This window comes from Orcinus orca, chromosome 11 (assembly GCF_937001465.1).
Source record: "Orcinus orca chromosome 11, mOrcOrc1.1, whole genome shotgun sequence".
NCBI classification, from domain to species: domain Eukaryota; kingdom Metazoa; phylum Chordata; class Mammalia; order Artiodactyla; family Delphinidae; genus Orcinus; species Orcinus orca.
In genome coordinates, this window is record NC_064569.1 from 90,744,281 (window position 1) to 90,883,350 (window position 139,070).

General features: G+C 53.9%; 3 protein-coding genes, 1 long non-coding RNA gene and 1 pseudogene across 6 annotated transcripts; all 5 read left to right on the top strand.

Moving 5' to 3' along the window:
• The first annotated feature begins 701 nt into the window (after positions 1–701).
• Positions 702–47,005, top strand: TOM1 (target of myb1 membrane trafficking protein). Of its 2 annotated transcripts, XM_033417322.2 has the most exons (16): positions 702–1,059; positions 23,885–23,969; positions 27,047–27,125; positions 28,095–28,244; positions 28,535–28,669; positions 28,775–28,924; positions 31,229–31,345; positions 34,098–34,231; positions 35,872–35,905; positions 36,315–36,408; positions 37,147–37,267; positions 41,121–41,196; positions 43,587–43,625; positions 45,005–45,064; positions 45,976–46,015; positions 46,095–46,386. In XM_033417322.2, exons 1-16 carry the CDS (start codon positions 1,008–1,010, stop codon positions 46,247–46,249), a joined length of 1,521 nt encoding a protein of 506 aa, XP_033273213.1. In that variant the 5' UTR covers positions 702–1,007; the 3' UTR covers positions 46,250–46,386. The 2 variants fall into 2 exon arrangements, with proteins under 2 accessions (XP_033273213.1, XP_004286248.1); XM_004286200.2 differs by lacking the exon at positions 43,587–43,625 and having other exon boundaries at positions 706–1,059; positions 46,095–47,005.
• A 3,296-nt stretch (positions 47,006–50,301) lies between these two features.
• On the top strand, positions 50,302–58,630 carry LOC101281885 (heterogeneous nuclear ribonucleoprotein A1-like; annotated as a pseudogene).
• A 22,328-nt stretch (positions 58,631–80,958) lies between these two features.
• On the top strand, positions 80,959–88,246 carry HMOX1 (heme oxygenase 1). 2 transcript variants are annotated; one of them, XM_004286202.4, is made up of 5 exons: positions 80,959–81,114; positions 82,294–82,414; positions 84,618–85,109; positions 86,452–86,551; positions 87,606–88,246. In XM_004286202.4, exons 1-5 carry the CDS (start codon positions 81,092–81,094, stop codon positions 87,734–87,736), a joined length of 867 nt encoding a protein of 288 aa, XP_004286250.2. In that variant the 5' UTR covers positions 80,959–81,091; the 3' UTR covers positions 87,737–88,246. The 2 variants fall into 2 exon arrangements, with proteins under 2 accessions (XP_004286250.2, XP_012394707.2); XM_012539253.3 differs by lacking the exon at positions 80,959–81,114 and adding an exon at positions 81,355–81,451.
• A 2,558-nt stretch (positions 88,247–90,804) lies between these two features.
• On the top strand, positions 90,805–109,640 carry MCM5 (minichromosome maintenance complex component 5). Its single transcript, XM_004286203.4, has 17 exons — positions 90,805–91,157; positions 91,413–91,587; positions 92,981–93,107; positions 93,194–93,322; positions 95,994–96,166; positions 96,883–97,038; positions 99,114–99,280; positions 99,719–99,890; positions 100,892–101,003; positions 101,634–101,777; positions 102,126–102,191; positions 102,430–102,606; positions 103,262–103,374; positions 104,879–105,007; positions 106,028–106,170; positions 108,315–108,442; positions 109,354–109,640. Exons 2-17 carry the CDS (start codon positions 91,421–91,423, stop codon positions 109,453–109,455), a joined length of 2,205 nt encoding a protein of 734 aa, XP_004286251.3. The 5' UTR covers positions 90,805–91,157; positions 91,413–91,420; the 3' UTR covers positions 109,456–109,640.
• An 8,329-nt stretch (positions 109,641–117,969) lies between these two features.
• On the top strand, positions 117,970–123,185 carry LOC117199004 (uncharacterized). Its single transcript, XR_007470110.1, has 2 exons — positions 117,970–121,437; positions 121,468–123,185. It is a non-coding gene; the product is annotated as an uncharacterized LOC117199004 (long non-coding RNA).
• Positions 123,186–139,070: the final 15,885 nt, after the last annotated feature.

Consider the following 139,070-nt stretch of genomic DNA (forward strand, 5'->3'; position numbering starts at 1 on the left):
CTGAAACACAGCACACGAGAAGGTTGAAGATATTAGAATTACAAAGCTGCGAAGAGCCTTTGAGATTCTTAATTCTTAGCTTGGGGTCCACTGCTGCACCTGAGGGACCCCAGAAACTCCCTGAGGTCAAATTGTATCTCTGCCTTTTTTCTTCAGAAAGGCTCCGCTGCTTTCTACACTTTCTCAAAGGAGCCAGTGACCTAAGAAAAGAAAGGTCCTTGACCTAATTCCAGAATCCAGAGAAAATGGAAGCCCACTGTTTGAATCACACAGTAAATGAATGGCTAAGATGGGTCCCAGGACCCACTCGTGACATCTGTGTGCTTTCTGCCACCCTGGGCTCTAGCCCGTCCCTAGCTGCAATTCACTGAGTTGGCTCTCAGTGTCAAGGTGTCGCAAAACCCTTGGCCCTTCCCTCCTATTTTGAGGTAACGGAATCTGGGCTGCAAAGAGGATACATTTTGCAGCCGGGAGACCTCGATCTCAAATAGGAAGAGTCTTCTCTGGGCAGGGAGACAACAGGCCAGAGAGGCTGTCAAACCCAGCAGTGGGTGTGTAGTCATAGTGAGGTCCTAGAGGCTAAAACTAAGAGCGAGAGCTGGAGTCTCAGCTTGCTGGGTAACCTTACCCAAGTCATTTCCCTGGTCTGAGACTGGGTTTTCTGGGTGTGTAGAGATCAAAGACAACGCCCCTAATCCTTAAAAAGACGTGAAGGATGTGGCTTAGACCCAAGCGCCCCAGGCCCGCAGCCGCCCGACGTCGTGCGTGACGTCCACCGACGCCGAGTAAACCGCAGTGAGGTCATCGTCCTCCGCCTCGAGGCGCCGACCCTCCATGTCAGGGGCGGGGCCTGCGGCCGGCTCCAGACTCCCTCTGCCCCGCCCCAGCCGCGCCTCCTCGAGGACCGTCCGGCGCGTCACGTGACGGGTCCGGCGCTCGCGGTTGCTGTCAGCTGATTCCCCGGCTTGGTGGCAGTGGCAGTGGCAGCGGCAGCGGCAGCCGTGGCGATGGACTTCCTCCTGGGGAACCCGTTCAGCTCTCCGGTGGGACAGCGCATCGGTAAGTCCCCGGGGCCCGGCCCAGCCCCAGCGCAGGGTTCCGCGCCCGGCACCGGCCCCCCGGCGCGCCTCCAGGTCCCCAGTTACACACCTGAGGGAGGCAGGGAGAGGAACGAGGCTGGAGTGTCTCTGCCTGACCTGGCCCCGCCCAGCCGCCCGCCTGCTTTGATTGACAAAAGCCGAGGTCCACTAAGAAGCCTCGGCTTGTGATGGATACCGACAGCAACCAATAGATAAAGAGAGAAGGCGGGTCCTGGCGGCCGCGACTCAGCCAATGTGCGGCTGCTAGGGTCGCTAATCAAGGGAGAAAGTTTGGGGGGTTAAAGGGACTGCGTGGTTTTGCAGTCCATGGGCCCCTCGAATGTTTCTCTCGTCGCCTCCCCGGCGCAGGTCGCGCCGCCTGGGCCCTTGCCGTCTCATTCCTGGCTCACTCGGCGCTGCGGACACGGATACCTGAGAAGGGCTGGAAGTCCATTCTCCAGGACCAGGAGACAAGGGCTTGGCGGCTGGGTTGGCGTCTTGCTGGGAGGGGGACAGGGAGCCCTGCCTCCCCCGGGCCGGGGCTAGACGCTGAGGAACCCGTTCCATGAGGAAGCCAGGCCAAAGCTTCAGGACGTGCCGGCCTTGGCCGCCCTCACCAACCGGCATCAGATGGACCGCATGGAGTCGCAGACTCTGAGCTGGGAGTGATCTTAGAAACCACCTGATTCGGTCTCCCTCATTTCTCAGTAGAGGGGATGGCCAAGCCCTGTGGCAGAGACACAGGCTCACTCAGAGCCCAGATCTCCTGCATCTCTCGCCCCCTATTGACGGGAGACTTATTAGTTCTGTGACGTTGCCTCTGTAGGGAGGATTCCTCACCTGTGATTAGGGGATAATAATGATCCCGACCTCCGTGAGGTTGTTGTGTAGGTTAAACTCGTTAATAAATGTAAAGGACTTAGCGCCTGGCACGTGGCCGATGCTATATAAAAGAAAGTGGTAATATTTATTATTGTTACTGAGACACTGCCAAGTGAGGGTCTCGAATTCCTGAAAATGGCTGGACAGTTGGTCTCATAGGCACTCATTTCTGCCCACCAACGCAGAGAGGACCCACAGGCCGTGGCCCAAACCGCTAACACTTCCCCAGGGCAGTCTGGGTGTGCCTCCTTGCATGAAGAAGCCCAGGGCAGTACTGTGAAACTCTCTCCAACTTTTTGACGGTTTTTAGCCTTAAGTTCAAACTGGGAAAATTGGATCTTTTAGACAAGATATTCTTTCCATTCTTACTATCTTGGAAGCCAAACCTCGCTTAAGTCTGTTGACCCAGCTCTGTTGAAATCGCCCTCGTGGCCATTTGCGGCTCTTCTGAGGTTTTGTAATGAAATGTCTTCAAGAGGAGGCTGTCAGTAGAGAATTTACACACCAGGAAGCTCCTGGATGAGAGAAGGGAAGCTGTACCTCTCAGGGCCACCTCCCTGCCCCACCTACTACACACACACACACACACACACACACACACACACACACACACACACACACACACACACACACACACACACACACACACACACACGTGAGTCATTGTTTTGGAGCTGAAAAGAGAAGGCAGCTTGTCTCTCATCTTTATTTCTCTAGCTGCAGATACCACTGCTTTCATCCCATGCCAAGTTTGAGACTTCCTACCCCTCCCCGCCCAAAAAAATTCTGGCTTTCACAGTCAGCCACATGTGCCTGAGCCTCTCTAGAAAAACTCGTCTGGACTCTGGGCTTTAGATGGTCAAAGAAAAGAGTTTCTTTTCTTACTCTGAAAGGTTGCCTGTCTTGGGCAAGAGATAACTCAGTCCAAAGAGTTACTAACCCTTAATACCTTAGAGCACAGAGCAAGTATTACTGCAGGAACAGTCTTTACCCTGGGGCTCTTGTGACCCAGGGCTCTCATCAGAATCCCCTGGAAGACTTGTTAAAGCATCGAAGGCTGGACCCCATCCCCAGAGTTCGTGACCCTGTAGATCTGAGATGGCCACTGGATTGGAAACCACACATTAAAACCCTCTGTTCTAGCCCATCCCCTTCATTGTATACAGGAGACTGAGGCCCAGAGAGGGGAGGTGGAGACTAGGACTCACCCAAGGACCCCAGTGAAGTGACAGGAAAGCTGAGATGAACTGCCCTGAGCCCCTGATATCTGAACCGAAGCTGAAGAAGCTCTAAAAGTAGGATTAAATGCAGAATGTCTGCCATTTGAGTTAATGCCCTCAGTATTCCTTTTTTCTTTTCTTTTCTTTTTTCTTTTCTTTTTTTGATAAAGAGATGGCAACAGCCCTGATTGGCTGTGATTACTATTACTAATGACCTAGTATTAGCTGCTTGCATTTCTGTAAACTGCAGGGGTGAAATAATCTCTTCTCAAGCCTGCCAACTCCATCTCTCTGTTGAGAGTAGAGTCCTGTCCAGTTGGCAGCCCTGAGCACAGTGGGTCCTGACGGTGTTAATCAGGGGTGAGTGTCTCTCAACTCACAAAGTCCCCAGCCACCCACCTACACCCCTTTGTGCTTGCTGCTCCCTCTGCCTGCTCCCGGTGCATCCTTCAAAGCCCCGGGCATCGTCACCTCCTCCCTGAGGCTTTCTCTGACCCCTTCAGATCCAGCCATTGCTTTTGTGCCCTCCCATCACCCTAGCTCTGCAGGCTCCCTCACTGTCTGCCTTTGGGCTCTGAGCCTCTGCTCCTTCCTGGGTGGAATGGGGGTTATACCAGCATCCACCTCTCAGGATGGTTGTGAGAGTGAAGTGAGCTGCTCCGTGGAGAGGGCCTGGCACATTGTCAGTGCTGGGGAAACACCATTGTCATTTTTATTATTTTCACCGTCATCACACTAATAAAGCACTGTCCCATTCTGATAGTAGTTGTGCATGTGTCTCCCCGGCTAGCCTGGGCTTCCTGAGGGCAGGTGCTGTACCTTACTGATCCAGACCCTTGGCTCCTAGCATGGTGCCTGGCGCATAGTAGGAGGAAAGAAAGGAGAAAAGGAAAGTAACAGTTTGTGAGCAAATGCCAGGTGCCACGCTGGTATCACGACCCTGTTGTCGAACCCAAGTTCGTGTGCCCAATGCACAGTGAGGCTAAACAAACCAAACAGTTTGGAGCAGTGAAAGGTTTATTGCAAGGGCTAAGCAAGGAGAATGGGCTGCTTGTGCTCAAAAGACCCAAACTCCCTGATGGTTTTCAGGGAGGAGTTTTTAAAGGCAAAATTGGTTGCGGGGTTGGGGGGAGTGCAGGGTCCGTAACTTTCCTCTGATTGGTTGGTGGGGAGGTGACACGGTGGTGCTCCAGGAATCTCAGGCATCAACCTTCTGGTTCCCTCCACTCTGGGGTCTGCTTGGGCAGACCTGAAGTCACCATCCTCCCCCTGGGTGGGACCCCTAGGTCCAGCAGAAGAACTCAGAGATTTGTATCAGATTGTTAAGTAAATCCCTCGAGGAGGAGCTGGGACTCTGCTTTATCGCTGCACCAGTGTTTCTTGACTGCCTTTCCTTTGTTTCTGCCTTCCCTCCCTTCCCTAATTAGTAACTGTTTGAATCTGCACTTTGGCACTCGGGGAGATTTAGGAGGCTGAAGCCTTTTTCCCACAAACAAGAAATAAGGAAGGGAGGGAAGGGGGACACGGAAAAGCTTTTGTGCCCGGAAGGACCCCACAGGGTCCCGCTCAGTTTCAAAGCCCCCTTTTCTTTGATATTCGTCAGGACGAGAAAGGGAATAGTTTTGGATGGAGAGCTTAATCAGGAATTCGGCAGAGGACGTCGGTTTTAGGGAGACTCAGTTTCAACCCTGCAGGGTTTTGCTATTTTTTCCCATGTCACTAAAGGTAAGTCTGAAGGCAGGTGTCACTTCCCAAGGTCTCACAGCTCAATAGAGTCTCTGGCTGCAAAGCTGAGGTCCTCTCTCGTCCCCTCACCACACTGCCTCTGGCTGATCAACACCTGTTTGGAATATGTGGCATCCCAGCCCTCCAACATACAGTTATCGTTTGACCCACAGACTAGCTTTTCTGATTGCAATGCACCCCTGGACCTGTGCACATTTCCACGTCACTCACCTGTCCACTAAAGAAAAATATGCACAACCTAAAAGTTGAGAATTATGTTTCATCTGGAGACCTTACTGAGGATTACAGCCTGCGAGGCAGCCTCTCAGCTAGCTCTGAGGGACTGCTCCAAAGAGGTGAGGGAGGAGCCAGGACATACAGGAGTTTTTGCTGGGGGGAAAAGAAAGTAGTCAAACATAAAAAGATTACTGCTAATCACAAAAAACAGACATCTCAAGTTAATGATTTTAGTGCTTTCCTCTGTGTGGGAAGATGCAAGAGGCTGGGCTTATTGAAATCAGTCCTTTGACATGCATCTTCAGTATCTAGTGCCAATATCCTGTTTTTCTCCATCCTGAATTCCACTCAGGTGCACCTTTGGTGAGGGGAGGGTGCTGCAGTGGCCAGAGGCTTGATGGCCACAGCTGCCTTTGTTTACAGAAATGGCGGGTGACGTTTTTTGTCCGCACACCCTTATCTATCAGGAGAGCTTCCCATTTCCCGTGGGCAGCAGCCTGGGGCTGAAAGGATCCCAGATAGCTGAGTACTAGCTGGTGTTGACACAGCCCTCTTCTTCCAAGGATTTAAAAACCCTTCCCAGGTATTCTCTGAGGACAGCCCTTACTGGCTGTGTCTTATAGAGAGACGTCAGAAGGCAACCCAAGAACCCCATATTCCACTTCAGACTGTCGGCTCACCCCTGGCCCTTTGAACTAGAGATGCAGGTGACTCAGGAGAGCAAGCCGCAAGCAGCAGAGACTATAAACATGCGCAGTGCCTGGGGACCAGCCCCAGGCAGCGGGTGCGGGAGAACAAGATGGACCAGGCGGAGAGCCCAGAGCCTAAGACTGAGTCCTGGGCTGGACGGGAGAGGTGAAAGGTCGGGGAGAGCCACGCTTAGTTCCACAAAGGCCAAGCCAGGGCGGCCACCGGAAGGCATCATAGGTAAGAGACCATAGGCACTAGCAGGAAGAGAACACCTTGGGCCCTCGGGGCTGCCGTTTTGGGAGTGACGAGTGGAAACCAAACTGGACACTCGAGCAAGGTTGTCAAGGGGACACCAGGCGGGGCGGCGGAGGCCTGGGCCCAGCTGCAGTTCCACTGCTGACTATGTCACACTCCTTCTCCCCTGCCCCCCTTACGGGTCACACAGAGGTGCCACCGTCCTCCCTCTGTTTCCCAGAGAATTGAACAACTGAGGGGACGATGAGGACAGGAAGGATTGATGCTGGAGGAAAGAAGCACACGGCTGGGCATTGCAGAGGGGCGATAGAACCAACTGCACAGGCTTAGAGGGCAGAGTGGCCGGTTGCCAGAGGAGCTCAGTGCCAGCGCCTTTCACAGTGGGCCTGGCTGCCTTGTTTGGTGGTGAGCTCCCTAACCCTGGAGGTATGAAGGCAGAGGTTGGAGGGGAGGGAGGCTGTAAGGAGGATGCTGCATGGCTGGCAGGGTAGACTAGACCAGGATTTGCAGACTTTAAAGGGCCAGATAGTAAATATTTTGGATTTTATGGTCCATATGGCCTCTGCCGCAAATGGCTCAACTCTGCCCTCAGAGCACGACGGCAGACAGACAATAAGTCAATGAAAGGGCGTGACTGGTTTCCAATCAAACTTTATTTATGGACGCTGAAATGTGAGTTTCATATAATTTTCACGGGTCATGAAATTTGTTCTTCTTTGGATTTTTTTCAACCATTTAAAAATGTAAAGACCATCCTTAGCTTGTGGGCCATGCAAAAGCAGACTGCATTTGGCACGTGGGTTTATAGTTTGCTGACCTCTTAGCCAGAGGCAGAATGGTTAAGTTCTTTGTTCTTCAAACTGGGGTCCCAGAGCACCCCTGTCAGAGATGTTTGAGGATGCTCCAGCCCTGGACCCCCTGAGTCAGAATCTCTACCGCTTCCCACTCTGTGCCGTGGGGAGCGCTTGCATCTTGAAGCTCCAACTCCTTGATCCATAAGTGCTGGCACCAGGTTAGAACCCAGAATTTCTGTCTTAAGGATAACAGGGACTAATGTCTAGAAAGGGCTTTGTGTCAGCTAGCCGCATGGTACACAGTAAGGCATCCAGGATGTGCTCCTGAGTCAGGCCAGGTGGTCTGAGTCCTGGTTTATCCTTCCCCTGCTTTGTTACCTGGAGCAAGTTACTTAACCTCTCTGTTCTCCAATTCCCTGTCTAAAAAATAAGGCTAATAATAGCACGTATCAGTTGGGATTGCTGCATTGCTGTGTTGGGAAATTGTAGTATTGTCACGTTGTGAAGCATTTGGCCCGGTGCCCGCCAGACTGTAATTGTCCATAATTGTTAGCTGTTGTGATTTTTTACCCGGTATTATCATCATTGCTGGGATGTAGTCTAAGTTCGAGGCAGAGCCCAGGTGCCCACCCAGGGCCCTGGCTCCAGCACAGCCTCTGTCTGGTCTTGGTGTCACTGGGAATGAGCAGTCGCAGGCTGGGTGGCAGCCACAGCCACAGGCAGGTCAGGTTTCAGGCTGCGGGGTGGAGCCAGTTCTCACTTGGGAATTAAAGCCTTTGCCTGACCCTACAGATGGAACTGGTGAATAGGTTTTGTTCCCTCCCTGAGCTCAAAGAAATAAGAGTAAAGTCCTGGAGTTCCGTCCTTCTGGTTTCAGAAAAAAACAAAAACCCTCAGTGTCTTCTAATTAGCTTGGGACCATCACCCCGTGAGAAGCAGGAGGATTCAGGACAAGTTAACTCTTTACCTTCTTACCAAGGAGGCCTCGGTCTAGGCTAGCACTCTCCAGACTTCTGCCCTTCGTGTACCACCTTTATGATATGTGTCTGCCCTTCATGTACCACCTTTAGTTTTATTTTCAGAGTGTTTTCCTTTTGTTCACTCACTTTTTAAATTTGACCTTATCCTGTGTAATTATATCCTGAAATCATGACTTTGATAAGCTAGTTTGTGTTTTTTCCCTTCTACTCGACATTCAAGTAAATAGGTAACTCTAAAAATGTCTTTACGTTTGCCCATGAGCGCACCTAGCATGTTCCCAGGTGGCACGTTTTGACCACGGGGACGTAAGCAGTCTGAATAGGGTCAGAGCTTAGACCCTGCATCAGAAGATGTGGGTTCAAGTGCCAGCTCCTCCCCTTCCCAGCCGCATCCCGCAGGCAAGTGACAGAACCTCCACCCCCACGGAGGTGGGAAGCTTGACAACTGAGAAAGCACCAAAAAGTGCCACAGAGAGCCAAGCAGCTGTGCAAGACCCATGGGGAGCACCTGGGCTTTGCTCCTGCAGGGGAGGTAGAGAAAGGAAGGAGGGAGCGGGGGGGGGGGGGGGGGGGGAGGAGCCAGCGAGGCCACACAGGCTGAGACCAGGAGAACTGAAGGACGGACAGAGGTGTCCCCTGTTCCAGTGGAACTTGTTTGTATTGATGCAGGATAAACCCTTGGGGTGGTTAACTTCATGTATCAACTTGGCCAGGCCATGGTACCCAGATATTTAGCCAAACGTTAATCTAGATGTTTATATGAAGGTATTTTTTAGATGAAATGAACATTTAAGTCAGACTTTGAGAAAAGCAGATGACTGTCCGTAGTGTGTGTGTGTCTCATCCAATCTGTTGAATAGAAGAAAGACTGGCCTCCCAACAAGAGGGAATTCTGCCAGCAGACGACCTTTGGACTTAAGCTGCATCTGTCCTCTGGGTCTTCAGCCTGCTGGTCTACCCGGCAGATTTTGAACTTCCCAAGCCTCCATAATAGCACGAGCAATTCCTTAAATCTCTCGATAGGTACGTACATACCTACATACATACATTTGTCAGTAACATCTTTTACATTCGTGAGTTGGGGGAACAAAAAAAGAATGTCATATACACCTTGGCCAGCCCCTTCACGCCTCTCTACTTTCATGGCCTTGCTCCTTCTTACCTAGATAGTTTTTTAAAAGCCATCCTTCATCTAACTGAAATTTTCTTCAGTTAGGTACTATAGTTAGTTATATCAACTTTAAAATTGTGGGTTGCCAAAGTTATGCCTCTGTAAAGTATTTTAGAGTTCCTCCTGTGGCCTGTGGTTACAAAATGGCAGGGGAGAGGCAGCCAGGGCTTTGAGGAAGGATGGCTCAGCAGCTTAGGAGACTGATGGAACTTTCCATGCTAGGTCTGGAAAGAGCTATTCGTTTGGAAAATAGGCTTCAGGACAGTGCTGGCTGGGGAAAAATGAATGGCTCCTGCATGTATGTGATTTAAAAATCTATTTTATGGGAATGCTTGAAATTTTCACACAGTGATTTTTAGGTTGATATTTTTGTAGTTGGTAACGTTTGTTTTGGTGTTAGCTGTTGTGCTAGGTGGGATGCAAAGCACATGAAGTGCATTCTCTCATTTCCTCCTCACATAACGCCAGAAGGTGAGTGCTTTAGTTATCCCTATTTTGCAGGGGAGGAATGAGGGTACAGAGAGGTTAAGGAATTCACGCAGGGACACACAGCTAGTGAGTGCTCCAGTCAGGACTTGCACTGGGATTTGTCTGTGTCCAGATCCCACTCTCCTAACTTTCCCGCCTCATTGCTTCCCCTTAGAATTGAAAGGGACCTGGCGGGTTTCCTTTAGAGTGAAAATGTCTGGGTTCAGGGTCCATCTAGGATGAGTTTGTTCCTAATGGTTCTTTCTGTATTTCTCCACCCACCACCCCAACCTTCAGCATATTGGTTTCCTCCTCTTGCTAGCCCCCACGTAACAGAGAGCACAGGTGAAGGCACCCTCTGGTGCTGCCTCTGTTATCAGGAGAGGAAAAACTTCCCCAGGAGCCACTGGGAAGAAAATTCCACCCACACCTCAGTGGCCAGAACACAGGGCCTCTTCTGGCTGCAAGGGAGGCTAGAAAAGCTAAACAGTGTGGGCCAGTGGAGAGTGTCTCTCACAGCAACAAGCTCTGCAGGAGTCAGTTCCATGCAGTAGAGTCGATAAACATCCAATGTAGTCACAGGGTGAATTAACACAAATACCATATCCCACGTGGGCAGGTGAGTGGGTTCCCACACTGTTTCCAGGAGGACAGCACAGCTGGGCGGTGTCCCAGGGGGATCAGTGGGAACGGTGAAGGCTCTAGCAGTCACTTCCAGAATGGAGTGGTCACAGGAACTGAGGATGGTAACGTGGAGGTCAGATGAAGGAGGCACACGGTGCTTTTTTAAAAACATTCGCAGGACTGCTGAGCTGAAGAAAGATTAGGATTTCTGCACAACCGCTACTAAGGGATCAATGAGGCCAAAGGGTGGGAGTACTTCATTTAAATTAAAGTGCTCTAAGGGCTTATGGTCGTGGTGAATACGGCCTCATCCTTCATTCAGTCATTCATCAAACACATCCTGCACGTTTTTCACAGGCCCGGTCATCCTGTGTGGTGTAGAGAATTCAAGGACTCACAAGCTGTAACCTCCACCCTTGAGCTCACAGCCTAATGAGAGAGACGTAGAAACAAAGAAGTAAACGCTATAGGGTTATTGTAACACTAAGCAGAGCTTGTGGTTGTGGTGTGCGCAGAGTGCCGTTGGCCCAGCATGGAGGGGAAGGCCCTCTGGGGGTCAGGGCAGGCCCCGCAGGGACCAGCGGGCAGAAGGCCCAGGCGATGGGAGGAGGAAGCGGGGAGAAGGCCGGTCTGCACGCCGCAGGCGCCACCAGGCTTCGGGGTACCTCGGCTGCAAGTGACCGAGAGACAGGCGAGCTGGCCCCACGCGCTGGGCTTACTTGGCAAGAAGTCGGAAGGTCGGCAGTTCCAGGATTGGTCTCACAGATCCACGATGTATTGCAACGCCCAGGCTTTTTCTTTCTCTGTCCTGAATATGTTGGCTTTGTGTCCTGAGCGTGTCACCTCGGCCCGAGCTCCAGGCGCCGTTCTCCCATGCTGGCTCCCAGAAGAGAGGAGACCGGGGGATGGGGGGGTGGACAAGGCTCTCCCTTCCCTGACAAGGCCCCGCCGACACCCTGTACTCCCCAGGGATCCGGACTGGGTAGCTCACCCACTCCTGGACCGGGCTCTGGCAAAGGGGAGAGGGGTTGCTGCTTTGGGTGGGGAAGAGGAAGGAGTGGCTGGGGGGCAGGCTAGGGGGTGTCTGTGCCTGATTCCCTCTGTCTGGCTTTGAAGACTGGTCTGCCAAGCCATTGGCATCATTGCCTTTCTCCTCCGGCTGCCTTGCTCCCTCCTGACCCTCAGCCTGCCTTGGGCTCCTGGATCTTTCCCCGTCTCAGCACGGCCTTTTCTCCCTCCCTCAGGTCCTTCAGACTGACCCTCAGGCCCCTCGTCTCTGCTCTTCTTCCCGTCATCCCTGAGGTTTCATCACGGATTCATTCATTCAGCACGTGCTCTTCCTCTACCAGGAATGTCCCTCCTCACCTTCCCCAGCCTGGCAGCTTGTGCTCTGTGCTCAGTTCAGTCGGCACCTCCTCACCGCAGCCTTCCCGGTTCCCCTGAGGTGCTGACCCCCTGCTCCCGGCTCCCACAGCGCCCCAGACTGACCTCAGTCACATCACCTGTCATTTTGCACTGAACACGCCTGTCCAGCTGTTCTCACTGACCGCTGTAGGGCCTCCCTAAGGGCAGGGGTTCTCTTCTCCCTCTTTGCCTCTCTAGCACCTGGCACAGGGCACAGGCCTCTCTAGCACCTGGCACAGTAGCTGCTCCGAGCGTGTCGTAGGACGGAGAATAGACGGGCGGGAAGAGGGCATCTAGGAGGCAGCTGGGGGGCAGATGGGATAAAGGGGCACTGGGCAAGGGATGGAGGCAGCTGGTGGGTGGGGGGAGTGGAGTCGAGCAAAAGGGTGGGTACTACTTACAGCAGATTCCAAACAGCATATCATTTCGTTCATAAATATTTCAGCGTGTCTCTTAAGGGCATGGAATAGGATTCCCATGTAGGAACCAACAAACAAGCCATAATCACAATACCATTACACACTTTAAAAACAAATTATGCAGATGTGTTTTTTAAAGCCTGAGAACAGTAAAGACTAGAAGGAAATCTCCTCAGAGGTTCACCATGGTTCCTTTGAGTGACGTTAATAGGTGGCCGTTACACTGGAAAGATGACATTCCATGAATGTGGACTAAAAACAAAACGGCTGTGGGCACCTTTGCAGGGGTGCCAGTCATGGGAGAAGGATCTCGAAAGAGGGCCCCCATGGGAGCTCTGGGTAGAGCTGACGCACCGTGTCACTGCTTTCTTGATCACAGTCAGCTAATTCCCATTCTATCCCTATCCCCCGGGTGGGTGAGCCCTGCCCTAGACCCGGTCATAGTTAAGGTGGGACTAGGGCTGCTATCGGCCTTGACCTTTAAGACAGTTCCTTACTATTTACAAACCATATTTCATTGAATCTAGAAAGAAAAATCTACCAACTGAGCTCTGACGGGTCATCGTTTGTAAGAAACATCCCAATATCAGAGGGGCTCAAGAGTGGACAAGGGGGGAATTCCCTGGCGGTCCAGTGGTTAGGACTCCGCACTTTCACTGCCGGGGCCCAGGTTCGATCCCTGGTCAGGCAACTAAGATCACGCAAGCCATGTGGCGTGGCCAAAAAAAAAGAAGAGTGGACAAGGGACCTTAGGGTCAGTGAAACATGAGGAATGTTCCCCGGGATGGGGTGGGGACGGGTGCTCAGCACTGAACTGGGGCGGCAAGGGGGCCTGGAGGCTTGGCCGCTCCTTCCACAGACGTTGGCCGAACCTCTACCCTCCTTCCCACCAGAGGGTAGGCCCCGGTGAGACAGAGATGTCCCCGGAGCTCAGGGTCCAGCCGAGGCAGGCGGGGGCAGAGCAGAGGGAGAGCACACGGGTCCAGAGGCCCCCGGGCCCGTCTCTGCATCCCTGTACTCCACTGCCAGGTGTGGGCATCAGCTGTGCCCACACGTGGTGGCGGCTGTAGGGCAGTAACAAGAGGTCCACGCCGCGTCCTGCGCAGGCTGACATGCAGCGAAGGCCGGTCATTTGGTCGCTGTTGTCCACAGTGTTACTGCCGCAGTGAGGGATGAGGCCTGGCACGGTTTGCCCAGTTGGAGGTGACACTGCGGGGCTGACACTGGGGTAGGGCCTTAAAAGCCGTCCCCATCGGCTCGTCTGAATCTCAGCCCCTCTACTGTCTCAGTGCCTGCTCTTTTCCGTCGGGGCATTTTTGCCGTCTGTAATGTCACTTGTGGTCGCCCACCAGACTGTAGACTTCCCAAGGGCAGGACCTGGTTGGTTTTGCTCTCTGACGTCTCCCAGGGCCTACGTGACACATGCTGAGTATGTTCGAGAGGCACATAATCTAGTGGTTAAGGGTACGGATTTGGGAACCAGACCTCTTTGGGTTCAAACCTCTGCTCTGCAACGTACAAGCTGTGTGACCATGGGCAAGCCACTGGCCTCTCTGTGCCCCTCAGCGTACCCATCCTCTGCCTTAGGGGCTGTGGTGAGGGCCGGCGGAGCTGCTGTGAAGTGCAGAGCCCCGTGTTTGGTGTGTGGTGACAGCCCAGCGAGTCAGTGTGGTGGGCCGGTGGGGGGTGGTCTCGTCATCACCTGTGAACCAGTGCCGGCCTGAAGGGGAGCCGGGCATCCCAGGCAGAAGCCCCAACGCCTGAAAGAACAAGGTCCGCAAAGGGAGGGAGAACAACACAGTGGGTCGGGGCTGAGCTCAGCCCCAGCTGTCCCTCTCAGCCCCTGAAAAGGTCCGGTTTTTGACCCTCAGGCAGTGGGGGGTCATGGATGACATTTAGACAGAGAAAAGCACTGGTTGGATTTATGTTGGAAGAGGAGAGTGTGGAGGTGACGGTCCAGGTCTGGGTGGGAGACAGTGCCTGAGCCAGGGCCGTGGCCGTGATGATGGGGGCGTTGAGCAACTGGAACCCTCAGCTGGAACCCCGGTGAGTGAACATGCAGGGTGGTGGGGAGAAGGCTCTAGGCTGTTGCCCTCGGGCTGACCTGGCAGGAGGTGGTCAGTGTGACTCACATCCACAGTGCTGACCACGGGTCCCCTGATTGCCGCAGAAATGGCTTCCTGCAAAGCAGGGCTTCCCCAGTGGCCGAGAGGGCAGGCTCGCCAGATACCCAGGGTGCCCCCGAGGATGCGCAGGCTGACACCAGGGCCCCGGGGCTGGAGAGTGTCTGGTGGCCACTCTTTGCTGCTCTCGGTCCAAGTCACAGTCATGGGACTTAGCAGTGACCCGTCGCTGCCCTTTAGCCGACACCATACGTACATTGTCTGGCTGAAGAGTCCCAACACCTGTGAGGGAGGCAGTCAGTCTTCTCCTGGTTTCACAGATGAGGAAACCGAGACTCCGAGGCTCGGATCCTTGCGCGTGGCGTCCGAGTTCAGAGGTGGGGCCAGGCTCATCCCACTCCAAAGCTGTGCCACCGCCCAGCCCAGCTGTGCGGGCACCAGCCCCACGTGGAGAGGACAGAGCAGACAGAAGGATGCCCGGGGACCCCATCCACCGCCTCCCAGCCCCCGACAGCAGCAGGTGGTTTGCAGGGCCCAGCTTCCTCAGGAGCTGGGGACAAGGGCAGGGCCTCCGAAGGTTACTGCCAACAGCCCAGAGCTGGACAAGTCAGCGGGCTGTCTTTTAGAACTGGTAACCATTGTCAGTGTTTTTATCCCCCCTTCTTAAAATAGCCAGCTGAGTTACTTTTGTGGTTAAAACCAAAAATAGAACACATATCCCCAGATTCCTGTGGGTTTAAATTTCTGCCCTTAACGGAGCATGCCTGCCCCTTGGACATGTTTATTAAGGAAGTCTTAGACTTCTCCCAGATCTGAGGGGAGGGGTCTGGGTACACCTCTCTTCTGGAATTGATCAGATGGCTCTTGTCTCTCTTCTGCCCTTCCTCCTCTTCCTCTCCACCCCCCCACACCTATTTAGACTGACTGAAGCTCCCCCCTTTCCCCCGACTGCCTCCAAAAAACTCCATCCTCTTAATGGCTCTGCCCACGACTGGCACTCAGGACTAAAGAACTCGGCACCTGTACTCAGGTTAGCATCAGACTCGCGCTCCAGGGGTCCTGATGCATCCACCTTGGTTCCTTGGGATGGCTTGCCTCTTACTCATAAATGTCCCAGCTGCCCCCTTAGCTGCCCGCTTGCCGTTCCAAAATGATCATAATCCCTTCTGAAACCCCGCCCTTCTCTCCCACAGGAGAAGGGAGGCGCCCATCGTTTTCAGCGGTCACTGGGAGAGGTCATAGGGGATCAATGGTGGGACCACTGAGAGGGCTGCTAGTGGAGGAGGGGGCAGATGGCCTGAGGGGTCCAGGCGGATCCTTCTGGAAAAGCAGAGCTCCCTGACTCCTGATGGGAGGCGGGGGCAGTGGCATCCACAGCCATCCTCCCTTTCCACCATGTGTGACCTCTCCAGGCCTCAGGTTCCTCATTAGACAAGGGCAATAGTGTAGCCTTATAGGTGTGAGGGTTGAATCACCTTTACATAAACAGCTAACAGCTAACAAATGCTTGGTGTTACCTAGCATCTAACTTGGGAAGTTAAAATATTCCCGTTGTGGAAGGGCCCAGCTGGGGGCAAGGGAGCCTTTGAAGGGGCATGGGAGGGACACAGTCACTTTCAAGCTCCGGAAGGTTCACTCTGGGTCAGCATGGAGGACGCATGGGGGCAGGGAGGCAGGAGGAGCCGAGGCGTGGCTGACGAGGGCGGGGCGGTGGCCCAGCTGGGGCAGTGGCCCAGGGCAAGGCGGGAAGGGAAGGCCAGGCCGGGATGGAGAGAGCCTCAGGGGCTGGAACTGGCAGGACTCAGGGGCCCCTTAGAGGCGGTCGGGAGTCAGGTTGGCGAATCCCCCAGGCCAGGAAGTCACTGAGACGTGGCTTCCGAAGGAGGAGCAGTTCTGCGTGGTTGACCAGCCATCGTCCCCCAGACCCTCCAAAGCAGGGCCCAGCCCCCCGCTCAGGAGGCACTTGTCCAGCTCTCTTTGGTTCTTCTTATGTGGTTCAGTATGTGTGTGACTCCCGGGGTGGGAGTGTGGCCCAAAGAAGCCACGTCCAGGACATAGTTGTGGGATGAGCGAGTCCATCTTTCACCCATTTAAAGGGCAACCTTTCTCATCCCCTCTCTCAGCCCTAACCCAGGAGCAAAGCAACCCACCCAGCTGCTGGGTCCATACCTGGATGCCTCAGCTGCCTGGCATGTGTCCTGGGCCACCCTGGCATCCATCCAGCCCGCAGGACCCAAGGGGGACCCAGGGTGGAACTGAAGTCAGGCCAGTTTCAAAACCAGGATCATGGAAGCCACCGTTGTAGGGAGCTGACTGTGCCAGCCCAGCCCAGGCTCTGCCCACAGGATGGGGCTGCCTGCCCAGCTGGAAGAGGGCCCTGCCCAGTCACACGGAGTCTGCCCCGTCTATCCTGACGGGCCTGGCTCGGAGTGCGGCTTCTCTGGGCACCGCAGGGCAGGGACCGTGTCCATCTGTCCACACTGCATCCCCAGTGCCTAGAGCAGGCCTGCCACGTCAGTAGGTGTGCGACGGACGCGTGAGGGGTCTCACCCGAGAGCAGGGTGGTGAGAGAGCCTCCCTTGCACCATCGCGTGGAATAAGAGCTCCGTGTGCCCGGTCCATTGGGGCTCCTGGGAGATGCCCACAGAGCTATGCCCGCGGGTGCACTCAGGCCGCAGGTGTGAGGGCTCTGAGCCTGGAGCCAGGTTCTGAAACTGAAGACACAGCCATGATGGGGGAACTTGGCTACTGCCCTAAACGCTGATCCAACCGATGGTTAAAAACTCGTGTGTGGTCCTGACAGACCCGCAGGAGTAACGTGCGGGGCGGAATCTTGCCTGAGACAAGCAGAGTATGGAATTGTCTCTGCACACTCTGCTGGAACTTGGTCTTTTTCTTTTTTTTTTTTAACATCTTTATTGGAGTATACTTGCTTTACAGTGTTGTGTTAGTTTCTGCTGTATAACAAAGTGAATCAGCTATACGCATACGTATATCCCCATATCCCCTCCCTCTTGCGTCTCCCTCCCGCCCTCCCTATCCTACCCTTCTAGGTGGTCACAAAGCACCGAGCTGATCTCGCTGTGTTATGCGGCTGCTTCCCACTAGCCATTTATTTTACATTTGGTAGTGTATATGTGTCCATGCCACTCTCTCACTTCATCCCAGCTTACCCTTTCCCCCTCTCCGTGTCCTCAAGTCCATTCTCTACGTCTGTGTCTTTATTCCTGTCCTGCCCCTAGGTTCATCAGAACCAATTTTTTTTTTTTTAGATTCCATATATATGTGTTAGCATACGGTATTTGTTTTTCTCTTTCTGACTTACTTCACTCTGTATGGCAGACTCTAGGTCCATCCACCTCACTACAAGTAATTCAATTACCTTTCTTTATATGGCTGAGTAATATTCCATTGTATGTATGTGCCACATCTTCTTTATCCATTCATCTGTCGATGGACACTTAGGTTGCTTCCATGTCCTGGCTATTGTAAACAGTGCTGCAGTGAACACTGTGGTACGTGACTGTTTTTGAATTATGATTTTCTCAGGGTATATGCCCAGTAGTGGGATTGCTGGTTCATATGGTAGTTCTATTTTTAGTTTTTTAAGGAACCTCCATACTGTTCTCCATAGTGGCTCTATCAATTTACATTCCCACCAACAGTGCAAAAGTGTTCCCTTTTCTCCACACCCTCTCCAGCATTTATTGTTGGTAGATTTTGATGATGGCTATTCTCACTGGTGTGAGGTGATACCTCATTGTAGTTTTTATTTGCATTTCTCTAATGATTAGTGATGTTGAGCATCTCTTCATGTGTTTGTTGGCAATCTGTATATCTTCTTTGGAGAAATGTCTATTTAGGTCTTCTGCCCATTTTGGGGTTGGGTTGTTTGTTTTTTTGATATTGAGCTGCATGAGCTGCTTGTATATTTTGGAGATTAATCCTTTGTCAGTTGCTTCCTTTGCAAATATTTTCTCCCATTCTGAGGGTTGTCTTTTCGTGTTTTTTATGGTTTCCTTTGCTGTGCAAAAGCTTTTAAGTTTCATTACGTCCCATTTGTTTATTTTTGTTTTTATTTCCATTCCTCTAGGAGGTGGGTCTAAAAGGACCTTGCTGTGATTTATGTCATAGAGTGTTCTGCCTATGTTTTCCTTTTTATAGTGTCTGGCCTTCCATTTAGGTCTTTAATCCATTTTGAGTTCATTTTTGTGTATGGTGTTAGGAAGTGTTCTAATTTCATTCTTTTACTTGTAGCTGTCCAGTTTTCCCAGCACCACTTATTGAAGAGGCTGTCTCTTCTCCATTGTATACTCTTGCCGCCTTTATCAAAGATAAGGTGACCATATGTGCGTGGGTCTATCTCTGGGCTTTCTATCCTGTTCCATTGATCTATATTTCTGTTGTTGTGCCAGTACCATACTGTCTTGATTACTGATTACTGCTTTGTAGTATAGTCTGAAGTCCGGGAGCCTGATTTCTCCAGCTCCATTTTTCTTTCTCAAGATTGTTTTGGCTATTCGGGGTCTTTTGTGTTTCCATACAAATTGTGCAATTTTTTGTTCTAGTTCTGTGAAAAATGCTATTGGTAGTTTGATAGGGATTGCATTGAATCTGTAGATTGCTTTGGGTAGTAGAGTCATTTTCACAATGTTGATTCTTCCATAGTATATCTCTCCATCTGTTTGTATCATCTTTAGTTTGTTTCATCAGTGTCTGATAGTTTTCTGCATACAGGTCCTTTGTCTCCTTAGGTAGGTTTATTCCTAGGTAGTTTATTCTTTTTGTTGCAATGGTAAATGGGAGTGTTTCCTTAATTTCTCTTTCAGATTTTTCATCATTAGTATGTATAGGAATGCAAGAGATTTCTGTGCATTAATTTTGTATCCTGCTAGTCTACCAAATTCATTGATTAGCTCTAGTAGCTTTCTGGTAGCGTCTTTAGGATTCTCTGTGTTTAGTATCATGTCATCTGCAAACAGTGACAGTTTTATTTCTTCTTTTCCAATTTGGATACCTTTTATTTCTTTTTCTTCTGACTGCTGTGGCTAAAACTTCCAAAACTATGTTGAATAATAGTGGTGAGAGTGGGCAACTTTGTCTTGTTCCTGATCTTAGAGGAAATAGTTTCAGTTTTTCACCATTGAGAACAATGTTGGCTATGGGTTTGTCATATATAGCCTTTATTATGTTGAGATAGGTTCCCTCTATGCCTACTTTCTGGAGAGTTTTTATCATAAATGGGTGTTGACTTTTGTCAAAAGCTTTTTCTGCATCTATTGAGATTATCGTATGGTTTTTCTCCTTCAATTTGTTAATGCGGTGTATCACATTGATTGATTTGCGTATATTGAAGAATCCTTGCATTCCTGGAATAAACCCCACTTGATCATGGTGTATGATCCGTTTAATGTGCTGTTGGATTCTGTTTGCTAGTATTTTGTTGAGGATTTTTGCACCTATGTTCATCAGTGATATTGGCCTGCAGTTTTCTTTCTTTGTAGCATCTTTGTCTGGTTTTGGTATCATGGTGATGGTGGCCTCGGAGAATGAGTTTGGGAGTGTTCCTTCTCTGCTATATTTTGGAAGAGTTTGAGAAGGAAGCTCTTCTCAAATGTTAGCTCTTTAATAAATGTTTGATAGAATTCCCCTGCGAAGCCATCTGGTCCTGGGCTTTTGTTTGTTGGAAGATTTTTAATCACAGTTTCAATTTCAGTGCTTGTGCTTGGTCTGTTTATATTTTCTATTTCTTCCTGGTTCAGTCTCGGAAGGTTGTGCTTTTCTAAGAATTTGTTCATTTCTTCCAGGTTGTCCATTTTATTGGCATATGGTTGCTTGTAGTAATCTCTCGTGATCCTTTGTATTTCTTCAGTGTCAGTTGTTACTTCTCCTTTTTCATTTCTAATTGTATTGATTTGAGTCTTCCTTTTTTTTCTTGATGAGTCTGGCCAATGGTTTATCAATTTTGTTTATTTTCTCAAAGAACCAGCTTTTAGTTTTATTGATCTTTGCTATTGTTTCCTTCATTTCTTTTTCATTTATTTCTGCTCTGATCTTTATGATTTCTTTCCTTCTGCTAACTTTGGGGTTTTTTTGTTCTTCTTTCTCTAATTGCTCTAGGTGTGAGGTGAGGTTGTTTATTTGAGTTGTTTCTTGTTTCTTGAGGTAGAATTGTAGTGCTATAAATGTCCCTCTTAGAACTGATTTTGCTGCATCCCATAGGTTTTAGGTCGTCATGTTTTCATTGCCATTTGTTTCTAAGTATTTTTTGATTTCCTCTTTGATTTCTTCAGCGATCTATGGATTATTTAGTAGCATATTATTTAGCCTCCAAGTGTTTGTATTTTTTACAGTTTTTTTCCTGTAATTGATATCTAGTCTCATAGCATTGTGGTCAGAAAAGGTACTTGATACGATTTCAATTTTTAAATTTACCAAGGCTTGATTTGTGACCCAAGATATGATCTATCCTGGAGAATGTTCCATGAGCACATGAGAAGAAAGTGTATTCTGTTGTTTTGCATGGAAAGTCCTATAAATATCAGTTAAGTCCGTCTTGTTTAATGTATCATTTAAAGCTTGTGTTTCCTTATTTATCTTCATTTTGGATGATCTGTCCATTGGTGAAAGTGGGGTGTTAAAGTCCCCTACTATTATTGTGTTCCTGTTGATTTCCCCTTTAATGGCTGTTAGCATTTGCCTTATATATTGAGGTGCTCCTATGTTGGGTGCATAAATATTTACAATTGTTATATCTTCTTCTTCGATTGATCCCTTGATCATTATGCAGTGTCCTTCTTTGTCTCTTGTGATAGTCTTTATTTTAAAGTCTATTTTGTCTGATATGAGAATTGCTGCTCCAGCTTTCTTTTGATTTCCATTTGCATGGAATATCTTTTTCCATCCCCTCACTTTCAGTCTGTATGTGTCCCTAGGTCTGAAGTGGGTCTCTTGTAGACAGCATATATATGGGTCTTGTTTTGTATCCATTCAGCCAGTCTGTGTGTTTTGGTTGGAGCATTTAATCCATTTACGTTTGAGGTAATTATCGATATGTATGTTCCTATTACCATTTTCTTAATTGTTTTGGGTTTGTCTTTATAGGTCTTTTCCTTCTCTGTGTTTCCTGCCTAGAGAAGTTCCTTTAGCATTTGTTGTAGAGCTGGTTTGGTGGTGCTGAATTCTCTTAGCTTTCACTTGTCTGTAAAGGTTTTAATTTCTCCGTTGAATCTGAATGAGATCCTTGCTGGGTAGAGTAATCTTGGTTGTAGGTTTTCCCTTTCATCACTTTAAGTATGTCCTGCCACTCCCTTCTGGCTTGCAGAGTTTCTGCTGAAAGATCAGCTGTTAACCTTATGGGGATTCCCTTGTATGTTATTTGTTGTTTTTCCCTTGATGCTTTTAATATTTTTTTCTTTGTATTTAATTTTTGATAGTTTGATTAATATGTGTCTTGGCGTGTTTCTCCTTGGATTTATCCTGTATGGGACTCTCGGCGCTTCCTGGACTTGATTGACAATTTCCTTTCCCATATTAGGGAAGTTTTCCACTATAATCTCTTCAAATACTTTCTCAGGCCCTTTCTTTTTCTCTTCTTCTTCTGGAACCCCTATAATTCGAATGCTGGTGCGTTTAGTTTTGCCCCCGAGGCCTCTGAGACTGTCCTCAGTTCTTTTCATTCTTTTTTCTTTATTCTGCTCTGCAGTAGTTATTTCCACCATTTTACCTTCCAGCTCACTTATCCGTTCTTCTGCGTCAGTTATCCTGTCATTGATTCCTTCTAGAGTATTTTTAATTTCAGTAATTGTGGTGTTCATCACTGTTTGTTTGCTCTTTAGTTCTCCTTGATCCTTGTTAAACGTTCCTTGTATTTTCTCCCTTCTGTTTCCGAGATTTTGGATCATCTTATTACTGTCATTATTGTGAATTCTTTTTCAGGTAGGTTGCATATTTCATCTTCATTTATTTGGTCTTGTAGGTTTTTACCTTGCTCCTTCCTCTGTAAAAATTTTTTTGTCATTTCTTTTTTTTGTTTTTGATGGGTGGTGCTGTATTCCTGTCTTACTGGTTGTTTGGCCTGAGACGTCCAGCACTGGAGTTTGCAGGCAGTTAGATAGAGCCGGGTCTTGGTGCTGAGATGAGGACCTCTGGGAGGCCTCACTCCGATTGATATTCCCTGGGGTCTGAGGTTCTCTGTTAGTCCAGTGGTTTGGACTCGGAGCTCCCACCACAGGAGCTCAGGCCCAACCTCCGGCCTGGGAACCAAGATCCCGCAAGCCGGTCACTGGGGGTTCCTCCCGTCCCCTTAAGTGTCTGTGGTCCCTCACCAGTGCCTGGTAAGTGCCCTGGTTGGAAGGAGACACGGATTCTGCATCCTCCTAGTACGCCATCTTGTGTCCAGTTGGAACTTGTTTTAAAGTCAGGTCTGCATGAGGATGGAATCTAGAAGATGGAGAGGGCAGGGAAAGTGCGTGATGTGAACACAAGGACAGCACTTCGGGGTTTTTTTTTTGATTTTTTTTTTTGGCTGCGTTGGGTCCTTGTTGCTGTGCGCGGGCTTTTTCTAGTTGCGGTGAGCGGGGGCTACTCTTCGTTGCAGTGCACGGGCTTCTCATTGCAGTGGCTTCTCTTGTTGCAGAGCAACAAGGCGCCTGGGTTTCAGGAGTTGTGGCTTGCGGGCTGTGGAGCACAGGCTCAATAGTTGTGGCACACAGGCTTAGTTGCTCCACGGCATGTGGGATCTTCCCGGACCAGGGCTCAAACCCGTGTCCCCTGCATTGGCAGACGGATTCTTAACCACTGCACCACCAGGGAAGCCCCAGCACTTCGATTTTAAAGAACGTTTTTGAACGTCCTATAGTATGTTCTGTTCCTGTGTTCACTGTTCACCCACCTCCTCTCACACTAGAGCACACGAAAGGCAGCCGGGTCCCAACACTGAGCAGATCTTACAGCAAAGGGCCACCAACTGTGACCTCGACAGGCCTGGAGAATCTCGTAGTGGCTCCTGGCCTGGAGACCTGACCCCAAGAACCAGATAGAGTTGCACAGCATTGTGAATGTAGTAAATGCCACTGAACTGTTCACTTTAAAATGGTTAATTTTATGTTTTGTGACTTTCACCTCAATTGAAAAAAAATAAAAAAGACCCACCACCCACTGAGTACCTGTTTTGCACCAAGTACCATGCATGTGCCTGGTTTGCATCATCAGACACCCCGGGGCGCTTCTACCCACCTACAGACAAGCTAGCTTGTAGAGGAAGACCACGGCCAGGCCTCCTGTTGGTAACAGAGTCGGGATTTAAAACCCTGTGTCCTTGGCTTTGGAGGTAAAGAATATCTCTGGGAGATTTGAGAGGAAACTGGGGGCCTCCAGGAAGAGGGAGCTGGGGGCAGGGGAGGCCGGTAGATTTACTCTCCATTCGATGCCTCTTTGGAGCTTTTGAACCATGTGAATGGTTTCCAAGTCAAAAGATAATAAAAGGGTCAAGAGGGAACATTTCTTTACAAAAATCTAAAACAAAACCCTGTCTCTATATTGTCGTGTCAAAAACAAGCACTCTGAGGCCAGGCCCCCTGAACCCCCGTCCCGCTCACCCATCTGGTAGACTCAGCCGTGGCTCCCTCCCCGGCCTCGCACGGCTACTCTAACAATTAAGTGACGAAATGGGGCAATGAAGGTGACACCATTTATATGGTGCCTGGCCCATCTCGGGTGCCCGGAAAGCACCCATTGTCCTCCCCACTCCCGCTGAGTTTGTCCGTCTGGGAACCCCACACGCTGGTGTGACCTGTGGTTTCTTGTCCTCAGAGAAAGCTACAGATGGCTCCCTGCAGAGCGAGAACTGGGCACTCAACATGGAGATCTGCGACATCATCAATGAGACCGAGGAAGGGTGAGGACCCCAGGGGAGAGGCGGGACGCCGGTGGGGCGGCCACAACAGCGCGCCTTAAACGTTTCGGAACCACGATCTAGTCTGACTGTCTCATCAAATGGATGAGAAGCCCAGAGATATGGGGTGTGCGGCCCACCCAGCAGCAGCAGTGCAGTCGACTGGCCCTTCCTAGGACGTCACCTGGAAGGCATCTTCCTAGGACAAGGCCAGCTGGCAGCTCTTAGAATTAGGAGGAAGCCCCAAGCCCCATCTGCATGCCGCAGGCTAGACTGTGCAGCAGGGACCCCTAGCTTCCCCAGTGAGCAAGAACGGACTTTCGTTTCCTTAAGCTCTGAGGCCAGCAGGGAGGGTTGCTGCCACAGGGAGGGGAGTAAACGTGCAGTGGAACCGAGAGGCTGGTCAAGGTTAGCCTTGGCCGAGCATTTCTGGTGCTCGGGTCCCGGCATCCTGCTTGGGGTCAGGCAGCCCCGCCAGAGATGTGGTGTGGGGCAAGCACCGTGGTCCTGGCTCCTGGGCTCTGACCGGCATCACTGACCAGCGGTGTGACCTTGGGCAAATCACTTTACCTCTCTGGGTCTTTGTCTCAGAAAAGAGCTCTTCCACCCTTCCAGCAATCTGCCCAAGGCCCTGAGGGGAGCAGCGAGGGGATGGATGCAGGGTCACTGTCCTTCTCAGGAGAAACCAGGGAAGGGTTGGGAGGGGTGTGATGACCACAGCCAGCAAGAAGCGCCAGATGAGGCCTCTGTTCCAGAAAAACAGGCTCCGCAGTTGGAGCAGGCCTCAGTTCTCTCCCCGTCTTTCACTGGGATGGTCCATTTGCCCTGCGAGGGTTCCTCTCACCACGTGGTGCTTTGTGTGTGGAGGGAGCAGACGGGGAGCACCCAGCTCAGAGCCTGAGGAGGCTGTGGGAGTCTGCAGCACACGGTCAAGGCCAATTAGGACTGCACGGGGGCTGCCAGAACCTTCCAGCTCCCCAGCCGTGTGCCATGGGCTTGCCGAGGCGCTGGGAGGGGACACGCCCCCCTGCATCTGGACTCATAAGTGTCGGGGGTGAGAGTGGTGGGCGGGCGGCAGGGCCACCAAGAGAGGAGACTGAGGCAGAAAACCTCACTGAGCCTCTTCTTGAATGTTGGGGCTGAAAGTCACTGCTGTGTCCTTGGAGAAGCAAGTCCCCATCTCCCTTGTAAACGTCGGCAGAACTGGGGTCAGACTTGTTCAGGTGCTATTGATTTGAGCACCTCCTGGGTTCCAGGCTCTGCACGAGGCCCAGGGGACCCAGCAGTGAGCCAGGCAGATGTGACCCTTGACCTCACAGAGCTTGTCATCTAAGCTTTAGTCTCTCGTCCACTCCCGCCTTGGGTTGTGTGTGGCCTCCGTGCCACCCACTTTGTGCTGTGCTCCTGGCAGAGTACTAGACACACGGTAGGCCCACAGTAGTGGCACACAGGCCAGAACTTCTGGGTCACTCTGTAAGGAGTGGAAACAAGTCCCTTTAGAGAGCTGACGTGGCCCCAGGGGAGTGGCCAAGCCAGGAACAGAAGCCACCTTCCCCTGAGATGGAGCCCGGAGGGCGAGGGGCTGCCCCAGGGCATTGGGTTGAAAAGCGCCCTCACACTTCAGGGGCAGGGTCCCACCCCGTTAGGGGCCGTGGCCCTTCACCCCTCGTGTCATCTCCGTCACAGCCACCCCCACGCAAGTCTCTTCCAGAAAGCCTTGCCTGCCGCCTTCACTCCTGTCGGGGGGCCCATGTCATGTCAGGGTTCCCGACTCTGTCGACTCGCCCGTGATGGCTTTGGCACTGACAGTCTGACAGATGCCCAGCAGACAGCAGGACAGGCCCTCCCCGGCCTAAGAAGTGTTGCTTGAGCTCCTGTAGCGTGCTGGGCTCTGGGGAGGCAAAGTGTCAGAGGAGGACGCCACCCCTGGCCTCTAGGGAGCATCCTCTCTAGCCGGGCAGTCCCAGGGTCAGTGCACCCAGGAGATGGAGGACTGGGGAAGCGCCACGGGCGAAGCGGATTTTAGCTGGGCTTCTACCCGGTAGATGTGGAAGTTGGGGGGGCCACGAAGACTCCTAGGCCAGGACAGTCCGGGCAACGTGGCTTTCCCCTGTACAGGGCTGAGCGGCAAGGGTGCAGGCGGCAGGCCTGGGGGCGTCAGTGGAGTTACCGATGGGGTGGGGAGAACAGGCTGCCGCCGGCTTCCCTGCCATGACCACGCAGCCTCCCCAGCCCTTCCCTCCACCTTCCTCCAACGCTCAGCGGCCTCCTTTCATCTCCTCCCCGCCCGCCTGCCTGGGCCCTGGTCCAGGCTCCTGCCTCCACGAACCGACGAACCGCGTGCCCTGCTCCCCGCAGCTGGCTGCATCCCATCCTTCACGCTCAGCTGTGGCGCCACCTCCTGGGAGAAGACTTCCCTGACCTCCGGCACCCACCCGCCCGCCCACACTCACACACTCACACTCGCTCTTACCTCGGGACCTGCTTGCTTCCCTCCCTTGGGTGGGTCTCCCTGGAACATGTGATCCTTGAAGCAGGGCCGAGGGTCTTATTCACCAGTGCGTCCCAGCACCCAGCCTGGTGTGGGCACATCTGGTGCCTGATAAGGCCTGGGTGGAAACAGGGGTGAGCAGAGGAGCTGGCCAGGATGGGGCACAAGAACTCTGTGCCTGCAGCTTATTGGTGCTTAACCTTCACTACTGCATATAAAGCCCCAGGGGCACGGTGGGCATGCAGATCCCCTGAGAGCTTGCTTCAGGGGGTCTAGGGTTGGGTCTGGGGTTCCGCATGTTTAACAAGCACTCACACCTCCCCACTAAGGGATTCTAGTGCAGGGTGTCCAGAGACTGCTCACTGAGAATCCCTGCCAGGCAGTCGTTATCTACTGAGGATTCTGGTGGGACAGGAAGATTCTGATGTGATTAGAACCTGGGCACACAAAACAGGGCGGGACCAAGGGAGACGGGTAAATAAGAGCCGTTCCGTCTCCCAGTGCCTCCTGACCTTAGGCGTGCAGCCTCCTCTGTGGGGTAAGGAGGTTCCATTCCTCAGCCCGTCCTTCCCCTTGTCCTTCTTCCCAGCCCCAAAGATGCCTTCCGAGCGGTGAAGAAGAGAATCGTGGGGAATAAGAACTTCCACGAGGTGATGTTGGCTCTCACGGTGAGTGCCCCGTCCCTCCATCCACAGCGGGACCACAGTCCCCTGGGGGCCCAGCAGGACTCCCAGCCCCCCTGGGGCTACCCTTTCAAGGGCTGTGGTCAGCCTTCAAGGCACTGTCCTGTCTACACGGCTGGCCAACGAGGAGTGGCAAGAGAGGCTATTTGGAAAAGTTCCCTCTAACCTACTGGTGCAGGGAGCAGACACACTGAGGCCCACACCCCTCAAGGGCCCGTCATGGGACGCGTGGGCAGAGGACCTGCCGGTGACACAGAAGCTCAGTGCACCCAGGCCTCTGGGGGGCAGTACCCAAGTTGGGTTCCTGTTGGTACTTGGCCTAATTGGCCCTGAAAAACGAACATAAAGCAAAGGCCAGAGGCTGAGGACAGTCCTTGCTCACAGCAGGGCGGGACAGGCAGGAGTTGGCAGCCTGGCAGTCAGGGTGGGCTTGGCTGGGGAGTGGGGGCGCGAGCTCTCTGTCTCCGCCTCCCCCGTGGCAGCACTTACATCTGGATCTGTCTGCTCAGCTGAAGATCAGAGGCAGCTCCTGCCCGGGAATAGAGAGACAGGAGCAGGGACAGGAGCGGGGAGGGAAGGTGGGCGCCTTTGTCGCAGGCCGCGAAGTCGCCATTTGATTGAAAGTTCTCTGGTTTACACCTGGAGAGCCACCTCCCCTCTAGACTGTGTTCAGCTCAGAGACGGCCTCGGGACAGGGTTCTGTGGGCACCAGAGCCACTCAGCCAGGGGCTCCAGCCAGCGCGCGGCCCTCTGCCCGCCTGAGTCCCCTCCCCACCCCAGCCAGCCAGCTGCCGAATCTGGTGTGATCCCGTCTCCTCCATGTCCTGGGTCTCACTTCAGGGAGCTGCATCCTCTGCTGGGCCTCCCCACTGGGACATGGGTGGGGTGTGAGGGTGGGGACCCGGGCGCTCCCGCTCCTCTGCTGGGTGCTCACGGGCACCGCACGGCCTCCAGGTCCTGGAAACCTGCGTCAAGAACTGCGGGCACCGCTTCCACGTGCTGGTGGCCAGCCAGGACTTCGTGGAGGGCGTGCTGGTGAAGACCATCCTGCCCAAGAACAACCCGCCCACCATCGTGCACGACAAGGTGCTCACCCTCATCCAGGTGAGCGCGGGCGGCCGCGGGCGGGACGGGAGGAAGGTGCCCCCACCACTGCTACTCTCTCGTCTGTTCTCTTGGGTCCGTCTTGCTCCTCTGCCGACGGGACCTCTAAGGGGGGGTCGGGGGGAGCCTTGCTGGCTGAGGGCCTTGCTGTGGAGCGGGCTGTCCAGGTGATGCCACCAAAGGACCAGCGAGTCCAGGAGGGAATTTCTGCTCCCTGGGGGCTGGCAAGCAGGCTCGCAGGGGAGCCGGTGAGCAGTGGTTACCGGCTGTGTCCCCTTGTCCCCTCTCAGTCCTGGGCTGACGCGTTCCGCAGCTCGCCCGACTTGACAGGTGTGGTCGCTGTCTACGAGGACCTGCGGAGGAAGGGCCTGGAGTTCCCCATGACCGACCTGGACATGCTGTCCCCCATCCACACGCCCCAGAGGGTGAGGAGCGGCGGGCAGGGGCAGCGGGAGTCACCCCCAGAGCAGGTGCTGCTTCCTGGTGGCCCCGACCTGCCAGCCTCACGGATTCAGCTTGTTGCCTTCTAGACCGTGTTCAACTCAGAGACACCGTCAGGACAGAATTCTTCTGTGGGCACTGATGCCAGTCATCAAGGGGACTCCGGCCAGCACACCACCCCGCTGCCCACCTTGGCCCTACTCCCCAGCGACACACCCATAACGCCAACCGCTGAGCAGGTAAACAAGCCTGGGCCGTAGCCACACAGGTCAGGACGTGGGCCTCCCCCTCCCCACAAGTCAGGGCAGGCCCCTGTCGTGTGGAAATTACTCTGCCCAGTCCTCAGGGCAGCCCCACAGGGCATGTGTCATCCTTCCTGTTGGGAGATGAGGCTCAGAGAGATCAGTTCACTTGCCCAGAGCCACACAGTTCAGCAGAGACAGAGCTGGGATTCAAGCGCAAATCTGACTCCAGGCAGGCTCTGTCCTGCACCTGGGCCCTTCTCCAAACTGTGCCTTCCGTGGAGCCCTGCGGGCAGCTCCAGGGAGAGGAAGCACCCAGCAAGCAGCCCTTCGGCCACAGCGGCTCCACTTCCTTGCTGGGGTTTGCTCAGGGTCTCACGTAAGATTTCATTTGGACGGAGGTTCTTGCTAAAAATGTTTCTAAAACATCTGTATAGAAAAAAATTTAAACCCTTGCCTTGCACCATGATGCTTCCCACCAAGCCCCAAGAAGAAGGTTTGAGGCATAGTGTAAGATGCTGGAGGCCGGGCCTGGGCCTCGTTTTCTGGGGCCCCGTGAGTAGCTTTGCAAGACTGCCTTCCTCAGACCAGGCCGCCTGTCCCTCAGCCCCTCCCCCCTGCCTGTGAGGCCAGCGCCCTGCACATTGGCCCCGAGCAGTTTGTGGCGGCCTTAGCTGCCGCCCTACGAGGGACATCCACAGCCATGACCGGCATTCCTGGGTGCGCGGTCATTTTAGTCGCGGATGGCGGGGTTGCTCGAGGCCTGCACACTGGGGGTGCCCACTTTTGAGGTGCTTTACAAACTTCTGCGGTATCGTTTGGTCTTAACAAACAAGTAAACTTACCAACAGCCTTTCATACCCAAACCTATTTAAAGAGAAACCTCTGTACTTATAGCAAGTTAAGAAATCAACCCCCAGAGTTACAAATAACATTACTAGAAACGTTTTCCTAACAGGCCCAATAATTAAAAGTGCATAAAAGTAGTAAAATCACCCTGGGATCCAAAACTGATCTAACCTGGTTATAATTTGAACCAATTTGCCTGGAGTCTGGCACCTGTGTGGATTAAGACTGATTATGTCCAGTGGAAGAAGGTTCTTGCTAAACAAGACCGAGTAGTCTGTTTAATTTCAGAGTCCCCTTCCATCTCCTGGGACACGTTAAGGCTTTCAGGCAGCACTGATGTAACTCCCAGACTCCTTGTAATTAGGTCCCATCTGACCTGGACACGCTGGGTTTGGGATCAGTTGTTTTTCCCTTGCTTCTGCCAGGAGCGTTTGTTAAACAGGCCAAATGCACCAAACGTTTTACGGGTCTGGAAGCTGCTGGCAAACCGTAGTGGGCCTGTGTCTGCACTCCCACTTCTTCATCTGTAAGGGTTGGGCAGTGATACCTTCCTCATGAGACTATGGTCAAGGTTAAGTGGCAACATACATTAAGTGCTTGGGCCTTAGAGGTGATCAGAATGGTGGCTGCCCTCACAGGCAGGCGCCGTGAATTTATATGGTGACACTGATTCTGAAATCAGCTGGTTCAGCCAACTGAGGATGCACCAGCGTTCCCCAAAACGTAGGCTGCTCAATCCTAGACCCGTGAGGTAGCCCATGATCAAAGGGTTCATCAACCAGATCAGGTTTGGGAACGTCCACACTGGTCCCTTCCTGGACATTCACAGTGTCCACGTTGTCCATGAGGACAGGAAACGCCGCAGCAGGGGCCTTTCCCCACCTCGCCTGAGTGCAGAGACTGTGCGACTCGATTTACAACTATTCCCCAAGCCAAGACTGGGACCCTCTGATCGTTGAAAACCTGCTCACATCCCTTTAACGAGTGCTCAGTCTCAGCTTCATACTCAGGGTGGGGGGCGGCACTGGGTCTCATCCTTGGAAGAGTCTGGGGCACCAAAGCGGACCAGGAGCAAGACAGAACCGGGTCCTCCTAGGAGGGAGGCCTCCCTCCTCTCCCCTCAGGGGAACCCCCCCCCCCAGGGCCTTGTTAGGCGCCAAGCACCCAGGAGATGCCAGAGCCCTCCAGCCACACTCAGGGCCGCCTCTGCCCTCAGCTTCTTTCCTCCTGGCCTCTCCCTGCACTGGGCGCCTTGTAACAGTTGCTAACATCTCTGTAAGGGGGTCAGCGGGGGTGAGGGCAAGCCTACCATGGGCCTCTTGGCGCAGGGCTGTGGCCCGGGAACCTAGAGAGGGTGCCGGCAGGTCGGGCTGGTAGTGTCAGGCTGTGTCCCAGGAGTGGCAGAGGCCCCAGACCCCGGCCTCTCTCAGCGGGGCCAACCGTGTGTTCCAGATCGGGAAGCTGCGCAGTGAGCTGGAGATGGTGAGTGGGAACGTGAGGGTGATGTCGGAGATGCTGACGGAGCTTGTGCCCACCCAGGCGGAGCCGGCAGACCTGGAGCTGCTACAGGTGAGCAGCGGTCGCCCGGTTCGGCCTCCCGGCCCCGCCACCGCCACGGTGCTTTCCAGGCGGACTCTGAGCCCCTGGGTCACAATGGGAGATGATAAAGCCAGGGACTTTGGACTCCATCAGATTGGAGCTCGGGGCTCTACCACTTGGTGGTTTGAACAGAATAGCCCCTCTTGTCTCAGTTTCCTCATCGGTAAGTTTGCTTTTGTGGTACAAGTTTGACCTGAGTATTAAATAAGGCTTTGCACGTAAAACACCCTCGCTGTGCCTGGTTGCAAATAGCTCCCCATCAGTGGTCTTGAGGAAAAGCTGGAAGGTGAGGTGTCCACCTTTCAGAATATGAAACTTAGCAGGCAGGCCTGAGCCGGGATCTGCAGGCTGGGGCTCCCGTATGTCATGTGATATCCCCTGGGTGCCACCCCCAGCTGGGGCCCCACTTGAGTGAGGGGGTTGTGTGTGGGGAAAGGCACCCTCCCCACAGAGGTCAGTCCTAGACACGCCAAGAAAGCTAGGGACCCCCGAGGCCCAGGAGTCAACCTGAACCTGTGAGGGGACAGAGGGCTTGGCATGATCACCTCATTTTGTGTCATTCCTGCTGGGCTTCACATTCCTGGAGGGCGAGGCTGGGTTGTGCTCATCTCTCTGTTCCTGGGCCCGACCAAGCTGACACAGTGTTCTTGCTCCAGGGTCCTTACCTTATGGTGGGAGCAGGGGGCAAGGTTGAGGGGAGTGAAGTCAGAGTCTCACAGTTGAGTGAACACACGAATATGAAAAATAAATGACAGGGCTTCCCTGGTGGCGCAGCGGATAGGAGTCTGCCTGCACGGGTTCAATCCCTGGTCCAGGAAGATCCCACATGCCGCGGAGCGGCTAGGCCTGTGCGCCACAACTACTGAGCCTGTGCTCTAGAGCCCAAGTGCCACAACTACTGAAGCCCGTGTGCTTAGAGCCCATGCTCTGCAACAAGAGAAGGCCCCGCTTGCCACAACTAGAGAAAGCCCTCGTGCAGCAATGAAGACCCAACACAGCCAAAAATAAAAATTTTTTTTTTTTTTTAAAAAAAGCATAAATGACAGAAGCTTGAGTGAGTTGGGAAGCGGCAGGATTGCTGTAGCGCAGTTAATTTTGGGTGTCCCAAGCCAAGGCCTTGCGGGTGTGCGCGATTTTGGGGACTCAGAAGGCTGGCTGGCAGGCAGGGGTGACACAGGGACCGCTGATGCACACTGAGCACGTCCTGTGTGCCAGGCTCTGATGTGGACACGTGATATACATTCACTCACTTAATCCTCCCCCTCCCCCCCGTGAGGTAGGTACTCTTGTTATCCTCACATCCCAGGTCAGCAAACTGAGGCAAAGAGAGGTCATGGGATGCCCCCAGGGTCACAGGGCTGGTCAGCAGCAGAGCTGGGGTATGAACCCAGGACCCTGGCTCCACCAGCTGCTCTTCTGCTCTTGAGAGGGGCAGGAAAGGAAGTAGGGACAAAGCTGCAGTGTGCTTGGTCATGGGGGGAGGAGAGGGGAGGCCCGCAGGATGTTGGAAGTCCCCTGGGCCTGCCCTGCCCCAGCTCAGGCAAGAGAGGAAATGCCGGGAGAGGGTCTGGCCTGGGGGGAGGCGCGGGCAGCAGGGTCTGAAAAGAACCAAAATCAGTGGTCTTCATGATGCCAGGAGAAAAGTGCTGGCGCGTGGCCACAGTCAGCAGTGCCCGACCATCTGTTGGGACCTCAGGACCGTGACCCGGGCCCCTGTCCACCTGATGGCAGGCACCTGAGGACGGAAACACTCAGTCCTACAAATAAAAAGCCTGTAAATGCTTCGGCTTCTATTTTTTTTTCTTTTTCCCAAACAAGTTTAAATACATAACACTAACTGATTAAGAGTCACTTGGCGACGTGGTGACTAAATGCAATGTGGGAACAGAGAAAAAAAGGACATTAGTGGAAAAACTGGTAAAACCTGAATAAAGTCTGTAGTTAGTTAACAGCACTGTACCCACATCAATGTCATAGTTTTGACAAATGCCAAACGAAGGGGAGGCTGGGTGAAGAACCCCTGTGCTGTCTTATCTTGGCAACTTCTCTGTAAATTTAAAATTATTCCAAAATAAAAAGCATTAAAAGAGAAATTAGAGGGCTTCCCTGGTGGCGCAGTGGTTGAGAGTCCGCCTGCCAATGCAGGGGACACGGGTTCGTGCCCCGGTCCGGGAAGATCCCACATGCCGCGGAGCGGCTGGGCCCGTGAGCCATGGCCGCTGAGCCTGTGCCTCCGGAGCCTGTGCTCCGCAACCGGAGAGGCCACAGCAGTGAGAGGCCCGCGTACCGCAAAAAAAAAAAAAAAAAGAGCAATGAGGCAGACATTCAGAGTTGGGGTAGTAGTTGGATCATCCAGTTTATCTTTTATGCTTTGGTCACAAAAACCTCAGCGCACCCAGAGAAGTGGCAGGCGCTCCACCAGCCGCCTCGCAGTCTTGATTCTTCCGTGATGCCGAGGCGAGGGCAGGAGCTCCACCCTGAGGGCCGCACGGCCAGGTTAAACCCACAGCACGTCCCCCAGGTTGGTCGTCTCCTGTGTGCTAGACACTTAGAAATGAGATGCCAGTGGTCGTCCGTAGAACCCCAAAAGCTGTTCTGTGCAACCTGAAGTCCAGTCTGGAAACCTCTCCGCCTCCAAGGTGCGCCCAGGGCCAGGTGTCCAGTAGAGATGGCCTCGCTCCGGGTCCAGCAGCCGTGGTTGTCTCACTTCCTCCCCTGGCAGGAGCTCAACCGGACATGCCGAGCCATGCAGCGGCGGGTCCTGGAGCTCATCCCCCGCGTCGCCAATGAGCAGCTGACGGAGGAGCTACTCATCGTCAACGACAACCTCAACAACGTCTTCCTGCGCCACGAACGGTAGCCCCGCTGTCTGCCCCTCCTCGGGCCAGCCGCCCCACCTTCTTCCTTCCCTTCTCCCCTGTTCACACCCTCTGACTTCTCATGTCCCTCTCAAACACCAGGTCAGCTGCCCAGCACACATGCCCTCAGCTGTCTTCGTCCAGCGTAGGCAGGAGCCCTCGCCCTTCACCCCACACGTCCTTTCCTGCCGCCTGCGTCCCTGCATCCAGGATCACAGCTTAAAGCTTTCTAACTTAAGCAGAAAAAGAAGTCATTAGGAGAACAGCCTTTATTGAATGGATAGCTTTCAGAATCCAAAGAAGAATAAAAGTCAGGCCTCCCAGTGGGGCAGGAAGGACAGATGCCAGGGCAGTTCAGGGGCCTCCGGGGCAGAGACTCCTGGACCATGACCCCAGGGTGTCATCATGAATACATGGGCTCCAAACGCTTGCCCACCTTGTACCATTCTGTCCAAGAGTCAGCTCCCCACGAGAAACTCTGATTGACTCAGCGTCCTTGTGGGATGCAGGTGTGGGAGGGGACAGGCCCCCTTGACCACAGTCCCCCCGGGATCACAGGAAAGGGGGGGAGCAGCTCCCCAGAGGAGCACTTAGGTGCTGTTAGGCAGGGAGAGGTACTGGGCCTGCAGAAATGATGTCCCCCACGCTTCCTCTGAACCTGTAAAACGGAGCTCATGATTCCTTGTAGATAACTGAGGGCCCGTGCGGTTATGCCTATAAAGCACTCGGTGGTCAGGCTGTCTGGCACAGGGTACCAGTTATGCCAGCCGCCTCCAGCCACTGGTTCATTTCGTGTTTTTATCCATCAGCAAACACTTGCTGAGTGATTCTGAATCAGGTGAGGGGGCGGGGCCGTGGCAGGCCACGGCTGCCTGGCCTCTCCTGCTCGCTGACCTGGTGGGACTAAGAGCCCCTGCCATTTGCCGTGCGGGCCGTGAGGTGGCCCAAGGGCCCGATCTAGGGGTGACTGGGACCCCTCTGACGCCTATTCATCAGACCTTACGTTTGTTGGGTGGTTCGCTTGATCCTCACACCTGGGAGGCAGGTTCCACTGTCACCTGCTTATTAATAGACAGGAGACTGAAGTTCAGAAGTGAGGTGATTTACCCAAGGTCACACAGTGAGGGACAGGGCCAGGCAGGAACAGATCTCAGACCGAAGTCCTCAGTCTGCCCACCAGCCCCTTGACCTGTCTAGGGCGGTTTTAAATGGCTCCATAAAGCAGTGTGTCTTCCTTACACCGCTTTAGAGACACACACACACACACGCACACACGCAAATGTATGTTACCGAACAAGTTCCAAAAACCAGTACTTGCCTTTGCTGTGTGCACGCACCCCCGTATCCTTTTCTGCGTTAGTCTATTCCTGTTGTTTATTTAATGCTAATGGTGACTAAGGTGACCAGATAATTGATAATCTAATTGGGACACTTGCAAGTGAAAAACAGGCCCTGCTAATACTTCCCTGGGGCAGCAGGCATAAACTGGATCTGTCCAGGGTAAACCAGGCCGTGTCATCACCCTGTTTGTGACCCACTCTGTTGGTTTTGAGACCTGCAGTGGGAAAAGCTCTGGCCTGGCTGTGCTAAGGGGCCACCCAGTCCTTCTCTTTGACTCAGGTCTTTTCTGTCTCGTAGGTTTGAACGCTTCCGAACAGGCCAGACCGCCAAGGTAAGAGGCTGCTTCTCCGTGATAATGGGAAGAAGGAGGGCTGGGCCCACTTCCCTCCCCAGGTATCCTGGTTGGGATGTGCCTTCTTAGCCAGAATCTCCAGCGGGGCCCCTGCTCAGTTTTTATGTCCTTGTGCCATTAGGGTAGATAAGGTTCTGCCGCCAGCTGATGCCCCAGGGTCTTCTGAGCCTCCCAGGCCTCCAGCTGAGCTAGATAGGCCAAGGGGAGGGAGCAAGACTCCCTGACTCCCAATCACTGCTGCAGGGACGGGGGGGTGTGTGTGGCGGGGCGGGTATTACTGGTGACAGATCCTCAGGCAAAGAATGAAGGCGCCAGTGCTTCAGGACAGAAGGGAATGAGGCTGCAGGTCAGGTTGAGAGGATGACGGTGGCCTCTCCCCTGCCCCCAGGCCCCAAGCGAGGCCGAGGTGGCCGCTGACCTGATCGACATGGGCCCTGACCCTGCAGCCACCAGCAGCCTCTCGTCCCAGCTGGCGGGAATGAGTAAGTGCAGCGTGCGGGTTTCTGGGCTAAGGGTACCTTACATACTGCGGACACCCCTGCAGCTCTGGGGGTGCCGTCCCATTACACAGTTGCAGCTGGAGTGCCAACAGCGGAATCTTGGCCCAGACCCCTCCTCGCCAGGGTCCAGTGCTGAATCTTTCTGCAAGGCTGAGCGGCCAGAACAAAACACAGGGGACCCTCCCTTGCAGTCTCACAACTCCTGAGCCCCCTCAGATCTCAGAAATCCCACTGTTGTGTGATTTCCCATCAACACCGTGAATTTCCCCCGGCCTGAATCATCTGGTGAACCTGGGCACGTCACTTGGACATCCTGGGCCCTTTTCCTCCTCTGTAACAGGGGCAGGAATGGGCCCTGCTCACAGGTCATCGTGAGGCCTGGATAAGCTTCTGCACAGAGTGGGCTTAGACCAGGGCCAGGCCCAGAGTGCACTCCTGGTAAGCGTTAGCCATCGCCACCGTCGTCACCATGATGAGCGTTATTGGCTGCCTGCTTGACGCCAAGCCCTTGGAAGTAATTGAGAGAGAGGAAGTGACTTGCCCCTGGTCCCTCAGCCAGCAGGTGGCCTGCTCCGTCCATACGCACCCCGACCCCACCACCACTCCAGGCCACGCTGCTTCTCCAGAACCGACCTGGGCCTGGCAGGGAGCAGCTCAGCCACGGCTCAGTGTCCAAGGACAGCCAGGCAGACCCTTCACGTGGCCTCTTTGTCCCCACAGACCTGGGCTCCAGCAGCGTGAGGGCTGGCCTGCAGTCTCTGGAGACCTCTGGCCGCCTGGAAGATGAGTTTGACATGTTTGCGCTGACACGGGGCAGCTCACTGGCTGACCAACGCAAAGAGTGAGTGGCTGGGCCCCTGCAGTTTGGTTCGCCCCCCTATCGGGGGGGGCCTCTCTCCAGGTCCCTGAGCCCAGTTTGTTGGTGGGCACACCAGCCCCTGCCTGCACCCCCTCAGGATAGCAGAGTTCTTTCCCCCGAGCCAATCCTGGGAGGCCCGGGGAACCCTGTGCCCTACAGGCAGCGATGGATGGGGGGAGGGATGCCGGTAGGTTGATGACTAGCTAGGTGCCAGGATCCTACATGATCCGCTCAGATGAGGAAACCGAGACACTGAGGGGCTGGGTCATTTGCCCCAGTCAGGCAGCTAACGTTTGGAGGCGCTAGGTTGGGAACCCAGGGCCATCTGGTTCCAAAACACAGTGCCTCCAGCCCAGCCCAGCTCTCCACTGCACTGTAGGCTGTGTACCAAGCCCTCGGGGGCTGGTCCAGTCATTTCTGCTGTTCCGTAACCGGCCAGAGAAGTCCTGCTACCCCACCCAAGTCTGCCTGCTCTGCACTGGAGCTGGGCCTCTGTCCTTCTCTGGGACTGTCCATCTCCATCAGGGAGAGGCTTTCAGCAGCTGAGGCACGCGGCCGAGTGCCCACCGGGGCCAGCTTCCCGGGACCGGCTCCGCACAGGCTGGAAGTAGTCTGCTTGAGGCTGTTGTCAGCCCTTTGCTTGTAAGCCCAGGGCAACCAGGATGTACAGCCAAGGAAAGCTCTGGAGTAAGGGACCTTCCCAGCAGACTCCCCAGCTCCCTAGTGGTCATTCTGGTGTCTTGGGGGACTGTTGATGGGCCTCCAGAGGGCCCAGGGATCCCCTCTCCACCCTGGCCAATCCAGGTGGAACCTGACAGGCTGCCCACTAGCCTAACCAGCCCTGCGCTGTGAGCCGCACCTCTAGGCTGGGGCAGAGCCTGTACTCCCAAGCCCAGGTGCTCCGGGACCAGTGGCTCACGGTCACCTTGGAATTAGGGGCACACTGAGGCTGCTGTGTTGCTGCAGGCTAGAGTCTGGTGGGACTTGCAGCCTGGAGGGCAGCCTACCCGAGAGCCCCACCCCGGCTGAGGTTTGCTGCTGCACCTCACTCCTCTGGGGAGCGGGGTCCTGAAGAACAGAGAAAAGCGCACCCGAGCTTGCCCCCTGGGGCCCGCAGTCTCACGGGGGGAGTGACCGCTGCTGTGCAGGGCCGGGTGCCGTCCTGGAGGGGCGGACCCAGCACTGTGGACTCGGAGGAGGTGCGTGCAGCTCTGCAGAGGGCACTCAGGACTGGACCACGCAGTGGGGAGGTCAAGGTGACCACTTCAGGCCATGGAACAGTACGTGCAAAGGGTCAGAGACAGGGGAGAATGTGAGACGCCGGGGCCAGGGAAGACGTACTGAGAGGGCAGCAAGTACCGTCTCAGGTCGTGGGTCCTCCTGCAGGCCCTCCCTGGGGAGGGGTTTCCACCCCAGCAGAAAGCGCCCTGCGGGATGGGAGTGTGCCCGAGCCTCCTCTTTGCTTTGCCAGCCTCCCTGGCCGTCCCTCTCTGATGCATCAGCTGGGTCTTCTAGCCCTGGTCACCTGGCTGGCCTTTGGACTCCCCACCTTGCCCTGTACCCTGGGGCTCTTGAACCCTCCAAGACCTCTTCTGCCCACCAAGTGTCTGCCCCATGCCTCCCTCTGGCCTATGCCGACCACAGCTGGCACAGTCACGGCCTCACCAGCTGACCAGGCTCTTCCACTCAGGATGCCAAGTAGAGCCATGGGGACATCTGGGTGAGCAGAGTTAGAGTCGCCTTAGCCAGGTTTGGCCAGAAGCAAGGGTGCTCTCTTTTTTTTTTTAATAAATTTATTTATTTTTATTTTTGGCTGCGTTGGGTCTTTGTTGCTGCATGCAGGCTAGGTGGCGAGCGGGGGCTACTCTTTGTTGCGGTGCCCAGGCTTCTCGTTGCGGTGGTTTCTCTTGTTGCGGAGCACGGGCTCTAGGCGCGTGGCCTTCAGTAGTTGTGGCACTCAGGCTCAGTAGTTGTGGCTCGTGGGCTTAGTCGCTCTGTGGCATGTGGGATCTTCCCGGACCAGGGCTCGAACCTGTGTCCCCTGATTGGCAGGCGGATTCTTAACTGCTGCACCACCAGGGGAGCCCAACGGTGCTCTCTTTCTCAACGTCTTCCACGCTCACTTGCTCCCCAGTGCCGCTGTGTCTTCTTCAGGCACTGACAAGTGTCACCCCAAGTGGCCCCGGGTCCAGCCCCTGCCCCTCAGCCTCACCGAGACCACCTGCCGGGTGGCCCTCCTCCCTCCTGCGCCGGGCACAGGGCTGGCAGTCCCGTGTGCGTCGTGTGGGTCCCACCACTGCAGGCACGGCCCCCAGGGATGACCAGGCTTTGGCCTTGGGGGCTGTATGAGAGAAGGAGAGAGATGGAAAAGCCGAGATGGTGGGGAGTAATTAGGAAGGAACACCTGGTTCTTTTGAATGAAGGGCATCGTCGTTTTCTGTCCATTCCTGGGGCTGGACATGCCTCATCCCTGCCTTTCCCCACAGCGCACCCACTGTATCCTAGGTGCACGGCCACTTCCACCCCAGAGTCAGCGGGCCTCCCCGGGTCAAGATGCGCTGCTCAGGCTTCGGCATCTCCTCCTCCTCGCCAGCTCCTGTTGCCCCAATTAGCCAGGGGTGCTAAGCTGCCCTCCAGAAGGGCTTGGCCGCAGCCCACGTGCATGGGCACCAGTCGTTGGGGGGTGGGGGGCGGTGAGCTCGCTGATGAGCGCGCTCTCCCGGCTGCCTCCAGGTCCTGTGGGAGTAGCGGGAGGCTGCTCTTCAGAGAGGCCGCCTGAGAATTTGGGGCTTTTCCTCAAGAGGCCTGTTTAAGTGCCAGTCTACCCAGTCCCCAGGAGGGCAGGTTGGCGTTACGAGAGTCACACGTGCTATGGTCTCGGCTCCTGAAGCCTCGAGCTGGACCAGCCCTGGCTCCAGCAGAGGGTGAGATGCTCCCCAGCCCGCCCCACCTGGAAGAAGAGCCCTCATCTCTATCCGTACCGGCTTTCCCGTTGAGGCTAGAATTCCGTGCCCTCGTCTGTGCCTCAGTGACTGACGCGGTCTCACCTCCTCTCCGCCAGCAGCTCAGGGCGAGGATACCTGCTCTTTCCCAGTGCCGGAGCTGAGTCCCCAAAGCCTCCCCTGGACGTCCCCTTTGTAGCAGTCAGAGAGACACCCAGCCCCCTCGTTAGCACCCAGTCCCACTCCTGGTTTATTCTCTCGCTCGCCTGGAACCTCACCTCAGACACCACAGGCATCTCCTTCCCCGTCCTCCTCTGCCCGGAAGCTGTGGTATCAGCTCCAATTTCCTCCCAGTACCCGTCGGCCGGCCTCCCCCAGAGGACATTCCGAATCCTCACCCGTAGTCTGCACGTTTGTTTTCAGCTGCAGAACGGGATTCCCCCATTCAAATGCAGCCTTGCACAGAACCACGATTTCTGAAATTATGGAATGGGAGCAGCTCGGAAAAGGGTCTAGATGCAAATTCTCTATGGCTGTGGGGTCAGTGACGCTATTTCTCATCCAGATCTGGTCACAGGAGGTTGGTGGTCTTGGTCTTTGGCCCCCAACACCTTCCCTCCCCTCTCCAGCCTTGCTCTGCCTGTCATGCGGGTCACACGTCTGATCCCGGTTCCCCAAGGCAGGAAATGAGACCCTTCCTACCCTCCTCAGGCAGGCCTGCAGAGTTGGCACACTTCCTGAGGTCTGAGCCGCCCCTGCCCAGGCACGTCCCAAGTCCACACGGGTTGTGAGTCCAGCTCATCCCCACTCAGCCGCCTCTGTCCTCACGTCAGCCGGCATGCCTGGTAAGGCAAGGGCGGCACGTAATGGCCACGGTGGCCTCTGTGTTTCAGGGTAAAATACGAAGCCCCTCAAGCAACAGATGGCCTGGCTGGAGCCCTGGATGCCCGGCAGCAGAGCACCGGAGCGGTAAGCAGAGGGGCCCTGCCGCCACCCTGGGGCCTGTCCAGAAGGAGGGCCGGGGGATGCTTGCCCAGCGATGCCCACGGTGGTTTATAATAGGCAGCCTGAGAGGGCAGATGGGAGCTGAGTCAGTATTCGGCCTCACTGCCCCTCCAGAGACCTGTTATCTGCAGGAGTGTGGACAGAGGTGGACGGGAGAACAGACCCTAAGACCACAGGGCGGCATCCAAGGGCGCCATTTTTGTTGCATTTAACTCCTGGACTGTGTGGCGTGACAGCCACGTGCCCACACCGAGCAGGCGCTGTGGGTGACCCCTCCCCCTCGCAAGGGCCCCAAGTACAGTTCTCGCACCTTTGAATTTGTTTCTGGGTGCCTGTAGGGAAGAGAGAATCTCTGTCCCAGTAGGTGGGCTGAGTAGCTCCTTGGGAGGTGGTTAGAAAGTGCAGGACCTGGGAGGTGGAGACGCAGGGGCAGTGAACAGCGTGGCAGAGGAGAGGGTTGGTGACAGCGTAGGGCTTCAGAGGCTGAGGTGGGACTGGGTGCTCGGAGCCCGACTGGGAGGACTGGGTTTATGCCATGTGAGGTGGGAGCCCTGAGCAGTCTTGAGCAGAGGGGAACGTTCATCTGGCTTCCATTTTAGAAGGACCCAGCCTGGAAGCTGGGAGAGCGGTCAGGAGGCCGTGGAAGCTGCCCAGTCTTCTGGAGTGGGGCGCGGGGCAGGGGGTGCAGGAGGGATCCCCAGCGACTCCCCAGAGGCATCCCCAGCATCCTGGGAGTCATTCCCAAGTCAGACAGGGCAAGACCTGGAACACTGTGGAGGTGGGACCAGCAAGGACTCAGATGCCTCCTGTGCGTTGTGGACCTGCTGCCACACAGAGCGCGTTCCCGCCCCGGTCTAAGAGCCTCCCACCATTTTTCTTTGTAAGCAGTCATTCGTTGAGCCTGTGCCCTGTGCTAAGCACCCTGCGACCCCAGCTTACTGAGTGAGTCATCACACAAACCCTTAAGGTATCCCCTTTTACAGATGAGGGGTTAATTACAGAGGGGGGTTAAGTGAGACCACAGATGTCACATCCTTAGCACAGTGCCCAGCACGCAGTGAAGCTTTCAACCTTTACATCACTGCAGTGTGGTTTTTCCCAGTCACAGAGGAGAACACCACGGCTTAGAATTGAGGTCATTTGCCCATGATCTCACAGCTGTTGGTCTGTCCAGCTTGGAAGCCAGTGCTGGTAACAAGAACCCCAGACGGCCTGTGGAGCTCTAAAGCGCAGAGGTGCTGCCCTGCTGCTCAGCCTTCCTTTCCCAGGGGCTCCTTTCCCAGGGGCTTTCCCATTCTGTCTCCAGGACCCCATATGAATCAGGACACTCGGGAAGCCCTTCCCTCCCACGCCACCTGACCTCCCATGGGCGGAGGCTGACCGAATAGCCTGGCTGTGCTGACCGCTGCAGCCCAGGACGGGTGTCACTTGCCCAGGGGCACACAGCAACGGCAACGCAAGGGCATGAGGAGCAGTAGGTCTCCTGACTGCTGCCCCACCTGGCAGGCGGCCATGGGGCAGAAACACGCACACACCACAGCCTGCAGAAAAGCAGGCGCTGGCTAAGTTCTGCTCGTTCATCTCTGAAGACTTGGGAGGTTTAAGTGACTTCCACCAAATCAGAGTGTGACTTCCTTAAAACCAGGTCATAAACATCTGCTCCGAGGTGCTTACGTCTGGCTGGGGGGTAAGGCTTTCTCCCTCTCGGTTGTCAGAACATGATCCCGGGCAGCAATGTACAGAATGGAATCAAGTGCTGACTCTGTGGGCAGCCAGTGGCTGCCCCCCGGGGTTAGTGAGTCCTGGGAGGTGGGGATGCTGGATGGCATGTGACAGGCCCCAGGCTGGGTCTGTCCAGGCGGGGAAGGCAGTCACAGGGTGATGGGCTGGGAGCCAGGACCCGAGGCTTCCTCCACTGTCGGTCTGCTCTGGGGCCCTAGGGATCTCCTCTTTGCCCATCAGTAAACATGAGGGGACTGGGTAGAGCAATGCTCCTAACCCTGGGTGCCCATCAGAATCCCCTGAGAACCAATGAGGGGCTAATCGCTGCCTACTCCACCATCCCAGGATTGCTCAGCTCCCCACCCCCAGGGACCCTTGGGGTGAAGAGTAGGAGAGAAGCTTTGCCCTGCCCGTCCAGGACTCCGGAGTCCCCACAGGGAGACGCCCTCTGCTGCTTGCTGTCCCCTTTTACCGCCCACCAGCCCAGCACAAGCATGGGTGCGTGCGCACGCACATGCGCGCACAGAGGCTCCTGAGGCGGTAGCAGGCCCCTGCTGGAGGAGGCCTCCAGCGCACCGGTGGCCCTGGCCCTGGCCTTCCCGCCACCCTCAGCGTGACCCTCTCTCACCCAGATGGGAGGCGGCAGTGAGAAGAGCCTCAGTGACTGGATGGTGAGACCAGGCACGGAGAGGAGGGGCCGGGCACACTCGCAGGGGGCCCCCCCAGGCGGTACTGTCCATCAGAACCAGAGGAGAGCAGGGTGGGCAGCCAAGGGCCTGCCGGTGCCCACCCAGCATGGTCCGGCTCCCTCTGCTCTCGCTTCCACGGCCCCTCGGTGCTGCCTTGGAAGCAAGGCCCGGGCAGCCCCTGTGGCAGCCGGGAGGCGACCGGGGCTCTCCTGGGCTTGGGCCGAGTGCCTGCAGAGGGGGCTGAGGCGGGCAGCCCAGAGAAGTCACTGCTGCCGCTGCTGGGAAGTCAGCTCCTGCCTCTTCTCTGGGTGCTCCTGCTGCCCCCTGGGGCCCTCGGTGCTGAGGACGGGGCTTGGGGACTGACCTGGCTTTGGTTGGAGAAAGACTCGCTCTCCCTCTGTTTCCCAAAGTAGCTGAGTGGTAAGCGCGTTTCCCCGAGCACCTGCGCTGTGCCGGGCGCTGTGCTGAGCTCTTTAGCTCCCTCGTCTCGTTTAATCCTCACAGCGATCTGGACCTGGACGGTAGGTACTGTCATCCTCTCTAACGATGAGCGAAGTGAGGGTCGGAGAAGCTGAGTCACCTGCGCCGAGTCGCAGGGGTCCGGCCAGCGTCTGGTCTCTCTGATCCCAGAGTCTGTGCCCCTGACCTCCAGCTGGATTCTCCCGCTGTAGACGCATTTCGCATGGGAAGCCCCCAGGCCCCAGCCCTGCCCCAGTCCAGCCCTCAGCCCCCCGCCTCTGTGCAGGAGCCTGTGTGGTGGAGCCACAGTGCCATGTCCCTGTGCATAGCCGCAGCCCCTTGGGGTGCACCAGCCTGGCCTCGTCTGGTGGTCTCGGCCCCTCCCTCTGTCCCGGCCCACCTTTGCCCCCTTCCACCACGAACGCTGAGTCTGCGGAGGTGTAGGGGGACAGCCTGCAGTCGTGCCCCCTGCCTCAGCCTTGCTGGCTGGCCGCTCCCTGGGCTGTGAATATTCTTGTGTCAGATGGCCCTGAGCACCTGTGCTTGGTCCCGGCCCTGGGCTTGCGCACCAAGCCCGCACCCTTGGCCTGTAGGAGCCGGGGGTCCGTTCTCTCCTCGTGGCCCTGCTCCAGCTGTCAGGAGCCCTTCCCCATCCCCTGCTCAGCCTGCTGGCCCCGCCTCCCCCTTGCCCACAGCCTGGCACAGCAGGCAGAACTTGGGGTCCCAGGCAGCTGGGCAGGAGCCATCCTGGAGGGACTGCCGGGGACGGGAGTGCAGGGCAGGTCCGACTGGCCCCATTGCATGAGGGAGGAGTCCCAGGGGTGGGCAACTGCCCCAGGCCGCGGCCGGTGGGCCCCAGACCGGCTAGGCGCACTGCCCTCACCCGCTGCCCTTCCCTCCAGATCCCCGTCACCCAGGCCTGCCTCATGGAAGACATCGAGCAGTGGCTGTCCACGGACGTGGTAAGTCCGGCCCCCTCCTCGCCCACCTGACCCGGGGCTCCTGTTGTCTCATGAGGAGGTGACGGGGGGCGGGGTCAGGATGAGCGACCCGGTGAGGAGAGGGCGTTAGCGGGGCTGGTGTCCCCTCCCCTGCCGCTCCCCTGGCTCTTCCCTTTAGAGGAGGGCCCGGCCCCGCACCCCTCGCAGCCTCTGGGGCCTTCCCTCCCCTGAGCCTACTGCCGATCGAGGTCCCACTGTGAGCAGGACAGGTGGGCCGAGGGCAGCCGGGACCATGGGAGCACTGAGCTCGGCAGCCCCCTCGTGCAGGTCGGGAAGCTGATAGACAGCTGCGAGGGGTGCCACGCCCGCGGTGGGGGGCGGCAGTCTCCAGAGCCCCACTGCCCCCTGTGAGTGGCAGTCTCCAGAGTCGCCCCCCCAATTCTTGGCACCAAGGATCAAGGGCCTGGGCACTTCCAGGCCCAGAGGCCGCCTTCTGCAAGTGGCCAAGACCATGTTTCTGCCCGAGATCAGGAGAAGGTCCATCCGTTTCATCTGGTGGGTGAAGGCTTATCCGCTCCCCAGCCCCCAGCGTGAGCATGTGTGGCCTCAGGCTTGGGTGTCAGCCTTTCCACCATGGGACGAGTCTGCCCACCCCTCTAGACACTGGAAGGAAGGGACTAGCGATTGTCAGGGGCCCACTGGGCACCCTACCCTGCGCCTGGCCCTCTGCAAGTACTCCTCTGTTATAGCTTCCCGACAACCCTGTGAGTGCCGCCAAGCAGAAAAGCGAGGCTCAGAGAAGTCCAGGGGCTCGGGCCAAGGCCTGGGGCTCAGGAAGGGGTGGGGCCGAGGTCTGGACCCCTCGGGGTCAGCAGCCTGCGCCCCAGCCCGCTCCGCAGTGCTGCAGCTAACCTCACCTTCTGCTTTCTCAGGGGAACCATGCGGAGGAGCCCAAGGGCGTCACCAGTGAAGGTAGTAGACCTTGGCCCTGCCCATCCCTGCCCCACTCCAGCCTCCGAGCCCACCCGCAGCCTCCCTCTCGTTCCTCCAGAATTTGACAAGTTCCTGGAAGAACGAGCCAAAGTGGCCGACCGTTTGCCCAACATCTCCAGCCCCTCCGCCGAGGGGCCCCCGGGTCCCCCGCCTGGCAGTGCCCCTCGAAAGAAGACCCAGGAGAAGGATGACGACGTGCTGTTTGCCTTATGAGTGTGGGGTCTGGCACCCTGCAGCCCGAGCCCCCGCTGCTCCCACACCCCGCGCGGGGACCTGTCTCTCCTTCAGCGTCACGGCTGCTCTGGGGGGGCTTGTTACATATGCCCTTCTCTCCCCCTTGAGGTTGGGGCCGCGCTGCCTGGGGGTGTGGGGGGCAGCCGGATGAATTGGGGGAACAGGTCAGTTGCACTTCGGAACCCTGGACACCCCTGCCTCCCCTCCCACCCCAGCTGACCACTGCAACTTGGCTGAGAACCCGGAGGCCCCGGGACAGACAAGGCCAGCTGCTTGGTTGCCCCAGCGTGAGTCCCCCTTGCCCCTCCCTGGACCCATGCCCAGAGGAGCCCTCTTCCAAGCCCACACTGACAGTCGAGGCCTGGCCGTGGGCTGGAGACAGCAGAAGTTTCTGTCGCAGCCTCAGGTCCGTTCCGCAGGCCCTGCCTTGGAGCCCGAAGGCTTTGGCCAGCTGTCGAGGGCAGGGCGTGTGGCCCTCTGCTGAGCGCACGCTGTCCAGATATGAAGCTGCACGTGGTGGGGGGAGACCTCGCCAGGCCCAGGCCGCCAGGGGAGGCTTCCAGGGATGCCTGGGGCACCTGTGGCCCCCACGACCTCCACTTCCTCGCCCTCCGGCCTTCCTCTGTTCCTCCCATGCAGGGCTCCACCAGGCACTGGGCCTCCGCACCTGTTGGTTGATCCTCTTGTCCTGGGAGAGGTGCCTTTTGTATCCCCAATTAAAGGTAGAAAAGCATCCTGCTAGCAGTGTTCAGTCTCCAGGAGGAGGTGACTTCTTGGCCTCGCCAGAGGCAGGGACTCCTTTGGGCTGGGCTGGGCTGGGGGCCACCCGTGAGATGGGCATCTGCAGGCGAGGCAGGTGCAGCAGCAGGCCTGGGCACCCAGCCGCAGCTCACACCAGCACAGGCTCCAGCCACGCGTTGCCTGCCAAGTGGCCCCATTGCTCTCCACGAGTGACGCCTCTGCGTCCTCAGCGCCTCACACTGCCGTCCGCACTCAGGCCGGCTCCTGCCCAGCAGCTGTAGCACTGTGATCACAGAGACGGAGCAGGTGTGGGGATGGTGGGGCAGGGAGCCTGCAGGGAGGATACGGCCATCCCGTCTGAGGCCTAGGTGCCAGGCGCTGTACCAGGCTCTACGTGGGCTCGTGGAATCGTCTCGACAGCCCGGGGCGGAGCCGAGTTGCATCTTGTTTTACAGAGACTGAGTCTGTGACTCAGTGGGTCATGTGAGCCACCCCAGGTGCAGCTGTTTATCAGGTGCTGGGCACTTCCTCACGCATCAGTGCGTCATCCCCATTTTTCAGATGACAGCACTGAGGCTCAGCGTGGCTGCCTGGGCACGCAGGTCAGGCGCGGGTGTCGGTTCTTATCTCCATGGCAGTTCAGCCACCCCAGGTCTCGGGGTACCACCTTTTCTGGTCTGGGATCTTCACACCAGGCTCCCCAGGAGTCACTGCTTGAGGCACATTGGTACCCCCTGGCCCAGCACTCGGTGGTGGGAGGGAAGGGGGCTGCAACAGTTGATGTGCCTGAAAGGTCAGCCCATGAAGGACAGCAGAAGTCTGAATGCCTGGGTCCAGGGGACCTGGGCAGCTGGAGTGGGGCTCACCTGGGTCTCTGAGCAGCCCCCAGCTCCCATCAGCAGCGGGTGGGCTGTACATGCGTTCTGAGGCGTGGCCTAGAGCCGTGCACACAGGAGACCAGGCTTAGCCAGCCCTCCAGGTGGAGCTGGGGCAAGGGAAGCAGCTGGGAGGCGGGTACAACGGGACGGGTCGGGACGGGAGGCTTGTCCATCCCCTAAGCAGGGAGGAGGGGCCTTATCGTCTAGGCCGAGATTCAGAGCTTTGCAGAGGAGCCAGCCTGGAGGAAAGGCGGCTGAACGTGACATCTGACCCATTTCCCCAACCTAAACCACCTTTTTTTCCTCTCCCCGCCACCCCTGCCCAAGGGGAGCAGCCATATCACTGTCCCCTGGGTAGCCAGCCATCGGCCTGGTCGGACAGCTTTTCAGGAGACGGAGGCGCCCTGGGCCCTCACCCGTCAGTCCTAACAAGCTCAGCTGGTCCAAACTCAAGGTTACCGCCTACGTCCTGCGTAAGTTAGCTGTGTCCGCCCAGGTAAGGGGAAGGCAGTGGTTTTAACGAGGTATTAAGCATCTCCTGGACATGGTCCAGCTTTGCCTAGTTACTCAGCAGTGACGCCTGTGCTGAGGTGGTGGAGCGTCGCCAGCCCTGCCGAGGCTGCTGGGACTCAAAATTGGGAAGAAGCCCAACTTGGTGTACCGTGCTGTCACACGGCCACCAGCACCCCCGCCGTCTTCTGCTTTAGGTCACGCAGAGGCGGCTGGGTGCTGGGGACGGCGGCCCGACTCCCCAGTCTGCTTTATCTTGCTGGCCCGGCCGCCTCCTCCCGTCAGCACTCATGACAGCAGGTCGCTTCCAGAGGCCCCTTCCCCGGCCGCTTCTGGCCGCTTCTGGCCGACGGCCAGCCACCACACACCAGACCACCAGCGTCTGGAGCCGGAGCCGAAGTCTGTGCTTGACTCATAGCCTGTGAAGGTCCCTAAAGCACCTGGCTTTGGTGACCATCTTTTTCACAATGTGCACCTGTATCATGAGGCTGGCAGCACCTGGCGGTCAGACGAGAGGACTGTGGGGATACTCGGTGGGTTGCCCACCCCCACCGCCGGCTAGGCTGGACGGCCGCCACTCGTGCTCACACATGCGCAGTGGGGCGCGCTGCGCCGCTGAGCTCAGACAGGTGTGCCACCTGCTCGCACGGCCATTCCAGCCATCTGTCCTGGGACCTGACCTGAGCCCCTGGGAGACTGGGGGCCTCTCCCCTTTCCCTGCAGCTCCCCAGCTCTCCCAGGTCCTCCCCTCCATCCCCACCACATGCCTGCTGTGGGCCCTACCTGGCCTGGGCCTTTCCATGCCTCACAACAGTCCTGCGGGGTTGATGGTTTTGACCACTGCTTACAAGTGGGAAACTGAGGCCGGGGCACGCCAGGACCAGTCACACCCTAAGTAAGGGAAGAGCGGGACCTGTTCCTCTTGGCACCGTTGCCTCTCCCCTCTGCTTGCCCCTCCTCCAGGTGAGCGACAGCGAGCCAGGGAACCCTCAGTCGGTGGCTGCAGGGGCTCGTGGCCTGTGAATGGCTAAAGTTGCCCAGTGACCTGTTCTTTGCTGCGTGTGGGTAGGAGCGCCGGCTGCGCACCAGGCATGGTTCTAGGTGCTGAGAATACAGAGGTGAACGGGCCTGGTGAATGGGTCACGTGGAGGGAAGGGGGCAACATAGACAGGTGTAAGTTGCAAACGTGCCACCTTCTCTGAAATGAAGGAAAGGGAGACTAATGCCAAGTGACAGGGGCTAGGAGGCCGGGGAGGGCCTCTGACCAGGACCCAAGGCTAGTGAGGTGAGGCCTGCCCAAAGAGCCCTGCCGTGAAGGTGTCCAGGCTTCCCCGGAGGGCGCAGCTCTGGACGGCCCCACCTTGAGGACCCCTCCAGAGAGAAGGCATCTGGGGCTGGGCTGGGCTGGGCTGGGCTGGGCTGGGCTGGGCGAGGGAGCCCCGGCAGGAGCCACCGGTGCTGGCCAGGCTGGGTTTCCTGGCACCAGGCAGTGTCTGAGGCCACAGGTCCTGGGCCAATCACAGCAGCGGGAAGTCATGCGGCCCCACGTAAAAGAGGACCAGCTGCAGGCGGGAGCCTTGGGCTGCGGCCCCCGCGTCAGGATTAACCAGGCACCAGTGGTTCCTGCAGGGCCCTCTGCCTCGGAAGTGGCATCTGGCCAGGGGTGTAGGGAGGTTGAGTGGAGGCAGGCAGGTGGGTAGGGAGGGGCCACCTGGGAGGCAGTCCCTGGAGCCTGGAGGAAGCTCTGATCAGAGCTACCTAGAAGCCCCTTAGCAGGGCCCCCACCCTCTTTGCACCCTCCCGGCTTCCCTGACCACCCCCACCCCCACCCCCCCACCCCGCCCAGACCCAACCCTGAGCCTGGACGCTGACCCCAGCCCCCAATCCCAGTGTCAACATCCAACCTCTCCAGTTGTCATACAACAGCAAATCATGATGCTGCCCTTCTGAGCTGTGTGAACTTAGGCAAATTACTTAACCTCTCTGTGCCTCAACTTTCTCACTTGTAAATAGGCTAATAGCAGTTGCTGCTTCATAGGGTTGTCATGAGGGTTAACTGAGAAGACCAGTACCACAACATCTGTCAAGGAAATGTTCCAAACATGTTGTCATGGATGGTACCCCCTCCATCCAGAACGGCCTCTGCATCTGACACCCAGCCAGGGGCACTGCCCCGCCAACTCCTGGGTAATTTCAGAGACCCCAGCTCAGCCTCTGGAATTGCTCTCCCAGCTCTCAAGGGTGCTCGCTGCCTCCCAGACAGCAGTTCCAACAGCAGGGCCCCTGTGCCCCTCTCTTGGGTCTGAGCTGCTGCCCCTGAGTGGGGCCGGAGTGTCTTGATCCCGGCAATGAGAGAGAGGCAGGATCTGCCCGCTGGTCCTGGATCGGGCTCTGCTGACGCACAGTGGGGAGCTTGGGGAAGCGCCCCCAACCCCTTCTCCAGGGGTGACCCTGGCTCAGGACAGTGTCCCACAGCGACCACGAGATGGCAGCAGCGCTGCATGTAGCAGGGCCAGTGGGGCCAGCACCACCGAGTTGACAAGCCGGGAGGGCCGGCAAAAGGGAGCCCTGAGTGCCTCCTGCGAAGCCCGGGGGGCACTCGTTCCTGTGGGCCTGCTCAGCGGACGCCGAGTTCAGACCCCTGTGTATGTCTAGTTCTACCTGTATAGGCAGAAAAGCACAAGTTTACACCAACAACTGCAATCACAACCCAATATCAGAGATTCCTTCTAGTTTTCCCCGTTCCCTATGACCCCCTTCGAAAACAGTGAGAAGCCTGGTTCCTGCTGCCCTTTGTGTACAGACTTACTTGCTCAGTCCCATCAGTAGCCAGTCTCCCACTGACCCCGCTGCCCCGGCCCTGTAGGTGTCCTCACCTTGTTTGGGTCCCGACATCCCTGGATGGACCACCAGAGCCCCTGCTCAGACTTTTCCTCACCCAGTGCAGGCTCCAACACCCCACTAGGGGCCACTGCAGCCCAGCCCCGCCTCAAGGCAGCTGCCTGCCTTGCCTGGTCCCATCTGATGGCTTTAAACCAATTATTCAGGACAGGAGTGGAAGAGGAAGAGGAGATTTCACATTAAGAAGAATGATCAGACTCCAAAGTGATGTCTGAGTCCCGCTGTGTCCTCAAACCATCCAAATGTTTGTGCAAACCTAGTATTGACACCTCCAAACTACCCCTGCCTACCTCTTGCATCAGAAAACACCACAAAAGTCCTTGGCCAGTGTATTAGTGTGCTAGGGCTGCCATAGCAGAGTTCCACAGACTGAGGGCTTAAACAACAGAAGTATATTATCTCGTAATTCTGGGGCATGGAGGTTAAGGTGCTAGCAGGCTGTTTGCCCTGAGCCCTCTCTCCTTGGTTTGCAGATGGCCGTTTTCTCCCTGTGTCTTCACATGGTCTTCCCTCTGTGTGTATCTGTGTCGTCATCTCCTCTTCTTACACAGTCATACTGGATTAGGGCCCATCCTAGTGACCTCACGTTACCTTAATTACCTCTTTAAAGACCCTATCTCCAAATACAGTCACATGCTGAGGTCTTAGGGGTTAGGACTTCAACAGCTGAAGTTGAGGGAGACACAGTTCAGTCCACAGTTGGTCAGATATACAAAGTCCTGGCCCCTCTGGCCATCCTCCCAGGGTGTGACCACTCTGCTCTGGACCCCATCCTAGAACAGCATCACCTCTGCCCTACACTGGCTCTGCAGAGGAGTGACCACATGTAACACCCACCTCCACACCCCTGTTAGGGATTTGAGGGTGGTTTGATCCATCCTTGGGCCAACCTGGCCTTGGGAGCCCAGGAAGGGCCAGCCACTGGGGCCAGGAGCAGAGCAGAACAGGGAGGAGGTGGAGGTGAGGAGGCCACAGGCACCCAGAGCCTGGGCTAGGGGCTGTCCTGGTCCCCACTGCCACCTACTATGTTTTAGAGCAGATCCAAAGCAGCGAGCTGGCAGGGCTCTCTTCTGCCCGCCCTGGGCAGCAGGACCAAGCTAGGAAAGCAGCCTCACATGGCCCCATCTTCTCCCTTTGCCTCTAGCTCAGGAATCTTGTGGCCTCTCCCTGCCCCTGCCCTAGGGCAGCCTGCACCCCTCTTCCCCCCACAGTCCAGGCTGGGCCACTGTGGTACCACAGACAGGGAAACAGTGGCCCAGGGAGGGGAGGGGCCTCCCTGCCCCGGAAGAGGCAGCCCTCAGCCCAGCCTGAGAGCTCAGCGAGGCCAGGGTGGAGGCCTTATTTGTCGGGCAGAAGCTGTGTGGCCCCAAGCCCTGGCGGGGGATCAGCGGACACAGCTTCTGGCCCACACCACCACTGATTTACAGTTTGACTTGAGACAAGCCCTTTCCTGCCTGGGCCTCAGTTTCCCCAACTATGAACCAAGGACATTGATTAAATGACCCTGAGGCTTCCTCCCACTCTGCTCTTCTGCTCCCTCAACCCCCAAATTCCACAATCCTCCCTCTGGGGAAAAAATGGGAGGCTACAAATCCTCGTAACAGAAGTGGCAACATGGGGTCCCAGGGTTCTTCTCCCGCTGCAAGAGCCACAGGAGTGGGAAAATGCCTGCTGGCCAGCTCAGCAGACATGGAAGGCCCTGGGCCACCTCCTTGCTAGCACACCGGTTGCGCCCTGGGGAGCTTGGGCGGGACGTGCCCTTTAGTCTGCAGGAGCTTCCGGCCACCTGCAGGAAGGGGGCTGCCAGGGTGAAGCAAGGCAGGGTCTCTTCTCAGGCCTAGAGTGATGCAGAGACTTGCTCAAAGCCACACAGCAAATCTGTGGCAGAATCAGGACTAGAATCCAGGTCCCCCATGGGACCTGCCCAGCAGGGAGCAGGGAAAGGACGGTAGCTGGGAGTCCCTCTGTGGAAACACCTCCTGGCCCCTTGTACGCACCCCTGGCTCCCCCAGAATGTTAATGCTCCCCAACTGGTCTGCAGGTTATAAACCTTCTCCCACCAAGGACCTCCTTTATCACGGTTTCCCCAGGACCTGAATTTGCACGTTTTTTGTTGGCCTTGGTTTTTTGCCTACAGAACACTTTGCAATGCAATGAAGAGTTAGTATACTTTACCTTTTGTGCATCATAATCGGACTGCATCGCCTACCGAGGCAGTTTCTCATTCCAGCCAGACGTGCCCCAGCAGCTCGTTCTTGGGAACTAACTGTACAGCCTGTTTGTCCAGCCCCACTGGGCCTGCCCACTGTTTGAGGCAGTCCCACCACCTAAAGGGGCAGGGGATGAGGACAGCTGAGCTCACCATCGGCCAGGGCACCCGCCAAGCTCCCAGAGGCCTCGGCCTTCACCTTCACCATACGTGGCCATTCTTTTTTTTTTTTAATTAATTTATTTATTTTTGCCTGTGTTGGGCCTTTGTTGCTGTGTGTGGGCTTTCTCTAGTTGTGACGAGCGGGGGCTACTCTTTGTTGCAGTGCGCGGGCTTCTCCTCGCGATGACTTCTCTTGCTGCGGAGCATGGGCTCTAGGCGAGCGGGCTTCAGCAGTTGTGGCACGTGGGCTCAGTAGTTGTGACTCACGGGCTCTAGAGCGCAGGCTCAGTAGTTGTGGCCCACGGGCTTAGTTGCTCCGTGGCATGTGGGATCTTCCCAGACCAGGACTCGAACCCGTGTCCCCTGCATTGGCAGGCGGATTCTCAACCACTGCGCACGTGGCCATTCTTGACCCCTGGCTTCTGCACTGGTCTCTCCCTTGTGGACACAGTCTGCTCCCACTTCCCACCTCAACTCTGTGTTACTGAGTCCAAGCTCATACTGCTCACCACACAACAGGCAAGTAACTCGAGAGATGAGTTGTTGGGGCAAAGAATAGTGACTTTATTCTGAAAGCCAGCAGAACAAGAAGATGCTGACTAGTGTCCCAAAGAACCATCTTACCGGGGTTTGAATTCAGGCTTCTTTTATACTAAAAGGGGAGGGGGCGTGGCTGGTTGTTGTAAACTTCTTGGTGCCGGAAACCTTTATTCTTGCAGCTTATAGATCTGGTCGATGTTCCTATAAACCTCCAACAAGACAAATGTTATTCTCCGTTCTGCAACTTTTTAGCTCTATATGAATGGAAAAGTGTTATACCTGTAAAGGTCAGAGCCTTGAGAATAGGTTATCCCGTATATTTCAGGTTATAGACAACATTCTTTTAGTGATTAACTTGTAGCAAAAGCAATAGAATACACAGGTTAAAGGAAACAGATCCAATATGGAGTCAGATTTGTTCTTCCCTCTGACACCTGCAAACTCAGACTCTCAAATTGTTTGAGTCCCATTGGCCCCACCCTCCCTGGCACTTGGAATCTTAGCTTTTAGACCCCAAGTTGCGGTGAGAAGACCCATCCCCTCTCTCCCTCACCCCTCCCCGGTTACTCTCCCACCGCGTTCTCTACCCATTGCCCACCCACTGAGGATCAAGAATGGGTACTGCTGAGCCTTCTCAGATGTTGCCATGGAGCTTGAGGGCCAGACAGGGGCAGAGACCTCCAGGTGCGAACGCCCAATGCCTTCCATTCCCTCCTCCATCTCTCGGTGTCCCTTTCCCCCCATGTGTGCACCACCGATCCATCCACCATCCCGCCACTCATTCATCCAACACAAATGCCAGTACAGCCTCCTTCCTTCCATCGCCCGTCTATCCAGACTGCATAGACACCTGCCACACAGGGGACATCAAGAGCCACCAATGAGGGCCACAGAAGCAGGGACATCACACAGAAAGGACCACGGCAGCACCACCTGATGAGAGATGAGGCCATTTCTGTGTTTCTTGTCCCCACCATAGCCCACCAGAGAAGAAAGGGACCCAAAGGACAGGGGGAAGGAGGGTAAAGGAGCAGGCCACCCCACCCCCTCCAAGTCTCTCCAGTAAGGCCCTGGGAACTGAGGAGGTGGGTGTTCAATCAGATGTGAGATTTAACTTTGGACTTTTTCATGCTTGAAAGTAACAAGAAAGTTAACAAAACCGCCAGAGGTGTCAAAAAGGCTGCAAAAAGGCTGCAAATGGGAGGCTGGGCTCCATCAAAGGCAGGCGTAGGAGAAAATGAACAGAAGTCATGGTCAGGTTTGTGAACTGTGACTTGGGATCTGCAAGCTTGGAGAGGGAGCTGGGGAGAGCGGAATTGCTCTGTGTGTCAGTGGGAGATGAATCCTACAGTTCCAATGCCCCCTGGTAGAGGGGAGGGGAGCCCAGAGACAAGCGAAGGGGAGGAGGAGAGAGGAGCCGAGGTGACCAGGCAAAGGGTTGGGGGAAGATCTGGAGAAGAACTACTGGACTGGGGGAGGGGAGGGAACAGAGTATCCCCAAAAGGTCTGGAAGAATAGACTTATCTAAGATGCCCTGTGACGTGTCCCCTGTGTGGGACCTGATATCACCCCTCTCTATGACCCCAAGATCTATGTTCCACTCACCAGTATTTGTCAAGAGGAGGGTTTTATGGAAATGGAGAAGGGGTGAAGTGTCATGTCTGAGTCAGCACAGTACTGAGCAGAAATCGCTCAGGAAGAAGCAAGAATGGCAGGGGAAGTGGTGAAAACATAAGTGTCCAGGGATCTCTGAAACTGTGGAGGCTTTTGGACTTTTACTGGACATAAAGTTAGAAGATTAAAGCATCAACTCTGCCTTCCCCCCAGTGATTTCCTCACACACAATCAGAATCAATCTCAAAAGGCGAATCTGACCATGTTTTATAACACCTGCACCCCCAAGCCCCAACACACACACCTAAAACCCTTCACTTGTTCTTGAGTTAAAGGCCCACTTCCTGGCCCGTCCCGCAAGGCCTCTGGGGTCTGGGCCCTGCCACCCTCTCCAGATTCTCTGCACTCTAGACATACAGGCTGGCTTTCTCACCTCAGAAGTTTCATGCCCTACTGACCACAGGGCCTTTGTACATGCTGTTCTCTCTAGCACTGCCCCACCCCAACCCCAACCCCCAGTTAACTCACTCACCCTTCAGGGCTCAGCTCAGACAAGCCACTCCTGAGCTCCTGACCAAGTCATCCATCCATCTTGGAATTTACCACCATGATTACAGAGGCAAAGAGGAATGGAACAACCACAACATGGCTCAGAGTCCACACCTTAGCACAATCATGATTCATGCCCTGGCACTGGGCACACGTTCCCTGAGTACATCTGAATCCCCAACAAAGTGAAGGTCTGTCATCGAGGGGGCAGGGGGATGGCTGTTAAGTAGACAACCAACAGTGTCTGCACCCTCTTGCAGGGGTGGAGGGGGGCTATCATGTATTCTGGAAAGTGATGGAATGGGCAGAAGCACGAATGAACTCACCATGTCTCAGGTCTGGACTCACACTGGCCTGATGAGGTTGTGGACTGTGTGAGGTATGATGGAGCCTCATTACTGGACAGCTTTTTTTTAATCCAGGTAAACTGCAGGTCAAATCATGTCCCCTGGGACACACAAAAAACCCACACAGCAAAACCTCCCACCTCAGCAACAAGTGAGGCTTTTTGTCTCATCCTCCGACAGAATCCTGGTAAAGACCAGTACAGAGTCATAGACTAGTGCCATTCAGCTAATCCCTGTATCTGACACCAGTCTGCTTGCTCACCTCCAGCGATGGGATACCCACCAACTCCCATAGAAGCCCATTCCACCTGACCAGACCCCCACCACCGACCCATCATTAAGCCATAAAATCTAATTGGCATATTGTTTAATGGGAACAGAGTTTCAGTTGGGGATGATGAAAAAGTTCTGGAGGTGGATGGTGGTGACAGTTGCCCAAGAATGTGAATGTACTTAGTGCCACTGAAAGGTACACTTAAAAATGGTTAAAATGGCCTTTCTGCCCGTGGACGCCGCTGAGTAAGCATCGTTGACGTCTCCCCCTCGCCTCCACTACCATCATGTCTAAGTCAGAGTCACCCAAAGAGCCCAAACAGCTGAGGAATCTCTTCATCGGAGGTCTGAGCTTTGAAACAACCGATGACAGTCTGAGGAGCCATTGTGAGCAGTGAGGAACGCTCACAGACTGTGTGGTGATGAGGGATCCAGACACCAGGCGCTCCAGAGCCTTCGGGGTTGCCACATATGCCACTGTGGAGGAGGTGGATGCGGCCATGAATGCAAGGCCACACAAGGTGGATGGACGAGTTGTGGAACCAGAGAGGGCCGTCTCAAGAGAAGATTCTCAAAGACCTGGTGCCCACTCAACTGTGAAAAAGATTTTTGTTGGTGGCATTAAAGAAGACACTGAAGAACATCACCTAAGAGATTATTTTGAACAGTGTGGGAAAATTGAACGGACTGAAATCATGACTGATCGAGGCAGTGGCAAAAAGAGAGGCTTTGCCTTCGTAACCTTTGATGACCATGACTCTGTAGACAAGATTGTCATTCAGAAATACCACACTGTGTATGGCCACAACTGTGAAGTAAGGAAAGCCCTATCTAAGCAAGAGATGGTTAGTGCCTCATCCAGCCAAAGAGGTCGAAGTGGTTCTGGAAACTTTGGTGGTGGTCGTGGAGGTAGTTTTGGTGGGAATGACAACTTTGGTCGTGGAGGAAACTTCAGTGGTCGAGGTGGCTTTGGTGGCAGCCGTGGTGGCGGGGGATGTGGTGGCAGTGGAAATGGCTATAATGGATTTGGTAACGATGGAAGCCATTTGGGAGGTAGTGGAAGCTACAATGATTTTGGCAGTTACAACAATCAATCTTCAAATTTTGGACCCATGAAAGGAGGAGACTTAGGAGGCAGAAGTTCTGGCCCCTATGGTGGTGGAGGCCAATACTTTGCCAAACCCCAAAACCAAGGTGGCTATGGTGGTTCCAGCAGCAGCAGCAGCTACGGCAGCAGCAGGAGGTTTTGATGACTGCCAGGAAACAAAGCTTAGCAGGAGAGGGGAGCCAGAGGAGTGACAGGGAAGCTACAGGTTACAGCAGATCTGGGAACTCAGCCAAGCACAGCGCTGGCAGGGCCTCGCTGCTACAAAGAAGACACGTTTTAGACAATACTCGTGTGTGTGGGCAAAAAAACTCGAGGACTGTATTTGTGACTAATTGTATAACAGGTTATTTTAGTTTCTCTTCTCTGGAAAGTGTAAAGCATTCCAACAAAGGGTTTTAATGTAGAATTTTTATTTTTTTGCACCCATGCTGTTGATTGCTAAATGTAATAGTCTGATCGTGACGTTGAATAAATGTGTCTTTTTTTAAAATGTGCTGTGTAAAGTTAGTCTACTCTGAAGCCATTTTGGTAAACTACCCCAACAGTGTGAAGTTAGTATTCCTTCAGAGTGATGCCAGGTTCCATTCAAAATGTATTTACAACCTGCTCTGGTGGAGAAGCTATTGTCTTCCGAAACCTTGGTGTAGTTGAACTGACAGTTACTGCGTTGTGACCTGGAGTTCACCGTGAAGAGGGTCACCCAAGCCAAGTCATGGAGTTTTTTGATTATTAATATGATTGTTGGCACACCCTATGCAATATATCTAAATTGGATTATGGTACCAGATATAGATGGGAATGAAGCTTGTGTATCATCCATTATCTTGTGTAATAGATAAACAATTGAATACCCTCTTGAAAAAAAAAGGTTAAAATGGTAAATTTTATGTTATGTAGTTTTACCATAATTTAAAAAAAAAGTGCTCTGGGCTTCAAAACTTACAAGCTTGTGTGGCTTTAAGTGCTTCACAGTGTTGTGTTAGTTTCTACTGTACAGCAAGGTGAATCAGCTATACGTATACATATATCCCCTCTTTTTTGGATTTCCTTCCCATTTAGGTCACCACAGAGCACTGAGTGAAGTTCCCTGTGCTAAACAGTAGGTTCTCATTAGTTATCTGTTTTATACTCAGTATCAATAGTGTATAGATGTCAATCCCAATCTCCCAATTCGTCCCACCCACCCACCCCTTCCCCCTTGGTATCCATACGTTTGTTCTCTACATCTGTGTCTCTATTTCTGCTTTGCAAATAAGATCATCTATACCATTTTTTGAGTACTTTAAAAGTAACCATTTAAAGGTTACTCTAAAAACATATATAATTAAGAGTTAAGGGACTTCCCTGGTGGTCCAGTGGTTAAGAATCCACCTTCCAGCGCAGAGGACTCAGGTTCGATCCCTGGTCAGGGAACTAAGATCCCACATGCCGCGGGGCAACTAAGCCCACGTGCCACAACGAGAGGGAAGCCCGTGCGCCGAGACGAAGATCCCACGTGCTGTGACTAAGACCCAATGCAGCCAAATAAATATTTTTTTTAAAAAACAAACAAAAAAATAGTTAAGGCAAACTCTTAGTGCGCCCCATGCTGTTTGATCCTGATTTGCTTTCATTCAGGCCTTGGAAATCTGGGCTCAGTATTTCCACCTTCAAGTCCTGCCTCTGCCCCCCGCAGGGATTACAGTCACTGTGACCCTCCCCTGCTATGAGCCTACTATGTACTAGGCTCTGAGGCTCTGAGGATGCGTCCAGGAATAAGTCAGAGCCCTCGTCCTCCCTGACACACAGGGAACAATCAGAATTTTTCTTTACTTTTTGTTAGTAAAAACCTACAGGGCTCCAGTCTCCGTGAAACCTGCAGGGCTGGCCTGCAATGATTCATCCTTGAAGACCTCACCTGGGTAGAATGATGACAGTGGCACAGGATGACACCGGTCCCTGAGCACTCAGCACACGGAATGTTTGTTTGGTGCAATGTGTGGCCTCCTGGGAATGTCGGGTGACACATGACAGCGTGGGGATGTGTGGAAGGACAGGAGTCAGGAATTGCCATCTCTGAAATCTCATCCCAGATCAACCCCACCTGACCCGCCCAGGAATCACAGACCCACCAAACCATCAGAGAATCGGATGGAGAACAGGAGGGAGTGGAAGACCCAGGTAACCCACAGGGCTCACACTGGCAGCTCGCGGGCCATGTCAAGTCTTGTAAGGGGATTTTTTTTTTCGATTGAGTTTATTGTCAATGTCCCCAAAAAAAAAAAAAATAACCTGTGAAATTTCTCATCTCTTTTTAAAATAAATAAATAAAAGAGGGTGTCTTTCATGGCAAGAGCTGGCTGGAGCTGAGTTCCAAGTGCTCCCTTTGGACGGGACCCATGGGCCCCTACCCCTTAACTTCCCTTACTCACATTGCCTGCCGGGCCCCCTGGAGGCCTCTGAGGTCAGGATTTCTGATCTAATCCAACATCTCTATCTCACAGAGGAGTCTGATGAAGCCCAGAGGGAGAGTGACTTTCCCAGTAAGTAACTCATCTGGGACGAGAGAGATCTAGAATCTCAGGGGGCCCACCCGGCGTCCACCGCAATCCTGCAAAGAGCCTCCGGAGTGGCTCTGCTGATGGGCAGCAAAGTGGACTTGCCTGTGTGGTGAGGCGAGCAGGTGGCTCATTGGGAAACCTGAGGAGACGGCCAGGCAGGCACCCCGTCCAGCTGCAGACGTGCCCCACTCCAAGGGGACACAGACGAACGAGGCGCGGTCCTCACCCCTCGCCACAATGCCTGTGTCCCCTGGTCTAACCTTGACTCTCTGTTGCCTCACCAGCTCTGGGAGCCCTGGTTCTTCATCTGTAAAGTGGGGGTCCTCATCGCGGCAGGCAGAATTGAGGTCCCCTCCCCCGCGTGTGTAGGAAACAGCAGGTGTGCAAGTTGAAAGGCACTTGGGGAGGAACGTGGGAAGGAAGTGGGCTGATGAGGACAGAGAGGAAGGAGAGATGAGGCGGCCGCCACAAGAAGAGGGACCTGGGAAAGAGCAGCGATGGTTACGGGGGCGCCAGTCAGGATGCGCCGGGTGATGCTGAGGTGAGAAACAATCCCTCCTCTCAGCCACTCCACTCTTTTACTCATTTTTTCCCCAGTTTTATTGACATATAATTGACATAGAAGTTTGTATTAGTTTCAGGTGTACAATGAATGCCCACCCTCCCAGGGGCTCTGGGGGAAGATCATGGCTCCAGGCTTAGAGCAGCAACCTCCTCAGATGTCTTTCACATGGTCCACAGCGTGGACTGCGCCCCAGTGTCCCCAAGCCCTGAGTCCTGTGCCTTGCAGAGAATCCTGTGACATTCCAGATTCAGGCCATGCCTTTCCTCCTGTGCGGGGCTCGCTCAAGTTCCAGCTCTTCCCCACCTCTACCTCCCTCCTGCTCACTCACTTCAGGGAGAGGAGAAGGCGGCAGGGGGCAGGACCAGGGCACTCATTTCTCAATCATCATAATTATAAAAACATATCCACATGCAACTAGAGAGTGTCATACTAAGCGAAGTAAGTCAGAAAGTGAAAGACAAATACCATACGATACCACTTATATGTGGAATCTAAAATATGACACAAATGAACCTATCTATGAAACAGAAACAGAATCACCAACATAGAGAACAGACTGGTGGTTGCCAAGGGGGAGGGGGTTGGGGGAGGGCTGGAGTGGAAGGCTGGGGTTAGCAGATGTAAGCTTTTATATATAGGATGGATACACAGCAAGGTCCTACTGTATAGCACAGGGAACTATATTCAATATCCTATGATAGGGACTTCCCTGGTGGTCCAGTGGTTAAGAATCCGCCTTCCAATGTGGGGGACCCGGGTTCAATCTCTCATCGGGGACCTAAGATCCCACATGCCACAGGGCAAATGAGCTTGCATGCTGCACCTACGGAGCCTGCACACCACAACTACAGAGCCCACGCGCTCTGGAGCCCATGAGCCACAACTAGAGAGAAACCCGCACAATGCGACAAAGAGCCCGCATGCCACAACTAAGACCCGACACAGCCAAAAATAAATAAATATGTTTTTTAAATCATATGATAAACCATAATGGAAAAGAATATTTTTAAAAAGGATGTATATATGTATGTATAACTGAATCACTTTGCTGTACAGCAGAAATTAACACATCGTAAATCAACTGTACTTCAATTTTTAAAATATTAAAACAGAAAAAAAAAGAAGAGCTTAGAGGAAAGAAGTGATTGAGAAAAAAATAGCTGACAAATCACATGGAAAAGCTTCTTTTAAAAACTCTGTTTTTTATATGTCACTTTTTATTAAAAAGAAGATATCAGTTACAAATTTTAAAAAATCCTATCCACGGAAATAATTACTTTTTATCGCACAATTATAACAAGCCAGGCACAATGCTAAATATTTGACATGGATAATTTGATTTCACACAAGCTAGGAGGTAGATACTATAATTATCCCCATTTTACAGATAAGAAAACCCAGGCACAGAGACAGTAATAGACTTGGCCAGGTCACACGGCTTATTACTAATGGGATCCAAAGCCAGGTCTAGATGTGTTTAACCACCAGGCTTTATAAAGAAGGAATAGCATCGTTTATAAGTCTGTTTCCCTTTGTTTAGTGAGCATCTCCCACTTGACACAAAGGCACTTTTCCTAAAAGCCCTACATAATCAGTCATAGGCCTAATAAAGGCAAATTAAAAATCTGGTAATAAAAAGCATCTAAACTCTGCCGCCAGCTAACTGGATCTCAGTTTCCTTATTTACCTTATGCGGAGGTTTAACATAACCACATAGTATTCTTGCCAAAAATGTTTCACCAGAATCTAATCAGGAGAAAAAAGACAAATCTAGAACATGGGTCATTTTCTTTTTTTCCTTTTTTTCTTTTCTTTTTTTTTGATCTTTATTGGAGTATAATCCCTTTACAATACCATGTTAGTTTCTGTTGCATAACAAAGGGAATCAGCCATATGCACACACATGTCCCCGCATCCCCTCCCTGTTGAGCCTCCCTCCCAACCTCCCTATCCCACCCCTCTAGGTCATCACAAAGCACCGAGCCATCTCCCTGTGCTGTGCTGCTTCTTCCCACCAGCCAACTACCTTACATTCAGTAGTGTATATATGTCGATGCTACTCTCACTTTGCCCCAGCTTCAACCTCCCACCTCCTGTCTTCAAGTCCATTCTCTATGTCTACCTCTTTATTCCTGCCCTGCAACTAGGTTCATCAGTACCATTTTTTTTGTTTGTTTAGATTCCATATATATGCGTTAGCATACGGTATTTGTTTTTCTCTTTCTGACTTACTTCACTAAATATGACAGACTCTAGGTCCATCCACCTCACTACAAATAACTCAATTTCGTTTCTTTTTATGGCTGAGTAATATTCCATTGTATATATGTGCCACATCTTCTTTATCCATTCATCTGTCGATGGACACTTAGATTGCTTCCATGTCCTATCTATTGTAAATAGAGCTGCAATGAACATTGTGGTACATGACTCTTTTTGAATTATGGTTTTCTCAGGGTATATGCCCAGTAGTGGGATTGCTGGGTCATATGGTAGTTCTATTTTTAGTTTTCTAAGGAACCTTCATACTGTTTTCCATAGTGGCTGTATCAATTTACATTCCCACCAACAGTGCAAGAGGGTTCCCTTTTCACCACACACTTTCCAGCATTTATTGTTTCTAGCTTTTTTGATAATGGCCATTCTGACCAGCATGAGGTGTTACCTCATTGTAGTTTTGATTTGCATTTCTCTAATAATTAGTGATTTTGAGCATCTTTGCATGTGCTTCTTGGCCATCTGTGTGTCTTCCTTGGTGAAATGTCTATTTAGGTCTTCCACCCATTTTTTAACTGGATTGTTTGTTTTTTGGACATTGAACTCCATGAGCTGTTTGTATGTTTTGGAGATTAATCCTTTGTCTGTTGTTTCACTCACATATATTTTTTCCCATTCTGAGGGTTGTCTTTTTGTCCTGTTTATGGTTTCCTTCCCTGTGCAAAAGCTTTTAAGTTTAGTTAAGTCCCATTTGTTTATTTTTATTTTTATTTCTGTTACTCTAGGAGGTGGGTCAAAAAAGATCTTCCTGTGGTTTATGTCAAAGAGTGTTTTTCCTATGTTTTCCTCTAAAAGTTTTATAGTGTCTGGTCTTACATTTAAGTCTTTAATCCATTTGGAGTTTATTTTTGTGTATGGTGTTAGGGAGTGCTCTAATTTCATTCTTTTACATGTTGCCAGTTTTCCCGGCACCACTTAGTGAAGAGGCTGTCTTTTCTCCATTGTATGTTCTTACCTCCTTTGTTGTAAATTAGGTACCCATATGTGCATGGGTTTATCTCTGGGCATTCTATCCTGTACCATTGATCTATATTTCTGTTTTTGTGCCAGTACCATACTGTCTTGATTACTGTAGCTTTGTGATATAGTTTGAAGTCAGGGAGCCTGATTCCTCCAACTCCGTTTTTCTTTCTCAAGATGCTTTGGCTATTCGGGGTCTTTTGTGTTTCCATACAAATTGTAAGACTTTTTGTTCTAATTCTGTGAAGAATGCCATGCGTAATTTGATAGGGATTGCATTGAATCTGTAGCTTGCTTTTGGTAGTATAGTCATTTTCACAATATTGATTCTTCCAATCCAAGAACATGGTATATTTCTCCATCTGTTTATGTCATCTTTGATTTCTTTCATCAGTGTTCTATAGTTTTCTGAATACAATTTCACCTCCTTAGGCAGGTTTATTCCTAGGTATTTTATTCTTTTTGTTGCAATGGTAAATGGGAGTATTGTTTTCCTTTTTTAATATTTATTTATTTATTTGGCTATACCAGGTCTTAGTTGTGGCTCACGGGATCTTCATTGCAGCATGTGGGATCTAGTTCCCTGACCAGGGTTCAAACCTGGGCCCCCTGCAATGGGAGCATGGAGTCAGCCACTGGACCATCAGGAAAGTCCTGAACATGGGACATTTTCAAGGCAACTGACATAAATTTTCAAAACAATTCTTCACAAGTTAATGTCAAAAGATACTGTTAAGGGCTTCCCCGGTGGTGCAGTGGTTGAGAGTCTGCCTGCCGATGCAGGGGACGTGGGTTCATACCCTGGTCCGGGAAGATCCGACATGCCGCAGAGCGGCTGGGCCCATGAGCCATGGCCGCTGAACCTGCGCGTCCGGAGCCTGTGCTCTGCAATGGGAGAGGCCACAACAGTGAGAGGCCCGCGTACCACAAAAAAAAAAAAAAAAAAAAAAAAGATACTGTTAAAAGATACTAAAAAGACATGACAAGCAAAAGGAAGGTGTGAAACTTGACTGGGCTATGGGGGAGGAAGGTGTCTTTTAAAGAGCTGTTTTGGGGATCCCTGGGGAAATGGAATGTGGACAGATGGTGAAGGATATCATGGAGTCAGCGGTCACCTTCTTTAGTGTGATGATGATAGCATGAGCCCTTTCTCTCACAGGTGAAGGGTTATGATGTCTGCAATTTACTTCTAAACAGTGCTGAAAAAAAGAATGCAGGCATACCTCTTTTTACTGTGATTGCAGATACTGCATTTTTTTTTTTTTACAAATTGAAGGTTTGTGACAACCCTGTGTTGTCAGATGATAGCATTTTGTAGCAGAAAATATTTTTATTTTTTAACTTTTTAAGTTGAAGTATAGTTGATTTACAATGTTGCGTTAATTTCTGCTTACAGCAAAGGGATTCAGATATATATAGATATATATTCTTTTTTAAAATACTCTTTTCCATTATGGTTTGTCATAGGACATTGAATACAGTAGGACTTTTTTGTTTATCCATCCTATATATAAAAGCTTACATCTGCTAACCCCAACTTCCCACTCCATTCCTCCTCCAACCCCCTCCCCCTTGGCAACCACCTGTCTGTTCTCTATATCTGTGAGTCTGTTTTCTGTTTCATAGATAAGTTCATTTGTGTCATATTTTAGATTCCACATATAAGTGATATCATATGGTATTTGTCTTTCTCTATCTGACTTACTTCACTTAGTATGATAAGGAAAGTATTTCTAAATTAAGGTATATACATTGTTTTTTTAGATATAATGCTATTGCGCACTTAGATTACAGTATAGTACGACTTTGATATGCACCGGGAAAATCAAAAAATTTGTGCGACTCTCTTTATTGCAATCTTGGCTTTATGGCGGTGATCTGGATCCGAACCTGCAAATATCTCCAAGGTCTGCCTATAAAAAAGAAAAGGAGGGAGAGAAACAAAAGCAGCAAAGTGTCATCAGTGTGTGACCTCAGGGACGGGTGTGCTGGTGCTCACCATGCTGTCCCATTCAGCTTTTTGGAAGGTCTGAGATGCTTTCACAATAAAAAGGGAGAACGGGAGAAGAGGAGAGGAAGGCAGAGTTGGTAAGTCTGGCCTCTCAGGGTCCCTCCAGGTTTTGGAGTCGGGGACCCCATGTTAGTTTGCTAGGGATACCAGGACCAAGTGCCACAGACCGGGTGGCAACACACATTCATTCTCCCAGTTCCGAAGGCTGGAGGTGCAACAGTCAGCAGGGCTGGTTTCTTCTGAGGCCTCTCTCCATGGCTCGCAGATGACCCTTCCTCTGGGCATGCGCCCCGGGGCTCTGTGTATCTCTCCTCCTAGAAGGACACCAGTCACATTGGATTAGGGCCACCCTAAGGGCCTCCTATTAACTTCATCTCCAAACACAGTCACATTCATATGTTGAAGTTAGGGCTTCAACGTATGAATTCTGGGGAGACACAATTCTGCCTAGAACATTCCCTAAGTGCTACTGAGTCCAAGCTCGTACCGCTCACTGCACGACAGGCCAATAAATCAAGAGGCATGGGCTTCCCTGGTGGCGCAGTGGTTGGGAGTCCGCCTGCCGATGCAGGGGACACGGGTTCGTGCCCCGGTCCGGGAAGATCCCACATGCCGCGGAGCGGCTGGGCCCGTGAGCCATGGCCGCTGAGCCTGCGCGTCCAGAGCCTGTGCTCCGCAACGGGAGAGGCCACAACAGTGAGAGGCCCGCGTACCGAAAAAAAAAAAAAAGGCAAGTTGTTGGGGCAAGAAATAGTGACTTTATTCAGAAAGCCAGCTGACCGAGAAGATGGTGGACTAGTGTCCCAAAGAACGATCTTACCCAACATAGAATTCAGGCTTCTTTTGTTCTAAAGCAGTGGGGGCGGGTGTTTGGTTGTTGTAGACTTCGTGTTGTCAGAATCCTTTGTTCTTGCAGCTGTCCAGGTAGGTCAGGTCATGATGTTCCTGGAACCCTCCAACAAGACAAATGTTATTCTCTGTTCTGCAACTTTTTTTTTTTTTTTTTTTTTTTTTGTGGTACGCGGGCCTCTCACTGTTGTGGCCTCTCCCGTTGCGGAGCACAGGGTCCAGACGCACAGGCTCAGCGGCTATGGCTCACGGGCCCAGCCACTCCGCGGCATGTGGGATCTTCCCGGATCGGGGCATGAACCCGTTACCCCTGCATCGGCAGGCGGACTCTCAACCACTGCGCCACCAGGGAAGCCCTGTTCTACAAATTTTATCTCTATATGCATGGAAAAGTGTTAGCCCTTTAAAGGTCAGAGCCCTCAGAATGGGCTATCCTGTGTATTTCAGGCTACAGGCAACATTCTTAACTTGCAGCAAAAGCAATAGAATACAAAGGTTCAAGTAAAAGAAACAGAACCAATGTGGAGTTAGGTTCCTTCTTTCCTATTGCATAAGGCTACCTTGAACTTCACCCCATACTCCACAGGGGCACATATCAGCCTTATCAGCCAGTTCTGCTTCCCCTTCTCGCAGAGGCCAAGGCTGAGCTCTGGGTGGGAGGAGGGAGGGAGGAGAGTTCTTCCCCACCCTTGAACACACCACCAAGCTTCTCCTCCATTCCTTATTGCCTCCTCCACCACCCCACTGCATCCCTGCACAACACATGCACACACAGCACATGCACACACAGCACAGGCACACACAGCACATGCACACACAGCACAGGCACACACAACACAGGCACACACAGCACATGCACACACAGCACATGCACACACAACACAGGCACACACAGCACATGCACACACAACACAGGCACACACAGCACAGGCACACACAGCACAGGCACACACAACACAGGCACACACACAGCACATGCACACACAGCACATGCACACACAACACAGGCACACACAGCACATGCACACACAGCACATGCACACACAACACAGGCACACACTTACACATACCTACAGCCAGCTGCCCAGCCAACTGCTCAGGGCAAAGTCACATACTGAGGTACTGGGGGTGAGGGCTGCCAAGTGACCTGTGAGAAGGCTCCTCCCTACCCTGGGTGCAGCATCACAGGCCTCTTCCTGGAGCCCCAGAACCCTTTCTCCTTTCCTGAGGGGGTGGGCCCCGGGCCCCTCGCTGCCTTCGCTCACAGGACCCCGAGGTGGTCCTTCCCCCAGGCTGTCACTCAAACAAATGAGAACAACCCCCCCTCCCTCTGCTTCAATAATAAAAGTCATGTTTACTATAGAAAATGTGGGAAATAGTCAAAGTTTTAAAAAGCAATAACTTACTTTTACCTATAACTAGGCAAAAGACTCTAGAGGCCTTAAAAATATGTATATGCTTTGACCCAGTAATTCTGCTCTCAGGTTTCTATGGAAACCCATAGTCAAAAAAGCAGGAAACACTTTTTCAAAAAACTTTCTTTTACTGAAGTACAGTTGATGTACAATGTTGTGTTAGTTTCAGGTATACAGCAAAGTGATTCAGTTATACATATATACATATATATTCTTTCTCAGGTTCTTTTCCATTATAGGTTATTGCAAGATGTTGAATATAGTTCCCTGTGCTAGACAGTAGGTCCTTGTTGTTTATCTACTTTATATAAGGAAACACTTTTTGCCTGAAGATGTTCCTTTTGTTGTTATTCACAATGATGTGTAACCCAGTGTGTGCCTCCGTGGTGCCCCAACTTCTTGAATTATGTAGAAACACCGTTTTTTAATTTTCAAATACAAAGTCCCCAGCCCCTCCCACAAGGCACCTCTTGTTGGGGGAGCTCACAGTCCCCAAGGCCACCCCCCTTTGCCCGCATTTCTTGCTTCTGAAGCCTCCATCTCTTCTCAGGGAACCCATTTTTTCATTCCTGCCAAGATCGCTGCCTGAGACTTTTGTGAACTGCAGATTTTGACTGAGGGTCTGGGGTGGTAGAGGAGAATTACAGGGCACGCAGCAAAGGCAGCACCTTAAAGTTGAATATTTGCTACCTCTGTCCACAAGCCCAGTGGCCATTCACCACTTTCTCACCCTAAGCCTCAGTGTAGCAGCTGGGCTGTATTCTGACGTCCGTGGGCTGACTTTCCAGCTTCAGCTGAAGGACCCTGTCTCAGAAGCCCCTCCCCCTTCACCCTTTCTCCACCCTTTCTCCTTCTGTTTCACCTTCTCCTTTCAGACCTTGTGGGGTGGGTGTGAGGCAGCAAAGTGTGTTCCAAAATCAAAAAGGCAAATCTCTGATGTGAATTATGCCCCTCCCCTGCTATATGAAATCCACTGAGGTTATTTTTGTTTGTTTGTTTTAAATACTCATCTTCCCCTTTTGATAGAAAAAAAGGAAAAGAAAAGAAAAAGCAACCCAAAGGTTAAACATAGGGGCTGGCCACTTAGGTATATTATATGTTGAATGAATATATATGTCCACTTAGTGGATTTTTGTGCAGCCTTTGAAATGATGCTTACAAGGGGCTTGTGATATTTGAGGAAAATGGTTAAGTAAAAGGGGAAAAAAAGGCACAAAATAGACATGATCACAACATATAGAATTTGCAAAGAAAAAGGCTGTAAAGAAAGACACCTATTTCTTAAGCTGTGCTCACTGTTTCTTACATATCATATTGTATACGTACTCCTTTGTGAGTATGACACACTTTTTCATTTTTTCAATTAAAAAATGCTAGCATATTAACACTGATTGTCTGCAAGTGTGAGATTACAGATTTCACTGTTGCAAACAGCCATGCAGTACTTTCATAACTGGTGGGTAAATCAGATTATTTTAAAAATTTATCTAAGCTTCAAGGATGATAATAGACCATGGACTGTCATTAAGTGAAGGGAGCTTGGACTGTCATTAAGTGAAGGGAGCTTATCTTGTCCCTCAGGTATTTTTGTTGTTGTTAATTTCTTTTACTTTAATTAATTAATTAATTTTTGGCTGCATTGGGTCTTCGTTGCTGCACGCGGGCTTTCTCTGGTTGCGGTGAGCGGGGGCTACTCTTCGTTGAGGTGCACATGCTTCTCATTGCTGTGGCTTCTCTTGTTGCAGAGCGTGGGCTCTAGGCACGTGGGCTTCAGTAGTTGTGGCTCGCGGGTTCTAGAGCGCAGGCTCAGTAGTTGTGGTGCACGGGCTTAGTTGCTCCGCGGCATGTGGGATCTTCCCCGACCAGGAATCAAACCCGTGTCCCCTGCATTGGCAGGTGAATTCTTAACCACTGGCCACCAGGTAAGTCCCTGTCCCTCAGTTTTTAGATGGGGAAACTGAAGTCTCAGAGAGACAACCAAGTATTTATTGAATCAGGCAGAAGGAAATCGCTGATCACTCGGCTGGGCCAACCACCTTCGAGGCGCTGCAGCAGTTCCCACACTGCTGAGGCAGTGAGTGGCTGTGTCACTCGCTCCAGGTCATTTGTTAAGGTACCCTGTGAACGTCTGCCATTCCAGAGCTCATGTAAGCCTCCCAACAGCCCTGCACGGTTGGCCCTGGTGTTAAACGGCTGTTGGCTCTCAGAAAAGTGAGGAGTTGGGGAGGACTCGGCGGTCAAGGCCGGCACGCTGTCCCCTTCCTGAGGACTGCTTGGGCGCCAGCGCACGTGGCCGGGCTCCGCCTGCCCTGCTGAGTAATCATTTCCCAGCACGTACAGCTGAGTCACGGTCCCCTGCGGCTTTTCGCTGAGTCACGGTCCCGAGGTCTGTTTTCGCTGAGTCACGGTTCCAGCTGCTCCCGGTTTAATTTCTCTGGGCAAAATCCCCGCTGCCGGGCGGGGGGAGGCGGTGACTCGCTGGATCCCGCACGTCCCCTCGGACAGCGGAGTCCAGCAAGGCGAGCCCTCCTCTCCTCCTCCCTTCCCCTCCTCCCCAGCCTGCTGTCCTCGCCTCATCCCTGTTTTAGGGAACGAACATTTCTTGGCGGCCAGGCGCAGTGCTGGAGGCTTCACACTGCAGATTGCAGAGCCCAGTGGGGTGGGCGTGATGATCCTCTTCAGGAGATGGGGATCTAGTCAAAGGCAGGGTCGTCTGGGAAACAGCCAGTCCGGAGCATCCCCAAACGACACAGTCATGAAACAGAGGCTGCAGAGGGCAAAGAAGCAGGACGACTAAATGCAATGCAGCATCTGGGTTAGAACCTGGACTGAGGGAAAGGGCTATAAAGGACCTTTGAGGGCAATTGGTGAGATTTGCATATAGGCTTTATATAATGATTTGTATAAAAGTCAAATTTCCTGATGTTTATACTTGTACTGCAGGTTACGAGAGACAGTCTTCCAGATATAATACATACTAAATGAGCCAGGAAAATTTATTTAAAATAAATATGTATTATATGGGGACTTCCCTGGCAGTCCAATGGTTAAGACTCTGCAGTCCCAACACAGGGGACATGGGTTCCATCCCTGGTCAAGGAACTAAGATGCTGCACACCGTGTAGCGTGGCCAAATAAAATTAAAAAAAAATTTAATTAAAAAATAACGAATAAATATATATTATATGAAAAAGAGTATGTATATATATAAAAAATCAAGAGAGAGACAGGATGAATGATAAAACAAATGTGACCAAATGCTAACCCAACAACTGGCGAATCTAGGTGAAAACACAGGAATTCTCTGTATTATTCCTGCAACTTCTGCATATTTGGAATTATTTCAAAGATTACTTTTTGAGAAAAAAATAAAGATGAGGAATCTGATATTCAAAACTCCCAACTGAGAGCAAGGTTTGTCAGATGTTAGTGACCCCACCCTACTCAGAACCATCCAGAGACTTCTAGATAGGAAGAAGGCTCTGGGGGATCCTGAAAGGGGAACTGGATGCCCCTTTCTGACCAAACAACACCTAACACTCATTACAGGCTTCCTGTGCCAGGCCCGGCTCTGAGCTTCCCACAGATATTAAACTGATTTAATCCTCACCACATCCCCTTGAGCTGATGCAATTATGTCTCACTCGTTTTGTCAGACAACGAAATAAAAGCTTAGTGGGGTTGAAGTATACACATGAGGTAAGTCATGAATCCCAGATTTGACGGCAGTCCTTTTGCTTAGGGTTCATTGTTTTGACCAGTCTACACTACCTACAAGTGCTGTGATCAGATTGAACCAGGTCCAACCAGGTCTTGGAGCCATAGTCAGCCTCCATGTTGGCCCAGCTCTCCAGCCGTCTAAGCTCCCAAACACTGGACTGCTGCCTGGTCTCGCCAGAGGTCTTCAGCCCCTGGACCTGTGCTAATGGAGGCTAGGCAGTGTTCGAGAAAGGTACTGGTCCTTCTCCATCCCTCACTGCCTTAGGCCCAGCTCAGTGTTGTAGAACTTCAGCATGCTTTAGAGCCAGACACACCTGGCCTCAAGTCCTAGGTGAGCTGTGTGACCATCGGCAGGAGATGTAACCCTGCTAAGCTTCATTCATTTAATACATACCGATTTCTTGCCTTGTGCCAGGCTCTGGGCATAGAAGTGACACGGTCCTCACTGTCTTCAAGGAGCTCACGGTCAGGATGGGGGCAACTGGGACACAGGGACCTCCTGGGGGGACCCCATAAGGCGAAGGGGAGAACATCAGCAAAGTCTGGGCTGAGTTACAGGTTTATTGAGATGTAACTGACATACAAGAAACTCTACGTATTTAAAGTATGCAAACTGATGAATTTTGACATATGTATACCACGAAACCATCTCCACAATCAAGATAATGAGCTTGTTCATCATTCCCAAAAGTTTCCTCATGGTCCTTTGTAATCCCCGCCTCCAATGAGATAAGCACTGATCTGATTATATGTTTGCATTTCCTGAAACTTTATATAGTTCTATATACATTTCCTATATAATTTATATGAATGGAATCATACAGTGAGTACTCTTGCGGGGGGCCTAGGCTTCTTTCACTCAGCATAATCATTTTGACACTCATTCACGTTGTGTGGGTCAATGGTTCATTCCATTTCATTGCTGAGTAACCAGAGTACGTTCATAGCACAATTCGTTTATCCATTCACCTGTTGATGGGTTGTTTCCAGTTTGAGACTTTTGCAAATAAAGCCACTGTGATCATTCATGTACAAGTGTGAACATACGCTTTCATTTCTTGTAGGCAAATAGGTACCTAGGAGTGGAATCACTGGGGTGTACGGTAGGTGTATGTTTAGCCTCTTAAGAAATTGCCAGACCGTTTTCCAAAGTGGCTGTACTGTAGGGGAGGAAAAAACCTTTTTCCTCTACCCTCCTAGGTTCCCAGCTGGGGGCCCTGGAAATTAAGCCGATGAAAGATAAATTAGGGACTTCCCTGGTGGCGCAGTGGTTAAGACTCCGAGCTCCTAATGCAGGGGGCCCGGGTTCGATCGTTGGTCAGGGAACTAGATCCCACATGCATGCCACAGCTAAGAGTTCGCATGCTACAACTAAGGAGTCACGTGCTGCAACTAAGGAGCTGACGGGCCGCGACTAAGACCCAGTGCAACCAAATTAATTAATTAATTTTTAAAAAGATAAATTAATAAGAGAGAAGCAGAGTGTATTAACACACACAGCGTACATCCACATGGGAGGAACACAGTGCTGAGTAACTCAAAAGAGTGGTCAGAACTGGGGCTTATGTAGCATCTTAGAATAAATGTGTAGACAGGTGACAAGAAAAAGGAAAAAGAGTTTAGGCTTTGGGGGGCAGCAAGCTGGGGGAGGGTAAATATACGGGGGAAACTAATGGAAGATAAGGGTTAATTTGGCAAGGTGTGTTATGCCGATTCCTCTGAGTGCCATCCCTGGGCTAAGAGCCTGGAGTTGTCTAAGCCTGCTTTGAAGCAAGTAAGGGGGAAAGCAGAGAATGGTTTGCTAACATTTGCTCTTAGTTGTCTTCAGCTCAAAATAACCCTCATACCAAAGTGGTAGTTTGCGGGGTGTCACACTTGGCCTCCTGCGTGTACCATTTTATGTTCCCACCAGCAGTAAATGAGTGTCCTCGTTGCTCTGCATTCTCGGCAGCAGGAAGAACCAGCTTTTAATGTTAGCCATTAGGATAGGTGTGTAGTGATGTCTCATACCAGTTTTAATTTGCATTTCCCTAATGACCTATGAACTTGAATATCTTTTCATGTGTTTAGTTAGCATTCACATATCTTCTCTGGTAAATTGTTCAGACTTTTTACCTGTTTTTAAAAATTCACTTATTTGCCTTCTTATTATTGAATCATATCAGTTCTTTACATATTCTACAGACAAGTCCTTTGTTGGATATATTTTTGCAAATATTTTCTTCTAGTCTCTGACGCCTCTTTTCTTGGTCACAGTGTCTTTGAAGGGGCAAAAGTCTTAACTTTTAATGAAGTCCCATTGGTTGTTTTTTTTCTTTAATATTTTGTGCTTTTTTTGGGTTGTATTTGAGAAATCTTTGCCAAATCTAAGGTCAGTAAGATTTTCCTTTATGATTTATTCTATATGTTTTATAGGTTTAGCTATTTCATGGAGGCCTATAATGTTTCTGGGCTGAGTCTTGAAAGGTGACCAGCCCAGCAAAGGGACAGGAGAGAGCATTCTAGGCAAGAGGGACCAGAGGCGTGTGAGCCTCGGTAGTTCAGGGGGAGGTAGGTATTCCTGAGACTGGCACACAGGGTGTGACGGAGCAAGAAGGGTGAGATCCCTCCCACTGGAGACGTGGCCGAGGGCTCGGAGTGCCAGGCTAAAGAGTTTGCACTTTATCTCAGGGGCCATGTGGAGCTAGCGATGCGTATTGACCAGAGGAATGCTGCCAACACTTCAGTTGCCTTATCAGCAAAATCAGGGGTAGGAGAAGGAGTACAGGAGATAAGGAATGAAAAGGTGTTCCGTCAGGGCCAGGGCCCCCCCCCCCCTTCTCCTGCATTTTTGTGGATGAGGGCATCCAGCCCTCCCAGGAAGGTCATGATAAGCAACCCCTATCAAATGCTAACATTGGGGCTTCCCTGGTGGCGCAGAGGTTGAGAGTCCGCCTGCCGATGCAGGGGATGCGTGTTCGTGCTCCGGTCCGGGAAGATCCCACATTCCGCGGAGCGGCTGGACCCGTGAGCCATGGCCGCTGAGCCTGCGCGTCCGGAGCCTGTGCTCCGCAACGGGAGAGGCCACAACAGGGAGAGGCCCACTTACCGCAAAAAAAAAAAAAAAAAAAAAAAAGCGCTAACATTTCCTGGTGACCGTCTTACTGCTTTGGGGAGCTCTTTTTTTTTTTCCTCTCTCTTTTTTACTTTATTTTTATTTGTGTTAAGGTACAGTTAATTTACAACGTTGTGTTAGTTTCAAGTGGACAAAGTGATTCAGTTATACACATATAACATGGGGAGCTTTTATTAGGAACGTTCATCTTTTGTCTGTTACACGTGGAGCAAACGTTTTTCTCCCATTCTCCTGGTGGGGTTTCAACCTTCTTTATGAGGTCTCTCACAACCCTGAAAGATTCAGCGTTTTACAGTCCAGACTGAGAATGGTTTTCACGACTTGGGCTCGTCTGCCTTGCGGAGAGGAAGGCTGTGGTCCATTTAGGCTGCACATCACTACTGCGCTCCCCATGCCACCCCCCGCCCCACACCCGCTGGGTCAAGGTCTGTGTGGGGCATGGGTGCGGTCAGGACACCCTGAGTGACCCTGTTTACCCAGGCGGGGGTCCACCGATTCCCCTGGAATACCGGTCCAGCTGAAGCTAGAGGCCACCCACCCCCCAACCCCGTGTTCCCCCAGCCTCAGCGGGGGCCTTGCCTCTGTTTTTCACTTTGGAGCCTCGGGAGCTGCAGCCCTGGCCCCTCCCTGCGGTCCAAACCACTTCTGTTTTCCAGGCAGGCGGGCGGGGCGGCGCCTTCGGAATGCTGAGTCTCCGTTTCCACGTTGCCCTCGCACCAGCTGCGTTTCTGCTGTGTCATGGTTGGGAGGGGGGACTGGCGGAGACAGGAAAGGCAGATTTTGCTGAGTCACCAGCTGCTTCCTCAGCCTCCAACGGGGTGCTTGGTGAAAGGGCAGCTTTCACAGCTGGCAGGAGGAAGTGAAACTTCTAGAAAAGGGTAGAAGCTTCCCACTCAAGTGTTTGCACAGCGTTGGCAAAGCCCTGTCCCATACATCTCAAAATGGATTTGTCCAGGACTGAGCTGCTGAGGTTCCCCCACTGCGGTGAACTGACCATTCCATCCTCCCACTTGGCTGAACCAAAATCTTTGGCGTTATCCTTGACTTCTCCCCTTTCTCACATCCCATTTCCTGTTCCTCGGACATTCTTGGTAGTGCTGCCTTTAAAATATGAATGTCCTAGGCCACTTCCCTCCCCGCCCTTTCCAAGCCACCATCATCTCTCCCTGGATTTGTGCAGTAGGTAGCCTTCTGCCCATGTCCTGTGTCACCCATAGCAACCAGTGATTGATCCCAGGAAACCCCAAGTGAGACCCCAGCACTCCTCCCCTCCAAGCCCTGCAGTCTCCCCTACTCGCAGAAGGTCCTTGCAACGGCCTGCAGGCCCTACAGGCTCTGTTCGCATCTCTTCTGCTCCCATCTTCTGCCCTGTCCCCTCCCACTCTCTGCTGCAGCCACACTGGCCTCCATGCTGCTGCCTGTCCCTGCCGGGTCTGTGCCACCAGGGGCCTCGGCTGTGCCTTTTCCCTGCGGCCCCAAAACAACGTCCCACCCCCGACATCTCCCAGCCTGTATGGCCCGCCCTGACCTGACTCTGATTTAGCATCAGGATCGCTGAGTCCTCACACTTCACGTCTCTCTGACTTCTCCTGCCAGGTCTCTTCCGCCTCCAGCCTGGTAAAGTTCTCTACTGTGACTAGACTGGGCCCACCCAGAGACTCGAGGGTGATCTCCCTGCTTTGAGGTCTGTAACCTTAATTACATCTGCAAAGTACGCCCCTATTCGATGGTAATAGAACATATTCACAGGTTGCAGGGATTAGGCAAGGACATCTTCGTGGGACCATGATTCTGCCCACCACAGATAAACACCCACCTCCTGGGTTTGGGGAGGATGAAACGTGACCATGCCTGGGAGAATGCTTGGCTCAGAGCAGACCCCAGTGTTTCTTTCCGATTTCCACTCACATTTGTCTCTGGTGCCCCCTGCCCCCTTTCTGGATCATTTCCCCAGGCCCAGACTTCATTAGGACCCTGAGCACCCACATTCTGTCACGGTGGGCTTCTAGCCTCTTCAGCTTCGTACCTCCAGCACACATACAAAACTGGCCCGTTTCAGCTGCTCAAGCATTTGACTCTGAAAGGAAATCCCAGAGAGAGGGTGGTGGGTTCTCTGATGCAATAAAGCTGTAACGCTGGGAAATGGCAGGAAGGGTCTCTCTATCCATCCCTGTCCTGCTTCCCGAAGCTGTCGTGGCAGATACCACAAACACAGTGGTTTGAAACAACACAGATTGATTCTCTGGAGTTCCGGAGGTCAGAAGTCCTGAAATGGGTGGGCAGAGCTGCATTCCTTCTGGAGTTCTAGGGGAGAATCTACTTCCTTGCCTTTTCTAGCTTTTGGAGGGTGCCTGCTTTCCTTGGCTCGTGGCCCCTAACTCCATCTTCAAAGTTAGCAGCACAGCATCTTCCAAGCTCTCTGTGTCCTGCTTCCCTTATCACATCACCTTCTGTACCTGTAACCCTCCAGCCTCCCTCTTATAAGGACTTTTCTGATCACATTAGGCCCATGAGGATAATATAGGATAGTCTCTCCATTTTAAGATCCTTAATTTAATCCCATCTGCAAAAACCGTTTTGCCATGTAAGGTAACATATGCGGGGGTTCTGGGATTAGGATGTGAACCTCAGCCTACCACAGGAGGAGAAAGAATACCATTCACATCGTTCCAGTTGCTTGAGGACAGGGAAGGGGGTAAGTCAGGAAGCTGAATCAGCACGGAGAAGGGCCACAAGCTCAACACTGGGACAGAAGAGACACTAGATCAACTCTTACCCGGCCTCCTTTGCCCTGGGGTCGTCTGGGACAGAGGGGTGGTCTCTTCTTACCAAGTCAGGGGCTCCCAGGGAAGAAGCTGGAATGAGTAGCAAACCCGGACTGGGAGCCAGGAACTCTGGGTCACTGAAGGCTCTGTGTCCTACGGGGCACAGCCTGGGGAAGTCACTCCCCTCTTGGGCCCTCTGCTTCCCCACGTTAAGTACGAAGATGTCAGATCACACGAGCTTTACCTTCTGGGGTTTCTGAACGGACAGGCTGATGGGAAGCATTCAGACCTTCACACGCTTATCCTCTAAACTCCTGGAGGACAGACTAGCCCCCCTGTAAGAAGGCATGTGGTGTGGGGGTCAGGAGTATGGGCTGTGGCTTCAAAGTGCCATGGTTTGAATCCTGGCTCTGTTATCACTAGCTGTGTGACTTGGGAGAACTACTTAACCTCTCTGTGCCTTAATATTTACATGGACAAAATGCAAATAATGACAGAGCTGTTGCCGGCATTAAATGCAATCTTGCACGTAAAGGTTCTACACATAGTTAAGTGTTCAATAAAGTTTGGCTCAGATCGCAATTCGTAATTGTAGCCTGATTCCAGCCCTTTCTGGCAGCCTAGCAATATTATCATGTTTACCAGAAAGAGATCTTGTGGCAACTATTTAGTTAGTCATTCATTCATTCGATGTTGTCTGCTACTTGCCAGGCATGGTTCCAGTCTCTGGAGATTTCACAAAACAAAGCAAAGCCCCTGCCCTCCTGGAGCTTACATTCTAATGGGGCATCTGCTTCTAATAGTTGTTCTTTCTAGAAAGTTCTTGGCAACTCTTTTTTGAAATCTTTTAGCAGCTCCAGTTCTAGGTCTGACGTCTGTGAATCTTGTGAACCAGTAAATGCCACCCTCTGTAGAATGAGCCTTTCAAGGACAACCTCGGAGATGACTTCTGGGCTGTAGTGGGATAACCATGTTCCTTCGGGTGGTCTCCCCCTCCACTGTATTCTGGGAGATGACACTGCACCTTAAATTTTGAAATCTTTGTGCCACACTGCTTGGGTTCAAACCCTTAACCTCTCTGCCTCAGCTTCCTCATTTGTAAAACGGGGACAATAACAGTACCAACCTCATGGAGGTGTTGTGAGGATTTAATCAGTTAATACATGCATTCAGTACAGCGTCTGGCGCACAGTAAGTGCTCAGTGAACATTAGCTGTTAGTATTGCTATCACTGTTCATTGAAGCAGAAGGTGGGTATATAATTTATACCAAGAGCTGAACTCCTTGGCGTATAGCCCTTCTATCTAGGAGGCTCAGCAACCCCCAGGTCACTGGATTGATTTGGTGACTGAAATTCAGGTCAGTGACCCTGGAAGAGTGTGGATCATGGGCCAGAGCTCTGACTTCGGACTGGATGGACACACTGACCTCCCATACCTGCCTGGTTCTTCCAGACTTCCTCCAAACATCGGAGACTCCTATAGGGGTACAGCTGGGAAGGAATGCCTCAGCCACCGTAGTCCCCCAGTTGGGGAATCCGTGCTTGACGGGCGGTCCTCAAGCCTGTACTCACATTCCTTCAGAAATGGGGCACTTGCTACCCTGTTTACAAACAACATCCTTGTAATGAGCCAAAATTACCTTTTCTGTTTGTTTTGTTTAATCTAGAATCCAGTATTGCAGCATTGGGAAGGGGCCTTAGGAATCATCCTCGCTGTTTGTTTTGTCATCTGGGCTCACCCAGTGACATACTTATCCCCAGTCCTAAGGGATCAATCTCCTGCATAATTAATTCCATAGTTGATCAGAGAGCCAGCTCCGTTCCAGGCCTGGTGCAGGCACTGAGGGTGAGATGAATCAGACCTGATGAGTCCTGGAAGAGCGCCCTACGCAGGTAAGCAGGGAGGTGGTCCGGATGACCAGCATTGCTGTCCGGTTGGGTACCAAGTGCTAAGACGGCCTGGAGGAGGCAGGCAGCGACCTGGACTCACCCTGAGGCTTGGGTCCGGTCTTCCTGCTTTATGTGTGACCTTGGGCATGCCACTTCATTCCCCAGCCTCAGTTTCACTGTCTGTAAAATGGTAGTGATCTACCCCACAGGGTAACTGGAGGGATGAACCATGAAAACAGTGCGGTCTCTAGCACGTAGTAGGTTCTCAAGAGAAAAAAAAAAGGCCCTAAGTGGACATTTAAAGGGTGTATGAGGAGGCAGGCTGCCAGCTGAGGGACCCGGGAGGAGGTGATACTTAGGGAGCAGGCTGGGGCGGGGAAGCGGGGAACTGCAGGCAGGCTCTGGGGTCGGAGAGTCCCTGACGTTGCCACCCCCCCCCCCACACACACCTCCTGCTCTTAGAAGCGCTGCCTCCCAGCCCTCTGGAACCATTCAGACCCCTGGAGCGTTCAAGTCCCATCACTGGGTGGGAGGCCCTGGAAGTGGCAGGATCACACAGCTGCTCAGATTTCCAGAAGTTGTTTTTTTTTTTTTTTTTTTTTCTTTTCACGTCCTGTTTTAAATAGCTTTGTTTTCCAAGGGTCATATGACCGCGCCTACTCCACCCCCGCAGGCCAGGGGCGGGCGGGGCGCCGGCCCTCGCGGGTGTTGCAATGTCGGGCCAGTAAGTGTGGATCGGCTGTCTGGCGGCGGCCACGTGACCCGCCCCGGGGATAAATAGACGGCACGGTCTGGGCTTTGCACAGTCGCTCTCCCGCCTCCAAGAGCCCGTCCCGAGACGTCGGAGCCAGCACCGGACCCCGCACCAGCATCACCGCAGGATGGAGCGCCCGCAGCCCGACAGGCAAGCGCGGGGCGAGGGACCGGCCTCTCCCGGGAGGGGCGACCCCTGCCCCTGCCCCTGCCCTCCTGCCGAGCTGCCGAGAGTCAGCCGGGAAGCAGGAAGCGACCTCGCTGGGCGGCCGGTCTCTTGGGCTTTGGTATAAGGAGGAGCGGGGTTCCAGTCCCGCCCGGTGGGGTAGCCAGAGCGATGAAAGATGAATTACATGCCTGGCTCCGGGTGGGTGACCCGATGGGAGTGTTGCCGTGGGATCCAACTTTGTTTTTGGCTTTGGACTTGTGTGTGCTTGGAGGTGGCCGTGTGCTGAATCCGAGATCCTGGGGGCTGTCCAAGGCTGGCTGTGAGTGCCTGCTTTTCTCACTAGAGCCCCCTCTTGGCCGCATCCACCTCTCACTACCTGTTGAATGCAGGAGCGGGACATCACCGTGGCTTCTGTGTCCCCATTTACCGATGAGAATGGCACAGCTGGGGGAGGCAGCAAGGCCAAGGTTCCCTGGCTAGCTGGGATGTGAACCTTGGTTTGTCCCCCTCCAAGTCTGGCTCCTTTCCTTCTCCCAAGAATTTGATCAGCACATACAGAAGAGGGGATGATGTTTCTGGAAGAGGTGTGGGAGAGAAAGGAGAAATGACCCTTTTCTCGGGAGGCGGTTGCAGACATACGGCAGAAATACTCGCCGAAAGGGACTTTTTCTTGAGTAAAGCTGAATTTACTTAGCCTTTTTAACTCAAACACTTCTGTGATGAGCAAAATATTATAAGGGGTCATGAGATTTGTATCTGAGCTCAACAAAGTTAATGAATTAAATCTTGGGTCTAAAAGCCAATCAAAGCACTTACAAAGTTGAATGGGCATCCTGCCAACTGCTGCTTCTCCCTGGGTTGTGCTGCCGCCTCCTCTCCTCCACTGAGAATAACTGGTACCAGGACTTCCCTCTTGGTTTGGGGGGGACTGTGTTACATAGTATCTTAATGACTGAAAAGTGTGGATGGGGCTGCATCTTAAGGCAGTTGGGAACATGGCTGTTCATTACGTGGGAGGCTGGATTTCTGCAGAGAAGTCTGATAAAAGCTGAAATCTCTTTAAGTCTTGCCGACAGGCGGGGGTACCCTCAGAAGCTCGACGTTGGGAAGAACTCTGCTCAGAGCCCCCCACCTTGTTCACGTCCCTCCCTTTCTCTGTAGTATGCCCCAGGATTTGTCAGAGGCCCTGAAGGAGGCCACCAAGGAGGTGCACACCCTGGCGGAGAACGCCCAGTTCATGAAGAACTTTCAGAAGGGCGAGGTGACCCGAGAAGGCTTTAAGGTATGTGGCCTGGTGGTACCAGCCCTGGCAGAGGGAATGTTGGGTGTGGGTGCTCCCAAGGCTCAGGGCAGTGGTTTAAGTGGGGGTGGGGACCAGGGATGCTGAGGGGCCAGATGGGCATGTTCAAGGGAATCTTTTTACAGATCATGACTTTGAGGCTCAGAGAGGGGAGGTGACTTACCCAAGGTCACACAGCAGAGTCACAGCCTGCTGTGTGGTGTTGTGGAGGGGCTGGGGCAGTACTACCATCAGCTGACCACCTAGGCTCTGCTTGGCATTTTACTTAATTTCTAATTAGTGCCTCAGTCTTGATAAGGAAGATGAGGAAGGGAAGGCTCAGAGAGACTAAGTAATTACCAGAAGGTCACACAGCCAGTAGGTAAATGGGAAAGGCCAAAAGGGAACCAAGGCTAGTTTCATTTCAGAGCTTATGCTTCTGATCTAGTTCTCATCTGCCTCTGAAGGCAAGGGGGAATGTGGGTTCGAGCCCGAGCACATCCATTTCCTAATAGTAAGACTAAGGACACCTCATCTATCCTCCCTAAGGTACCTTTTTCTCATCCATGAAATGAGATTTTTCAACAGCAGGGTTTTCTTTTCTTCATTTTTTTTGTCTGTGCTGCATGGCATGCGGGATCTTAGTTCCCCGACCAGGGATCGAACCCGTGCCCCCTGCAGTGGAAGCTCAGAGTCCTAACCGCTGGATTGCCAGGGAATTCCCTGCAGGGTTTTCTTAAGTGCCCGTTGTATGTGAGGCACAGGTTTTGCTATTTCCCGGTACAACTGTGAAATTCATAAAAATAGAAGGAAAGCATGTGGCAAAGAACCAGGCAGGTGCTGGGTGTGAGGAAAGGCTCGTTCCGGTTGAGCTGTGGGGCTGGGGAGCTGTAGCCCTCCACTCCTGACACCCCTGCCTTTTGCTTTCGGGAGCCTCTCCCACTTCCAACATGAGAGGTGCTTCAGTGAAGGGAGATTTAAGGCGCAGCTCTAAGGGGTTGGGGCCCTGGGCTATGCCCTTGCCCCCTTGTCCTCCCCCGCCCAAAAAAAAAAAAAAAGCTGACCTACAGTTGCTGAGATGAGGCTGGGGCAGAGGCAGTGGGGACGTGGCTGCTGGAGTGTCCCATCCCCAGCCACTGTAGACTTTGGGTCTTTCTTCTCAGCCGCTGAGTTCAAAGGCAGCACAAAGGTCCGCGAGAGGACCCAGTGCTCACTCGGATCATGCTGATGGAGGTAGCATTTTTTTATCACCATGGCCTCTGACTCAAGGGCTACGTGCCCGGCTGCACCTAGCGCTTTACCTGTGTCATCCTGCTGGACCTGCACACCAGCCCATTACTGTGTGGTTGGATTACCCCTCTTTGCAGGGAAGGGAACCGAGGCTTGACCTGTGCAGAGCCACTCAGACCTCACATCGCCCAGAGAGGGCGAGTGGCTTATCCATGGTCACACAGCTGAGGACTGGCTGAGCCGGGCTAGAACCAGGCCGGTCAGAGTCGAAGGCCCAGGCTGTTCTGTACCAGGCTGCTTGGCTTTCTGCCCCGGTGAGAAATGGCGCTGCCGTGAACGTTTATGGCTCAGAAATCATCTGGAAACCTCCACCAGAGCATTTATCCTTTGTCCTCTTTCAAACTCAAACTAGAGAATTAATGTGTAACGGGAGTTCCCCGAACCGAGGAGCACTGGCCCTGTCCCCCAGCTCAGCTTCCAGAGGGGTCCTTTGGGGAGGAGAACCATGCCCTGTAGATGGTCATCGAGAGGTCAAAGGCCGGAGGTGCCTGGCATCTCCTATAAGTACTTTCATTCACGTACGTTTTCCAGAGCCAGGATGGCCCCCCTAGCCATGCCTGGGCTTGGCTCCATTTCCATTTCTTACTAGCTGTATGACCTCCATGTCACATACTCTCTCTGGGCCTTAGTTTCCTTTTCTGTAAAATGGGCATAGCTATGCCTTTGTTGGATTTTTCCAAGGACGAAGTGAGGCTGCGTGTTTTATGCAGTGTGATAAAAGGGTTTTAGGCCCAGACAGCGCATGATCAAATTTCTCTCTTGTGACGCTCCCTCTGGCTGCTGTGTGGAGGAGATCGGAGGGGCTGGCAGGAGGTGGGGGCCTGGCCCGGGGAGGTGACGAGGGTCCCTCTGAAGGCAGTAGTGTGAAGGGGCTGGATGGGGAGCTCTTATACCGACCTGCTCGCTCTGGTTTCAGCTGGTAATGGCATCTCTGTACCACATCTATGTGGCCCTGGAGGAGGAGATCGAACGCAACAAGGAGAACCCGGTCTACACTCCCCTCTACTTCCCGGAAGAGCTGCACCGAAGGGAGGCCCTCGAGCAGGACATGGCCTTTTGGTACGGGTCCCGCTGGCAGGAGGCCATCCCCTACACGCAGGCCACCAGGCGCTACGTGCAGCGACTCCAAGAGGTGGGGCGCGCCGAGCCTGAGCTGCTGGTGGCCCACACCTACACCCGCTACCTGGGTGACCTGTCCGGGGGCCAGGTCCTCAAGAAGATCGCTCAGAAGGCCCTGGACCTGCCCAGCTCCGGAGAGGGCCTGGCCTTCTTCACTTTCCCCAACATCGCCAGTGCCACCAAGTTCAAGCAGCTGTACCGCTCCCGTATGAACACTCTGGAGATGACCCCCGAGGTCAGGAAGAGGGCCCTCGATGAGGCCAAGGCTGCCTTCCTTCTCAACATCCAGGTGAGGGTCTGGCTGCCCTGCGTGGCCGCCGCGTCCCCCAGCTGCTCCTCCAGGGACATTTCACGCAGAGCAGGGGAGGTGGGGGCCGAGGGTCACGGTTAGGGACAGGGGCTCGGGGGCCAGGGTTCCAGTTCTGCCACTTACTGGCTGGGTGATGTTGGACAAATCCCTTAATCGCTTTGTACTTCGGTTTCCTTGTCTGTAAAATGGGGAAATGACATTATCTCGTAAGAGTTGTGAGGTTTAAGCGAATTTAAATCAATCAGGTCCTAATAGCACGGCCTGGCATGGCATCACCTGTCTAATATTAGCTATGGTTGGTTATTGTGGGATGTGAGCGTCACCATTGTGGCACTTTGTGGCAATCCTCTGTGACAACATACAAGTTGCCTGTGCATTTGTGTGTAGCCAGGTTGGCACTGCAGGGGTTATGGGTGCTGTAGACGTGGCCTCCGCCTTCTGGGCCTCAGCCCAGCCAGGGAGGCTGGGTGTGTCTTTCTATAAGTGTCTCAAATCTAGGGGAAGGTGAGCTTCAAGCGAGGCCTTTCCTTGAAGGATGACTTCTTGGGCAGGGCTGGGGGTGGGTGTGTTCCCAGGGCGGGTGAGGTTTCTTCTAATCCGGATGTTTGAGAATCCCATCGCTCTCCCCCCACCTGGAGGCCCCACGGGGACTGGGGTTCCCAGCTTATGCTCTCCCTGGCTCTTTATTCCCAGCCTGGGACCCCAGAAGAGCCTGGTCCGAGCACTCCTTAATGGAGCAATGCCCCTTCCTTGCATTCCCCTAAAAAACAACATCATCACCCACAAAACCTGGTCAGTCCTCCAAGAAAATCTGTCTTTCAGAGAGGTGGTATAGAAAGAACGGGAGCTTTGGAGCCAGAGCCCCATGGGAGAGTTGGCTTGTGCTGCCTGACCTCTGGGATAGCCTCGGCCCCAGGCATTGAATCTCTGGGAGCTGCAGTTTTCTCATCTGTAAACCCTGGCTCATGAATACCATGGAGCACACTTAGCAGGGGCGAATCTCACCAAGAGAATGGAGTGCCTGCTAGGGTACCGCTCATGACATCAGTTGCAGAGGGATGCAACATAAGGGCGTGAGTGGCCACGGTGAACTCTGAATTCACGGTGGCTATTACTGGGGAGTATTTGGGGAGGAGCAGGCAGGCGGGTCAGATGGACTTGTGACATCTTATCTCTTAAGCTGGGTGAAAGGTCCATGGATGTTCAGTATCTTTTCCCGTGATTCTGGTATGTCCTGACGTTTCACAACCACACACCTCAAACCTCCCTTCAGCTGGCCGGTCCCCACCTCTCACAGAGACATGTGTCTTTTGTCTTGCAGCTGTTTGAGGAGTTGCAGGAACTGCTGACTCAGGACGCCAAGGACCAGAGCCCCTCGCAGGCACCAGGCCTTCGCAGGCGGGCTGGCAGCAGGGCGCAAGGTGAGGGCTTCCAGGGGGCGGCATTTGGAGGGAGCGTGGCGCAGCTCTCTGGCTCCAGCACCTGTTGACTCTTCTGTCTCCTCAATGTTTTAAATGCGAAGTCGGGCGTGGGCAGAGGGCGTGGGGCCAGCCTTCAGCGGGTGACTGCAGCCACGTGGGTGACCCCTCCACGCCTCGGTCTCCCCAGTTCTAGAATCAGGGAGGTTGGGCTCGTTCTAGGTCACTGGCTCGAAAGGAAGACTTGCACACCAAGGACCCTCAGAAGTCACGGCAAAGCCCTCTCCCCTCTTAATTGAGGTTCCTTTGGGGACCTTTTAATGGTTCCCACACAGAGACGCCCTGACATGGGGCAGGGAGCCCAGGACAGCTGCTAGCTCTTCCCCTGCCATGGACGCGGGGAAGACACGTAACCTCGGGGTCGTGTCTCGTGTCAGTCCGTCCCTCACACTTCTCAGACAGCTCTCGACGGGGTGGCTGTGCTGAGAGAACATCTGGGAAACTTCCAAAAGCACCGGAGTGCTCCACCCAATGTCCCCTGACACCCCGGTGGGTGGCAGTGTGGCTTCGGGAGTTGGGGGAGGGGAGGGGTGAGGCTCAGCCACCTGCTTGGCAGGTCACCTCAGGACTTTGCTCCCGGGGCCGCCCTCGCCCGCCTGCCCTGCGGCTTTCTCATGTGTGCTAGGCCCACGTCGACCCCTCTGTTGGCGGGATTGAGCCCGGGAACGTTGGAATGTGGCCAGTCCTGGTGGGATTGGCTACCTGGTGGGGGTGAGGGGACTTGGCCCTAACGCACTGGTTCTCAAAGTGTGGTCCCCTGGGTATCCCTGGAGGGTACTTCCTCACAATGTAGCCGAAAATGGAAGACTGGAGAGCTTGGAGAAGTAGTAAGCTCCCTGTCTTCGGAGGTATGTAAGCAGTGGCCGGAGGGCTACTGGTTTGCGTTGAGCGGGACTGTACTAGACCCTGCTGAGGCCCCTCTGCTTTGTCTTTCTGTGATGTCAGACGGGCCCACCTCTGTCCTCCTGGTGTTGACACTGTCCCCTTTCTCTTTCAGACTCTGCTCCCACAGAGGCGTCCAGGGGGAAGCCCCAGCTCATTATCCTCTCCCAGGTGCCGCTCATGCGATGGGTCCTCATGTTCAGCTTTCTGTTGGCAACGGTTGCCGTGGGGCTTTACACCTTGTGAATGTAAGCATGCTGGCTCCTGGCCGTGAACTGTTTTTGGAGAGGGACAGCCTCTTGGCCGACTTCCCTCCCTTGGGCATGGGGGGTGGGAGCAGCTGTCGGGGTCCCTGCCGTCTCCCTGCGTCCCTCTGTCTCTGGAAGAAAGGAGTCTGCGGCATCTCCCCCAACCAAAAGCACGTCCAGCCAATGACCTGAACTTTAGAGTGGGACGAGGGGTCCTGCCCAGCCTTGAGGGCACCCTCCCCACCCCGTTCCTGCAGTAGAGCCCAAAAGATGTAGCCAGAAGTGACCGCTGTCGTGAACCTCCAAATGCCCTGGGTCCCCGGTCTCCCTGTTGACATGCTGTGACCGCCTGCCCCCTGGGCTGTGGCAGTTTTTGTATAAATATGCAAAGATGTTGTGTCTCGTGTTTCCGTCTTGTTTTCGTCGGAGCCACTTTTCGTTCCTGACTCGGCCTGAGCTGTGGTATTTTGTTGTGTTCTGTTTTGTTTTTATAACAGGGTTGGGGTGGGAGGGAGGGGTTTAACAGCACTGTGGCCTTGGTCGCTAACTTTTATGTGAAATAATAAACTACATGGCTTAATAGTAACCTGAAGTGTTTTTCTTGGGTTCTGTTACCTTTGGGGAGCTGACTTGTCCTCACTTGTTTCTTGAAAGCCTGGTGGGGAGAAGGGGTGAAGGTGGGGATGACAGGAGCTGGTTTGGGATGTTGTGCTCTGCTCTGAGCATGGGGGGGTGGTGACCTTTAAGCAGTCGGTGGGCAGATCTTTGTGGTGAACGCTGCTTGATGCAAGACTCAGCCTTACTGAGGATGGGATTCCCTGTTAGGCTGAAATGAGCAGATTCGGGGGTAAAATTTGTGTCCTGTACAGTGAACCCTAGGGACTGGAGTACGATCCCGGGTTCAAATCCCTGCTACTCCATTTTGTAGCTCTGCCTTTGGGGTTGGTTATTAACCTTTTTGGGGCCCAGTTCTGTCACTTTTAACATGAATACGGTGAGACCCAGCTCATCTGTTTTGAGAAGCAAATGAGATGCATGTAAAATACCAACAGTGTATAAAACTATTATGAAACAAGGGAGATCAGTGTTTTGTGATTCTTACTAATCATCTCACCCATGATATCATCTCATTTGATCCTCAGAGAAAAGCTGTGAGGAGAGTTAACGCTCTCTGAGGGTCAGGAAGGATTTAAACCCGGTCTGGCCAGTTCTAAACCCAAGTCTTTTCCATTCTCCGAAGTCCCGAAAGCCACTGAAGTGGTAGAAATGCAGCCTCCCAGTCTGGGAGAGTGAAAGCCCTTGGCTGGAGGTGTATTTAGCAAAGCAGAGGACAAGGCTTTTCCTTATACGACTCCTATGTGACTGAGGATTGGGTGCCAGAAGACCTCTCCCTAGTTCTGGCTTTGTCATCAAGTCTGGAACCTTTGGTTAAGTCATTTCAAGTCTCCTTGAAACTAACAGTACACCTGCCTCCTACAGCTATTAGGAGAGTCCAGTGGCTTCCAAACCCCAGTCTGTGGATGGTGGCATCACAACACCCGCATATCCTGGGCCCCACCCGGAGAGGTTCTGATTCTGGAGATCTGGGACAGGACTCCGGAATCGCTGTTTATGAAAAGCTTTGGCGCAGTGGTTAAGAATCTGCCTGCCAATGCAGGGCACATGGGTGCGAGCCCTGGTCGGGGAAGACCCCACATGCTGCGGAGCAATTAAGTCCGTGTGCCACAACTACCGAGCCTGCGCTCTAGAGCCCGCGAGCCACCACTACTGAAGCCCACGCGCCTAGAGCCTGTGCTCCACAACAAAGAGTGGCCCCCTCAATAAGAAGCCAGCGCACGGCAACGAAGAGTAGACCCTGCTCGCCGCAACTAGAGAAAGACCGCACACAGCACCGAAGGCCCAACGCAGCCAAAAATAAATTTATTTTTTAAAAAAAGCTTCCTGGGAGATTCCAAGGTGCAACCAGGTCCAGGAGCCACTGTTCATGAGATATGTATGCCAAGGGTAGGCACTCAAAATAGCGACTTAGCTCTTCCCACCCTGGGCCCTGTTGCCAGTTTTTTTGTGACAAGGGCATTGATACCGTTTGTAGTGACGAAGGAAGGAAGAGAGGGAGAGGAGAGAGAACCATCTTAAATTCTACTAACAGAAAAATGGCTGAATAATTTGTATTCTCTTCACACGGTGGAAAATAAAAGAACTGTTAAATAGAATGAGTTAAAGCTATGTCTCCATGCAGAGGGACTTCCCTGAAGGTTCAGATTCGTTTGATCTAATTTTGAAACCCTATAAACAGACTCATATTTTAAACACTCCCCGTAAGTATGTGCCAATGTAGCCTATGGAATAAAAAGTTCTTTCCAATAGTTCAGGTTGCGGGACTTCCTGGCGGCACAGTGGTTAAGACTCTGCGCTCCCAGTGCAGGGGGCCCGGATTCAATCCCTGGTCAGTGAACTAGATCCCACATGTATGCAGCAACTGAGTTTGCATGCCACAACTAAGGAGCCCACGTGCTGCAGCTAAGGAGCCAGGCTGCCGCAACTAAGACCCAGTGCAACCAAATAAATAATAAACATTAGAAAAAATAGTTCATGTTGCCAGTGAGAATGGAAAAGAAGGGAGGGGAGATTATGCAGTCCTTACTGCCGCTTGAGAATCCGTCAAGTTTTGCCAGACCTTCCCGTTTTTAAAGTTAGGCTGGGAACCTGGTCATGAATTTTCACAAATTTTAAGCATTGCCAGGTAATGAAAACTCTTATACAACTAAAAAAAAAAAAAATCACCAATTGGGTCTAAGGAAACATCCCTCGAGTCCCAAGTTTGAGTTTCGTCCTAGGGGCGCTAACGAGACCAGAGGTGGCTTCTGAATGATTAATCCCTCACTTTTGGAAGCGTGTTTAGGGTGAGAGCTGGGAGCGCAGGCAGGCAGCGCCCCCTCCAGCCGCTAGGGGGAAGCAGGCTCACACCCGGCAAGGGGTACTTCTCAGGGACCTATAGCTCTGAAAGGGGTCGTTTCCTCCTGAGACTTTGAAAAAGGTTTAAGAAGAGTACACAGAAAAGCCCTCGCACGCCCGCGCCGGCCCTCGGCCCGCCCCTCCGCCATCTTTGCGCCCCGCCCCGCCGCTACTTCCGGGTCAGTTTCGCGCCAAATTGTCCAGAACACAAAATGGAGCCCGGAAGGAGGCCCGGAGGCCTGACGTCATGCGCCCTGCCGCCAATCCTCTCCGGCGGCCCGCTCGTGGGGGGCGGGACTCGCGGGCGCAGCACGGTCCAATCGCTGGCCGCGGGGTCCCGGCGAACCAATGAGGGCGCAGCGGCCGCGGCGTCCAAACGCTGCGTCTGGTTTTTCCCGCGAAAGGCGGCGGCGGACCGTCGGGGCTCTTGTCTCTTTGGTTCCAGGGAGCGCGGGCAGGGAGAGGTGAGGCCACTGGGGCTGGGGAGTGGGCACCGCGGAGCCGGGCCCAGGGGTCGACAGGCATCTGCATTTGGGGCGCAGTAGGTCTGGGCAGGGGTTTCTCCTGGGAGAACTGGGGTAGGGGTCCGGGAGGCGGAACCGGGCTCACGCCCGTCCCGCATTCGGAGCCTAGGACCCAGGTGTCGGAGGGGACGCCGCGCGGCCCCATAACCCCCCCCCCCACCACGAATCTGCTCCAGCTCCTTGTCCCCGCGCCAGGTGCAGTCATGTCGGGCTTCGACGACCCCGGCGTTTTCTACAGCGACAGCTTCGGGGGCGACAACGCGGCCGATGAGGGGCAGGCCCGCAAGTCGCAGCTGCAGAGGCGCTTCAAGGAGTTCCTGCGGCAGTACCGAGTGGGCACGGACCGCACGGGCTTCACCTTCAAGTACAGGTGCGGGCCGGAACGGTGCAGGAGGGGAGGTGCGGTCCCAGCGGTGTTTCGTCCACTCACTTGGGGCCCCGCACCCCCGTGGCGTATGGTTTTGTACGTTTCACATCTAAAGTTAACGATTGAGTGACTCACCTGGGTTCTTCGTCCAGGATTTGTTCCTGTTCATTTATTTGTTACTGTCCTTTCGTGTAACGTCTGCGATATCTTGTAAACCAAGTTCTCAGTGGGTGCAAAAGGTGAAGATGGTAGTTATGTTTTACTTCACTCATTCATTCATTCTTCATTCCACTCAGTCACCTCCTATTGACTGAGCACCTGCTGCATGCCAGGCACTGTTCCAGGTGCTGGGCTGCAGCACTGAACGAGCTGGGCAAGGCCCTTGTTCCTGGTCATTGTACATTGGTGCCGTCGCACCAGATCCTCATAGGCTGTTAAAATGCAGAGAACGTGAGTTTGCAGGTCCAGGCTTGGGCCTGATTGATTATTAACTAAGTGACTTCCAAGTGACGGTCTCTCTGGGCCTCAGTTTCTTCATCAGTAAAACGGCACAGCTACTCCTGCCTCCATTTATTCATGCATCAGCCGACATTGACCATCTATGTGCTGGACTCTGAGATGCAAAGATGAAAAGATTCATACTACTTGCTTTCAAGGAGCTTCTAAGTCAGTGGGAATGAGGCATAGGGAGCTACAAATAAATTACAAAGTGATAATTACCTCAAAGGAGGAATGTACAAGGGGAGTTAGGGAGGCTTCCAGGGGAGCCGAGGTGACCTTGAGCTGAGAGGAGAGTGTCGAGCATGGAAGGCATTTCAGATAGGAGCAGTTGCACGCAGGGGCAGGGTATGGGGTGGCGTGTTACAGCAAGGGGCTCTCGGGGCCAGGCTGGTTGTTATATGCGGCTCCGGACATGAGGTAGACAGGGGTGAGGCCGAGGAGGTCAGTGGCCCCCAAATATGTTTTTGGGATAATAGTCCCATAGGATGCTCTGTAAAAAGAGTCTGGTGGTTGACAAGACAGGCATGGTTTCTGCTGCCTTCAATCTCCAGGTTCTAGCCGTGTGCCTTGTTAGTATCTGAGAGAGGATTAAAGGCTCCGAGGAGTCCACTGAAAGGACTGGTTTGCAGTGAGAGTCTTCCAGACACCTGTGCACAGAACCCTGTCTGTGAGCGCTGAACTGTCCTTTGATTACTGCTTGGACCCCTTCCGTGGAGCTTTCTCTGGAGGATGCCTTTCAGCAGTGGGGGGACCTCTGCAGGGTTAAATAACAGAACCGCCTGGAACTAGATGTGTTTGGGAAGCGGGGTGGCGGGGCAGTGGTGTGGGAGACTCGGGGTGCGGGCGCACCTCAGCCAGCGTTGTCTCCTCTTCTCCTTCCCCACCCCCACCCCAGGGATGAACTCAAGCGACATTATAACCTGGGGGAGTACTGGATCGAGGTGGAGATGGAGGACCTTGCCAGCTTCGACGAGGACCTGGCCGACTACTTGTACAAGCAGCCAGCTGAGCATTTGCAGCTGGTGAGTGGGACCTCCCCGCCCCCCCTGAACCCCCAGGGCTGGCCCTGCTCTGGTCACTCACAGCCTGCCCCCCTCCTCCTCTCCAGCTGGAGGAGGCTGCTAAGGAGGTGGCCGATGAGGTGACCCGGCCCCGGCCTGCTGGCGATGAGGTGCTCCAGGACATCCAAGTCATGCTCAAGTCGGATGCCAGCCCGTCCAGCATCCGTAGCCTGAAGGTGGGTCCACTCAGGCCAGTTGAAGGGTGGCGGTGGCGGCTGCATGTGAGGAGGGGCTTTGGAGAGAGACCTGGGTGCCAGCTGTGTGACCCTGAGCAGCTCACTCGACCTTTCTGAGCCTCTTTGCGCCCCTGAAAACTTAGCTCATTGGGCAAATGTTTGCTGAGTTCTTCCTGTGGGCAAGGCGTGAGTTGGGTCCTGGAGAAACAGTGGTGAACTCAGGACAAGCTGCTGTCCCCGGGGAGACTGGATAAGCCGGTGAACATCACCCATGGTCACTGTAGATGACCGTAAGAGCAATGGGAGAAACCAGGAGGGCGATGAGAAAACGTGGGGGCCCCTCTGGAAAACATCAAGAAGGCTGCTTTGAGGAGGGCACGTCTGAGTGGAGATCTGAGGGTGAGAACAGGCAGCACGCAAACAGCTGGGAGAGAATGTTCGGGGGGGCAGGGAGGGCACAGCTGGTACAAAGCCTGCGAGGCAAGGGGGGCAGGGTGTGTGCCAGGCCGAGGGAAGGACAGCCAGCATGGCTGGAGAGTGATGAGGCCGAGGGAGAGTTTGGCAGAGCCAGTCTGCCATCCAGTCTGTTTTGGTTTTATTCAACGAGCACTTATCGAGTGACTGCCCCTCGCCGGGTGCTGGGGGACCCTCACTGTAGACAGACAGGCCTTGGTTCCATGGAGCTTACAGTGGGAGAAACAGACAAGGAGCAGTGAGCTGATTTCAGGTCCTGTGATACCAGTCACGAAGCAAAGGAAACAGGCAATGTGACAGTGGCCGGGGGTCCGGGAGGTGGTCGGAGAAGGCCCCTCTGAGGAAGTGATGTTGGTGCGAAAACCTGAGGGATACGCAGCCCTGTGACAGCCTGAGGGAGGAGCGTTCCAGGCTCCTGGAGAAGCAGGTGCAAAGGTACTGGGGTGGGGACAGCAGCAGGTTTCAAGGGACAGAAAGAAGCCAGTGTGGCTGGACCTCAGGGAGTGAGAGTGGGAGGAGAGGAAGGGAGGGAGTGGGTAGAGAGGCCAGATGGCCAGGGCCTTGGCTGCTGTGGAAAGCAGCTTGAGTTGAAGGTTTGGTAGGAGGATGGGCCGATTCTATCTTCAAAGGTTCCCTTGGGCTGCTGTGTGAAAGAATTGATACAACAGGCAGGGGTGGGACAGGAGAGCTTCCTGAGGAGGAAGTGAGAGCCTGACGTTGGTTCTTCTGTCACGAGGTTGTCGTGAGAAGCAAATGAAAGGATGCGTGTAGCTGTGCCTTTGAACTGTGGGCCCAGCCAGGTAGTGTCACCTCTGTGTTACTCACCAGAAGGCCACGCCCTGGTCTTTGCTGGAATCCCCGTGTCCTGCAGCTTGGCTGGGGTCCCTGCCAAATCCTCCTTGATTAGCACAATGGCAGTTCTGTTCCAGAAGCAGGGCTGGGCTGTGGGCTCTTGAGGCTGTGGAGCGTGTTGGCTTCGTCTTATGTGCCCAGCACCGGGGAGGGGACCTGGGACCGTGTGTGGAACTCACCCAAGCATCACGCATTTGCCTGTCTGCGGAGGCGGTATTGGACTTGTTTTGCGAGGCAGCTGTTTCCTCAGAGAAGCAAAGCTCAGCGCCACATGGGACAAGCTTCCTATTCTCAGACCCACTGGAAAACCCAGTGACTGGCCTGCCTTGGGTGACGGGTGTCCAGTGGTAGAGGAGGGGTCCTCTCTAGAAGGATCGCTTGTCGGGGTGGCTTATGGGCTGAGGCAGCCTCAGTCTTTTCCAACCCTGGGGTTCTGGAGGGCTAGGCTTCCTGCAGCTTGTAGATAGTTTTCCAGAAGACAAGCCCTGCGTGGGGGGGGAGGGTTCAGCAGGTCTGGGGTCCCCGGGCCGTGGCAGCAACACATGCCTCTGGTCTCACTTCTTGGGGGGGCAGCCTCCTTCCCGAACCTTTCCCCTTCCCTCCCCACCTTCTGGGCTTTGAGGGGCCTCAGCACGAACCTGTAGCCTGCCTGTCTGTCCCAGAAAAGTTCCTGGGAGGGGGAAGAAGAGATGATGTTGAAAGGAGCTTTTCTTATTTTTTGCTTTTTATTATAAAAAAAAATATCACGCAGACAAAAGTAGTGAGAATAGTGTAATGAACCCCATCTACCTTTGCTTGGATTTAATGGCTGTTAACATTTTGCCTTATTTGCTTTCTTCTTTTTTCTGCTAAAGTATTTTATTTTATTTATTTTTTAAATAAATTTATTTATGTACTTATTTATTTTTGGCTGTGCTGGGTCTTCGTCACTGTGTGCGGGCTTTCTCTAGTTGTGGTGAGCGGGGGCTACTCTTCGTTGCCGTGCGCGGGCTTCTCGTTGCAGAGCATGGGCTCTAGGCGCGTGGGCTTCAGTAGTTGTGGCACGTGGGCTCAGTAGTTGTGGCACGTGGGCTTCAGTAGTTGTGGCGCCACAGGACTTAGTTGCTCCACGGCATGTGGGATCTTCCCGGACCAGGGCTCGAACCCGCGTCCCCTGCGTTGGCAGGCGGATTCCTAACCACTGCGCCACCAGAGAAGCCCCCTGCTAAAGTATTCTAAAGTAAGTTACAGACATGGTCCTGTATCCCTGAATACTTCAGTACACATTAGAAAAAGATTCTCTTACGTGATCTCAGGTGTTCCCGGCTCCCTTTAACCAGCCACCCTCCCCGTGGCTCTGTTGCAGTCGGACACGATGTCACACCTGGTGAAGATCCCCGGCATCATCATTGCCGCCTCTGGGGTCCGTGCTAAGGCCACCCGCATCTCCGTCCAGTGCCGCAGCTGCCGCAACACCCTCACCAACGTCGCCATGCGCCCCGGCCTGGAGGGCTACGCCCTGCCCAGGAAGTGCAACACGTGAGTGGGCTCTGCATGGCCCTGTGGCACGGTGGGGGTGACAGGGTGACATCTCAGTGGAGATGTGAAGGAGGAGGACCCGGCCTGCACCACCTGCAGCAGGGAGGGGCTGGGGCAGCAGTGTGCCCTGTGGGCCTGGGGCAGACCTGATGCCCTGGGGCGGTGGCGTCCCTCTGCAGTGGGGAGTTCTGTCCCTCCAGGGCGCCCAGACAACCTGTGCCGGGAGCCAGGGTTGGGAGTCCACCGGGAGTCTTCTACAGCAAACCTTGGCTCGCTGGGGCAGGTCTGGAGGGAAGGCCCAGGAACATGCCAGGCTCCTTCGTTTACACATTGCCTGCGGCTGCATTTGCGCTTCGGAGGCAGAGTGTGTGGCCTCGTGGCCCACAAAACTGAAAATGTTTGTCTCTGGCTCCTTACAGAAAACCATTGCTGACCCCTGATCGCAAGGGCCCCTGCCCTCTCTGGCTGCTGGTTCCCCTCAGCTTCCTGACCTCAGGCCTCAGCCACCTTTCTTTTCTCTATACTTAATCCCCTTGCCTGTCTCGGGCTTTGAATACCGTTTGTGTGCAGGTCTCCCCACTCCTAGCCCTGTGGGTATCCCCCGCTGAGCTGCCCTCCTTTAGGGCCTTCTCCCAGGGTCCCGGAGACCCCTAGCTTGTTGCTGGCCTTGGGGCTCTGGGGGCAGCTCTGGTGACCCTTCTCCTCCCCACCGACAGGGATCAGGCCGGGCGCCCCAAGTGCCCGCTGGATCCATACTTCATCATGCCGGACAAGTGCAAGTGCGTGGACTTCCAGACCCTGAAGCTGCAGGAGCTGCCGGATGCGGTGCCCCACGGCGAGATGCCCAGACACATGCAGCTCTACTGCGACAGGTGAGCGGGCTCCCTGGCCGTGCCCCTGAGTTGGGTGCCGCGAGTGGCTGGCTGAGCGCAGTGGGGTGCGGGGGAGGGTGGCTGGTTACAGGACACTTGCTCTGTGCCTGGTGCCGCCCCCATGCTTCCTCTCATCTCGTCTCCCCATAATCTGCAGGGGTGGGTCCACCCCTCTTTGCAGACGAGGATGTGTGACCGGCTCAGTGAGTGGAGGGGCTGGGCTGCCAGCCTGCGTTCTTCCTGCAGAGTCTCCGCAGCCCTCTTAGAACTGGGAGGCCCAGAGCTGGACAGCCAGTAGCTGGGGGAGCCTCTTTCCAGCCTGACGCCCACCCCAGGCTTTCTGTTAAGATTCTTCCTTGGATGTTGCTGGGTGATTGGAAAGGGGGAGAGGGTACTGGGCCAGCCCGGTCCCCTCCTGGTGACCTGGGAGGAAGGTGTGGAGTTGTGGACTGGGCTTCTTCAGCTGGGCTCCTGCACCCCGACATCACGTGCAGATGGTCTGTGCTGCACGTTTCTTGGAGGAGGGGCTCCGTAGGTCATTAGCTTCCTTAGTGGCTGTGGAAGGTGTAGAGGTCAGGCTCTTGGGCAAGTTACATGGGCTCCTTACCAGGAGAATGGGGACAGTGACAGGCCTTAACCTCATCAGGCTGCTGGGAGATTTAAATTGGAAAATGCATGTTGAGTGTGTAGCACGGTTCCTTTTTCTTTCTTTCTTTCTTTTTTTTTTTTTTGGTCGAGATATAGTTGTTTTACAATGTTGTGTTAGTTTCTACTGTATAGAGAAGTGGAGTTCCCTGTGCTATACAGCAGGTTCTCATTCGTTACCTGTTTTATACATATTAGTGTGTATATGTCAATCCCAATCTCCCAATTCATCCCACCCCCCTTTTCCCCCACTTGGTGTCCATACATTTGTTCTCTACACTGTGTCTCTAGCACAATTCCTTAATACAGATTAAATATTCGGTATTTATTAGATTATTGAAATGGTCTATGATTAGATTATTCAAAGCTGAGGAAGTGGGGTCTGGGAAGAGGGGAGTCATAGAACGTTAACAAAGACAGTGAGGGTCCTTTAGAGGATATGACTCTAGTGGATAAAGCACTTTTGAGTCTCGTACCTCACTTGATCCCACCGTAACCCAGCAGGTCAGATCACTTTATCATCCCCTCCCAGGCTCAGAGAGGTGACACAGCTTCTAAGCAGCAGAGTACGGATACATGCCCCAGTGTCCTTTCTGTGCTGCACAGGCTGGAGGGGCTCAGAGACTTCCCTGTTTCTCTCTCTTTCTTTCTCTACATATATATATACACACACATATGTATATATATATGTATTTTAAAGTATTTATTTGCTTATTTAGCTGTGCTGGGTCTCAGTTGCGGCAACGTGGGATCTTTGTTGCGACATGTGGTATCTTTTGTTGTGGCGCTCAGGCTTCTGTCTGGTTGTGGCGCGCAGGCTTAGTTGCCCTGCGGCATGTGGGATCTTAGTTCCCCGACCAGGGATCAAACCCGTGTCCCCTGCGTTGGAAGGCGGATTCTTAACCACCGGAGCACCAGGAAAGTCCCTCAACACCTTTTTTTTTTAAAAGAGGAAATGAAAATCCAGAGGCAGAATGACTTGGCTGAGCTCGTGGAGCCGTGAAAGAGGCAGAAGCGGCGCGCGGCCCTTGCAGGGAGGCTGGGAGGGCGTGAGGAGGGGGGCTTCCCCCGAGATGGCCGGGGGGGGTCCTGCAGTGCGTCTGACAGCAGATGAGATGGAGGCGGGGCACCTGAGGGGCTGGGGTGGGCGCCCCCCCAACTCCAACCAGCATAATGGATGAGCTCCTGAGGCCCGTGGAGGGGTCAGGCCAAGGCCTGTCTTCCTCCCAGCAGCTGGGCCGTCCAAGCATGGGCTGGGTTGTGGTGGGAGGGAGAGGGCCCTGGGCGGTGCGGGGACTGGAGCCCACGGTGCTGGGGCCTCGTGTAGAGATGGCGAGGTGGATGGATGGCGAGTGTGACGGGGTCGGGGGAGCCGGGGGCTCCCTGCCCCCACCAGCCTCTCACCTTCTTCCTCCCCATCCTCTTCTCAGGTACCTGTGTGACAAGGTCGTCCCTGGGAACAGGGTCACCATCATGGGCATCTACTCCATCAAGAAGTTTGGCCTGACCACCAGCAGGGGCCGCGACAGGGTGGGCGTGGGCATCCGGAGCGCCTACATTCGGGTCCTGGGCATCCAGGTGGACACAGATGGCTCCAGTGAGTGTGCTTTGGGCCGAACCCCCGTCGTCCCTCCCTTGGGCTGTCGGTGGGCCTCGTCCTGGTCTCCCCGTGTCCACCTTTGCCCCTGCGCTCTGTCCCCCACGGCAGCCGGGTGAGTGGTGCTGTTCTCACCAGAGACGCTGTGTCACCCCCGTCGGCAAGATGGAAGATGTCCCTGAGGGCCCCTGTCACCTGGTCCTCCTCAGGTCACCCCCCCGCCCTCCACACTCTTCCGCTTGCTCACTGGACCCTGGAACACACAGGCCCACGCCTGGTGCAGAGACCTGGGGTTCTGTCTTCGCTCAGACTGACGCTTGTGCTGCCTGGCTCTGAGGGCCCTGCTCTGGGAGGCCCTGGGCCGGCCCAGGGCGGTGGGCCGCAGGCAGCACGTTCTCCCTCAGGGCGCTCACGCAGGCCCCTGCTCTGCCCGCCCAGGCCGCAGCTTTGCTGGGGCCGTGACCCCGCAGGAGGAGGAGGAGTTCCGGCGCCTGGCTGCCCTCCCCAGCGTCTACGAGGTCGTCTCCAAGAGCATCGCCCCCTCCATCTTCGGGGGCACAGACATGAAGAAGGCCATCGCCTGCCTGCTCTTCGGGGGTTCCCGAAAGAGGTGGGTGTCCAGGCCCCCCAGGTCCGGGGAGGGGAATTAGTGACTTGCTCGCAGGAGGGCAGCTGCCAGGTGGTCAGGACATGAATGCCCTTTTCATTTATTTGCCCAGGACCCTCAGCCCCGCCTGCCCCTCTCAGGCACCCTCCCCGCCTCCCAGGCTGGCTGCCAGCCGGCTGGGGGCTGGCCCACACCCTTCCTCCGGAGCGGTTGCCCGGCCCTGGCTAGGCCGGGGCCTTGGCGGTGTGAGGGGCCTGGCCGGTGCCGGGGAGAGCTCGGGCTTGGAGTCTGAGACCGGGGTGACATCTCTCAGGGCTGCTTATTTACCTTGCGACCTTGGGCAAGAGACACCACTTCTCTGAACCCAAGTCTCCACATGAATAAGACGGGTGAAAGCCTCTTAGGGGACGTCCCGTCCTTTTAAGATAAAATAGTAGAGGTAGAGGAAGTAATAATGTTAGCAGCTACCAGTTACCGAGTTCTTACCACGTGCCAGACATTCTTCTGAGTGCTTTTATGTGTTTCCAACCCAGTCAGTCCCCAGATTAGCCCTGTGAGAAAGCTACAATCGAGCCCATTTCACAGATGAGGAAGTTGAGGCATAGAGAGCTAAAGGGACTTGCTCACAGCCACGTGCGCTGGGGCCAGGAGCCTGCCCTCGCGGTGTCCCCTCCACAGTACTGCGTGCGGCCCGCTGGTGGCTCCCTCTCTTTCCTTCTTTCCAGCTGGGTTGGGGGGTGTTTATCAGATGCTGACTGTGTGTGCCCAAGCCCAGCTCTAAGTGCCGTTTCCTCTGAACCTCCCCTCCCTTGGAAGCAAGTTACCACGGATGAGACTAGGGGACACAGCTCGCTATGAACGTGGCTCTCAGGCCAGAGCCCCTGCCTCCCTGCCTGCTCTGAGGCTCATGACAGGTCGGGGGGGCCGCCAGCCAGACCACTGTGACCAACCAGCCCTGGGTTTCTCGCCTTGCTCACCTGGCCCGCCTGCCCGCCTTCCCCCAGGCTCCCCGACGGCCTCACTCGCCGAGGAGACATCAACCTGCTGATGCTGGGGGACCCGGGGACGGCCAAGTCCCAGCTGCTGAAGTTTGTGGAGAAGTGCTCTCCCATCGGGGTGAGTGCCCAGGGTGACCTCTGTCCGCCTTAGCTGCGCCGCGGAGAGGAAGGCTGCGGGCGGGGCCGCAGAGGATAGAGGAGGAAGGGGGCCGACGGCATGTGTAGGTTTGGGGCAGCAGGCGGAGTGCTGGACTCGATGGGGTTTGTTTGGTCTCAGCCTGGCTGGTAATTGGCTGTGGGCCTTGAGCAAGTCACCCAATCTCTCTGAGTCTCAGTTTATCCATCCGCTAAGTCTTAACGTCGATAGCAATAGATGACAAGGGACTCAGGGTGGGGATGCCTTTCCTGGGAGTCAGGAGTCGACCCAGCCCCGAGGCCCCCTGGAACACTGTCACTGCTCTCCTCTCGGCCTCAGTTTGCTCCTCCGTGAGCTGGGCCCCCAGGGGCTGCTTCATGGGACAGTCGTGGGGTTCAGGTGAGTGATGGATGTGAATGCTCCCCTGTGGGAGAGCCGCCAGGCTGGGGCTGGGGCGGTCCCCCCATCAGAGGAGGAACACTGAGATTGTCTGTGCTCTGCAGCCAGCTGTGATGTGTGACCTTGGTTGAGCCCTAGCTCCTGGGGCCCCTTTACTTACTGGGTCAGCATGGAGCCATGATGGGCCCTGACCCTCCCGCCTCCCTCCCCCAGGTGTACACGTCCGGGAAAGGCAGCAGCGCGGCTGGCCTGACAGCCTCGGTGATGAGGGACCCCTCGTCCCGGAACTTCATCATGGAGGGGGGAGCCATGGTCCTGGCCGATGGTGGGGTCGTCTGTATCGATGAGTTTGACAAGGTGAGCCTGGCAGGGTGAGGTGGTGGCTCAGTGGTGGTGGTGCCTGCTGGCCGCGGGCTGGGGGTGTGGCCTTCTGTGCTTGGACGGCAGAAACCACCTGTGATGTGGAGACCTCCCGGTACTATCGGGAAGTAGCTGCACCTCTCCGAGCCTCAGTTTCCGCACCTGAGAGTGGGGAGAGGAGAGCCAAGCCCACACACTGTCCCCGTGACTAGAGGTGACCCGGTTCCTGCCATCAGCCTGGCACAGGGTCGGGACTTGGGAATGGTAGCTCCTGTAGGGTTTCCTGCTGCCACCGTGCCCTGGCCCCTCACCTGGGTCTAGTGGACGTTTCTATCTCCTACACAGATGCGAGAAGACGACCGCGTGGCCATCCATGAGGCCATGGAACAGCAGACAATCTCCATCGCCAAGGTGAGCATCCTCCCTGGTCCAGCCCGGCAGAGCTGTTCCGGGGTGCTGGGAGGGCCCGGGTTCTGGCCCCGTCCTCAGGCTGCCCTGAGCGGCCCGACCTCTGTTGGCCGCAGCAGTGGTCCTGGAATCCTGTGTGTGTGCGTGTGTGCGTGCAGGCATGGGTGTGCGCACCTGAGAGGGCTGTGACCCCGCGTTCCCATCTCCCTGTCCTCTGCTTCCCCCCACGCTTCCCTGTCAGGCCGGCATCACCACCACCCTCAACTCCCGCTGCTCAGTCCTGGCTGCTGCCAACTCAGTGTTTGGCCGCTGGGACGAGACGAAGGGGGAGGACAACATCGACTTCATGCCCACCATCCTGTCCCGTTTCGACATGATCTTCATCGTCAAGGACGAGCACAACGAGGAGAGGGATATGGTGCGTGGGGGGCTGGACTCCAGCCAGGCCCGCGGTTCTAGGGGTTGGGGGGCGAGGGTGGGCAGACAAGGGGCTTGACCCGAAGTCCTGGCCCCCAGATCGGCCCGTGAGTGGGCCACCAAGGAGGCGGGGTTGTGGATTCCAGGAGCGCTGCACTGGGCGTCCCGGGTCCTACCTCTCCTGTGCTCGATGTGCCGTGAGATTTGGGGTCAGTCATTCCCTGGGTGTCGGTCCCTTCTGTGTGAAATGAGGGGGTTGGCCTTTGGATGCAAGTACTAGAACCCCAGTTCCGGTCAGTCAGCTTCTGAAAGGAACTCCAGCGCTTACGTAATGGACAAGCCTGGAGGTGCGAGGCTCGGCTGGGTCAGGTCTCTGGGTCGTCTGGGCGCTGCTGTCTCTGCCTCTCGGCCTGGCCTCCTTTAGTGGAGGCTTGTTCTCAGGCAGCTGCACCTCGTGGTGGCAGAGAGGGGCCTGGCAGCCTGGCATCTCTGGGATGTCGTCTTACCAGCTGACAACCCGCAGGAAAAGCGAGGGCCTCCTCCTCTCCACCACTTCTAGCCCTGGCAGCTCTTCCCTCCCTGCCTGCTCCACCTCTGTGTTGGGACCTGGCTTGGGAAGGCTTGTGGGCTGACCCCGTGTCCCCTCTGCCTCCCAGATGCTGGCCAAACACGTCATCACTCTGCACGTGAGCGCGCTGACACAGACCCAGGCCGTGGAGGGCGAGATCGACCTGACCAAGCTAAAGAAGTTCATTGCCTACTGCCGCGCGTGAGTCCTGGATGCAGGCCCCACAGGGGTGGGGCTGCCCGGCTCCCCTGGAGTGGGAGAGGGCCCCATTCAGGATGCCTGAGATCGGGCCCTGAGGATTTTAGCTCTGCTCCTTCCTGACCCCGCACAGTTGCTCAGTGGCTCTTGGCCTCAGTTTCTCCATCTCCGAAGTGAAGGTGGAGAATTTAGATTGTTAGATTGTCTCTGGACTTCTCTGGCGGTCCAGTGGTTAAGACTCCACGCTCCCGATGCAGGGGGCATGGGTTCAATCCCGGGTCGGGGAACTAAGAAACTGCATGCTGCACGGTGAGGCCAAAAAAATAAAAAGAATTTAGATGGTCTTGAAGACCCCCTTGACTCTGGTGTGCAGGGAGGCTTGTGGACATGGGCTCTGGGTAACTCCTGCCCCCACTGTGTGACCTTGGGCAAGTCAGTTGAGCCTCGCTTTCCCGGGGTGGTTGTGTCCTAGGGTTTTTGTAAGGATCACACAAAATGATGAGTGAGTGGCACAGCCCTGCACCAGGTAAATACTCAGTAAATGGCAGCTGCAACCTTAAATATTGTTGTTCTCACAGATGACAATGACAATAGTCATACACATAGTAATTAGTCTGTGCCAGATGTTATCCTGAGAGTTTTATGTATAAGTGAACACCATCCCTCTCCCCAGACCTATGAGGTTGGTGTATTAGTCCATTTTACAGATGGGGAAGCTGAGGCAGAGAAAGCTTAAGTAACTTGTCCAGGGTCACAGACAGGAGGTAGTGGAGCCAAGACTTGAACCCAGGTACCTGGCTCCAAAGGCTGTGCTTTTAGCCCCTGTACCAAGATTCTGGACACACACCTCAGCTGTCTCTTACTGGAACTAAAACCCAAGGGTGGAGGGATCTTTGAGTGCCTTTCTAATGGGAGGTGAAGTGCTGCATTCAGGTGGGTCCCTACTCACCGCTTCCTCCTGGGTGATGGGTAGTGCGGTGCCCATTGGTACCTGGGTCTTTGTCATGCCTGAGCTCTTCATGGCCCTGTCCTCAGAGGCTTGGGCCCTTGGGTGTGAGTCTGAGAGCCCCAGATTCTAGTCCTCCCTTGACGCCAGGTCCCACGTGGCTTATGGGGAGTTTCCTCCCTCCCTCTGGCCTTGCTCACCTCATCCGCAGCATGAGGGTTGGATTAGGTGAGCTAAGGCTTGCCTTAAATCAGTGACAGTTCAGTTGGCTGGGGGGGGGGCTGCGGGGTGGTGGGGGTAGATCCTGAGCAGACACCCCTGCTGCTCCCCTCCCCCACCCCCAGCCTGGCGTGCTCCCTGCCCTGGACAGCGGTCTCTGGGAGCCTCTTGTGGGTGTCATTGTGCATCTTGTCCCTGAATGTGTTGGGGGGAGGACCGCTGAGAGGCCACCGTCTGGTGGGCCCGGAAAGCGTATGTCTGCAAGCCAGCAGAGGGCCGGGGATGGGGTGAGTACCCCAAGATTTCTTCCTGGCCTCATGGCAGCCGCTCCCCATCCTGCAGGAAGTGTGGCCCTCGGCTGTCGGCAGAGGCTGCAGAGAAGCTGAAGAACCGGTACATCATCATGCGGAGCGGGGCCCGTCAGCACGAAAGGGACAGTGACCGCCGCTCGAGCATCCCCATCACCGTGCGGTGAGCAGGCGGGCAGGCCAGGGCCGGGCTGGGCAGATGCCTCGCTTTACAAGGCGCGCTGTGCCCAGCAAGTCTGGGGCCGGGGCTGTTGCTGACTGCGTGGTGCAGGCCGTGGTCAGGGCTGCGGGGCAGGGAGCACTCCTTTGGGAGTGAAAACAGTGGCCTCCCTGATCATCTGTATCTCTTGTTTTGTTTACTGTTGAGAAAATCTGGAACCCTTTCTTCTGAATTCGGTCTAGCTTCCCTCATCGCTGGGAAGCCTGAGGGTGAAGGAGGGTCCAGGCTGGGACCTGGGGTCCAGGGAGACCTGGTCCTAGCCTCCAGCCCACTGTGTGACTGCAGGGAAATTGCTTTCCTTTTCTGGATCACAGTTTTCTCAGCTGTTAGTTCTTGTCACTCTTGTGAGTTTATGCAGTAGAGTGACTAAGAGCTTGAACCTACCTCGTTTGAATCTTGCTTCCAGCACTGATTAGTTAGAAGTGGATTTGGCTGTGTGTAATAGAAAACCCACGTGAAGTAGCTTAAGTAAATTGGGAGTTTATTTTTCTCTTCTGTAAAAACATTTGAGGGTAGGTAGTCCTACCTATGTGATGGCTCCTCAGTCATCAGCAACCTGGGCTCCTTCAGGTTCACCCTTATCCTCATCGTCCAGGATGGCTGCTGGAACTCCAGCCATCACCTCCACATTCCAGGTGGCTGGAGAGGAAGAAAAAGAAAGGTCCATCTTTTAAGGACACTTCCTGAAGTTCCCATAAAATATTTGGACTTACAGCTTACTGGCCACATCTTAGTCACACAGACACATCTAGACGCAAGAGAGTCTGGGAAATGTCTTTTAGGTGGGCGCCACTTGCTAGAATAGAAGTCGGGGTTCTGTTACTGAGGGAGATGGATCACGGGGACAGCCAGCAGTCACCCCTGTACTCTTAGTGCCTGGGGCAGGCACCTCCTGGAGGTCAGGGTGGGATGAGGAGAGAAGATGGGCTGAGTCGGCCCTGGCGTCCCGTCACTCCCACACAGGCAGCTGGAGGCCGTCGTGCGCATTGCTGAGGCCCTCAGCAAGATGAAGCTGCAGCCCTTTGCCACGGAGGCGGATGTGGAGGAGGCTCTGAGGCTCTTCCAGGTGTCCACGCTGGACGCCGCCTTGTCCGGCACCCTGTCAGGTGAGCAGACGCGGGGACCCAGGCTCGGGTGGCTTGTGGGCTCCGTGGGCAGGGCTCATGCTGGACACCTGCTGTGCTTGTTGCTTCTCTGCATTGCTTCTCCATGCTTCCTCCTGGGAGTAAGCCCGTCTCCTGTCCCCAGCCCCCACCAGCCAGTTTCCCCCAAGATGGGAAGAACAGCTTCTCTCCAGACTCTGGAGCACAATTCTTTTGACCCAGTTCATTATTATAATTCACAATTTTATCATCCGTTAAGAATGGTAGTTGGCACCTGTTGTTTTTTTTTTTTTTTTTTTTTGTGGTATGCGGGCCTCTCACCGCCGCGGCCTCTCCCGCCGCGGAGCACAGGCTCCGGACGCGCAGGCCCAGCGGCCATGGCTCACGGGCGCAGCCGCTCCGTGTTATGTGGGATCTTCCCGGACCGGGGCACGAACCCACGCCCCCTGCACCGGCAGGCGGACGCCCAACCACTGCGCCACCAGGGAAGCCCGGCACCTGTTTTTTTGACTGCACCACGCAGCATATGGAATTTCCCTGACCAGGGATCGAACCTGTACCCCCTGCAGTGGAAACATGGAGACTTAACCACTGGACCTCCAGGGAAGTCTGCATGAACCCCTGTTTTTGAGCCGTAACCATTTGAGTGCTTCCAGAGCTCTTCCTCCGTTTCACTTAACAGCTGCCCTCAAAACCCCCAGAAGCCAGGCTGGGCACTTAGCCCTTCACCTCTTAGAGATGGGAAAACTGGCACCCAAAGAGGCCTTTTCACAGTGCCCAAGGTCACCGTTCGCCCAGCTAGAATGCAGGTCTCTTGACCCCGAGGCCAGCGGGGTTCAGGCTGCCGTTAAGTCCTGCTGCCTGCTTCGGGCTCAGCCTCTGAGCACCTCTGGAGCGCTGATTCTGTGCCAGGCTCCCCTGGGACGAATTCATTCCTTCCCCAGCAGGTACTTAGTGCTTAGAATTTGCCGGGCTGTTCTAGGTGCTGGGAGTCTAGGAGTGAGCAGATCTCTAAGTCCGCGCCTTGTGAGGCCCCCCTTCTCCACGGGGGAGACGCAGCAAAGAGGCAAACAGATCAAGCTCAGGGGGTAAAGAGCACGGAGGGGAGAAGCCCAGCAGGTCAGGAATGTTGGGGACCATCCTCGGGTGGTCCGGGTGGGCTCTGAGGAGGTGGCAGGAAGCAGGGACTGGCGTGAGTGAGGACACATGGCTCCCCGGAGTGTGGGGTTGGGCACCGCACGTAGAGCGAGGACTGAGTGGCAAGACCCCAAGGACAGCAGGCTCGGCGTGTTCAAGGGCCCGTGTGGCTGGAGCCAGGGAGGTGGGTGGTGTCTGATCGCCCCGTCCCCTTGGTGAAGATGACTCAGCTTCTGCCCTGGAGGGCCTTCCTGGCAGCGAAACTGGAGCTGGGCTTCGCAGGCTGGTTAGGAGTTTACCTTGCAGACTCATTTCAACTTGGAGCCTTGACATCCCTCTCAGTGGCTCCCCCACCACGGTCCCAACCCTCTCTGTAGCTGAAACACCAAGGCCTTTGCAGGCCTGGGTCAGCAGGGGAGATCCATCCTGGGGCAATAGTTGGAAATTACGAGCCTGCTTGCCTGGGCTCCTTGCTGGGGTGCCTCACAGATGTGGTCTCCGGGGCAGCCTGCGCGCCCTTCTGGGTCACTGCTGGGTCCCCTCCAGCTCTCCATCTGAGATAGATTCCTCCAGGAAGTCTTCCTGCTGCTGCCTATCCAGCTGCCTGGGGGCCAGGTGCTGTCGTCAGCTCGTGGCCCTCCTCAGAGCCCTCTAGTGGCTGTTCTGCTCACCAGAATCAAAGAAAAACCTGTGCCGTGGCCTCCAGGGCCCACAGGACGTGCCCCCACTCTGGCCATGTCCCTGGCCCGCTGACCGGGTTTTGATTGAGATGGGCATATTTCCCACCTCCAGGCCTTTGCACCTGCTGTCCCCTCTGCTTGCAGTATCCTTCTCACACGTCAGCCCCATCCCTGACCCTGGGTCTCTGTCGATCATCTCGGTCAGGCCCTGGTTGTCCCCGGGCACGCTCTTCCTCTTCCTCTCATTTTCTCTTCCGGGCCTGGCTCACTCTTACCCGCTGTGGGCAGACTGTGGTCCCCACCCACCCGTCTCCCTCCTCACACCCACAGGGGTGGAGGGCTTCACCAGCCAGGAGGACCAGGAGCTGCTGAGCCGCATCGAGAAGCAGCTCAAGCGCCGCTTCGCCATTGGATCCCAGGTGTCGGAGCACAGCATCATCCAGGACTTCACCAAGCAGGTGGGCCTTCCCGGCGTCCCGGTGGGAGTCCTGCGGGCTCCCTGTGGCCTGGTTCCCAGCCACCTAACACCGCGTCCTGTTGCTCAGCAGACAGGCCCAGGATGGGGAAGGGGCAGCTGTTCCTCGGCCCGGGCCCGTCCCCAGCGTGCCTCCCCTTGTGACTTTCTCTGTCACGTGGGGAGAGGAGAGGTGGCTGAGGTTCTGCTGGAGTCTGCCAGGCTTCCCCAGCCCTCCATCTCTCCCTTCGCCTCATTGCCTGGCCTTTGTGTGGGGGGGAAAGGGAGGGGCAGAGCCAGGAGGATGAGCCACCCAGCTCGCTGGGGACAGTGCTCTTGACCCCATAGAGAAGGGATGGGTCTTCTAGAAGCTGTGCGCAACTTGTCACCGTCTTTGAAATCGCAGGGACAATCCCAGGTTCTGGGCTCTGCTCCCCTCATGTGCGTCATCTCCTCTTGATCCTCAGAGCAGTTTTATGCAGTAGGTGATACCACGCCGGCTTGAGAGATGAGCAGACGGAGGCTTACAGGGGTTTAGGGGCGTCAGGAGCTTGGGTTCTAGAGTCACGTGGGCTCAGCTGAGGTCTCAGCTCTACTACTTAATTGCTGTGTGACTTGGAGTGAGTGACTTAGCTTCTCCGTGCCTCAGTTTCCTCTTCTGTATAAAGGTGATGATCACAGTACCAGCTGCGTGAGGATGTTATGGGATAGAACGAGTTCAAGTATGTGAAGACTTAGAACAGGGCCTGGCACGTGGTAGTCGCTCAGGAAGTGTGAGCTTGTCTTAGGATGCAGAGAGGTAGGATGTGAAGGCTGGAGAGTCCCCCATGAGCACGGGACACCTGGGCTTCCGGAGGGAGGGGTGTCTGGGGTTCCGTGGGAGGCACGCCCCTCATCCAACCCCGTGTCCTGCAGAAATACCCGGAGCATGCCATCCACAAGGTCCTGCAGCTCATGCTGCGGCGGGGCGAGATCCAGCATCGCATGCAGCGTAAGGTCCTCTACCGCCTCAAGTGAGCTGCGCCTCCCGCCGCAGGAATGCTGTTGTCACCCCACCTCCACTTCCTTGAGCCCCCCACGCGCTCTGGACAGAGGGACCCCAGCTGCCCTGCCTCGCTGCGTCTGGCTTCTGCCTCAGCGTGCAGATCCAGGAAAGGTGCTTTTGGAGTTTATTGAAATAATAAAGCCGTGTTGTGTTTGGATGTCTGTGGGCTTCTGCACTGGGTGGCCTGTCACCCCCATCCTGCCCTCATGCGGGGCAAGGACAGGCTTTGGAATCTGACAGACCTGGGTTTCTGACCCGCATCTGCCCCTTGGGCTCCTGGGCAGGGCATTCACCTCTGTGCTCAGGTTCTGCAGCTGCTCGGTGGGGAGGGTCCAGCCCGCATCTCGCCAGCACTGGTGAGAGTTCAGCAAGATCCAGTGTGCGGAGGTGCTTGGGAAAGTCCGTAGCTGTTCCCCAGCAGCCAATGTGTGGGTGACAGCCGTGGGTTTGCATCAGACTGGATTCACCGAAACTTGCCACGCCTCAGTTTCCTAATCTGTAAATGGGGGTGACACAGGGTTGAGCTTAGGAGAAGAGAGCTACTGGTAGTGAGTGTCCAGGAAGGACCAGCACTGTGGGGAGACTGATGGCATTTGGATTCAGGGAGCTGGATTCTCACTGAGCCTTAGAGCAAAGTAGGTAAGAGAGGGGTGCTGGAATTCAGTAGCCTGGATCTCTCCTGGCGGGCCGCCTGCAAGCTGTGTGGCCTTGGGTGAGGCTCCTGACTTCTCTGGGCCTGAGTTTGGTTTTTTGTTTTTTGGCTAGCCACGCGGCTTGCAGCATATCAGTTCCCTGACCGGGGATTGAACCCGGGCCACAGCAGCGAAAGCCTGGAATCCTAACCACTAGGTCAACAGGGAACTCCCAAGTTTGTTTGTTCTTTTTGATATGCTGTAATTAATTTTGCCATTTCTTTCTTTCTTTTTTTGGTCTAGTTAGCGTCCGCCACCATACATAGTTACACACTGTTTTATTGTTGTTGTCATGAGATCTTTTAAGATCTATTCTCTTGGCAACTTTCAAATACCCAGTATATATTATTAACTAATAGTCCCCGTGCTGTACATTACATCTCCATGGCACATCTTATACCTGGAAGTTTGTACCTTTAAACCCCTTCCCTTGTGTGTTGTACCTTCCGGCCCCCTCCTCTTCCCGATTCTGGCAACCGTCAACCTGTTCTCTATCTCTGAGCTTGGCTTTGTTGTTGTTGTTGTTGTTTTAGATTCCACATTATAAGTGAGATCATGCAGTACTGCTCTTTCTGCGTCTTGCTTAGTGTGCCTAATACAACGCCCTCAGGGTCCATCCATGGCACAAATTGCAGGATTTCCTTTTTTTTTTTTTTAAGGCTGAATCATATTCTGTTGTGTACATGCACCACATTTTCTTTATCTTTCCATCTACTGATGGACACTTAGGTTGTTTCCGTACCTTGGCTATTGTAGGTAGTGCTGCAATGAAAATGGGAGTGCAGATACGTTTTTGAGTTTGTGTTTTCTTCAGATAAATATCCAAAAGTAGATTGCTGGATCATACGGTAGTTCTATTTTTAATTCTCTGAGGAACCTCCATACTCTTCCCTAGTGCCTGTACCAATTTACCTTCATACCAACAGTGCACAAGGGGAAGCTCCCTTTTCTCCACACCCTCACCAACACTTACTGTCTTTGCTAATAGCCATTCTAACAGGTGTAAGGTGATAACCTCCTTATGGTTCTGATTTCCTTTTTCCTGACAATTACTGATGTTGAGCATCTTTTCATGGACCTGTTGGCCACCTGTATGTCTTATTGGAAAAATGTTTATTCAGATCTACCCATTTTTTAAAATATTTATTTATTTAATTTTGGCTGTGTTGGGTCTTCGTTGCTGCGTGCAGGCTTTCTTTAGTTGCTGCGAGCGGGGGCTACTCTTCGTTGCAGGTGCACGTGCTTCTCATTGCGGTGGCTTCTCTTGTTGCGGAGCACGGGCTCTAGGTGCATGGGCTTCAGTTGTTGTGGTGCTCGGGCTCAGTAGTTGTGGCTCGTGGGCTCTAGAGCACAGGGTCAGTAGTTGTGGTACGTGGGCTCAGTAGTTGTGGCACATGGGCTTAGTTGCTCCGCTGCGTGTGGCATCTTCCCGGACCAGGGCTCCAACCTGTGTCCTCTGCATTGGCAGGCGGATTCTTAACCACTGAGCCACCAGGGAAGCCCAGTGCCAGTTTTTTGGTCATTATTTTGCCTAATACTGAAATACTAATATGAGTATATTTTGTTTTTAAAAAGGTAGAATTCACAAAATTAACAACATATCAGTGAAATAAAATATTTGATATTTAAAATACATTTGGAAATAGAAAACCTCAAGCAAAGCACGAATGTACCAGTATATGTTTAATATCTTATTCTAATAAATTATTAAAGTGTTTAAAAATAACTATCATATAAAAATGAAGACAATCATGAGAAACCCAGAGTAAGACGATTTGATTTTCCTAAAGAGTTGAACAGGAAGACTTGATGCCCCAGTGTGGTCATTGCTGAATCACAGTGTATTTTTGTGCCACAATTTCCAGCTGCTTCAAGCTCTCAGACGGCACCGTTGCGGGAAACGGAGAGATGAGAAGGGCTAAATCAGCTTTCCTCTGACTCACTCGTGTTCAAAGCCCATTTCTGCTTTGATAATTGGAGGAGAACCTTTCACACAGCGCTTTGTTGTCTTGTCTGGATGCCGACCTTCCTGAGAGCATCAGAGCATTTCCGGTTCCTCTTTACCTTTCATCTTGTTCAGCCGGAGACACTTGAGTGTTTGCCACATTCATTGCAGGACCCATCCTTCTGTTCCTTTGTTTGAGGAGTGTGGGAGCCTTAACCCTGCAGCCGGGTTGGGTTTGCATTTCTTGGGGATGGAGAGGGAACTTTCTCCCAGGAATATGCTCACTGGAGGTCTCAGCCAGTGAGGGTTGGTGCCCAAAGCCATGGAGACTGCAAAGCAGTGATTTTCCAGCTCCATCACCCCACATTTGTAAGCTGGGATGCACTTGTCCCCCCAGCAGTCATGGCTGCTGTTACTGTTACAGATGGGGAAACTGAGGCTCGGAGAGGTTGGGTCACAGTGAGTGAGGGCGGGGTCAGGATTCAGACCCGGCTGTGCTCTGAACCTGCCCACCACGCAGCCTCCTGGACCACAGCCTGGCGGAGGTGCCGGTCCAGGGGCAAGACCTCCCGGGCATAGTCACTGTCCCCTGGGGCAGATGGCCCGACTGTGGCAGGCGGAGGGCTGAGGGACCGGATGGGGTGCGACTAGCTTGGCTGTGGCTGGTAGGGGCGGGAGTGGGGCTCATGCTGAGAACTTGGACAGCTACAGGTCGTGGAGCCCCGAGCCTTCCAGGCAGAGGGGCTGTGAAGGTGGAATACTTGGGCATTTGGGGAAGCCGACGGAGCCTCCACAGAGACTGGAGGGAGGAGCAGGAAGGCTGTGTGGATGCATCCAGGGTGGGAGCAATGCGGGACTGTGCCCAGGGTCTTGGTGAAGTCTGAGCAGAAGGGTCCTGGCCCAGGTTGGGTCCGTCCCAGGCAGCTCCCTCTCCTGAGACCTCACTGCTCTCAGATCTCTTCCTCCCCTCGCCCAAGGAGAGCTCTTCTGGAGACTCCTCCACTGGGCAAGTCCCGTAATCTCTCACCTCCCTTTTCTCATCTGTAAGAAGGAGGTGACAAGTAGTCTTTCCCTCCTGGGGTGGCTATGAGGACGCATGAGGTGACCGATATCCCATCGGGCCTGTGCCTGGTACAGAGGAGGGGATCCCAGGAAGGGCTGGGCATCTGTGGTTTTCTCTGCCTCTGCCTTCTGCATTCTGTCTCCACCTTTTCCTACCCAGATGGCTGAGCGCCTCTCCTGGCACGCTTGTCCCCCACCCATCCCCGGTTTCTGTGGGTCTTTGAACTTCTGTTTCCACTAAGAGAACCACTCTGTACCCCATCCCCAGTCCAAAATTCAGGAGGAAAAGCATGAGTGAGGAGAGAGCTGATGAGGGTCTGTGACTGAGGCCCTCTGCCTGTGGTCTGGAGACGGACACCGCTGCAGTTGCCCTTAGTCAGATACGGCTTAACTTATACCCACAGTGGGAACCCTCAACGTGATCTTCCCCTATTAGTTCACACGCACTGGATCAGACGTCTTACGGTGCAGATGTGCTCAAGACCCATATTATAAAGGAAAGTATAGTGAAGATTATGTGAGTTTGGCTTTTTTTGCATTGGAAATAAACAGAGTCCCCACTTGAAATGTGTGATTTTGGAGAAGTGCTTGTGAGTAGCAGCCTAACGCATTCTCTACTCTTTAAGAAATAAAACCACAAAAAATACTGGATTTAAAAAAAATACTAGAGACAAGCATTCCATCTATCAGCTCATGAAAGGAGTTTTTATATTTTGGGATGCCATAACAAATTTATGTATTTAAACATAAAAGTATGTATGTCAGTTTTGTATTTGACAATAAATGATGTAAATGGAACCTTCATGTCTGGAGGAGCCAAAGTAGACTTTTTTTTCTTTGGCTGTGCCGTGCAGCATGTGGGATCTTAGTTCCCCAACCAGGGATTGAACCCATGCCCCCTGCATTGGGATGTGCGGAGTCTTAAACCAGTGGACCGCCAGGGAAGTCCTGATGTTTGTTTTAATCATTATGGTCTGGCCAGGGAGTACATTAAAAGGATTTCTAATACAACTTTTGATAGGATATAGATCAAAAAGAACAATGTTTCTCCTACACTGTGAGGCAATAAGGCATAGTGGTTGAGAGCATGGACCTGGAGCCGGGTGGCCTGGGCTCAAATTACAGCTCTGCTGCTTTCTAGCTCGTGACCTTGAGCCACTTAACTGCACTTATCTGAGCCTTGATTTCCCCACCTGTCAAATGGGGGTGATACTGTCTCTTCAGGAGAGATGTGAGGATTCCATAGGTTAGTGTTTATAAAGCACACTGGACTGTGCCTGGTACACAGGAAGTGTTCTGGGTATGTGCTAATACTAAACTTATAGAAAGCATAAACATTTCAAAGTGGGTTGCAAGTTCATGGCACATGTTACTGTTTGTGAATCAAAAAAAAAAAAAAGCTGGAGAATGTGGCAGGCCCTGGGGACAGTGGATCGGCCACCTCAGTGAGCATTTAGAACATTCGAGCACAATGTTGAATAAGCAAGTTATCATTTGGAAACTTTGCAAGAGGCAGTTATGATTCCCACCCCCATGTTCTGAGTCTCGAGAGCTGTTTTAGTGGGAAGTGGAATTGGCTGGGAGCAGTCGACACTAACCAGCACCTTCCACCCAAACTCAGCCAAAGGCCAGTTCCGGCGAGCCTGTAACTTGTCCTTGGGTTTGGGGGGCGGGGTGGGGGGGAGTGGAGCGGTTTGCTAGGGCTTCCATAACAGTATAGCACAGACTGGGCGCTGTAAACAGCAGACATTGATTTTCTCACAGTTCTGGAGCCGGAAGTCCAAGATCCAGGGGTTGGAGAGTTTGGTTTCTTCCGAGGCCCCTTTCCATGGCTTGTGTGTGGCTGCCTTCCTGTCGTTGCCTCACATGGTCCGTCTAGGCCGGAGGGGTTACTGGGAGCAGGCTTCACCTGGGGACCAGGGTCTTCTGGTGCTTTCCTTTACCCTGGCCTGCTCCCTGGCAGTTCATGTGTAGGTTGAGTCTAGTTCCCCAGCACAATGCTTGTTGAATGAATGAACGAATGCAGCGACCCACAGTTATTGAGCACCGCTGTGTGCTAGGCACTCCTTGTACATTCTATGATCTGATCCTCCCTGAGACCCCGTGAATTCGTGGTTTATTACCCTCATATTATAGATGAGGAAACCGAGCACAGAGGCGTTAAGTAAGTCTCCCAAGGTCACACAGCTGAAGAGTGGTAGCAGTGGCATCACACTGAGGACTCTCACGTACAGATGAGCTGCCTGATACGTGTATCAGACAAAGACAAGTTTGGTGTTGTGGTGTCCATAGTGTCGGAAGACCCCTGAGACTTTGCCAGGGTCTCTTCTCAAGCAGTCCCCTGCAGCTCCAGAGAGGACTTTATGTGACTTTCAGCCTTGTTCTGCGGCACAGATGGGGTGGGAGGCCTGGGGCTAGGATGGACCTCGGAAGCTGGAAGGGCCGGAGCTGCTGCTCACTGGAAGGCCCAAATGCTCAGCTTGCTCTCTGGGTTAATGCCTTCCTGGGTCAGTTCGGGGAGCAGGGTGGGTGGGCGGGGGCTGATGATGCCACCACCGCTGCAGTGGGGAGGGTGCTCACAGCCAGACCTCCCCCTCCCAGAGAGCCCTGGGGGCAGGGAGGTCCTGCTGGGGCTGGGCCAGGTTGCCAGTGAAATCTTTGCCTGAGGAAGCAGATCAGTAATCAGGGGGGTCAGGTGATATCAGGAGGGTGAACCCCAACTCAGGCAGAACCCTGGCAGAGGCAGAGAGAGGGAGGAGGAGTCCACATCTCAAATTGGTCGGAAAGCTTTTTCCTTCTCCGTTGGCACAGACTGCTCCAGCCCAAACCCTGCCCGGATACTGAGGGCTGCCGTGGGGATTAAATGGGTTAAAACATGGAAAACACTTAGAAGCTCCTGGCACAGAGTAAAAGCTTATCAAACGTGGGAATTCCCTGGTGGTCTGGTGGTTAGGACTCTGCACTTCTACTGCAGGGGGCATGGGTTTGATCCCTTGTTGGGGAATTAAGATCCTGCAAGCCGCGGCCAAAAAAAAAAAGCCTCATAGATAGGACTTGCCTGGTGGCGCAGTGGTTAAGAATCCGCCTGCTAGTGCAGGGGACACGGGTTCAAGCCCTGGTCTGGGAAGATCCCAGATGCTGCGGAGCAACTAAGCCTGTGGGCCACAACTACTGAGCCCGCGCTCTGGAGCCCGTGAGCCACAGCTACTGAAGCCCGAGCGCCTAGAGCCCGTGCTCCCAACAAGAGAAGCCACCGCAATGAGAAGCCCACGCACCGCAACGAAGAGTAGCCCCTGCTCACCACAACTAGAGAAAGCCCACGTGCAGCAACAAAGACCCAACGCAGCCAAAAGTAAATAAATTTATTTATTTATTTATTAAAAAGAAACGTTTGTAGACATACAGGAACCGACATGCATTGGCACGTGCTAAAAGATTGGCAGTGTTGTGGGACAGTAAGCGCCCTGTCTCTGTTGGCAGTCAAGGACCCATTGCAGGGCTTGGTCTTCCAGGTCTGGGGGTCTAGAATTCTCCCTGGTGACTAATCAGTACTTTGTGCCAGGGACTCACACCCATTAATTACACGTTACTGTGTTTACGTTCTGTTTCGTGCCGGGTTTGCCTTAGGGACTCAGTAAACAGCCGTTGTATGAATGAGCAGCACATCCTCAATTTACAGATGGGGAATCGAGGCTCGGATTTTAAGGAAAAGAATGTCTCAGCCCGTAAGTGGAGGGTCCGGGTTACCAACCTAGGGTGGTCTTATTAGTGCCTTCAAGGGCTTCTTGTCTCTCCCACTGTTTCTCCTCACCCCCTCCCACCCTCTCACTTTGTTCTTCCTTATGGAACCAGCTCAGCCTGTGGTTTTTTTTTTTTAATATTTATTTATTTGGCTGTGCCAGGGTCTTAGCTGCGGCATGCAGGGTCTAGCTCCCTGACCAGGGATCGAACCCAGGCCCCCTGCAATGGGAGCGTGGAGTCTTAACCACTGGACCACCAGGGAAGTCTCTCAGCCTGTGTTTCTTTTTTCTTTTTAAAGATTTTTAAAATATTTATTTATTTGGTTGCACCGGGTCTTAGTTGTGGCACGTGGGCTCCTTAGTTGCGGCAGGTGGGCTCCTTTAGTTGCAGCTTGCCAGCTCCTTAGTGGAGGCATGCATGTGGGATCTAATTCCCCGACCAGGGATTGAACCTGGGCCCCCTGCTTTGGGAGCGCGGAGTCTTAACCACTGCGCCACGAGGGAAGTCCCTCAGCCTGTGTTTCTGAGCTACTTGACCTGCCTTATTCTGGATCCAGACTTCAGGCTCCACGCCTGATAGCAGTGCTGTCTATCACCATCTCTGAGAATTTGTCCGTTTCTTCTAGGTTGTCCATTTTATGGGCATTTAGTTGCTTGTAGTGTATCGCCCTCTCTGGATCTCAGTTTCCTTGTCTGTAATGTGGGTAGGGCATTTCTGGTGTTAGCACCAAAAGTCCTACATCCCAGAACTCCCTCCATCCTGGGCAAACCAGGACAGTCGGTCACCCTGCAATGGGGGAAATAAAAAACTACCCCGAAGAGTTGTAATCAGAGTTGAACGGCATGTGTAAAAGCACTCAGCTCGGTACCCGTCACGGGGCCAGTGCTCGATCAACGGGAGGTGCAGGTACTGAGCCTTCCTGAGTGCGAGGTGGAGGCCGAAAGGCCTGAGCCTGGATCCTAATGCCGCCACAGCCTGGCTGTGTGCCCTGAGTTTAGTTTATCTCCCTGGGCCTCCGTTTCCCCAGATTTTTATTTTTATTTTTATTTATTTATTTATTTATTTTTGTGGTACGTGGGCCTCTCACCGTTGTGGCCTCTCCCGTTGCGGAGCACAGGCTCAGCGGCCACGGCTCACGGGCCCAGCCGCTCCGCAGCATGTGGGATCCTCCCGGGCCGGGGCACGAACCCGTGACCCCTGCATCGGCAGGTGGACTCTCAACCACTGCGCCATCAGGGAAGCCTGCTGTTTCCCCAGATTTTAGAAGAGGTTAATAGTCATGCAGACTGCGTAAGTGTGAGGAGTTTGAAGTGAAACAATGCAGGCAGAGCACTTCGTTCGAGAGTGCGGGCATCAACTTTGGCTCAGCAGGTGGTGCCTGTGGTTAATAATGTGCTTACTAAGTCATTGACAAGAGCTGCGGAACTTTTGCCAAGTGCTGTACATTGGGCTGGGGCCCCAAAGCAGCCAGTGGGCCTCTTACCTTGTCCCTGGCGTTGGTCCTTTTTTAAAAAATAACCCCAAACAAAGGGAGATTTTTGATAAAAGTGAAGCCTCCCGTTCTCCCAGGGGTGTAAGGAGGACAGTGTCCAGGAGGGGGCGCCAGAGCACCAGCCACAGCAGCGGTGTCTGTTTCCCTCCCTCCCTGCCCACCTGCTGTCACCAGCGGCTTCCCAGGGACCTCCTGTTCCTCCCTGGGAATCAGGAAACGCCCTGGCTGGGACTCAGCCTGGAGACTCCTCTAGGCTCTGGGTATTCACCACTGCTTTGTTTAGACAAAGGCTTCGTGGTGTCCCAGACCCTGGGAGGACACCTGACATTCTTTATCTAATTTAATCTTAAAATGTTCCAGGGGAAGAAGGTATCCTTGTCTCTGATTCCAGACCAGGAAACGGAGGCACCGTGAGATTAAGTCACAGCAGTGGGTGCAGCCAGGGTTCAAACCCAGGGGCATCTCACCCCCATGTCTTTGCCAGCTGCCCCTGAGAACCCTAGTCTTAGAAGGATCTTACAGTCTTAGAGGCTTATAAAGCCTAGACCCATAGAAGTTTTTATTCAAGTCAGATATATACTTGTTTAATGTTTTTTCCACTTAGGTAATACCTGGTTGAAAAAACAAAAGGAAGAATCAGTCCCCCTTCTCTGCAGGCTGGCCCCAGCCATCCACTTTCCCTCCCTGGTGGTGACCACTGTTACAGTTTCTTGGGTCTCTTCCCAGATGTTAGAATTCGGTGGATTTCTGGGTGACCTGGTCTCCTGGGCCTCAGCTGCTTTTAGCCCCCTGCCCTCAGGCTCCCACTGGTGTCTCTGTCACAGCCCAGGTGATCTAAAGGGTCTTTCTTGGCTCTTGGAATCCCCCCGACACCCGGCTTCAAGTCCACCCATCCCTTTAGAAGGGGCAGTGGTACTTAGAAGAGTGTCCCCACGAGTACAAAGGAGGTTGGTCCTGCATTCTCTCTCTGCCCCTCCTCCTCCAGGGGTCCTCATCCCAGAAAGGCCCCCCTGTTCCTGGTGTGGACCCACTTTCTATTTGCCCCCTGTGGAGGGAAGAGCGGAAGTGCCCAGAGTCACATGGTAGGCATTGGGCACCGAGGCTAGACCCCTGTCCCCATGGGGTACCCTGCAAGATGGGGGCTTAGGGTGGTGGGTCCACACAGGGCAGGCCTTGCCGTGTCCTTTCTCCACCTGGGATCTGGGTTGGAAGGTTGGCCTTACTCAGCTGTTATTTCCTCTTTCAGAAGCCCTCCTCCCCGGGGCCAGGTCAGGGACCCCTCTGAGCATCCCTCTCCTCTGTCAGAGCTCTAGTCTCACTGGATTGTGATTTTCTTCTGTTTATCTGTTTCCGCATTAGAAGGTGTGCTCGGGGAGGACAGGGCCCTACCAAATTTTGTGTTTCTTCCCATTACTTAGCACAGAGCAGACACTCCATAGATGACTCAGTTAACCCAATACTTTCCACCCAGACCCACAGTTCCGCCTGCTTCTGGGCCCACCGAAGACTACACATCCCAGCCCCTTGAGTTTGCTCTGTGACGTGCTCTGGCCAATGAAATCGGAGCCAAAGTAGCATGTCACTTCTGGGTGGAGACCTTTCAGAACTAGTGCATGGTTCTTCCTGCTGCCCTCCCCCTGAGCAGTGATGGGAAATTCCAGGTGGGTTCCTCAGCGGGGACAGCAGGGAACAGAGATCCCTGTTCCCACCCTTCTACTGGATATGTTGCACAAATGAGAAATAAACCTTTTTTTTTTTTTTTTTTGCGGTACGCGGGCCTCTCACTGTTGTGGCCTCTCCCGTTGCGGAGCACAGGCTCTGGACGCGCAGGCTCAGCAGCCATGGTTCACGGGCCCAGCCGCTCCGCGGCATGTGGGATCTTCCCGGACCGGGGCACGAACCCGCGTCCCCTGCATCGGCAGGCGGACTCTCAACCACTGCGCCACCAGGGAAGCCCTATGACAGTATTTTTTTAAAAATTACTTTATTGAGGTATAGTTGATTTACAATGGTATGTTAATTTCTGCTGTACAGCAAAGTGATTCAGTTATACACACACGTACACACACACATACAATATTCTTTTTCATATTCTTTTCCATTATCGTTTATTACAGGATATTGAATATAGTTCCCTGTGTTATACAGTAGGACCTTGTTTATTTTTGCCCTTTATACCTCCCTGGAGAGTTGTGATAATCAAAAGAGATGTATGTAACAGGGAATAGATTATTATCTTATCACTCACCCTCACACCCTCTCATGCTTTATGCCTGGTGATGTGTCTGATCTCTCGTGGGTTAGTGCCTTCCCATTGAAAGAATATGGCATTCACTCATTCATGCATTTGTGTTGTGGAGATATTAATAGTACCTCCAATATAAGATTGTGATGAGGATTAAATACATTAATGTGTATAAGGTTCCTAGAGTGGTTGGCACATGGTGAATACTCTATAAATGTTTCCATTGTTATTATCAGTCTTTTCTAGTTCATTCAAGAAAATTTACTGAGCATCCACTGTGTTTCCTGGGACTAGAGAGAACAAAGCTTGTTCCTTCCTACCTTGGGGGAGTAAGGCCCAGGAAAGAATGTTGCTGCCAGTGTAAAGGTGCCGAGCCTGTCAGCAAGCACAGAGCGCTAGGGGATCTTCCAATAGGAAGGGACTCCGTGCAGGCCTGGTGTGTGGGTACTGGGGTGGCCTTGTGCTTTGAGATGGAGCCACGGGGGCTGGCTGGGGCTGGGGGTGGCCGGCAGCGCTTACGGAAGCCCCCAGCCTGGGAGCCAGAGTGCTGCTCTGCCGGTTCTGTTCACGGTCCCAACACGTGCCTTGCCCCTCAGCGGCAGCAGGGCTGGGGTGGCTGGAGGGGAGGGAAGGAGGTTGGGAGCAGGCTGGGCTGTGTGAACACACAGATGGTGGGTCAGGAAGGAAGGCCAGGGAACCAGCACTAAGGAGGGAGGCAGAGGGAGAGAGGATGGAGGGGAAGGTGAGGGCTGCTGGGGGCGGGTGCCTTGGGGGCGGGTGCCTTGGGGGCGGGTGCCTTGTGGGCAGGTGGTGGAAGCCTAGGCCAAACCCCTATGTTGCCTCCATCTGATCATGAGCCCCTGTGCATGGAGGGGAACTCTGACCATTGGGGCCCAAGAGCACCTGGGCAGTATCAGATCACCACCCCTGTGTTACAGCTGGAGAGACTGAGGCCCAGAGAGGATGTGTAACTTCCTCACAGACACACAGCCAGTTAGGGGCTTACCCAGAATCAGAACCCAGACCTCTTGATTCTTAGTCCAGTGCTCCTCACATGATACCACGCCGCCTTTTGGGGCCTCGGGGCCTCCTGTTTTATTGGAAAACCCTAATCTGAGGGGGGCCACGTTGCTGCCATTGCTGATGTGTGTAACCCTGCACTCCGTCCCGTTCTCCCTCCTCCGTCTTCTCCCCTCAGGGGAAAGGGCACAAGCAAGTGCAGATTCCGTTCAGCTGTTCCACCCTCGGCCCAGGGCTGGTGCAGAGGAGCTGGGAGCAGCCTCCCTTACCCCACCGACCCACCTTCTTCTCAGAGGCAGGCTGGGCCTGGGGGGCAGGGACCTGTGGTGGGGCTTCTCCCTCAAGCTCTGTGGTGGGTGCCCTCTCAGATGGCCTGGGTGACCCCACCTCCTGGTACGTGCACTCTTGTGTCATCCTCCCCCCTTGAGTGTGGGCTGATCTAGAGACTTGAGTCTAAAAATGGAATGAGTAAGTCCCCTACATACTAACCTTCAAGTTGCGATCTTTCAAAGATGCGAACATGCGTTTGCATGTCCAATCACGTTTAGTTCACGTGTCTGGCGTACGTTGTCACGTCCGTGCATCCTCTACAAGAGGCTGTGCTTCTGTGTACTTTCCTGTATAGTACCGTATAGAGTACAGTAGTACAGTATCTTTACTTCAAGCCCAGGATGTCTGGAAGCAGGCGAAAAGCAGCAGTGATGTAGCTGGCGCAGTACAGTACTACCCAGACATCCCTGGATCGATTTTTCAAGAGGGTAGATAGAATTGAATCCAGCAAGGAACCAGAACCTGTGCCATCCACGTCAGGCGTGAGTGGAACTGCAGCTTGCCCTCTGTCTCCTATTGCTGACAGTCCTTCAGCTCTACCATCTCCCACTTCCCCTCCCTCCAACAGTCAGTCACTCTTCTTGCCTGTTCACTGGATGCCAGCCCCTGTATGCCAGCTGTTATAATGCACTACTGTACTTTTCAAGGGACTGTACTGTAAGATTCAAAATGTTTTCTTTATTTTTTCTTTGTTTTCTCTGTATTATTTGTGTGAAAATTACTATAAACCTATTACAGTACAGGACTATATAGCCGATTGTGTTAGTTGTGTACCTAGGCTAACTTTGTTGGACTTATAAACGTGCTGTCGGAATGGAACTTGTTCGTATGTAGCGGACTTACAGTATGGATATCACTTCTGAGATTTTGTTACTAAAGATGGTGGCTTGTGTCGGGAGTGCCCCCCCATTTCTCTCTCGCTTGCTGGCAGCCAGCTGCCATGTCATGAGCTGCCTGGTAGTGCCAACAGCCAGCCAGCACCTGAGGCCGACCAACAGCTGTGGGAGTGAGCTTGCAAGTGACCCCTCCCCAGATGAGCCTTCAGATGAGACCACAGCCCTGGCTGACACCCTGACTGCAACCTCAATGGGAGACTCTGAGCCAGAGACCCCAGTTGAGCTCTGCCCAGATTTCTGATCCTAGAAACTATAATAAATGTATGTTGTTTTGCTCTACTACGTTTTGGGGAAATTTGATGTACAGTCATGGACAACTTAATACAACCCATCACCTCCACCTCCTGGAGCCGCCACCCCCCCCTTCTTCCTGGTCCTCCTCACTCCCTCCCACTCCCCTGAGACCTAAGGGAGAGTTCACAGTCTCAAGTTCTAGTCCTCCATATTTTATTGCCTGACTTTGACCTGACCTTGGGGAAGTCATTTCACCCTCTCTGGGTTTATTTTCCTCTTGGTTAAAGCCACTTACTGACTAGTAATAACTTCCCCAGGTGCTCAGGTCTGTGCAGTGGACAGGGCCTTTCCCACCTACTCTCTCACCTTGACCTTCACAACTGCTTGGAGATGTATTTGGGACAGGTCTCCACATCCCCAAATGACAGAAGAACAGCCCCCTGGTGAGAGATGGTTTGCTGGAGGACACACAGTGAGGAAACAGCAGGACCCAGGCGAGGTCCCTGACTCCAGCTCAGGGCCGTGTGGGAAGTGGTGACAGCATTTCCTTGGGTGATAGTGACGATGGTGAGTCAGTCTTTGCCTGTGACATGTGTCACACTGGCCACACCCTCCACGTAGCATGCCTTCTGTGCTGCAGAAGCTGCAAAACACGACTACATTTTCCAGGCTCTCCTGCAGGTAGCAATCCAGCTGTAACATAAATCCTGCCATAAAGAACACTTGCATGGACTAGAATTTGGAACTGAGTTTTGTGTGGAAAGAGAGCACGGAGCACCCGTTTCCCTGCATGGATCGAAGTCGAGCAGGCATGGTTCTGGAGCTGGCAGCCAAGTGGTGACTTCCACAGCTTCCTGATGGAAGCAGGGGCTGCAGCCCCATTGGTGGCCCAGTTCTGCAGTGTGTTTTGGGCAGTTGTTCCTGGATGCTTGGCCACTTAATATGCTTTAAAACAAAATCTCTTTTTGATTAGACTAGCTAGAATAAAATCTGTTGTCACTGAAGCCTGGGAAATAGTCACATCTTCTCCAGTGTATGGGACAAGGTCACTGGAAGTCCCAGCTCAGCAACCTCCCCCACCTTCTGGGAAAGCAAGAGCTTCCTTTTCCTGGTAGCCACATATCAGTCCCAGGGGAGCTCTCTGATTGGCTGTGCTGGGCCAGTCCTTCTCTCTTGGACCAATCATAGTTGTCAGAGAGATGGGGTCAATGACTGATTGGTTAGACCTGGCTCATTTCCTGCCATTGTGGCCAGAGGACAGGGTTGGTCCCCAGAAGAAGGGGATGAGAAAGCTTGGGCACTCATAAAGTGTTAACTAACAAGTCTGTTTAACACTACCTGCCAAAGGGAAGCACTATTAGTGAATCCCACGAGGGCCATTGCTGTAAGTAAGCCCAGAGGGCAGGAGATTATTACAGGAGTCCCAGAGTCCCTGCTCATGGGTGATCATGCCTGCTCCCCCCACCCTGCCACCCTGGAAGGATGCAGAAATACCCCCATCTTTACCCCTGACAGTGCTTTGGGTGGGGAGGGGGAAACTGAGTCTCAGAAGAAATGGTGTGCCTGGGAGGCAAGGAGACAGGGAAGGAGATGGGAGTTTGGATCCGGGCCTCCCAATTCCTATCCATTGCGGGGTGACTCTGGCCGGGGCCTCTGTCTCAGCCCAGGTGCCCTCATCTGCAGCATGAGGATGATGACGGCTTCAGTGGGGCAGCGTGTGTGTGAAAGTGCCTACCCCAGGGCCTGGCCATAGCAGGCTCTTCCCCGTGACACTGACGGTGACAGCTGTGCTTGATTCCTTCTGTGGAACAACTTTCCTGTTGCCATGGTGACTACACTCTCGCGATTGGGGCTTATTTTAGAACTTGGTCCACACAGTGGTGGCGATGTTCCCGGGCCCTCCTGCTGCAGCCTGTGTCCCGTGGGCCTGTCCTCTGATGCCTGGGCCAGGAGGGGCAGGTGGAGGAAAGGGGAGCCCCTCTGGGCTTCTGCCTCAGCCCTCGCTGCTCCCTCCTGTCAGCCTCTCGACTAGGCCTCCCCAGCCTCTACTGGAGGCTGAGGCCCGGGTTCTAGGCCTGCTTCTGCTGCGGGCCTGCCGGTGACCTCTGGGGCCTCTGTCTCCTTGAGAGTGAAAAGGAAATGATGTTTTTGCTGGGCTTCCCCAGACAGAAGGAAAATGTCTAGTGCTGTGTGATCCAGGTGTTGACTGGGCCCCCGCCCTTCCTGCCTCCCCTTCCTCAGGGCCCCCTGGCTCTGCTTTCTCTGACTGAACCCAGCTTCCGGAGCTTCCCATGGCGTCACTGAGCTCCCTCTGCTACGTGTGACTTCACCCCAGATGTGGAAGTCAGCCCTTTCCTCAGTTTCTACAACACCCCTGTCTCCAGTGTGAGGCAGCAGACTTCATGGAAGGCCGGGGGGAGGGCAGTGATGGTGGGAAGGTTTGCACTGAACCCAAACCCATGGCTTCCCGTTTTCCCTGAGCAGCCCCGTGTTCTTACTGTTCCTTTGCCACTGCCCACCCAACCAGGCCCACCCACAGGAAGTCCTGGCCTTATACTATCTCCTAGGCATGGTCCAGAGAGGGAGCAATTTGCCCAAGGACACACAGCAAGTTAGTGGTAATTCCCCACCTGTCCTTTTCCCACTCTCCTATCTTCCTACTTAGGGGCAGGGCTGGGGCCAGTGGGAGTGATGTCGGGTGACCTCGGCCTGCAGCAGCTTGAAGCAGGGTTTTGGTTCCCCTGCCAGAGATTGAGGTCAGGTCGCGGCGGTGAGAGCACCAAATGCTAGCCACTCGACCAGTGGCCAGTGACAAGGCCCTGGCCCTTCGGCTTTGCAGAAAAGAATTCCCACAAAGACAGAAAGTAGTGAAACAAGTAAAGTGTTTTATTAGGAGAAAAAAAAAAAGAGTAGAGTATGTGGGGATAGTCATATGGGTGGGCTCAGAGAGAGAGTCGCGCCCTCGTGGTAGTTTGAATCACTTTTAAGGGGCGTTTCTTCCGGGATTCCTTTGGCCAATCATCTTGCTTTGCCTGGTTCTGAGTCCGTATGTACGCGGGTGAATCTTAGCCAAGATGGATTCTAGTGAAGAGGCCTATGGGTGGTTGACATCACTTACTATGGGGTGGCACCACCTCCCTTTTTGACTTCCAAGAAGCCTTTCTGCGCATGTGTAGTCGGGGAGGTCTCCTTGACTTCGAGAATGAGGCATATGTAGTCTTTTATCTCTTATCTGGGCAGGGCCCAGCCTCCTCCATCATCCTGCTTTTATGGAGTTTCTGCTATTATGGAGTTCCTGTCCACAGGGGAGAAACTGTTCAGCCTGGTGCCCATCTATCTCCTGCCTCAAGAGGAGTGAGCATAAGGCTACACCCAGCTCAGCTCAAGAAGGAGCCCTGCACCCGTGAGCCCTCAGTTTGGGGCTCATCACAGCAGATGCACACATTGCTGGCTGCCTATCCAGCACCCCACAGGCCCTGTGCGGATCTCCGTGTGTTCGTGTCTGTTTAGTCCTCACAACAGCCCTACCAAGTAGATGCTACCACCGTCCTCAGTTTACAGCTGAGATCAAGGCAGAGAGGGTGAGTCACCTGCTAGGAAGTGGAGGGGGTGGGATTTGAACAAGTGATGAACATCCTGGCAGTGGGCCGTGCGAGCAGAAGTGAAGGGGGATGCAGGAGAGCAGCAGAGGAGGGGAGGGATCAATTAGGGATTGGGAGTAACATGTACACGCTACTATATATAAAATAAACAACAAGGACCTACTGTATAGCACAGGGAACTCTACTCAATATTTTGTAATAGCCTATATGGGAAAAAGAATATATATATATAACTGAATCACTTTGCTGTATACCTGAAACTAACACAACATTGTAAATCAACTATACTTCAATTTAAAAAATTAATTTGAAAAAAAGAGCATGGGAGGGGCTGGGCGAGATGGTTCCTGAGGCCCCTGTGGCTTTAGAGGCTCATCAGGGATGGCTCCCTGGAAGAGGTGCCCTCAAACTGAAACTCTCAGATTGGGAAAGCTCAGTGGGGAGGAGAAGCAGGGGTGTCCCCAGGCCAGGGAAGCGGTAGGTACAGAGGCCTGGATGTGGGAACATGGCATGCGTGTGAGGGTTGGGCGGGGACCAATGGGCCAGGGCTAGAACTGCCTACAGGAGACCCGAAACCGCCGGTAGGGTCCCTTTTTTTTTGTTCAGAGGGCCCTTCCTATCAGGCAGCCAGCTTATCACAACTGCGTGTTGACTAGCTTCCTCCCTCTGCCCTTCCAGCCTCCCCACTCCCGTCCAGTCCCTCTTGAATCTGATGGAATCCAAAGCTCACCAAGCTGCTCCCGCTCAGGAGTCCTCCATGGCTCCCCATTGGCTGAGCACGAAGTCCAAGCTCCTCCTCCTGGTGTTGTTTCAAGGCCTTCCTGTCCCACCCTCTCTAGCGCCACCTACTACCATGTGTCTTAGGCTCCAGCCCCAGCAGACAGTTTACCATACCCTAGACACATGTCGTGTGTGTGTGTGTGTGTGTGTGTGTGTGTGTGTGTGTGTGTGCGCGCGCGCGCGCGCGCGCGCGCGCCGGGGGGGGGGTTTGATGCCCACTGTACCTTTGCTCTTGTGCGGGCTACACTGTCTGCCCCTCCAGAGCCGCCCTTGTCTTTCCCTACTTGCTTCTTGTCCTGGGAGGCTGGCCTGCAGAGACGGTGTGGTGGTTTCTGGTGGCCGCTGTAACAAATGACCACAAACAGTGGCGTAAAACAACACAAATTTAGGGCTTCCCTGGTGGCGCGGTGGTTAAGAATCCACCTGCCATGGCAGGGGACACGGGTTTGAGCCCTGGTCCGGGAAGATCCCACATGCCACGGAGCAACTAAGCCCGTGCGCCACAACTACTGAGCCTGCGCTCTAGAGCCTGCGAGCCACAACTACTGAGCCGTGCTGCAGCTACTGAAGCCTGTGTGCCTGGAGCCCGTGCACAACAAGAGAAGCCACTGCAATGAGAAGCCTGTGCACCTCAACGAAGAGTAGCCCTCTCTCACCGCAACTAGATAAAGCCCGCGTGCAGCAACGAAGACCCAACACAGCCATAAAAATAAATATATATATAAAAACAAAAAACAAAAAACTCAAATTTATTGTCTTACAGTTCTGGAGATCAGAAGCCCTAAATCAGCCCCACATAGCTAGGCAAAGTGTCGGCAGGGCTGGTTTCTTCTTGAGGCTCTAGGAGAACCTGTTTCCTTGTCTTCTGGCTCCTGGAGGCTGCCTGCATTCCTTGGCTCACGGCCCCGTTTCTCCATCTTCAAAGCCAACAGTGGAGCCTCTTCCAGCCTCTCTGTCTCTCTGTGACCCTTGAGCTCTATCATATCTTCTTTCTCTGACTCTGAGCCTCCTGCCCCCCTCTTTAAGCACCCTTGTGATTACATAGAGCTCACCTGGATGATTCAGGATAATCTCCTCACCTCAAGGTCCTTAACTGGATCACACCTGCCAAGTCCCTTTTGCCATGTAAGGTTCCAGGGATGCATCTGTGGACACCTTTGGGAAACATCATTCTGCTCACCATGGAAGCATCAACAGGCTCCCTGGCCTTTGCTTTCCTGTTGGGTTTGAGCAGTGTGCATCATGGGTACGCTGGAGGTGGACGTGGAGGGGAGTGAGGTTGGGGACTGTGTTCTGGGCTCCCTCCCGCAGGGCTGTTATGTCGGCTGAATCCCTGCTGAGGCCACAGCTCCTGCCTTGGCCGGGCGGAGCTGCACCCTTCTCCTGCCAGCCGTGGATGTGGCTTCTGATCTCAGGGCCCTGGCCTTCCTCAGCCTTGCTCACACCTTCACAGGTCACCCTGGTTAAAGTTCCCCTGGTGGCGTGCGCGGGGCTGGCAGGGGGGTGTGGCAAGCACGGCACCTGGGGTGCAGATTTAAGGAAGCTCCCACTCTCAGGGCTGAGCCGGTGCCCCACCCTCCTCACCCCACCCGGCCCTGTGCCCATGTCATCTTTCCTGCCCAGACCCTGCTGTTCCTTCAGCCTGGATTCCTCTCTCCTGCCCGCCTCTTCCAATGTAGGAGGCCACCTTCTCCTTCCCTTCCAGTCCTGCGGCTGCCCGCACAGCGATGGCGCAGAGGGGTCCCCCTGTCCATCCAGGAGGCCGAGTCCTCGCTGCTCCCCCTCCGGATGGTGAGCTCAAGGGTGGCTGCTGCTCTATCTCAGGCCAGTGTCCTCGAGCCCAGTGCAGGCCCTTGGGGAGAAGAGCAGGATGCAGATACAGAGGTGAAGCTGCCGGGGCACCTGGGTTGGGATCCCTGCTCTGCTGTTACTAGATCTGTGATCTTGGGCCAGTTACTGAGCCTCTCTATGCCTCAGTGTCCACATCTGTAAAGTGGGGACAGGGATGCCTCATAGAATGGCTTTGATGTTGAAATGAGATGATGTTATAAGAGAAGAGCTTGGTGCCTGGCAGACAGTGAAGGCTCAGGCCTCGTCAGCATCGGATCTGTGGTCATTGCTAGGGACTCAGGGAATGTTGGCTGGATTTAATAGGACTGGGAGGCAGGTGAGAGGAAGAGGGAGAGAGAGAGACAGAGGAGAAGGAGTTTGGGAAGAGCTTTATGGGAGGGAGAGGACTCAGAGAGGGGGCATGAGGCTGGGGAGTGAAGGCTGCCAGGTGGCCTGAGGGGGAGGCAGAGAGAGCAGAGGGCATCAGCCAGGGTCCGCCTGGCTCAGATGAAAACTGCTCTGTCACGAGGTGCCACCTGCCAGCCAGCTGCTCTCAAAATAGCTGTTCCTGCTGGGGCTGGGGCTGGGGGAGGGGCAGGGCTGGGAACCCGGCTGGACACATCCTGGGGACCTGGGCTCTTGTGGTCCTGAGCCTGGCAGGGAGCCCCTGTGACCTATGCCTTGAGTGGCTGGGATGGGGGCTTGGGAGTCCCTTCTGCAGGGTGTGTGTGTGTGTGTGTGTGTGTGTGTGTGTGTGTGTGTGTGTGTGTGTGGTGGGCTGGGATGGGGAAAGTGCCTTCCTGGCTTGGGTCTGGGAGGTGTGCTGGGGACAGGCAGGGAATGGCCATAATAATAATGATAATCACCATAGTGATCATCTTCATCACCATCTTCCAGAACGAGGCAGGCACAGCAAAGTTGCCCAGCCACGTCCATCCTCCTTCTTCCTTTCGAAAGAAGGCCAGGTGTGTTGGGGGCTGGGAACACACCCACCTCCCAGACTCCTTTGCAGCTCGGTTGACCATGTGACCTACCTCTGGCCCATGAGATGCAAATGGGAGTCAGCTAGGAGGGCCCTGGGAAAGCTGCCGTTTTCCTGTTTGGTCTGCACCTCGTGGCTCTGCGTGTCCCTGTGCCGGGCTCCTTCCCTCCTGCTGCGGATGGGTCTCTTCTCCAACTGGTAGAGGAAGACAAGGCAGGAGAAAGCCCAGGCTATTTGGAAAACAGGAACTGGGCTGTCGTGGAAAGAATATAGCTGCTGGGTCACACTGATCTGAGTTTGCCCTCCAGGTCTGCCATGTCCTAGCTGTGTGGCCTTCCTGAGCCTCAGTTGTCTCACCTGGGAAATGGCAGTCAGAGTGTCTCACAGTTCTAATGGTCCTTCCGGGCCATAAAGGAAAATGTAATACGGTGTTAGATGCATTTGACTGTGTTTTGGAAAAGTTTGGGGCGTTTAGCCCCTGAATTCAGTTCAGCAGACATTCTTTTGTGGTATGCGGGCCTCTCACTGCTGTGGCCTCTCCTGTTGCGGAGCACAGGCTCCGGACGCGCAGGCTCAGTGGCCATGGCTCACGGGCCCAGCCGCTCCGTGGCATGCGGGATCTTCCCGGACCGGGGCACGAACCCGCGTCCCCTGCATTGGCAGGCGGACTCTCAACCACTGCGCCATCAGGGAAGCCCCAGCAGACATTCTTAGTGATACCTGATACTCGGAAACTTGGAGCGACCACACAGATGTGGTTCCTCATCACGTCGTATTGCGATGTTTCGATCTGTGCCTGTCACCAGCCCCAGACCCTGTGTTCTTGCAGGCCTGCGATGATGTTTCTGGTTTACCTTGGTGTGCTCAACGCCTGGCCTGGAGCCTTGCACATAGCAGGCATCACCTAGATATTTACTGAACAGACGAATTTGTCTGTATCCAGTCAGCAAACACCCCACGGTGACCTTCTGTGCCCGGCTCTGTACTAAGCACTGGAACAAATAAAACCAAGGACCCACCAGGGGTCACTGATGGACAGAGGCCAGTGTGTTCTCCTTTGGTGGGCAGGTCTAACAGGGAGCGACATCTGGAGGAAGGGGAGCAAAGCCTTGCTTGGGGAATGCCAGGCTGCCGTGAGGAGAGAGTGGGCCGCTGTGACCAGTTCTTGGCTGGAACATGCTAGCTCCTGGATTCGCCACCGAGAAAGTCAGGTGCCCAGGTGTGAGAGCAAAAGAAGCCCTCTCTCCTGCGCCCCATGCTGGCTCCCACGCCGCCCATACGTAAGACCTCGTCCAGCCATTGTTGCATCTCCAGCTCCTGGAGCTGCCAGACAGCCTGGAAGTCAATGGATGAGTGAATGAATGAGTAGCGCTTTTTCCGGGAGTGGGAAGGAAACAGGAACAGGGCGGGAAAGGCAGCCGCGTGGGCTGTGGAGCCCTCCGCCTCTCTGCCTCGCTCCAGCCCACCCGGGGTCAGGGGTCTCTGGAGCCTGGCATCTGTGGCCAGTAAGCAATCCAGGGCCATGACCCAGCAGGTTGAATTAAACCACAAAAAGCAACCGCACTCCCCCTGGTTTCCCTCCAGTAGGGAACCATCCCCTCGTCCCCCGTGTGCTGCGGGTGAATTTCTTGGTCTCCAACAAAGCCCTCAGTGTCTCGGGTCTGCTGAGGTTTGCTCTGAACTGTGAGACTGGAGTGGCGGTGGCGAGGCGTGGCACAAGGTTGCCAGGGCTGGACGGCCGTTCACTCTCTGCCTGGCCTGGGAAGGTTTCTGACTCTCTCCGTACCTCAGTTTCCTCTTTTTGAAAATGGGAATTATCAAAGTCCCTGCCTGGTATGGTGGTTGTGCGGATTTAATGAGGTGAGACGTAGGGAGAACCTGGCCTACAGGACAGGCTAAGTCAGGCTTAGCTTTGTGCTTACGCTTCTCTGCTCTCTCCTGGGTCCCGGCACCTTTGTCCCCTTCTGGACTGTGGCGAGAGCTTCCTCCCTGGCCCCTTTGCAAAATCCTCCCCCACCACGTCTGTCTCCTCTTATAGCAATCAATCATCTTCCTGGGCCCCCTGTACACTCATGCCTCTCCTTTGCCTAAGACCCTTCCAGACATCACATTCATTTATTCACTCACTCAACACGTATTTGAAGTTCTCTCACGCATCAGACACCATGCCAGGCACTGAAGACAGGGCAGTGGTCTAGTGTAAGATAAGACAATGGTGAAATGGGTAGACTAATGAGAAAGTGTTAAGTCCTGTGTATCAGTCACTTACTCTCATGCTAATGCCACCTAACAAACAATCTCCAAACTCAGTGGCTTAAAGCAACAGTCACTTATTCTCACTCACAAGTCTGCGGATCTGCTGGGGCTCAGTGGATTTCCCCCGGGCTCAGTGGGGCCTGGCTTCAGGGCTGCTCCATAGGTCTCTCTCGTCCCTGACTTCCTGGGGATGGCAGAAGGGTGAGGGGGCAGAGAGCAACCTGGAAGGCCTCTTAAGGCTCAGAAGTAGGACACTTCTGCCCACATTCCACTGGCCAAAGCAAGTGTCATGTGCAAGTCCATCATCAGTGTGCTGGGAAAAGATACCCTGCCTCTGGGGTGGGGAGATCCTGCAAAGCCACAGGACACACAGGGTGGATGCAGGGAGAAGAATTGGGAGCAGTGAGGGAAACTGTCCCAGGCTCTGCAAGAGGCAGAGAGGGAGCTGGGACAGATAAAGTGGCCTGAGGCGGCCACTTCTGATGGCTGGTCACGGTCAGCCTCTCTGAGTAGCCCAGGCTCGTGCCTAGACCGGAGGAGGAGAGCCCATGTGCAGACAGGGAAGAGCATTCCAGGAGGAGGGAACACCGAGCGCGAAACGCCAGGAGTGAGAATGAGCTGCTGCGTCGTTGGCACCGACAAGTGGCAGGAGAAGGAGGGGATATATGTATACATGTGGCTGATTCACTTCGTTGTACAGCAGAAACTAACAGAGCATTGTAAAGCAACTATACCTCAATTAAAAAAAAAAGGCAGGTGGGACAGGAGCGCCCTCTCTGTCATCCTCGTCACCCTTGGTACAGGGCCAGGTTCCTCTGCCCGCCCATCAAGGCCTCCACACGCTGGTCCATGCTGAACACCCCCGCCTCGGCCCCCTGGGCGCCTCCCGGGCGCTCTCGGCCCCAGTCACACGGACGTAGGCAGTTCTCCCAGGGCCCGTGCTCCGTCCTATCGCTGGGCCTTCGGCTGGGCTGTGTCTTCTGCCTGGAGCATCCTTTCTCTTCCCCTGGAGAAATGCTACTCATCCTAAGATTAAACTTAGAAATCACTCCCTTTAGGAGGCCCTCCCCGATGCCTGAGACGGGGTGAGGCTTCCCTTCCAAGGGTTCCCATAGCACCTGGCCTATCTCCAACACACTCCCTGGAGACCCAGCCGGTGAATCCAGCGCCAGCATAGGACTTGGCAAGAAGGGGTTTCCTAAACATTTGTGGAATGAATAAATGAGGAATGCATTCATCCCTCTCTCAATCCTACATCTATGGTTAAAACTGGCCCAGGCCCAAAGCCCGAACCACGGCGCTTCTATTCTTCAGAACGCACTTCCATTGCCGTGTCTGATTCTTTCGCTGACTGGGCAAATATTTACAGAGCACCAACTCTGTGTCCGGCACAGACCCTTGGGATTCAGATGTGAACAAGACAAAGCCCAGCTCTCATGGAGCCGCCTACAAATGGTCAGCTAGACATACGATGAGATGTCAGGTGCAGTCAGATACGACGAAGGAAATAAAACAGGGTGATGGGATAGAGTCGGGGGAAGGAATGTCAGTTTCTAGTATTTGTTATTTTATTTTATTTATTTACTTTTTTAAAGCCTTTACTGAATTTCCTACAACACAGCTTCTGTTTCATGCCTCAGCCCCTTGGCCGCTAGGCAGGTGGGATCCCAGGTCTCCGGCCAGGGACCAAACCCGCACCCCCTGCATTGGAAGCGAAGTCCCAACCACTGGACCGCCAGGGTACTCCCCTAGTATTTGTTATTTAAATTTTTTTTTTTTTTTTTGGCTGCACCGCACAGCTTGTGGGATCTTAGTTCCCTGACCAGGGATTGAACATGGGCCACAGCAGTAAAAGCATGGAGTCCTAACTACTGGACCACCAGGGAATTCCCTTTAAAAACTTTGATTATGGGAAATTTCAAACATAGAGAAAGTTCCAGAGAATCGATCGATGACCCCCTGATCGATGACCCCCATCACCTAGCACAGCGGCCTCGCCTCGTTCGTCTGGCACCCCCTCCTCCGCACCCAAAGCTGATTATTTTAAGCAAAGGGGGTGCTTGCATCAGGTAAGATGGTCAGGGGAAGCCTCTCAGAGGAGGGGACATTAAGCAAAGTCCGGCATGGAGTGTGAGTGGCCATCTGGGGGAGGAACGTTCCGGGCCGGACGACGAGCAAGGGCCAAGTTCCTGGGAAGGACGAGGCCTGGAGGGTTTGAGGAATAAGGAAGAGCTGGTGGCCTGACGTGCTGCTGAAGGTCTGCTGCCTGGGGCTGCCCTGGCTGCATGTGGGGGGGAAGAGGAACGGGGCCCAGAAACAGAAGCATTCCCCCTGTAACCGGAGGGACCCTGGAGGTGAGTCAGAGGCCCGATTGGAGTCTCAGATCTGCATGTCCTTTGGTCACTGGGAGCCTTGCATGCATCGCTTCATGTGTCTGAACCATGGTTTCCTCCTCTGTAGGGAGGAGATGCAACTCCCGCACCTCCCCGGCTCACCTTCTTCCTTCCCCCCTTCTCCCACCCGCCCCCTTCACACTTCTAAGGGGCTTCTGATCAGTTCTGTGCCGCCCGGACATCTGGCGTTGACAATTCCAGTGAAGGAGCAGGACACGGGGCTGTCCTGCCCCAGCTGCCTGCCTGGCTTCCAGCCTGTGTGCACCCCCGTGTGGCCGCAGGAGCTCGGCGGGCCCCGCCCAAGCCCCTCTCCCCCATCTCGCACCGGGACCAGAGGCCAGGCCCGGGTCCCAGCGAAGCCAGGCTGGTGAGGGCTGAGGGTGGGGCAGAAATAATAGGTGGATGTCAGTTCCCCTTCCGCCCCTCTGCCCAGTGACTTCTGGGCTGGACAGGCCTACTCTGGCCCCAGGTCTGGGGGTTTGGGCCGAGCGGGCACGGGGGGAGCTATGTGGCCTCACTTTGGTCGGCCTTTCCCATCCACGGACTGGGGAGAATGGAATCCGCCTCCTAGGACCGTTGTGAGAATTACAGGAGGGATTTTGGAAGGAGCGCGGCCCACGGTTGAATTCTGGATCAACTTGCTTGCTTTCCGGTTGACCTTATTCCACCTCTCTGGGGCTCAGTTTCCTCATCTGCAAAACTGGGGGAAGGAAGGCTGCCTGGTGGGGTCGTTGGGATGAAGCGAAGGCCAGGAGGCCCTCCTGGAATGTCACCCCCCTCTCGCTTCCTTCTGGGACCGACCTCAAGGGAGGAAGGAAGGGCTCCTGTCTCTCTCTCCGAGTGGGTGAGGACCCCACCAGCCTTGCCCTCTGACTTGGCCCAGTCCCAGTTTCCAAGTTGCCCCCCCTCGGGTCAGCCCTCCCCTGCCACTGGAGGACCACGCCGGAGCCACGGTTGCTGCCCACATGCTCCTCAGGGGCAGAAGACCTGTCTCCATGCCTTGTTATGGGCACTTGGGTGTTTGTTACTTCCAGCATTTTCAGAAGCAGGTCCTAGTCTTACACTCCATTTATAAGAGGAGAGAGTCAAGGGTCTAAACAAAAACCCAGGTCTGCCGGGTTCCACAGCCAGGCACTCTCTGTTCCCTTTTCCACGTGGGCTGTACACGCGTGGAGGGTTGGTTGCGCCTCCATCCGCCCAGCCCGCAGGCAAAAAAGGGCCAGAAAACAGAACGGATGCTCAAGTGGCGAGTGTGCAGGTGAGTGAATGAATGAATGACTTACAAGCGAGGGAGTGAATGAATGTGTTTGTGGAGGCCCATCGTCCTCTCTTTCCAGAACCCCAGACGTGTTCACCTCCGCCCATCATGGCCCTGGACCCCGCCTCGGCCCATCATGCAGCCATCTCGGGCCCCCAATAGACAGATCCCCGCCTCACCTGCAGCCCACCTGCATCTTCAGTGTGCTCTAAGGTGGTTGCCTTGGCAACCATAAGTTTCCAATTGAAGCAAAAACTTCCTACCACAGTTTGCGATGGAGAATGACAGGGAAAGAGCCAGCCCAGAAGGTTGCCATGGCAACCGGAATATTTAAGTGGACCTCCTGGGTTTCAGTGTGGGGAGATTACCACCCTTAGCCAGTCATACAGACTCAGCCCCCTTGCCAGGCAGTTCTGCCAGTGCCACGCTGTGCATTTGTGGGGAGGGAGGCCTGCCTCGAAGGGCCAAGACGATTGCTCTGCTGTCTCTGGTTTCCTCCGACAGGGGATAAGCCCCATGTGGCTTTGCACAGGGCAGCCTCCAGGCGGATGGAGCTCCCAGAGGGTGGCTTTTGGGTCATCTTTGTGTTGAGATGAGCTTTTCGTCACCGTCTTACTGCCCCCCTCCCCCGCTTGTTAACTGGTCTGTCCTTTGTCCCCTGGCAAAGCAGATGGGGGCTCTCAGCACAGATGAACGTGACCCTGGCTTTGTCAGCAGCAGCTGCTGAGTGGGTTAAAAGAATGAGCACCTCTCTCGGGAGAAGGAGGGAGAAACTGAGACCAGCGGGTGACTAGGAGAGAGGCTACCATCCGATCTGTGAATAGACAAGGCCACTTAGAGGCCATCAGGCCCTTTGGCCTCCTCGGGGGGCTGTCTGAACCCCACCAGGATCCGCTTTCGGGGCACCTCGTCCTGCAGGGCAGCTGGGGTGGGTCTGGCTTGGGAGGGATTGGGTCCCACAGCCCGGGCAGCCTCAGTCCCTGGCCTCTGCCCTTGCCCTTCCCTCCGCTCCAATCCTGTCCTCCACCCTCGCGTGAAACCCGCTTGGACTCAGATCAGGGTTGAACCCAGGGCCTGCCTTACCCGGTGGGCTGCATATATGACCCCGCCTTACTCCCCCCATGGTCCCCTTAACTATGGACGTCCCAGCGACTCTGCCCTGCTCCCCGATTCCCCAAATACCCTCAGCTTGGTCCTCCAGGCCTTTGCACCTGCCGAGCCCCTGCCCAGATCACGATCCCTCTATACACCTCACTCCCCTCCACCCCTCACACGCTGGCCGGGATCATGCCCCTTTGTCCACTTTCTCCGTTGCTGGTGTCACACTCTGAGTCAGGTCTGTCTCCATGCGACGGGAACTTTGTCTCACTCATGTACCCCATCCCGCCTAGGCGCATACCAGTGAACACGTGCTGGAGGAGAGGCCGGTGGCTGCCTCAGGCGCCCCCTGGAGAAGCGAGACTAGGGATCACACTTGCCCCCACGTGGGAAGGTGCCTGGCATGGGGCTGGGCTTCCATGATGACAACCGTTGCTCTTAACTTTCTGCGTTACGGGTGAAGTGATAAGGAAGGCTCCAGGAGCAGAAGCCCAGCTCTTCATCGACTTTCGAGCTCCTGGTTTGCCCTATGTGTGTGTTTCTGCTCCAGAGCCACCGTCACCCGCTCTCCGGGCCGTGACCCTGGTGCCGGCGTGGCCAGCTCTTGTGCAAACAGAACGGTTGTTAAATAGTTCTGCCACGTGTAGATTTTGTTCTCCTTCAGAAATATTTCTGTGTGATTTCTCCTCTTTTTTTTTTTTTTTTTTTTTGCGGTACGCGGCCCTCTCACTGTTGTGGCCTCTCCCGTTGCGGAGCACAGGCTCCGGACGCGCAGGCTTAGCGGCCATGGCTCACGGGCCCAGCCGCTCCGCGGCATGTGGGATCCTCCCGGACCGGGGCACAAACCCGCGTCCCCTGCATCGGCAGGCGGACTCTCAACCACTGCACCACTGGGGAAGCCCGATTTCTCCTCTTTTCACCTCCTCTTCCACCTCTCCCCGCTCCCTCTGCTCCACCCTGGGGGATGTTCTTCAGGACCTTGCTTCACTCCAGGACCGGGGCCTCCTGCGGGTAAATATTTACATTTACACCTCGAGGGTGTCCTGGGGATTGTCGCAGCCCTCCGTTAAACAAACGGCTGACACCGAAGGAAAATGGTCCCTTCTCCTGCCCAACCCCGCAACCTCAGCTTGGAGGGGACAGCAGGAGAGGAGGTGCCTTAGTAGATGCCTGCGCAAGAGCGTGCTGTCTACAAGCACGCTTTCCCATCTTAAGGCATTGGTGTTGTGACTCCCGCTGAACTCAGAGAAGTCGAGCAACTTGGCCAGAGCAGCACAGCCAGTCATGACAGAGACAGTGCCTGCCTGCAGGTCCGCAAGCCCGAGGAACTGTGCACAGTTCATGAGCATGTGTTGCGTGCATAAGGAGACGTCCATCGGTGGCTCTGGGTTCTTTTATCAGCCTGGGCAGTCTGCCCACCCTTCTCTTGTTCCCGGGGTGGGGGAGTGGTGGCCACCCTCTCCTGATGACAGCTCATTTCCGGGGTTCAGTGGGGGAGAAAGAGGACAATGCCAGGGCAATCCAGCAGATCTGGGGGGCTGGGGCTTGGTGGTACCTCTTGAACCAGGATTCTGGTTTAATAGGAAAGTTTATCTGGTGGCAACCCAAGCACTCTGCTAAGGGAAACTGTGGCATGGGTGGCAGGTGGCCAGGAAAGGCCCTAGTAGCTCTTACTCTAAGCAAAGTGTGTCAACCCTCCTGTTTCTTTGTGACCCAAATCCTACTGTACAT

What these genes read in the sequence shown, in the direction of transcription:
- TOM1 (XM_033417322.2), top strand. Translation starts at nt 1,008, where the DNA reads ATGGACTTCCTCCTGGGGAACCCGTTCAGCTCTCCGGTGGGACAGCGC. An exon ending in ATCAATGAGACCGAGGAAGG is followed by an intron (nt 23,970 to 27,046) that starts GTGAGGACCCCA and finishes CCTTCTTCCCAG; the next exon opens with CCCCAAAGATGCCTTCCGAG. An exon ending in GAACAGGCCAGACCGCCAAG is followed by an intron (nt 35,906 to 36,314) that starts GTAAGAGGCTGC and finishes CCCTGCCCCCAG; the next exon opens with GCCCCAAGCGAGGCCGAGGT.
- HMOX1 (XM_004286202.4), top strand. Translation starts at nt 81,092, where the DNA reads ATGGAGCGCCCGCAGCCCGACAG. An exon ending in TGACCCGAGAAGGCTTTAAG is followed by an intron (nt 82,415 to 84,617) that starts GTATGTGGCCTG and finishes CTCTGGTTTCAG; the next exon opens with CTGGTAATGGCATCTCTGTA. An exon ending in CCTTCCTTCTCAACATCCAG is followed by an intron (nt 85,110 to 86,451) that starts GTGAGGGTCTGG and finishes TTTGTCTTGCAG; the next exon opens with CTGTTTGAGGAGTTGCAGGA.
- MCM5 (XM_004286203.4), top strand. Translation starts at nt 91,421, where the DNA reads ATGTCGGGCTTCGACGACCCCGGCGTTTTCTACAGCGACAGCTTCGGG. An exon ending in TTCGGGGGTTCCCGAAAGAG is followed by an intron (nt 99,891 to 100,891) that starts GTGGGTGTCCAG and finishes GCCTTCCCCCAG; the next exon opens with GCTCCCCGACGGCCTCACTC. An exon ending in GTATCGATGAGTTTGACAAG is followed by an intron (nt 101,778 to 102,125) that starts GTGAGCCTGGCA and finishes TCTCCTACACAG; the next exon opens with ATGCGAGAAGACGACCGCGT.